General features: G+C 44.6%; 1 protein-coding gene across 1 annotated transcript; it reads right to left on the reverse strand.

Moving 5' to 3' along the window:
* Nucleotides 1–36,960: 36,960 nt before the first annotated feature.
* Nucleotides 36,961–116,251, reverse strand: CNNM1 (cyclin and CBS domain divalent metal cation transport mediator 1). Its single transcript, XM_029610729.1, has 3 exons — nt 114,644–116,251; nt 60,167–60,310; nt 36,961–37,109 (listed from the first exon to the last, which is right to left on the reverse strand). Exons 1-3 carry the CDS (start codon nt 116,046–116,048, stop codon nt 36,961–36,963), a joined length of 1,698 nt encoding a protein of 565 aa, XP_029466589.1. The 5' UTR covers nt 116,049–116,251.
* Between the last annotated feature and the right edge of the window lie 27,928 nt (nt 116,252–144,179).

Here is a 144,179-nt window from a genome sequence, read left to right on the forward strand (position 1 = left end):
TTGGCTCTAGAACAGGTACATTTTTGGGCATCGACTCGATGGATTTCGATCCTGACGTCGATGGTGTACCATCCGCTGGGTCGATGGAGATGCCGCTTTTTCTCCCGATGGCTTTTCGATGTCGAAGACGATGCTAGCGATGATATTGCCGGTGACTGACGGTCTTCGGCCCGTGTTTCACCCCGATGTTTTGTTACCGAGGGAAGAGTTACTCTTGGGGACGACATCAACGATGACGATGGAATCTTTTTGAATAATTCTTCTATCTTGTCCAAACGGGCACGCCTGCCCTTCATTGTCATCTGGGCACAGGTTGAGCAAGCCCGGATGTCGTGGCCTGATCCCAGGCAGAGAACACATACATAATGTGGGTCTGTTATGGACATAGTCCGGTTGTAATCCGGACATTTTTTAAAACCCGATGCCATGATAAAGGTATGGCCTAATAACGGTCAATGACCGGCGGGAATCGACAGTAAAGTGATCGGAATTGATCAGAAAACTATCTGAAAATGTACTCACCGAGACTATGTCGAAGGGAGACACAATTATGAGAAAATTGTGACAGAGAATGTGAAAAGAAAAAGTTTTCTTCTATGAGAAGATGTGAGAAAATCTCTTTCCAGAGCTCCTAACTGCTTTGCTACAGCAAGGCGGAAAAAAAGAGACTGAAGAGAGACCCCTGTGGCTGAGAATATCATGGCATGCTGGGCATGCTCAGTAGGCCCACAGTGCCAGCCAAAAGTTTCTAGAAACTCTTGACAGAAGTTTTCCGTACCAGGGTTCCATCTGATGATGTCACCCATATGTGAGGACTATCATCCTGCTTGTCCTGGAATAATTAAAATAATTAAAATTCAAAAATTAATTTAAAAAAAAAAAATTAATAAAAAAAAATTATTTTGAGTTGGTGGTAAAACAGAGAGGTTTATTGATGTTCCCCTGTTTGGTACAATTTTGTTGCATCTGGGAACTTGCATGCTCTTTTTTTTATTTGAATGCTAAGAAAACCATTTTTAAATACAGTGGATTTTCAAGTAGATACAGAAGCTCTTATTCTCACATCTGTAGAAAATTGTAATTCTCTTTATATAGGTTTGCTCAGTGTTCTTTATTTATTTATTTAGAATTTTTATATACCGACATTCTTGAAAAAATATCAAATCATATCGGTTTCCATAATAACAAAACAACCGCGGCTATGGCGTTACATTAAACAGGGCGTCTGATAAACTAAAAATAAATAGAATGGCAAAACAGAGTTAATAGGCGTTACATAAAAATAAAGCATCTAACAGGGTATCACTAAGAACCTGTGAACCATCCAAATCGGGCGTAAACGGGGCCCTAAAGGATGAAAAGAACATTAAAACATAATCCAGGGTAAGAAACATAGCATTAGTTGCTAACTATAAAGGTTGAGTGTTAACTCGTAAGTAAGATAGTAGTGGTTATCTTGGCAGAGGATGACACAGGGTGAGAAAAAGGGGGGGGGGGGGACAGGTAACAAAGAGTAGAGGGGGATAAGAGGAGAAGGCAGATGGACGAAGGGGAGAAGGAGGAAGAGGAGGGGAAGGAGGGGAACAAGCTGAGGCGGTTGAGGACGATCATGGGTCCCCATAATGTCCTGTTATGTTCTTTGGCCAGTGTCAGAGTGTTCTTGAAACTCCAGGAAGGCTTGTCTGAAGAGCCATGTTTTGAGGTGTTTCTTAAATGTTTGATGACAAGGTTCTTGGAGAAGCTCCGGTGGCAGAGAGTTCCAAAGGGTGGGTCCGGCTGTAGAGATTGCGCGTTTTCTTAATGTGGTTTTGACCGGTGGTGCATATAGAGATCCTTTATAGGCGTTTCTGATTGGTCTGTCGGATGTGTGAGGGTGGAGTTGAGAGCTTAGTTTGAGATATGCGATGCCGATAATGTCCTTGTGGATCATCATTAACGCTTTGAAGGAGATCCTTGATTTTATGGGAAGCCAGTGAAGGCTGTGTAGGATGGGTGTGATGTGGGCTCTTTTATTTGAGATGGTGAGTATCCTAGCCGCAGCATTCTGGACCATCTGTAGGGGTTTGATAGTTATCGCAGGGAGGCCTAGGAGAAGAGAATTGCAGTAGTCTAGCTTTGTAAGGATGATAGATTGAACTACTAAACGGAAGTCACTGAAATGCAGGAGAGGTTTCAGATTTTTGAGAACTTGAAGTTTAAAGAAACATTCTTTAGTTGTGTTGAGGACGAACGATTTTAAGTTGAAGAGGTTACTGAGCCGAACCCCTAAGTCTCTGACAGAGGAGGAGTGGTTGATGAATGTTTTTGCAAATTGGGATGCGCTTTGGGAGTTGAGGAGAGCATGGTTTTTGTCTGGAGACATGATGAGGATTTCGGTCTTATTTGAATTGAGGATAAGGTTCAGGCTGGTAAGCAGACTATTGATGGATTGAAGACAGCTGTTCCAGTGTGCCCAGGTTTTTTGCAGGGATTCGGTGATTGGAAGAAGAATTTGAACATCGTCAGCAAATATGTAATAATTTAGTTTGAGGTTGGAGAGTAATTGACAGAGTGGCACCAGATAAATGTTAAAGAGCGTGGGGGAGAGGGATGATCCTTGCGGGACTCCTAGGTTTGATTTGATTGGGAGAGATTCTTTATTATTAATCTTGACCTTGTAGAATCTATTCTCAAGGAACGATTTAAACCAACTATGAGCCTCTCCTTGAATGCCAATATCTGATAAACGCTCCAGTAGGATGGAATGATTGACCGAATCGAATGCGGCGGATAAGTCGAGAAGGGCGAGAAGTTAAGGTTGTTTTCTTTCGAGATTGAGAAGGATGGTGTCAGATAGTGAGGATAGTAGAGCTTCAGTATTTTGAGATTTTCTGAATCCGAACTGGAAGGGGGAGAGTATGTTGTTCTCCTCAAGGTAATCAGACAGTTGTTTGTTTACAATTCTTTCCATCACTCTGGAGATCAAGGGGAGATTAGCAATTGGACGGAAGTTGGCAGGGTCAGACGTCGGAAGGTTAGGTTTTTTTAGTAGGGGTTTTAGGATGGCTAGTTTTAGTTGTTCTGGAACTTTTCCTTGAGTCAAAGAGCAGTTAATAATGTCTGCTAATGATTTAGAAATGATGTTTGGAATGGAGAGGAGAAGATTGGAGGGTATTGCGTCCAACGGGTGAGAGGAAGGTTTTAGCTTTTTGAGGATGATTTCGATTTCCATTGAAGATGGGGTCTCGAAAGATGTTAGGTTGAAGCTCCTGGTAGATGTTAAAGTGCTGAAGGGAAGGGTTGTCAGTTGGGAGGTAGAGATGGGTTTAAGGAGGTTGGTTATCTTCTTATCAAAGTAGATAGCTAGTTCTATGGCTTTGTTGGATGCTTGCTCGTCAGGGATGATAGGGGGCGTGGGTTTTGTAAGAGATGATACAAAGGAGAATAGGGCTTTGGGGTCGAATGAGAAGTTGTGAATTTTCTTAGAAAAGAAGTCTTTTTTGGCTTTGAGGATGGCAATCCTGTAAATATTAAGGTGGGATTTGTATTTTGAAAGTGTGTCGGTGGAAGGGGTCTTGCGCCATCTGAGTTTTTTACTACGAAGTTCTTATTTGAGGATTTTGAGTTCCGGGGTGTTCTACGGGTTCTGTTGGCTTGGGGTGGTTTCAAGAATTTAGTGATGGTTGGGCAGAATTGATCTGCGACTTCACTTGTTATCTTGACCCACGAATTGATAGCCGAGGGAGCGTCAGTGAGATCAAGTCGATCAAGCTCTTTTAAAAGCAGTTTGCTAAGTTGGTCAGTGGAGCAAGGTTTCCTGTATTGTATTGTGGTTGTTGGGAAGACAGGTCGAGGATGGTCATTAATTTGAAGCTCAGCAGAGATAATGTGGTGGTCTGACCACGGGACTGGGACGCAAGTTGGGGGAGTGGCAGATGATAGACCATCGTTGAGGAAAATCAGGTCTAAGGTGTGACCTGCTTTATGTGTGGGACCTTTAACAATCTGGGTAAAGCCCAGGTGGTTGAGTGCTGTAAATAGGATGTCACCATTGTGGGATAGTGGGGAAAAGTCCACATGGAGATTAAAGTCTCCCATCAAGATGGCTGGTTTGTCCCTCTTGAAATGTTTCGCTGTAAATTTGATTAATGGTGAGGGATCGGAGTCTAAGATTCCTGGTGGTGAATAGACCAGAGCAATTTGGAAATGGTCCGAGATGAATACGGCTAGTTCAAGGTTACTTATTCTGGTGGATATTTGCAGAGAGAGCCCAAGACCCTTTTTAGCCACTAGCAGTAGGCCTCCTCCCCTTTTTTTGATTCTAGGGATTGAATGGAAATCATATAGTTGGTTGGGAAGCTGGTTTAGTAGAACTGTGTCCGTAGGTTTCAACCACGTTTCAGTAATGGCGCAAAGGTCAGGGTTAATGTCAGTCAGGTGGTCATTGAGAAGGTGAATTTTTTTAGTGATGGATTGGGCGTTGAATAATGTTAAGGTGAAAAGAGTGAGACCGAGCATTTGGGAGATTGGGGAGATCATGATTGGGATCAATCTTTGATGTCGAATACCTAGTATCCTGGGTTTGTTGGTCATGAGCTTGGGAGTGTATGGAATAGTAGGTATGGGGAGAGAGCGCATCTTAATGGACTGGATTGCGTCTCTGCGCATAATTGGGAGTTACAGTCAATGTTCCAGGGAATAGATGGTGGCCTGTTGTAAGTAGATGAGATAAATGGCTTGTTCTGTAGAGTGGTGTGGCTATCATTAACCGTGGATAATGTTTGCTCTAGGGGTAGACTGAACTGAGCTCGAGGGGTCTTGGACTTTTGGAGGTCAGGGAAACTGGCAATATCTCCTTAAGTAGAGCTTGGGCCGAGTGTGTCTGAGGGAGGGACTAACAGAAGGAGCTGGATTGAAGGTTGCAGTAGGTGGCTGAAAGGTCCAGATGGTAACAAGTGAATGACGGGAGCAGCCTGAGGTGGACTAGGTCCCAGGGTAACAGTCGGACGAGATGAAGTTTTATTCCCAAGGAGATTTTTGCAAAGTCAAACGAGATGATCGAGTGTGGCCTGTCCTCAGGGGCTGCACGAAGGAGCGCACAAAGGAGCTCCTTCGGCACGCGACGCCGGGAAGTGCAGGGGTTTTTAAATCCCTGCCGGTCGCGTCTCGCTGACGTCACTGCGGGCGGTTCTCTGTGCGGCGCGGTTCACTGTGCGGCGGTAAGGGAGCGGTGCCAGTGTGCTGCGTGAGAGCAAGGCCCAGGAGGTAAGTCGGATCGATGGAGGAAGGCCGGTGGTCGGCGTGGAAGCCCGATTGGGGTGAGTGCGGAACAGAGGAGGCCTTACCCCGACGGGCTTTCAGCGCCGACTGCACAGGCCCAGTTTGCTGCAGCTCGCTGCTCCGATCCGTCTCGGATACAGCTGATACAGAATTTCGCAGCACATCTTGTTGCTGGTTATTCTGTTCATTATCATTTGCCAGCTTTGATTCAGCTTCACTGGCTCCCTATCTGCTGGTGGATGAAAATTAAAATCCTTATACTGGTTTTTAAATCAATTAATGGTTTATTGCCAAAATGTCTTCCTGAATAGATGCATTATGGTCCTGCCCATACTTTAAGATCTTCCTCCAGACACCTATTAGTAATCTCATTTCATAAACATTACTTTTGAAGGAATCACAGGATCAGATGCTCCAGCTTCTGGGTACTTTCCTTTGGAATGAGCTGCCAGAAAAACTAAGGCAAGAACATGACTATTTACAGTTTAGAAAAATGTTAGAGTTTTTTTCTGCTTTTAGTTTGGCATTAGAGGATGAAAACTAGGTCCTAGGGCTTCAGGGGTGGTATGGTGACCAGGACTATGTGCTTTGCCAATTTTAAAAGGCTTACAATGTGATAATGGGTATTTTATTTAATTGTTTTGTTTGTGGTTTGAATTTTGTGATTGTTAATTTCATTATGCATTCTAACACTTTTGTATGTCTGGTTGTTATCCACTGAGTTTTGTAGATCAGCAAGCTATAAATTTTATAAATAAATACATTTGCTTTGGAAACATGAAAAGAAAATGAGGAAAGATTACTTGCAAATATAATTAAGTTTAAGTGATCTGTCACACCTTTAAATTGCTCTGTGTGTGTGTGTTCTGTGCAAACCTGAAAGGAAATCACCCACCCTGATGAAGTGTTGTCAAAGAATGTGAATACAATATGAGAAAATGGAATAGTAATTGTTCAGGAGACAAACTAAGTTCTTTTATCTTGGAAAAGTTTATAATCTGACTTTCTTTTTTAATCTGATTAACTAAAAATCAGTCTAGTAATCTGTTATACTTAATTAAATGTACAATAAATATGATTGTTGTTACAGTAGTACCTGAGGAGAGATTGGTCATGATGGCAGGAACACCATAGTAAGTGAATGCCCCATTCTCAAATCGCAAGCCTTCTTTGCCAACTTGTACTTCTACTTTACCCTGGAAGAGGCAGAAATATTTTGCTCACTTTAAACAGCATCTTTCTCATCTGTATACCTGGGTAATAAAAGTTAGTACCAATGACGTTTATTTCCTTTTCATATTCCTAAAACCTTATTCTAATTTATATGAAATGTTGTCATACAGTATATTACAGTTTTATGAACTGCCCATTTAGATATCCAGTGGTTTCCCTCCCCATCAAATACCTGGCTGAGATCTACCTGAAGTATTAGGATAAAGTAGTCCACTGGCCGGTTACGCTGATAGAGATAATGCTCAGAAGACCTTTTGTTCTTGCCATCAAACTTCAATTCCTGAATAATGTTGGGATGCTTCAAAAGCCTTAGCAGGATCTTCTCTGAAAGGTATGGAGATTTGAAAGGTTCCACCTCTGAGGAAAAAATAGTAGCAGGTTTCATAATTTCACTGGAATTAATGCTCCATATCTTTTTCTGTAACCAGTTCAAGGTTCAATCAGGCTACATGTCAAGTTTCTAAAACAAGTTAAGCAAATGTTGCTTACCTGTAACAGGTGTTCTCACATGACAGCAGAATATTAGTCCTCACATATGGGTGACATCACAGGATGGAGCCCAATCACGGAACACTTTTGTCAAAGTTTCTAGAACTTTGACTGGCACCTACTGGGCATGCCCAGGATGGCACTCACCCTGCAACCAGCAGGGGTCCCCCTTCAGTCTTGTTTAAAAGCTAAAGTGCCAAAAATAAAATAAGAAACATAACGAACCCAACACCGTGGGATGGCGGGCGGGTTTCGTGAGGACTAACATCCTGCTGTCCTGTGAGAACACCTGTTACAGGTAAGCAATATTTGCTTTCTCACAGGGCAAGCAGGATGGGAGTCCTCACATATGGGTGAGTACTGAGCTGAGGATGTCCGAACATGCACCAAATGTACCCAAAGATGTGCAACAGGCACAACAACTGGGGTGGAACTTGGAAGAGGGCATCCTGAACCCTAACGGGCAGACGGAAGGATGTTGGTACATCAAGATGCAAAAAGGTTGTGCAAGACAGATTGGCCGAAGATGGAGTCTTGTCTTCCAGCCTTGTCCAGACAATAATGGCCTGTAAAGGTATAGAGAGAACTCCAGGTAGCAGCCCTACAAATATCAGGAAGCGGCACCGAGCGAAGGTGCGCTATAGAAGTTGCCATGGCCCTGACCGAATGTGCTTTAACACGGTCCTGAAGTGGAATGCCTGCTTGCTGATAGCAAAAAAAAATGCAGTCCGCTAGCCAGGAGGAAAGAGTCTGCTTACCCACAGGTTGACCCAATCTGATGGAAGCAAAGGAAACAAACAACTGAGTACTTTGTCTGTGGACAGCTGTATGGTCTAGATAGAATGCTAGAGCCTGTTTGCAGTCGAGGGTATGCAGAGCCTGCTCTCCTGGATTGGAATGGGGCCTGGGAAAGAAGGTGGGTAGTATAATGGATTGATTAATGTGAAACTGCGATACTACCTTAGGCAAGAACTTTGGGTGAGTGCGGAGTACTGCCCGGGCATGCAGAAGTTTTGTGTAAGGCGGATAGGGAACTAGGGCCTGTAACTCACTAACTCTGCGGGCAGATGTTATTGCCAGAAGAAAAATCACTTTCCATGTGAGAAAGCGAAGATCACAGGATTGGAGAGGCTCAAATGGTGGTTCCATGAGCTAACCTAAAACCAGATTAAGGTCCCAAGAAGGGGCCGGAGGGCGCAGTGGAGGCTCGAGGTGGAGCAAGCCCTTCAGAAAACGTGTTACAAGGGGTTGTACTGAAATAGGAACATCCCCAACACCTTTATGGAAGGTGGCCACCGCACTGACATGCATTCTGATGGAAGAAGTTTTTAGGCCTGATTCTGACAAGTGCCAGAGGTAGTCTAGAAACTTAGTGGTGGAACAGGTAAAGTGATCAAGGGACTGAGAAGAACACCATGATTTAAACCTGTTCCATTTGTAAAGATAAGCTTTTCTCGTGGAAGGCTTCCATGAAGCAATCAGGACACAGGAAACCAGCTCCGAAAGGTTGAGAGGCTGCAGGATTAACCTTTCAACATCCAGGCCGTCAGGGACAAGGCCTGAAGTTTGGGGTGGCGTAGGCACCCGTTGTGCTGCGTGATCAGAAGCAGGTCCTTCCCCAGGGGAATGTGCCTGCGAATGGAGAGGTCCTGAAGAATAGGAAACCACACTTGACGTGGCCAGTGAGGTGCTATCAGGATCCTGCTTCCCTTGTCCTGACATAACTTCACGAGAGTCTTCGAGAGAAGTGGAAGTGGAGGGAATGCCTATAGGAGACCGGTTTCCCATGAGAGGGAGTGAGAGAGCAATAGTTCTCAACTTTGCGGTTTTGAGGTGACGCAAAGAGGTCTTTGTGAGGGTAATCCCAACGTTGAAATATCGAGTCCACTACTGTGGGGTTGAGAGACCACTCGTGTGGTAGAAAGGTGCGACTCAGCTTGTCTGCCAACACATTGTCCACTCCCGGCAAGTAGGTGGCTCTGAGGTACATCGAGTGGGAGAGGGCCTCCGCCCATATCTGTGCAGCTTCCTGACACAGGAGGCAGGAGCCTGTTCCTCCTTGTTTGTTGATGTACCACATGGCCACCTGGTTGTCTGTTTGAATCAGGATGACCTGGTTGGAGAGGCGATCCTGAAATACTCTGAGAGCATATCTGATTGCTCGTAGCTCCAGGAAATTGATCTGGTGTTTGGCTTCCTCTGGAGACCAGGACCCTTGAGTTTGTAAATTGGCAACGTGTGCTCCCCAGCCGATGTTGGATGTATCTGTTGTAAGGGTTACTTGAGGATCTGGAGCTTGAAAAGGAAGGCCTTGAAGGAGATTGGCCTGATTCTTCCACCAAGCTAGAGATAGACGAAGTGGGTTGGTTATGTGGACAACAGCTGATAGTGGATAAGCTGACTGAATCCATTGTGACCTTAGAGTCCACTGTAGGATCCTCATGACGAGCTGAGCCATGGGAGTGACATGTGCTGAGGGCGCCATGTGTCCTAGCAGGACTAGAAAGTGACGTGCAGTGGAGCATTGTCGAGACTGCAGCTGATGGGCGAGAGAGGAGATGATGAGAGCTCGTTCTCGAGGAAAAAATGCTTTCGCCTTGAGGGTGTCCAAGTCTGCTCCTATGAACGACAGGGTTTGCAATGGGACCAAGTTGGACTTTGGATAATTGATGAGAAACCCTAGAGAGATCAGGGTGTGCAAGGTGAGACGTAGGGAAGTCAGAACAACTCGCTGTATGGGAGCCCTGATTAACCAATCGTCGAGGTAGGGGTAGACGTGGACACCTTGAGTTCTGAGGAACGCTGCTGCTACTACTACGAGGCACTTGGTGAAAACTCATACAGCAGAGGCTAGGCCAAATAGTAGCACTCGATTTTGGTAGTGCTTTGGGCCTACGAAGAATCGCAGAAATTTGCGATGAGACAGAGTTATTGCGATATGTGTGTAAGCGTCTTGGAGGTCTAGAGAGCAGAGCCAGTCTCCCCTTTGTAGAAGGGGGAGGAGGGAACCCAAGGTCACCATCTTGAACTTTTCTCTTTGGAGGAACTTGTTTAAGGCCCGAAGATCTAGTATCGGGCGAACGGCACCTGACATTTTTGGGATTAGAAAACACCGAGAGTAGAATCCGAGGCCCTGTTGGGAGTAGGGCACTAGTTCTATTGCTCTGGACTGGAGGAGGAGGGAAATCTCCTGTTCCAGGGTGGTGAATGGTCTGATGTTCCCCACATCAGCCGAGGTGGGGAGTCCGGTGGAATGGCCAGAAAGTTGAGATGATAACCTTGAGTTATTATGGTGAGAACCCACTGGTCTGTGGTGACTGAGTGCCAGATGAGGCTGAAGTGGCATAATCGGTCTCCCACTGGTACATGCCTTAGTGGAGTCTGAATGCTGCTCTCTAGAAAAAAAGTCAAAAACCAGATGCTGGACCTGGTTGAGGAGTTGTTTGCGGCTTTTGCCTGCGAGGTTGCCTAGACTGGCCTTTCTGGTAAGGCTTAGTAGAGCAACCTTTGGACGGAGGAGGATAATATTTCCTTTGGCGGTAAAAGGATTTCTTGGGCTCCTTTCTGAATGTTTGCTTAGCAGGATATTCAGAAGGTATCAAGGAGAGTTGGCGAAGAGTCTCATGGTGATCCTTGAGTTGTGCCACTGCCTTTTGTATTTCCTCACCAAAAAGATTATCTCTAGTGCAAAATCAGGAAGAATGAGGTTTGGATCTTCGGGCTTTCTTTTGGGCTGACTCAACAACCTCTGAATGGTGGTCCAATTGGGACTTCTGGAAACCAGGAGTCGACTGGACTAGGTATGCAGTGTCAGCATTCCGATTGACTAGTGCCACAGAACCAAGATGTTCCCAATTTCTTTTCAGAAGATCCAGGAGGACATCATGGATGGGAATAGATGTTAGTTCTTTAGAAGCATCTAAAAATTGAAGAAGCTCCATCATCTGATGTCTATCATCTTGTTCCATCTGAAGTTGAAATGGAATTACTTCAGCCATTTCCTTCACAAAATTAATGAAGGACAAGTCCTCTGGTGGAGAACGCTTCCTGCTTTCAGCAGGAGAGGGTGGCGATGGCAAGTCATCAGTATCCTGGGATGAATCGTCAGTCCAGGTATCGTAGGGATCATCTCCAGCAGCCCCAGTATCCTTGGAGGGACGAAAAATTGGTATACCTGAAGGTCCCGGGCGAGGCACCGAAGACATCGAAGGTGGCACCGATGGTGGCACCGAGGGCATCAATGGACGGGACGGTGGCACCGATGGAAACAAAGATACAATCGGTAAAACCGATGATCTAGCATCGGAAGGATTCCCGATAGCGGAAGGAATGGTGTTTCTCCTTCTTCTGTCGATGAAAGAGGAATCAGAGAGGAAGGCACCGGGTCCATTGGAGTCGTTGGATCCATCGGAGGAAAAGCAGCGATCAGCACTTCCATTCTCGTTAGTAACGGTGCTAGTGCTGCTGGAATGGGATCGGTTACCGGTTCAGGCATTGGTACCGGTATCGGCGGCAATGGAACCTTGAAGCCTTGCATCGCTCTGCAGATGGCCTCCTGAATCATCTGATCCAATTCCCTCCCAGAAACCTGGAGCATGGAACCCCGATGCCGGAGGAGGAGGAGGCGGAGGCGTAGCTGGAGGGACCACCATTGGAGGTGGAATCGTGGCTCCTTTCACCGGTCCTGGTGAAAGTTGCCTCGGTGACCCTGAACCAGATAGGGACGGTGCCTTTTCTGGTCGGGCTTTCTTCGATGGCGGTTCAGATGATGACATCATCGAGGCCTTGCCTGCGTCGACGGTCTGAGACCTGCGATGTCGATGCCGATGCTTTTCTCGACGCTCACCTCTGTCCTTTTCATAGAAACATAGAAATGAAATGACAACAGAAGAAGACCAAACGGCCCATCCATTCTGCCCAGCAAGCTTTTGCACTTTTTTTTTTCTCTCACAAACTTATGTTTCTCTTGGCTCTTAGTAACCTTTTTTATTCTATTTCCCTTCCACCCCCGCCATTAATGTAGAGAGCAGTGTTGGAACTGCATCTAAGTGAAATAGCTTAATTAGTTAGGGGTATTAACCACCGCAATAAGCAAGCTACACCCATGCTTATCTGTTTATCCAGACTATGTAATTCGGTCCTTGTTGATTGCTGCCTGAATATAGATCCACCTTTCTTCATTCCCCCCTGCCGTCGAATCAGTGAGGGGGAACAGAGGGTGTCGATGGCCGTGGAGTCGTCGATGCTGGTCGGACACTGGCCGGTGCCCGATGATGGTGCGACGTAGACGGTGTCGGTTCAGACGATGGCTATGGATGGCTTCGGGGTTTTTGACCGAAAGAGAAGTTCAATTTTCTCCATTCTAGCCTTGCGACCTTTAGTGTCATGAGGGCACATTTGGTGCAAGTAAGGACATCATGCTCGCTACCCAGACACATTACACATACCTGGTGAGGGTCAGTAATGGACATTGTGCGGGTGCAGTCCGGGCATTGACAGAACCCAGACGCCATGGCCAGTGAAAAAATTTAGCCACGGTGCGGTTGACGGCCAGTAGGCCATGAGGGCCAAACTCGACGGGAATCGACCAGAATCGGGTAGAAAACTTACCAGACCACCGCGGATGTAAAAATGAAAGAGGGGGACCACTGTGGGGTAGAAAGTTGAATAGTAATTCCGTGAGGAAATTTCCTGATAGGAATCTCTGTGGAGCTCTTTAACCCGCGGGGCTACTGCTGCGCGGAAAAAAGAAGACTGAAGGGGGACCCCTGCTGGTTGCAGGGTTAGTGCCATCCTGGGCATGCCCAGTAGGTGCCAGTCAAAGTTCTAGAAACTTTGACAAAAGTGTTCCGTGATTGGGTTCCATCCTGTGATGTCACCCATATGTGAGGATTACCATCCTGCTTGTCCTGTGAGAAGAGACAGATATTCAAAAAAAGCTGAGGGGGAGGGAGGGAGGGAGAGGAGGAGGGAGAGAGAGAGAGAGAGAGAGAGAGAGAGAGAGAGAGAGAGGAGGGGAAGAGAAAGAGGAGAGAGACTCTGTAGAGAGTCAATGCGACAAGCTATATATATACACCACTTTAAGAAGGTACACTTTCAATTCGGGGCGGGTTTGGGGGGGGGAGGGTACTTTTATAATCACAGTCAGAAGAATTAACTGCAAATTAGAATCCTTCAGCTCGTCTAGCCATCCATAAACTTCATGACTGGTTGCAATAATTTAATACTGTCAAAGGAAATAGCCAAATTATGCACAACCCCTCAGCTTGTGTGGATGATAATATTATCTTGCTCTCCAGGCATTCTGCATAGTAAACAGGATAAATCAGTTTCACAATCCCTCCCATCTCCCATTAAGAGTTGAAATTTACCTTGCTATTTGGCCTGAGGAGACTCATGTGGCAGGCAGCTGGGCAAGAATACCTGCACATGCTCAGAAAAATCTTCTCGTTTGTTCTGAACTCTTTTTTTTATTTTGAAGCTGTTGTCAGATGACATCACCCACTTGTGTGGCTGATTTATCCTACTGTCTATGGAGAGCACCTGTTTCAAATGAGAAACTTTACTTTCAGCCACTGTTTGCCTCCTGGAAGTAAGGGGGGTTATTTTGTAAGAGCCTACATAATTTTGAAGGCAATTTCATGCATATTTTACGCCAGTTTTCAAAGGAAAAGTACTCACATAGAAACAGAAATGACGGCAGAAAAAGACCAATCGGCCCATCCAGTCTGCCCAGCAAGCTCCCACACTTATTTTCCCATACTTATCTGTTTCACCAACCACCAAGTTCAGGCCCTTGTTGGTAACTGTTTGATTCAAATTTCCGGCCATCCCCTGCCATTGATGCAGAGAGTAATGTTGGAGTTGCATCAAAGGTGAGCATAAGGATTAATGGTTAAAGGTAGTAACCGCCGCATCAAGCAAGTTACCCTGATGCTTGTTTACCCAGACTGCACAGATCAATGCCTTGTTGGATGTTGTCAGAATGTAAATCCTCTTTTCCACATTTATCCCTGCTGTTTAAGCAGAGAGCAATGCTGTATATGCATTCAAAGTGATGTATCAGGCTTAATTGGTTTAGGGTAGTGACCGCCGTAATAAGCAAGCTACCCCCACGCTTATTTGTTTACCCAGATTGTGAAGTTCAGTCCTTGTTGGTTATCTGAATGCAAATCCTCTTTTCCACATTTCCCTTTGCCGTTGAAGCAGAGAGCAATGTTGGAGTTGCATTAATCGTGCGAAGGCTTATTGAGTAAGGGTAGTAATCACCAGGTAGTAGCCTTCATTCCAGCAAGCCACCCCCATGGCTCTTCTCTTTATTCCCATCTTCTAGCCTTTATGGATTCACAGTGTTTATCCCATGCCCCTTTGAAATCCTTCACAGTTTTAGTCTTCACCACTTCCTCTGGAAGGGCATTCCAGGCATCTAGCACCCTCTCTGTGAAGAAATACTTCCTACATGGGTTCTGAGTCTTCCTCCCTGGAATTTCAAATCGTGACCCCCTAGTTCTATTGATTTTTTTCCAACGTAACACGTTTGTTGCTCACCATGGATCATTAAAACCTTTCAAGTATCTGAAAGTCTGTATCATACCACCCCTGCTCCTCCTCTCCTCCAGGGTATACATATTTAGGTTCTTCAATCTCTCCTCACAAGTCATTTTATGAAGATCATCCACATTTTTGGTTGCCCTTCTCTGGACTGTCTCCATCCTGTCTCTGTCCCTTTGGAGATACGGTCTCCAGAACTTAACACAGTACTCCAGATGAGGCCTCACCAAGGCCCTGTACAAGGGGATCATCGCTTTCTTTCTCTTACTAGATATTCCTCTCTCTATGCAGCCCAGCATTTTTCTGGCTTTAGCTATCGCCTTGTCACATTGTTTCGCCGACTTTAGATTGTTAGACACTATCACCCCAAGGCTTCTCTCCTGCTCCGTGCACATCAGCCCTTCACCCCCCCATCAAATACAGTTCTTTTGGATTTCCACACCCCATATGCATGACTCTGCACTTCTTGGCATTTAATCTCAGCTGCCATATCTTCAACCACTCTTCCAGCTTCCTTAAATCCCGTCTCATTCTCTCCACTCCTTCCAGCGTCTCCACTCTGTTGCAGATCTTAGTATCATCCGCAAAAAGACAAACCTTACATTCTATCCCATCTGCAGTGTCTCTCACAAAGATATTGAACAGGACCGGTCCCAACACCGATCCTTGAGGCATTCCACTTAACCACACTCTCTCTTCAGACTAAGTTCCATTTACCATCACACATTGTCTTCTGTCCATCAACCAGTTTGCAATTCAGGCCACCATCTCGGCACTTTCTCCTAAGCTTCTCATTTTATTCACAAGCCTCCTGTACAGGACTGTATCACAAGCTTTGCTGAAATCCAAGTACATGACATTGAATGCTCTTCCTCGATCCAATTCCCTAGTCACCCAATCAAAAAAGTCAATCAGATTTGTCTAACAGGACCTTCCCCTGGTGACTCTATGCTGCCTCTGGTCCAGCAATTCTTCTCACTGTAGATAGTTCACTATTCTTTTTTTCAGCAGCAACTCCATTACTTTTCCCACCACTGAGGTGAGGCTAACTGGCCTGTAGTTTCCAGCCTCCTCTCTGCTCCCACTCTTGTGAAGCGGGACTACCACCGCTCTTCTCCAATCACTCGGCACCACTCCCGTTTCTAGGGAGCTATTGAACACGTCACACAGCAGACCTGCCAGCACATCTCTGAGCTTTTTTTTTTATTTTTAATTTTACAGGTTTTTTATACCGGTATTCGTGGGTACATCATATCGGTTTACAGAAAACTTAACAAAATTACAAATAACAAGGGAAGGGGGAACAGGAGAAGTCAAGGGACATAGAGCGCTGTGTCCAAAAAAACAAGGAAAAGTAACCTTTCATACAAGGTGATAAAGTATTGTACAAGGCAAAGTAACTTTATATACAAGGATATAAAATACTGTACAAGGGTGGGACGAAGTCTATTCTGCCTGTTTGAAAAGCCTTGGCTTAAGTTTCTTTTTGAATTTTTTTATACATGGCTCTAAGCGAAGGTCAGGGGCATGGAGTTGCAAATGATGGGGCTTGCAATGGAGAAGGTTTGTTGTTTGGTGGAAATGAAGTGTGTGGTCTTAAGGAAGGGAGTGTATAGGCAGCCTTTGTAGGCTGATCTGGTGGGTCGGTCGGAGGAGAGGAAATGGAGGGATAATGAGCTCCCTCATTATCCTGGGATGAACCTCATCAGGCCCCATGGCTTTGTCCACTTTTAGTTTTTCTAGCTCTTCCCGTACATTCTCTTCTGTAAACGGAGTTATATCTACTCCACTCCCCTCCAGTTTCTTGTTAACTAGCGACGGTCCTTCTCCAGGGTCCTCTTTAGTGAACACCGAACTGAAGTATTCATTTAATATTTCTGCCATTTCTTCGTCTCTCTCCACACATTGATCCTTTTCACCTTTCAATTTCACTATACCACTTTGAACTTTTCTCCTTTCTCTGATGTATCTGAAAAATGTTTTGTCACCTCACATACCTCTTTGGCAATCCTTTCTTCCGCTTGGCTTTTTGCTGTCTTGATTACTTTCTTTGCCTCCCTCAGTTTCACCAGATATTCTTCCTTGTGCTCCTCCCTTTGGGATCCTTTATATTTCTTGAATGCTGTTCTTTTAGCTTTTATTTTGTCAGCCACCTCCTTTGAGAACCAGATAGGTTTAATTTTTCTCTTGCTTTTCATTACTTTTCTAACATATAGATTAGATGCCTTGGTAATTGTTCCTTTTAGTTTGGTCCATTGTTGTTCCACATCTCTCTTGTTCTCCCAGCCTTCTAGTTCTTCCTCCAGGTAGTTCCCCACTTCATCAAAGTCCTTGTTTTTGAACTGCAAAACTCAGGTCTTCGTGCTTCTTTTCCGTATTCTATTTGTGATATAAAACCATACCATTTGATGATCACTGGTGCTGAGGTGGGCACCCACCTGGACATTAGAGACATTATCTCCATCAGTGAGCACTAAATCGAGTATAGTTCCCTCCCTCATGGGTTCTATTATCATTTGTTTGAACAGAGCCCCTTGCAGGCCATCCACTATCTCTCTACTACTCTTAGATTCTATAGAAGGGATTCTCCAGTCTACATCCGGCAGATTAAAATCTCCAACAATCACCACTTCTTCCTTCTTTCTCATCTTTTGGATATCTTCAACCAGATCTCTGTCAAGTCCTTCCATTTGATTTGGAGGCCTGTAAACCACTCTAATAAAAATGGATGCCCCATCATCCCCCCATCAAATCATCCCTCCATAGTGCTTCTTCTTTGCCCCATCTTCCTTGCAGCTCAGATGCTTGGATATTGCTTCTGACATAAAGAGCCACTCCTCCCCCTTTTTTGTCCTCTCTGTCCTTCCTTAACAAGTTATAGCCTGGTATTGCTGTATCCCAATCATGAGATTCCATGAACCACATCTCCGTGACAGCAACAACGTCCAAGTCCGTCTCCACCATTAGGGCTTGCAAATCTGGGATTTTATTGCCCAAACTACGAGCATTTGTGCTCATAGCTTTCCAGCTTTTCTCGTTCAGGTTACTGCTTTTCTTCAACTCGTTTTGTGACTTATGTAGTTGAGTTTTGTTATTCACTTCACCCTTTTCCGTTGCATTTGTATTTGGGGGGTGACATTCTAATTTCTTTCTGCCACCCCTGGCATCTAATTTAAATGCCTTATGACATAGGATTTGAATTCATCTCTTAGGATCCTTTTTCCTGCCACAGACAGATGTAAGCCACCTTTGACAAAGAGCTTTTTACTGTTCCATACATGGCCCCAGTCCCCAATAAATCCAAAACTTTGTTCCTTACACCAGGATTTGAGCCATACATTGAAGTTATTAATATGGCTTAGCCTCTCCTTCCAGCTTCCATGAAAAGGTAACACTTCCGAAAAGGCAATGGTTGTCGCCATGTGACTAATCTGCTTCGCTAGAGACTGGAAATCTGTCTGTACCGTTTGGATGCTGTTTCTAGCAAGGTCGTTGGTTCCCAGATGGATGATATCAACTTTAGAGTTTTTGCTTTCTTCTTTGATCCCTTTGACTATTTGAATAGCATTTCTGCTGGCCGATGATCCTGGGAGGCTTTTAACTGTAGTGTTTCCCTCTGTTATGCTCAGGCTTGTGGACCCTTGGCCGACAAGAGGATGGTATACCTTTCGGAGGGTCCGTAGGCTCTCTCGTCGGGTGGCGAGGCAGAACAGGAGGCGGGACCAGCTGACCCTTGGCACTGGAGGCTGAGGCGAACACGGAGGCGATGAAGAGACGAGATGAGGCGCTGTGTCTTCACCACTGGTGGCCTGCGGTCCCCCCGGGAGGAGCCCGTAGGGACCCGACCGCTGGGACTTAGGTGGACCTAGGGAGGTCAGAGCAATGGTGCAAAGGCCAACTGGAGCTTCGCCCTGGAAGCCCGCGGTCCCCCCAGGAGGAGCCCATAGGGACCCGGGCCGTTGGGACTTAGGTGGGCCCTTGGAGACGGAGTCTTGGAGGAGTCCTAGGTCGAGTGCCAGAGGGTCATCGCTCACCAGTCCAAGGTCCTGCACCAGAGAATCGCCGCTTGCCAATCCGAAGTCAGGAACCAGAGAATCACCGTAAGCCAATCCGAAGTCAGGAACCAGGAACACCAAGACGTAACAGGAGCAAGAAGCAGGAACTCACTGAGGCAAGCAGACTCAAACAACACTCGCAAGAGACGTTGCCAAGTCACTGGATGAGCAGAGGAAGCTGCCTTTTATACTTCCTCTGCCCTGGCTAATAGAGAACAGGTGAGGTCCTTTAAAGGGATGGATCCCTTTAATTCTGTGGAGGGGGTGTGGCCTAGTGCTGAAGCATGGCGGTGGCCATCTTGGATTTCCCCGGTGGAGGAGAGACGCTGCTGGGGGAAGCAGGACGGCTTCCCCTGCAACGGGCAGCAAAAGCCCAAGTCTGAGCCCTCCCCCGGGGCTCTCATGGCGCTGTGAGTCAGGTAGGGGGACGCGGTCGTGGGGCACAACACCCTCTCTAAGAGTTCCCAGAGTCACTCAGCACAATAAGCTTTTTCCTTTGGTTACTGATTGTATTATGGAATTTCTGTATGCATTGGGTTTCTTCTTTCTTTTCAGATAACACTTCAATCTCTTTTGCAAGAGCTTCTTCATTATCTAATACAGAGAAGGCGTTTTGTACTTGTGTCACTTGATACAGCGTGTGTCTCCGCATCACAGGTCTAATTCTACCAGAGCCACTGTAATCCCGTTGTTTTTTGAGTTCCTTAATGCCCTGTGTGAGTGGGGAAGGGGGTAGACTTGTGGGCTGCACAGCTGTCTAGAACGAGTGTCTGTGGGTCACAGGTCTTATCCTACCTGAGCCCACTGTAAACCCCCTTTTCCTTGACTTTTGGTTTTTCTGTGGTAATGTGGAATTAATTCCTGAATAATGTTAAGTGGGTGAAACTTTCTTTATTGCAGCTAATTCAGCTTTAACTTCAGCCAGCTCCTTTTTCAAGGAAGAGAGTTCTGAACAAATGGGGCAAGCCCTAAGTTTCCAGATGATTTCCCTCAGAATAAAGGCTCCACAATAGTTACATTGGATAGTCCTCATTTTGGTAAATTTATTTGATGGATAACACCTAAGGAAATACCACATTTCTAATGTATCTTGTTGCCAATTATCAGCTCAATACTGTAAAGTGTGGCCGCGTTTACCCCGCTCCTAACTCGCGTTCTACTCACTTTCCGGTCGCGTTAGCCCTTCCTGCGATACACTATCCCCTTTAACCTACTCCTATCGCGTCCTAAAATCCCCGGGCAACCCCTTCCGCACGCGGCATGTATATTGCATGTAAACGAGCGAATTAGCTATTCCCTACCATCCAGTAACGCGCGCCCCGACTATCCCTTTTTTACCCTGCCGTTTTGCCGCGCGTTTAACCTGCTAACTTACCGCCTACCCTTACCCCTGCGTTAGAGGCAGCTGCCCCAAGCTGATTAGCCAATCTTTTTGTTTAGCAAATGTTGCTTACCTGATGTAACAGGTGTTCTCACAGGACAGCAGGATGTTAGTCCTCACAAATGGGTGACATCGAGGATGGAGCCCTGTACGGAAAACTTTTCTGTCAAAGTTTCAACAAGCTTTGACTGACACTGGCACACTGGGTGCACTGAGCATGCCCAGCCTGCAATTATCCCTGTGAGCCACAGGTGTCTCCCTCAGTCTCGTCTTATAGCTAAAAAGCGCAAGCGAAACTAAAATAAAAGTATACAGACCCAACTCCGCGGGGTGGCGGGCGGGTTTCGTGAGGACTAACATCCTGCTGTCCTGTGAGAACACCTGTTACATCAGGTAAGCAACATTTGCTTTCTCACAGGACAAGCAGGATGGTAGTCCTCACAAATGGGTGAGTACCGAGCTGAGGATGCCTGGGAATGCACCAGATACACCGCAGATGCGCAAAGGCGTAACGACTGAGGTGGAAATGGGAACGGAGGGCATCCGCAACACCATAATGGGTTCGTGGAAGGATGTTGGGTAGTGAATTGAAAAAGGTAAGAGTAGTCGGACTGGCCAAACATGGAGCATGCCGGCTAGTCAAATGTAAGCAATAATAGGCTGCGAAGGTATGGAGAGGACTCCAGGCTGCAACCTGATAAAAAAGTACAAGCAGCAGTAACCAAAGGGAAGCTGTTAAGGCTAAGACGGACACAACAGTATGTGGATACCCACAGTGTTGTAGTGAAATGTCTGCTTGTTGGTAGGAAAGGAAATATAGACCACTTAATCAGAAGGATTAGGTCTGTGTGGCCACTGGAAGTATCAGCTTGACCCTTGCATGAAGGAAAGAGTCAAGTGGAATTCACATGGAATGCAGTGCAATGTAGATAGAATGTAAGTGCAGCATTACTGTCCAGGAATGTGGAAAACCCAGTCTCTCCCTAGGGCGAGAGAGAGAGGTTAGGAAAAATTAATAGAGTATTTCCTGAGGAAAGGAGATACAACATCTACCTGAAAAGGATAGAAAGTTGAATGCGTAGAACTACTCAGTGGCAGAGGAACGGAGTCAGGTGAGTATGGAAAGAGTGCATAACTCACGGACCCTGCTGGCAGGAATGACATTAAGAGGGAAAGAAGTTCCCTTGCCAAACTGTGGAAGAGAGGAATGGAAAGGCTCAAACGTAGAATGTATGAGACTTATAAGGAGAATATATATGTTCATTCCGTGATTAGAGAAATAGAGGCGGCTTGATCAGTGGATAATCCATGGTAAGCCGACTCAGAGAGGATTACCGAAAACGGGAACCCAACTCCCAAAACGATACACCTCCTAAGAGAAAGGTGTATCTATGTGGAGGATGTCTGGAGAACAGAATCCGAGGGAGTAAGAAAAAATGGTGGAAAAGTAAAAGGGGTAATACCTCTTTTTTTTTTTTTTTTTTTTTAGCGTCAGGAGGTAAAGCCTGCCATATTAAACGGCAAGATTTATGTTTAGAAGGTTTTGTGACGCTACCAGAACCTAAGAACATCAGTAAGTCTATGATTTGGGACTGACTGGTGAGAGAATAAAAGGTTACTGATATGATGGATTGAGAAGTATGGGAAAGCATACTGATCTCAGTCAGGGAGTGGGGAAAAGAATACTGAACCCCATCCCAGTTCAACATTAGAAGAATGCTGGCTACGAGAGGCAGCAGAAGAGATATATTGAAGAGGCCTTTGATGGAAGAAAAGGCATCTAAGGGAACGCATAGGAAACATGTGCAGGGAGCAGAACCTGTGCATCGTATGGAATGATGCAGACGCCGAGGAAAGTTTAGTTAAACTCAGCGTTAAAAGATTTGCCCAGTACACATGTAATTGAGACCATTCGAGAGGATAGAACCTACGTGGAGAAGGTCTGATAGAGCGTTCATTAAATCTCTTAGATATGTGGCCCAAGGACGCATGAAGTGAACAAGGGCCAAGGGTAGAGCTGCGCAGCTGTCTAGCAGAGCAGCTAAGAGGTAATGCGTGCTTATGAGTTGGAAAGCACATTGTCCCTATGCTGTCTGTCTGTATGCACAAAGAATTGTTGCAAAAGCAGTATTGGAAGGCATAAGGGCATAACTCATGGGTGCAACGTCCAGGAAGTTTATGAGAAACTATGCTGGAGTGCAATAGATGCATAATGGGTTGACAGCTTTCAGGAGAAACTTTATAACCCTAAGGAATTGCGAGCATGAGTCGAAGGAGACTAGGTCCTAGTTCGAACTGGGATAAGAATCAGGGACGAAAGCAATGAAACCACTTAGGTCCATTGAGTATAGAATGTCACTGAATATAACCCATAGCAGTTTTGAATTATGAGAAAAATGCATAGTGGGAAGAAACCCCATAGCCCAACCATGAAAAGTTGAAAGGCTGAGGTTATGGAAAATATGCGCAGGGACATATAACAATGTATCAGAATGTCTGTGCGCATGCTGGACAAGAGGGTCTTAAGACTGTGGTGTCCAGAAGTGTTACAGAAGGGATTTATGGCAGTGACAGTAATCCCAGTTAGTAAATGTATAGTGAGTCCTGAAAAAAGTGAGAGCTCCTTGCATGTACTGAAAGTGGTTAGCAGTAGTCTATGCAAGGAAAGTGAATGATGTTACACTCCGCAGAGAAAACAGCATTCACCAACAGTGATGCAAGAGACAGTTCACTTACCGAAGCTGGTGCCAGCGGCAGAGCTTGGGGTTGTAATGTTGACTCACCATAAAGCACATAGAAACATTAAAATAATGTACTTACTGCAGTATGGAGTGATGGTAACCAAAGATACCATTGTACCTGTGACGTCTAAAGAAAGTTGGATTTTCTTAGGTCCAGGATGTGCGGAGAGTAACTATTTTCTGTTAAAAGAAAGAATAGTGCAATTAAAACTCCCCAACCCCCCTCCCTTCTCCCCTCTGCACTTCGTAGCGCCTGGGGGAGTGTACCGGGACTTTGGTACAAGGTGGGGTGGCCGCTCTGATATCTGACCAGATGGGAGACCAGGAGGTGTCCCAATGGAGGATATCATGTAGGCTCCTGCAGGTGTGTGAGCGGTAAGTGGTACCCGCATTTCTGTATGCTGTACAAGGAGACACTGAGACCTGTGGCCAGGCCTCAAGGTGGACTTGTACATGGGGCAATGGTTGCTGAATCTCATGTTTAGCAGATCAGCCAATGCAGCTGGACCTTGGTTGGGAGGGAACCAAGAGTCAGAGCATTGGTCGGCACAGGGACTTGTTACTGACAAGAGAAGAAGCCCTGCTGCAATCCCAAGAATATAGAGGGGTTCTCCTGATATTGTGGCTAACATAGCTAACATAGCGATATGTGACACTAATACAGTTCTAAAAGGCACATGACCCAGAACTTTTCGAACCACGGTCCGAATGGGAGAACACAACTTTATGGGAATGCCGCCGAAGCGGGTACTTACCATCCGACGTGGATCGCCGCAAGACGAGCCGGTGAAGATTGTTGACTCCGACGGTCTCCGGAGTCCTCGAGGGTAAGGCCGGGGACGTAAACGTCCATCTCGCTCTGAAACCCGGTATGGTGGCACAGGTACAGAGGAGACAGGCCAGGCGTGAGTGGCGTTTAGACTGCTAAGTGTAACAGATGGCCATAGTCCCACACCACTTGACGGTGGGGCACGCCAGGAACAGAGGAGCCCTAACGGAACTCATGTTCCCTTCCCTCGTCCCAGCGGCTCGATGTGTCGTGACGCCAATGCAGAAGCTGTCGGACCTGGATCCGGAAGTTCTGGATCACCAAGGACTGCCAAAACTGTAGGAACAGTGCTGATGGCAGTGGTGATGTCGCTCTGCCCGAGCGTTGTCCAGCCTGGAGAAGGATGGCACCGATGTGCTGGATGGCGTCAGCGGCGGACGATCACGATGTCGGCGATGATGGGTGCCACGGTGCTCGGCCCGGTCTTTCCCCAGCGCCGAGATGGAAGCCCTCGTCGTCCTGGAAGGCGATCGATGACGAACTGTCAGCACGCCTGCTCTGCTCCTGACACAATGGAGTGTCTTAAGCTAATACGGGGCTTAAAAAAGAACCCAAAGCGTGGAGCAATGTGAGGAGGCGAGGGTATTATGTGGCGGTGCTATGTCGGTATTGACGATATTGAAGGCAACCTAAGGGGCTTCGAGGATATCATCAAAATGGGTATGAAAAATCGTCGATGACTGGCCAGGAGAATGATGACAGTGACGGGCACTGACAGCAGTGGCATAGGTATCTTTGAAACGATGTGGAATCGAATAATCGAAAAACATTGCCGTTATTGAAAAAGATACCGGCATCGACTGAGTCGAAGTCGAATCAATAGGGCGTCAAGGACACCGAAGGAAAACGGAGGTGTCGAGGGCATCGATGCATGGAGGCGGGCATTTATGCCGTTTGTGGCATGGCCACGGGCATCAACTATAGGGCCACAGACGTTGACGGTATCGATTTGGACAGACTCAGATTTCCAAGTGTACATGGCATCGGTGCCCCAGACACGTGTGTCGGTGGCATCGATATGGACACGTATGGAATTGATGGCATGGATCTCCCAGTCGATGAATTCCATCCCGGCATCAACGCCAGTCCTGGAATCGGCATGGGCATCGATGCCAGCCATAAGGCTGGCATTGGCATCAACGCCCATCCACGGAATCGAGCCGGCATGGATACCCACCGATGGGACCCACCTGGGCATCGAATTTCACCGATGGGAGCAGCCTGGCATCGACTGCCCTCGATGGATGCATTCTAACATAGATGCCCATGGATGAAACACCTGGGCATCGGTGTCCATCGATGCAAAAGGACCTGGCACCGATGCCATCGACGGACGGCCATCTGGCACCAATGCCATCGACGGACAAGCCATCCGGCACCGATGTCCATCGATGGGGACCATCCGGCACCGATGGGGACCATCCGGCATCGATGCCCACCGACGAATCGATGTGGCACCGATGCCCACCGATGGAAAAGGGCTGGACATCGGTGGGGAGGATGGGGCATCGATGGCATCCCCAAAAGGGGGGGGTGGCATCGATGAAGTGACCCTGGGATCGTTAAAAAGTGTCTCGGGCAGCGGTGGCGGCGACCCGAGTATGCATGGCAGTGACTAACAGCGTGTGCGTCAATGGCATGCATCCGGGTAGGGACGGCACCAAGGAAGCCCAAGGAAAAAAACAGTGCGTAGGAGGAAAAAGCCTGGTAGCACTGAAAAGCAAAAAACATGGATAAAGGCATCAGGGCACCGTGGGGGGAGGGGCGCTGATGACATATAAAAGCCCAGGGCGGTTTAGGAGGGTCCCGGTGTAGCGATAGGGTATCGACTGCGTGAGGGTACCAGGGAACGAAGGACTTGAAGCTACAGAGGTCCTAAAGTTAAGGAAAAAATCCCTACCCCACTAGCATAAGCAAGCAGAGTGTCACAGAGATACTCGCAAGCTGTTTAAAGCTAACTGAAAAATGGGGGAAGGGAAGGCTTCAGTCAGTTAACAGCCTTAAGATAGTGACAGAAACCGACCGAAAAATAAGAATTAGTACTCACCGAGCGTCGTAAAAACGTACGCGGAGGGAGACCTGTGCAGGGAAAAGTGTTTTTTGAAGTGAAAAGTTAAGTGTTTCCATGAGGTAATTAGTTAAAAAATCCTCACAGAGCTCCAACCACTATGCTGACTGCAGAGCGGAAAAAAGAAGACTGAGGGAGACACCTGTGGCTCACAGGGATAATTGCAGGCTGGGCATGCTCAGTGCACCCAGTGTGCCAGTGTCAGTCAAAGCTTGTTGAAACTTTGACAGAAAAGTTTTCCGTACAGGGCTCCATCCTCGATGTCACCCATTTGTGAGGACTACCATCCTGCTTGTCCTGTGAGAAATATATATATATATATTTGTTTAAACAAACACACAGCAATTTAATGCAGCAATATCAATATCTAGAAAAATATACAGATAAGGCTAGCACTACACAAAAAACATATTTCTCCTTTGAATATTATCCCATCAAAACAACCCGTACACAATTACAGCTGTAATTTGTTCACAGAGTTTTTCAGGAAAAATTAAATGGATACATTTGAAAATGCAAAGATATGTGTGTAAATGCAAACCTCTCCCCTGTCTTCCCCTAGTAACACCTCTGTTCACTGCTGGTAAACTTACGTGCATACAGATCATATGCACATAAGTTTACCTGCATATCGGGCAAGTGGGCATATCGGGCTATTTCCATGACTAAAGCACTATTTTATCCATAGAAATGCCATTGAAAATTACCTTCCCATTTGATTTAGTAAGTTTCACATCCTGTGCATAAAGGCAAAACCATTCCTGTAAGCTTAAGAATGGAAGATCCATTGACATCTAGTAAAAATGCATTTTCCATGACTGACTAATTAAATTAAATTCTGTAATAACACTAAGAGGCCAATAGTCAAAAGATGTAGATACCTAACTAACAGGTCGATACTCTAAGGCCGCGGTAGAAAGAGTGCGGCATTGCCAGGCGCACCCTCGTTCCCCGCACGCACAGTTCTCTTCACCTAGCGCTCGATACTCTCTTCTAATTGCATGCAAATGCATGCCGCGGCTGCGAAGCCTTAGGCAAGCGTTAGTCCCGCGCAACCCATTTTACTGTATAGAGCGCCTATACAGTATCCTGGGTTCGCGGGCCTAACGCTTCACGGCCGCGCTGGTATCTGTCATTTCAAATGACATTTGAAATGACAGGTACCAGGAAGTGGACAGTTATGTTCCCCGATGCTCGGCAAACTTTCCCCCAGCCCCCGCTCACCTGCCCTGGCCCCGTCCGGTCTCCGGTGCAGCCCCAGTCTGTCTCCTCCTCCCGAGGCAAAAAAAACCCAAAAAACGAAAAAGTAGCAAGGCTCGGGCCTGCTACGATAGTCCCTTCTCCCTTCTCCTCTCCTCCCGATTTCGGCGCTCAAGGCGGCCGGGTGGGCGTGCATTCATCCAGGCAGAGGGAGCCGGAGGCCGCTTTCGCCGCTGGCTCCCTCTGCCTGGATGAATGCACGGCCCCCGCCGGCAGTGAATGAATGCCCGTGCGATTTCGGCGCTCAAGGCAGTCACATGACGTGACGTCACGCCTTGAGCGCCGAAATCGCACGGGCATTCATTCATGCATCAAATTCCTTATAGGAAAACCTCTTTCTAACAAATAAGTTGATCTCCAGCCTTTTTTTTTTTTTAAATCAGAAAAAGACCACTGAAAATAACTTTGGCTCCTGAATGGGCAACCGATTAGACTGGGTTAAACAGAAACAATGCCCGTGCGATTTCGGCGCTCAAGGCATGAGCGCCGAAATCGCACGGGCCTGGATGAATGCACGGCCGCCTTGAGCGCCGAAATCGCACGGGCATTCATTTACTGCCGGCGGGGGCCGTGCATTCATCCAGGCAGACGGAGCCGGAGGCCGCTTTCGCCGCCGGCTCCCTCTGCCTGGATGAATGCATGCCCACCCGGCCGCCTTGAGCACCGAAATCGGGAGGAGGGGAGAAGGGAGAAGGGACTACCGTAGCAGGCCCGAGCCTTGCTACTTTTTCGGTTTTTTTTTTTTGCTTCGGGAGGAGGGGACAGGACTGCGGCTGCACCGGATACCGGAAATCGCACGGGCATTCATTTACTGCCGGCGGGGGCCGTGCATTCATCCAGGCAGACGGAGCCGGAGGCCGCTTTCGCCGCCGGCTCCCTCTGCCTGGATGAATGCACGCCCACCCGGCCGCCTTGAGCACCGAAATCAGGAGGAAGGGAGAAGGGACTATCGTAGCAGGCCCGAGCCTTGCTACTTTTTCGGGTTTTGTTTTTTTTTGCTTCGGGAGGAGGGGACAGGACTGGGGCTGCACCGGAGACCGGACGGGGCCTTGAGCGCCGAAATCGCCCCCATTTTTTACACTTTATTCCCGTTTTAATTTTCTAACACCACACTAACACCAAGTAGAGGGTGGCGGTAAACTAACAGGTTAAGGACGCGGCAAAATAGCGGGTTACAAAGGAGATAATCTGAGCGCGCGTCACAGTATCGGAGGGGAATAGCTAATTCCTTCATTATACAGCTAATTCGTTCATTTACATATCATATACATGCTGCGTGCGGAAAGGGTTATGGGTCTGTTTTAAGAAGCGCTAAGGACGCGTGAAACTGGAGACTGTATCGCTGGATCGCCTTACACGTCCGAATTGTGCGTTCCCAGCTCATTACAGACGGTAAATCCTCAACCGCACGTTACAGTATCGACCTGTTAAGGAGTAAGGTGCCTATATCTAGCTAAACCAGTGCTTCCCAAACATTTAGTCAATGTAACCTCATTTTAGTACTTGAAAATTCACACGACCCCAGAGGACAACCAAACCTAATTAGCGAGGGTGTAGTTCGCCTCTAACAATCCCTCCACTCACATTCCTGCACTCTAACTGATCACCTCTCTCAACCTCCATCCCCCTCCAGAGGGCCTCTCAAGCTCTGCCCCTCCAGCTGATCCCCTCTTACATCCCCCAGTTCTTCTCCCCTTCCCACTCCAGCTTTTTACAACCTCACTCGCTCACCCACTCCAGCTTTTTACATCCTCCCCACTGAACTTCTCTCACCTCCAAGCCATTTTTGTAACCCCAATTGATCATCTGTCATCCTTTCCTAGCTCCTCTCTTGCATCCCCCTTCTCACCTTCCACAGCCAATCCCTCTCCCACTGATCCCTCAAACCTTTCTTGTATCTGATCCCTCCCTTCAAACAGCCCCCATCCACACATCCCCTTGATTAGGATCAGCAGCAACATTTTTCTTTGGGCCTCAGGCGATAAGTGGATTACAGCTAATGGGAAGAGAGGGCAGGCTAATGTTAGGGGCAACATTTTTCTCTTGGGTAAGTTCAGTGATGGGAGAGGAAAGATAAGAAGTGACAACCTGCACAGACCTGTGCACAGTCTGCCTACTCTTCCCCAATGGCTGGTTCAAAGCCTGAATTTGAACTGCAACTGGCAGCAGCATTAGTAATGAAAGTCAGCACAGGATCTGTGAGCCAGTAAAAGCTCACAGGCTCTGCAGTAGCCCCAGTCCCTCCTCACACATGGCTTCCTATTAACAAGGAAACAAGCGAGGGTGGGACCATTTCAGGACCCGAGAGTGCATGCTAGCTCAAAGATCCCATGCTGATTTCTACTACTTCTGCTGCTGGTGATGTCTGGAGAGGACTTTGAGGCACTTGTGACCCCGGATGGAGGTTTTGTGACCCCATTTGGGGTCCCGACCCACAGTTTGGGAAGCTCTGAGCTAAACGAAAATATGCTCCTGTTGAGTTCCTAAATGTAGGATCCTAAAAAGCAGATGGGGTCAGACTGTGGGTAGTAAGTTAGGTGCTCAGGGCTCCTTTCCAGTACTAATCACCTTAATGTAGATGAATAAACAGCAGGCCTAATTTAGGAGCTGTTGTATTTGTGGCATTGTGGACCCTTGGTCGCAATGGAGATGACTCCGCCCACGGGGAGGGGCCCCATGGGGAACAACTAGCAGACATAGTATGGATAGAGTCTTTATTGTACTGCTGTAGGTAGATGGTGAGAGCAGGAAGGTAAGGCACTGATCCACGAAGTGCCAGTACGTTCAACAGGCTCAGAAGTATAGTTTCACCCAGATGGTCATGATAGGCGGGAGCCCGCAGAGCGGGTAACGCCGTGGCTTGGGAGTGGAGTTGGAGCACCGGATCGTAGAGGTACTCACAGAATGAAAGCGTCTTCCTGGTGGTAGAATGGTGGGACCGAAGGTCTGTGGTGCAGGATATAAAGGTAGATAGGCCCTCGAGGAGCGAGTACCCAATGGTCCAATATCCTGAAAGTAGAATAGAGAGACTCCAGAGGAGCAGTTGTCTTAGTTAGTGAGGGACCCCGAAGGGAAGTTGGAAGTGAGAGACCCCCGAGGAGCGGGTGTCTAGAGCTTCTTACTGGAGCAAGGTCCTTAGCGTGACAGCGGCGTCTAAGCATGCAGCTTAGAGCAGTCAGAGTAGCGAAGCAAAGTCTTTGCTAACTCAAGGTGATAGCGGAGGCTAGATATACCCGGAGGTACTGATGTCATGCAGTGGGGCCGCCCCCGAGGTTCCCGCCATGACGTGTATTTGAGTGAAGATGTGCGCGCTCGCGCCCTAGGAGGCCACAGGAGTGAGCATGGAGGTTGGGAATGCCTATGCTGGTTGGGAAATGCCGAGGCCCTCGGCACCTGAGGCAGCCATCTTGCCCAAAGAGCGTAAAAGGGGAGAAAAAGAGGTAAGGCAGAGCGGTCGCAGCTGTCTGCGACTGACGGACGCAACAGGAGCCTCAGTTTTAAGACCATAAATTAGGTGCCTATTTGCAGCCGACTTTAAGATCCCAAGTTATGTGCTGAAAATAGGTAGTTAACTTACCCTAGATTAATCAAAATACTGTAAATATAGTTGAAATAGCACCTGGGATAATAAAATGGGTGTGGTTAGGCAAATTGTAGAGTTACCGCATTGATAAATATTGCAACACAAGGAACATTATCACATCACACACTATTTGTTTTTAATGCATGCAGTATATTATCACAGATAGTAATGCACACCTGCAGCAATTCCAAACAGGGGGAGGGGGAGCGTTTATTTATTTATTTAGCAGTTTTTATATACCGAGGTATAGCAAAAATCGCCTTCACTCCGGTTTACATTTACAACAACCTGTTACATCTAAAGCATTTAACAGTAACTGAAACTGGTTCCGAACAACAACTTAATCCAAATCAATATCTACAATATAACGAGGTATATATCCGTGCTCAAATCATGTAAGGGGAAAATTGACAATGGGTGAAAATCGATAAGGTTTCAGTGAGTCAGTGAAATAGTCATTGGAAAGATATTGCATGTCCGAAGTGGAAATGCAATGGGTGTGGTCTGTTGTCTTATCCTATGCCATCTTTGAATGTTTTGTATAAATACTCAAAAAAAAGGTCCAGAAAGTGCTAGACACTTATATTAATAACAAAAAAACGTGAAAATGTGTAGCTCAAATTCAAAGGGATTGTATGTAATCAAAATGGGGAAACCTCATAAAGTGCCAATAGTAGGCTAAAACGAATGCCTATATGGCTACTTAAGCTCAAGCTCCAACTCCAACACTGTGGATGTCAGAATGAATATATATAATCATTGGTAACCCCAGATAAGAAGATGCTTAATATGTTATTTCATTAAGCTATCTTATAAGTCCAGTGTAAGTCCACTAATGTGGGTGTGAGTGATGGTATACAATAATATTGTTATACCAAATATGCTCACTGTTATGACGCCAAGTCAAGCTGTAAAAATCTTCATGCAGTAAGTGTAACGATCCCGACACTGCAATGTTTCGAATGGAAGTTCTTCATCAGGCAGAGGAAGGTAGCGTTGGTTGCAGTCAAAAATTTGGGATGGCCTTGGCCTGAATTTACCGAAGAGATTACGGGATAAATTTTCAAAACTTTACGTGCATAAAAATGAGCATATACAAGTGTAAGCAGCCTCTACTCTTCTCTATTTTACAAAAAAAAATATATGTGCATTTTCACTTTCATGTACACATATATACGCATAAAAAAAGGGGTGCTTTAGGGGCATGGCCAACACTTATGCATATAAGTTGCTATTTTGAAAGACAATTGTGCATGTACATTTGCTAACTTACTTGCATATGTTTACATCTGCTAATTTTCTGGTGTAAGTGATATTAAACTTTGTTGTGTAGTACTGACTGGGAGGGAGGTCTGAGTGAATTGCAGGGAGTTCAGGCTGAAGAACCATGAAGGTCTTGATGACCTGGAGAAGGGCTGGGTAAACAACTTAGAAATGTCGACAGTGCCGTTTTTAAATTTTATAAATAAATAAAATAATAAAATAATTAAACTAGTGGATGAATTGATAAATGAGAAATTACTACTTACCTGATAATTTCCTTTTCTTTAGGTCAGATAAATCCAAAACAAGTGGGTTATGCATTCCTACCAGCAGACGGAGACAGAGTAAACTGATGTCATAATATATTCACCCCTGCAGTTACATCAGCATGCTAGTATTCTCTTCAAAATCATCTGTGGACAGACTAGCAAAAAACTTGATGAAAAACAGATAACCATTGCAATACTCGGCCAACAGTTAACATTAAGCTCAGACAAGAATGTAATAACATTAGTCTAGGGACTGTAGTAACACTTGCCAGTAAGACCTGTAATATATAGGCACACAGGAGGATCGTTATGCAATCATACGGCAGCCAAGAGAGGGAAGCTGGATTCATCTAAAGAAAAGGAAATTATCAGGTAAGGAGTAATTTCTCATTTCTTAGCATCCCAGTCAGATGAATCCAGAATAAGTGGGATGTACCCAAACTACTCCCGAATAGGGTGGGGCTGCCCGCGGTCCAGTCAAAACCACAAGTGCAAAGGCTGCGCCCTCCCAGGCTTGCACATTCAGACAATACCTGGAAAGGTGTGTAAGGAGGACCATGTCACAGCTCAGCAAATGTTGATGGGAGACAACAGTCTAACTTCTGCCCATGACATTGCCTGAGCTCGAGTGGAATGGGCCTGAACCCAACTAAGTAACGGCTTCCTAGCATCCAAGTATGTGGTCGTGACTACCTCCTAAATCCAGCGGGCTGTTGTAGCGAGATTGGCTCTCCCTGTCTAGTATCGCCATGGAGGACAAACAGGTGATCTGACCTACGCAAAGCCCAGTGACCTCCAGATATCTGACAATATGCCGCTTGACATCCAAGGGCTACAACAAATGAGACTCTTCTACATCTTTCTCCCTGACCAGAGATGGCAGGGAGACAGACTGGTTCAATTGAAACTCACGAGACCAATTTCGGTGAAAAGAGAAATGGCTCCTGGCAAGACAAGGCCTGCAGCTTGGAAACCCTTCATGGAGAACAATTTGCCACAAGGAACACTGTTGTCAAGGTCAGAAACCACAAGGACAGAGTACATAGCGGATGAAATGTAGGGCCTACCAAAAAATCCAAAACCAAATTGAGACTCCATAGGGGCATCAGAAACGCAAAGGAGGATGAAGATGTTCCACTCCTTTCAGAAAACAGACATAAGAATAAGCAGACAAAGATCCACCATTGACCGGATTCCTGAAACAGGCAAGAGCAGTTAGTTGTACCCTTAAGGAATAAAGGGTCAAGCCTTTAGTCAAGCCATCCTGCAAAGATTCCAAAATGAATGGTATCTTGATCGAACAAGGAAGAGTACCGCTATCCTCACACCAGGGCTCAAACATTCTCCAAATCCACACATAGGCCAAGGAAGTGGAGAACTTTCTAGCTCTTAGTCATTGTATTGTCCGATATAATGCGAACCGAGTGACCCTGCAGCCTGTCGTCGAACTATAAACATGCCAACTGGCCCACCCTGCCTTCCAGGCAATTGATGTTCCAGAGAAACTCTCTGCACTCCAGCACCCTTGCACCGTCAGCTCCTGACAGTGAACTCCCCAACCAAGGAGACTCACATCCATTGCCAGGACTAGTCAGTCTGAAGGGGATAGCAAAACTCCCTTCCGTAGATGATCCACCTGCAGCCACCACTGCAGGTGGGAAACGACCTCCATTGGCAGGTGGAGCCGAATCGAATAGTCCTAAGACTGCAGATTCCACCAAGACAGCAGGGAGCGCCCTCACCCACGGCACCACTTCCAGGGTCGTTGCCCTTAAACCAAGGACCTCAGGTAAAACCATAAGGTCGGGCAGAGAGTGTTCAACAACAGATGGAGTTGAGCTAGCAAATTCTGAATTTGAGCTTCCAGCAGAAACACCTTGGCCTGCTTCGTGTCGAACAACCCACAGGTATTCCAGTGACTGAGTAGGCTGAAGACTGCTCTTGGCTAGGTTCACCACTCAGCCAAGCTCCCGCAACAGGGAAATCACCTTGCGAATCACCAGGCAACTCTCTTCCAGCGACTTGGCTCAAATCAGCCAGTCATCCAAATACGGGTGTACTAGGAGTCCATCCTTTCTCAACTCTGCCACAACTACCACCATTACCTTGGAACAGGTTCTAGGAGCAGTGGCCATACCAAGGGCAGCACCCGAAACAAAGTGGTGTCCTAGAACTGCGAACCGCAAGAAACGTTGATGTTCTAGTCGGATGGGAATGTGGAGATACGCCTCTGGACAGATGCAGAGAGGTAAGAAATTCCCCCGACTGCACGGCCATTATCACCGAGCACAATGTCTTCATGCGAAAATGCTTCACTTGCAGATGACGACTGATGTCTTTGAGGTCCAGGATGGGACAAAAAGAGCCCTCCTTCTTTGGCACAACGAAATAATGGAAAATTGCCCCAAATTTTCTTGAGATGTGGGTACTGGGACCACAGCCTTCATACTGAAGAGCCTTGCAGTTTCCACTGCCTGTTTTTGTTTTTTTTTTGTGGTGAGTGACAGAGAGACACAATAAACATGTTTCAATGAACACTGTGAAACCCCAGTGCATATTCCTTTCTTATCTCCAGGATCCACTGATCCAAAGTGATTTCGATCCACCTCTGATAAAAGAGAGAAAGAGACGTCCCCCTATTTCCTGTGCCCGGGGATGGGTCGGGAAACCTTCAATGGGAGGCTTGGGAGGTTCCACCACCCGATCTTACACCTCTTCTGGGTTGTCAGGGTCGTAAGGACTAAGACTCACCGAACGGTCGAGTCCCCTGAAGGTTGCTCCTCTACAGGGTAAAACGCTTGGATCCTCTAGCACAATCTCTCATGTGAAGGGAGCGCAGTGCCTGCTTCTTATCCTCCAGCAAATGAGGAACTGGAGATTCACCCCATTTACTGGCCAGTTTCTCCAAATCACAGCCAAACAAAAGCGAGTCATTAACAGGCAATGCGGTGAGGTTAGCCCTGGAAGTTGCATCAGCCGACCAATATCTCAACCATAACTGATGCCTGGCCGCTACTATCAAAGCCACCCTCTGGCTGAAGTGCGAACCAAATCACAGCCTGCCTCCGCCAAGAAGGCAGCAGCTGGTTCCACAACTGCCCTGGAGTTTACCCCAGAGTCATCAACCTCCTGGGAGAGAAGCAAACAAGAGCGAGCCATCAAGGAATAACAAGAAGCAATCTACAAGGTAATTGCGATATAATTTGTACCCTGATATAGCACTGTCCCATTGGTTATCCTCCTTCCACCAAGTCTCTGTGATGCCAATTATGTCAATCTCATCATTTGCTGCTATACACTCTAACTCTCCCATCTTACTACTTAGACTTCTGGCATTGGCATACAGACATTTCAAAGTGTGTTTTTTGCTTGTTTTAACAACCTGCTTTTCAGTTGTTTGGGATAATTCGGAAATCATTAGCTTTGGTGATTTTTTACATATAGGTATATGAACTATGTTTGCATTTAATGGAACCTCTCTGTTGCGATGTCCTAACTCTCCTGTTTCATTAGTATCCTTCAAGGATACATTTCTCCGAACCATGCACTGCTGAGTGACTGTCGGCTTTCCCCCTTGTTCTAGTTTAAAAGCTGCTCTATCTCCTTTTTGAAAGTTAGTGCCAGCAGTTTGGTTCCACTCTGGTTAAGGTGGAGCCCATCCTTTCGGAAAAGTCTCCCCTTTCCCCAAAGGTTTCCCCAGTTCCTTACAAAGCTGAATCCCTCTTCCTTGCACCATCGTCTCATCCACGCATTGAAACTCTGGAGCTCTGCCTGCCTCTGGGGACCTGCACATGGAACAGGAAGCATTTCAGAGAATGCCACCCTGGCGGTTCTGGATTTCAGCTTCCTTGAAAGATTGAAGTCTCTTTTATTTCCAAAAGATTTTAGAACGGTTTTACAAACTCTTGTTTTATCAAAATTAGATTACAGTAATTCGATGTTTGCAGGCCTACCAGCGAAAGTTACAAGACTGTTACAAATGTTATAGAACTCTGCGTCCAGACTTTTAACCGAAACTAGAAGATCTGACCATATTAAGCCAATATTAAAGGACCTTCATTGGTTGCCTGTTAAATACAGAGCACAACACAAAGTTCTATCACTAATCCACAAAACTCTCTACAATAATAAGATTGAATGGTTAACCTCAGCATTACATTTTCATATTCCAACAGGCCTTCCATGATTTTTAACTGAATGATTTTATACCCTTTTTAGTATTTGTATTTATTTATCTTATTACTGCTCTTACTTTTCTGAATCTTTAACCGTTTAAATTTTAATTTTAACTATTTTATTATTTTAATGGTTTTATTATTTTATTATGACATTATGTATTTATATCTTTTCATTTAACTTTGGAAATGTGAATATTTTTATTTGTTAACAAATGTAAACCAATGTGATATGTTCTCATGAAATACCAGTATATAAAAATTAATAAATAAAACAAATAAATAAGAAAAAAACTGAAAGGTGCAGCTGTAAAGGTTAAAAGTGCACAACAGATGCGGCCATTTGCTGCTGTGCCGGCGCACGCAACTTGCTCCTGCTCAGAAGTAGGCGCAAAAGGTAGGACAATGAATTTGGGGGGGATTTAGGATAGGGGGAGGGCACGATAGGGGAAGGGGAAGGGAGGTCAGGCTAGGGTGTTGTGAAGTTTCCTCCCAGTCCGCACCTTAATTGGAGTGGACTGGGGGGGAACTGGGGAAAGCCCTGATGCATCGCCACGCGTATTTGCAAATCTCTACCCCCCTTGCGCACGCTGACCTGGCATTCTATAACATGCACGCTGCCGGCTAGCGCAGGCCTGCTCCCCCGTTTCGGCCCCCCGCCCCTCATCTTCTAAAGTATCGCAGGCCTGCGATACTTTAGAAAATGAGGCCCTAAGTCTGATGTCCCATTAATAGTTGTTTTATAGGTAGAAGGCGCATGCAGTGAGAATTTAAAAGATGTTCCATGAAGAGATTAAGTTTTGTCTACAGACCTGTTGCCAGGAATCTGTGTGTGGCTAGCAAAAGCTGTGGAGAAATCTTCACCCTCATCTCACTGTCAGACAGCTTGAAGAGAGAGAAATCATGCTGCTTTCTTTCTCTGTGAGGGATTCTCTGTTTTTTCCGATTATCTGCTGTATAAACAGAGACCAAAACAGTACATAAGACAAGAGCAACACTGTAGAGATTCATCAGTTATGAGATCAAAAACATGATATTGAAAGTATTACACATTTTTAACACAATGTTTGTTATTTTGGTTTACCAACAAAGTATTTCAGTATACAAATTTTTGGGTCAATATTCAAAATAGTTTCTCTGGCCCAGTTCAGGTCTCAGCTGGACAAACCTAGGGTTTTAAATATGTCCCTCACCCCTGCTGACCGAATACATTTTATTTGGGTAAGCCATTACTCTGCTAAAACTTATCTGGATAAAATAAAAAAAGGTGTTCTAAGAGAGCTGGGTAGTGCCAAATATCAGTGCTATCAGCTAAATATATCCAGCTAAGTCTTTTCATGCTCAGAGCAGATCTAAAGTCATCCAGGTACATGTATTCTGTTAGCTCTATAACTATGTTAATGCTATTTCACATTTGGCTTCTTTAAATTTCTCCCTTAATTATTTTCTTTGCTCCCTCCCTCATTTATACTGCTTGGATTTGGAGGATGGTATTATGATTATCGCCTTATTTAATTTTCTACTATTTTATTTTATTTTATTTATTTGTACGGTTTTTTTATACCGTTGCACAGAAAATTCCATCACTACAGTTCATAATAAAATATTCGAAAATAAATACATAAAAAATTGGAATAAAAGCTTACAACATATTATTACAAATTAGCTTAATATAAACAGACTTATCTAAACTTAATAAAAATTACTTAAAATAACATAAAAGATGAAAAAAGAAAAATATTTGTGGTTCAGCTTGTGGTTTGGCTATCTCTCTCATAGGCCTATTGGAAAAGCCACATTTTTAGTTCTTTTCTAAATCTTTTCTTATCTTGTTGAAGCCTCAATTCCAGTGGTAATTTATTCCATAATCTTGGTCCTGTGATTGAGAAAGAGCGAATGATGGCAGATATGTCTAAACTAATAAAGGAACAAACTTCTCAAATAGTGAATCTGGGGAGAAAATTGGATTTGGTGTCTGGGGACAGTTTTCGTGCACAACAAGAACAGGCACAAGCCACTGAGGCACTAAAGCAGAAAGTGAGAAAATTACAGGATACATCTATAAACCTAGTGCGAGACTCTTTAGTTTCCTCAAGGCGTCTAGAAGCTGTGGAAAATTCACTTAGACATTTAAACATCAGACTCTTAAACTTCCCCAAGATTTTGGGTGAAATACCTTTTGTGACTTTTAAAAAATATCTCCAAGAGGCCTTAAAGATTCCACTTGAGCAAATACCTCCAGTAAAAAAGATCAGTTTCTTAACTCAAAGAACTGGTAATGTTTCCTTAAGAGAAGAGAATAGGCCTGATCTCTCCAATCTTACCCAGTATTTGGAAAATTCAGAAGTAGAAGTAATAGAGAGAGCTGTTTTGTTTATTTCATTATATTCGGAACAGGACTTTAGTCTTATAATGAGAGCTTATTTTAAGAATATGAAGGAATTGTATTTAGGTCAACTGATCCGTTTATTTCCTGATTTATCTCGGCCGACTCAGATGCGAAGAAAAGTTTTCTTAACTATGAGAGTGGAAGTGTTGGCACTAGGAGCAATTTTTCATCTTCGTTACCCATGTAGATGTGTGGTAAAAATTTCCAATAATGTATATGTTTTCTTTAACCCAGACCACTTCAGAGAATTCCTTGTTTGTTTATTTATTTATTTATTTAGATTCTTTTTTATACCGAAGTATAGCGAGGAGCCTTCACTCCGGTGTACAATGAACAACTTCATACATTAAACATTTTTAACAGAGGATATAAACTTAAACATCAGTGTTAACAATAACATCTCAGCAAAGGAGAGTGATAAGAAACATTATTAGAAAACGTAACTATAGTAAGTATCATAAATTTGGGTTTTCTTAAGAAAAGGTGAATATTAGTTAAGAATATGGAGAAGTCAGAAAGGAGAGGAAGAGTGATGAAAAAAAGAGAAATAAAAGTGAAGGGGTTGTGGAAATTATAGTGGTAAGGTTCAAGGTGAAAAATGGGAGAAAAGAGAGAGTGGACAGAATGGGAAGAGTTAAGTAGAAGGAAGTCAAGATAGTATGAGAGGGTAATCCTTGTTAGTAAAAGCCAACCTCCTCCCATTGTAGAATAAAAAAAAAAGAACAAATTTAATCTGTGTAGGAACTATGTCAAATGTTTCCTTGATTATTGACTTAGATATCTTCTCAATTATAGTAAATACGTCCCCCCAAAGTTGTCTATATAGATTTGAGATATAAAAATATGAGGAGTATGTCTAGAGTCATATGATATATGTTTATTTGATTTTCCTGGGTTTTTTTTACCTGTATCTCATGAAAAATGTTTCAAACAAACGGGCCGATACAGTAAAAAACGCGGGAGAGCGGGCGACCGCCCGCTCTCCCGGCATGCGCACAGGACACTCTCCTGTGCGCGCGATACAGTAAGTTAATTTATTTAAAATTAGGCCCGGCGGTAAAAAGAGGCGCTAGGGACACTAGCACGTCCCTAGCGCCTCTTTTTGGACAGGAGCGGCGGCTGTCAGCGGGTTTGACAGCCGACGCTCAATTTTGCCGGCGTCTGTTCTCGAGCCAGCTGACAGCCACGGGCTCGGAAACCGGACGCCAGCAAAATTGAGCGTCCGGTTTTCGGCCCGACAGCCACAGGCCGAATTCAAAATTTTTTTTTTTGTTACTTTTTTTTACTCTTCAGGACCTCCGACTTAATATCGCTATGATATTAAGTCGGAGGGTGCACAGAAAAGCAGTTTTTACTGCTTTTCTGTGCACTTTCCCGGTGCCGGAAGAAATTAGCGCCGACCTTTGGGTCGGCGCTAATTTCTGAAAGTAAAATGTGCGGCTTGGCTGCACATTTTTCTTTCTGAATCTCATGTGCATACCTAATAGGGCCATCAACATGCATTTGCATGTTGAGGGCACTATTAGGTGCCGCGGGTTGGATGCACGTTTTCTTCCCCTTACTGAATAAGGGGTAAGGGAAAATGCGCAATCAAGAGCAGGCTAACAGTGCACGTTATAAAATCCAGGGTCGGCATGCGCAAGGGGGTGCACACATGTGCACCTTGCGCGCGCCGAGCCCTAGGGGAGGCCCAATGGATTTTCCCGTTCCCCCCCCCCCCCCCACCTTTCCCTTCCTTCCCCTATCTAACCCACCCCCCAGCCCTAGCTAAATCCCACTCCCTACCTTATTTTGTTGAGTTACGCATGCCGGCTGTCTGCCGGCGCGGCAGGCCCCAACACAGGCTGCTGTGACGGGGCACTCGACTAAGTCCCCGGACCGCAGCCCCACCCACTTCCCCGCCCATTTTTGCAAGCCCCAGGACATATGCACGTCCCGAGGCTTCTGCGCGCCGCCGAGCCTATGCAAAATAAGCTCGGCGCACGCAGGGGGGGTTTTAAGGGTTACGTGCGTAACTTACGCACGTAACCCTTTTAAAATCCGCCCCATAATGTTTTGTATGTTATTTGCTCTATCGGTAGCCAATATAGTTCTTTCAACACTGGAATGATGTGGTCTCTCTTTCTTGTATTTGTTAAAATGCGAGCTGCTGTGTTTTGTAATATTTGTAGCGAGCGCAGAGTTGATTTTGGAAGGCCTAACATCGCTGAATTACAATAATCCAATCCAGTGAATATCATAATTTACAGTACAGATCTAAAATTCTCTTGGGAAAGTAATGGCCTCAGACGTCTTAACATCATTAGTTTTGCAAAACCTTCTTTAACTTTTTTTGAAATATGTGCTTTAAAATTTAGCTCAGTGTCTATAAATAGGCCTAAATTCCTCGTTGTATTGACTTTTTAAAAATTTAGATTGTTGAGATCTGTTTCATATACTGGAATCCATATGTTTCTGTGACAAAGGAATTTATTTTTTTATTTTGGGAAATCTATAAATAAAAAAGTTGCTTTGCAAATATCCTCAATAGAGGCTGAGAGGGAGAATGCCATTGAAGTTGTATTTGCTCAAATTTGATGAGCTTTTTACTTTATTTGGTAGGTCTATGCCTGCATCTTTATAACAAAAGATAATGCAATCAAGATAGCCAAGACAAGAGTGTTTGTATTCCAAATGGACAATCTTGTTTGGCTCATAGGAGATGAACAACAGATACTTTCCTTTGTGGCTTAGTTCTTTCTAAGTAAAACAGCAGAGCTCTTCTGCAGTCTAATGTGTGGAAAGCTAGCTCTGCTTTGCTGCAAAAAAGTCTTGGAAAAAATGAAGGAAGGACTATAGATTGATTCAAATGGAACTGGAAAAGCTATCTTTGGTAGAAATTTAGGATGAGTTCTCAGTACTACACTGCTTTTTAATATTTGAGTATGCAGGGTGGGGGTGGGATCTTTACTACCAGAACTTGGAGTTAACTCACTCTGGGGTAGATTTTCAAAACTTACGTGCATGCGCTACCCAGCACACACACATGGATGCACGATTTTATAACATGTGCACGTGCATGTTATTAAATTTCGGGTCGGCGCACACAAGGGGTGGGGGGGGGGGTGTATAAATTTGCTAATACGCGTGGCGAAGCATCGGGGCCTTCCCCAGTTCCCTCCCAGTCCACTCCAATTAAGGAGCGGACTGGGAGGGAACTTCCTAACCCCCTACCCTAACCTCCCTTCCCCTTCCTCTATCCTGCCCTCCCCCATCCCTATCCTAACTACCCCAGTTTTTTGTTTTACCTTTTGCTCCTGCCAAGGAGCAGAAGCAAGTTGCGCGCGCCAGCATCCTGCCGGCGCACAATCCCCTAGCACACCAGCAAATGGCCGCTGTGCCGGGTGCCTCTAGCCCCGCCCTGCCCCCCAGACCGCCCCATTTTAAAGCCCTGCACTTACACGCGTCCTGGGGTTTACACACGTGGCTGGGCCCGTTTGAAAATTAGCCCGGCGCGCGTAAGGCCCGGCCATGCGCGTAAACCCCAGGATTTATGCACGCCGGGGTTTTAAAATCTACCCCTCTATGAGCAGAAGTAACTGCTATGAGAAAGAGAACTTTCCAAGTCAGGAATCTGATCTTGTTAGATGCCATCAGCTCAAATGAAGAATATATCAATATTGACAAACTAGGCTTAAGTCCCACTGAGAAGGATGGACTTTTATAAGAAGATGAATATGAAAAAGGCCTTCAATATATTTGGGAAGAAGGGACACTGGTAGACCTTCTGATGGATGGTGTGCTGCAACAGCACTCAGATGTACACTAATCAAGTTGGATTTTATTCTGATTTAGATAGGTGAAGAAGATATGTTAGGAACACAGATTCTCACATTGAAAATGATTCTGGTTTTAAGAGTTACACCAAACAGAGAATCTTTTCTATTTGAAGTTGTATGAACTTCTAGTAGATGGATTCCTTGCTGCCAGTAACACTGTTTTGATGTAGATAAAGATATGGCATTCAACAGTCTGCTCTCAACATCCATGCTCTAAATGCTAGAGACTGGAAGTAGGGGTGAAGAAGAAGCGATTGAATTATATTAGGAGATATGGAAAAACTTTTACGTGAATTGGTTAAGCTACAGCCACTTTTGAAGCCACAGAGGCAAGGCTGGGTGTGGTCAAAAAGAGCTATGACCATCTTCCCTTTGTCTCTTTGTAACTTGTAAAATGCTTTAGCAAATAGAGGAATAAGAGATGTATATTTTAAATTTTCCAGCCAAGAGAATGTAAATGAATCCTATGCTATAGCATTTCGGGCTGGTCTTTTGGAACAGTATACTGCAAATTTGTGATTGAAGAAAGCTACAAACAGATTCATTCGGGGAGCTTCCCACTGTTGGAAAATATTTTGAAGGGGCTCATGGTGAAGAGACCATTTTTGAGGTTGAAGATGACAGCTCAGGGAACCTGTTATGTTGCTGAGTTTTCCCAGGAACTGCATTGCATTGAGGTGAATAATTCTCTGTATTGCCCAAGTTTATATTTTAATTACTCCTTGATACAACTTCAATGATCCTGTTCCCCACTGCTTTTTTATGTAATACATTGTTACAATATCGTCTGTTTCAATCTGAAGCACTTTTATTGTTATGAATAGTTTGAAACTTACGTTGGCTTTGAAAATGGCTTTCAATTCCAGAATATTTATGTGAAATTTTTGTTCCTGTTTCTACCACGTCCCTTGAAAACAGATTGTTCCTAAATGTGCTCCCCAATCTTGATTGTAAGCATCCATGGTCAAGGTTTCTTGAATCGGAGGAGGATGGAACAATAGAAGATTAGGTGGTTGAAGCCACCATTCTAGAGCTGTAAAAGGGGAAGAAACTGCAGCATCTTGCATGATAGCAATTGGAAATGTTGAGAACACTGGCATTTTCTCATGTGCAGCCTTGCAAAAGGTGTTACATAAACTGTGGCTTCCATCTTACCAAGTAACTCCATAAATCTTTTGGCTGATACTGATCTCTGGTTGTGAAATGAACGCACTAAGGGGGTCATTCTCTAATGCTATTGCACGCGAAAAGGGACTTTTCACGTGCAATAGCTAGCTTGGGGAGGAGTCGGGGCGGAGTCGCCCCGGAAGAGGAGGAGTCGGGGCTGACACTGTGGATACATCACTGGCGGCAAACGGAAAGACTCCTTATCGCCGCCAGCTATTGCAGGACCATCCCCCACTTCGCCCCCCCCCCGCCCCCCATTACCGCCGGATTCAAATCCATGCCTAAATGTGTTAGACAGATCATTTGTTGAAGAGGAAGGAAGGCTTGAATATCCAGTCTAGGTGATGAAATAGTGTTAAGTGGGACTTGTCATAGTTGAGGACAAATCTCAGTGCGAATTGAGGACGAATCTCAGTGCGAATTGTGAATATTGAACATATTGCCCACTTTTGTCTATATCAGATTACATATAATTTGGCTTATTTTAATGATCCATAATAGCCAACAATCTTAAGTATGGAAAAAAAAAGACATTGTTCTGCCTTACGTAGGCCGCTACCACTACTAGTTATTCTGTAAAGACCTATGGGGCTGCTGAAAGACCAAAAAGGAGAACTTTGTATTGGTAACTTTCATCATCTGTTGTTAATCTGAGATACTTCCTTTGAATTGGATGGATGGAAAATGCTTGTATGCATCTCTGAGATCTGATATGGTTAACCAATTGTTTACTTCTAGATGAGGAAGGATGGTAGCAAGGGAGTTCATTTTGAACTTTTCTCTTTGAGATACATGTTCAGTTCTTTCAAATCATAATGCCTCTATATTTCTCCATGGTGAGACTGCACCTTGAATACTGTGTGCAGTTCTGGTCACCGCATCTCAAAAAGGATATATCTACACTGGAGAAAGTTCAGAGAAGGCAACCAAAATGATAAGGGGCATGGATTGGCTGCCCTATGTGGAAAGACTAAAGAAGTTAGGGCTGTTCAGTTTGGAGAAGAGACGACTGAGGGGGGGATATAATACAAGTCTACAAAATCATGAAAGGACTTGAACAAGTTAATGTAAATCGGTTATTTACTCTCTCAGATAATAGAAGGACCAGGGGGCACTCCATGAAATTAGCAAGTAGCTCATTTAAAACAAATCGAAGAAATTCTTTTTCACTCAGCATATAGTTAAGCACTGGAATTCATTGCCAGAGGATGTGGTTACAGCAGTTAGTGTAACTGGGTTTTAAAAAGTTTTGGATAAGTTCCTAGAGGATAAATCCATAAACTACTATGACAGTAATTAATAAGCAATAGTAGCTTGTGATCTATCTAATGTTTGGGTACTTGCCAGGTACTAGTGACATGGATTGGCCACTGCTGGAAACAGGATACTGGGCTTGATGGACCCTTGGTCTGACCCAGTATGGCATATCTTATGTTCCAAGTTCAGAATAGGATAAAGGCTACAATTTTTTGGATATTAGGAAGAATCTTGAAATAGAAACCCTTATTCCTCTGTCACTGAAACTGGTTCTATGGCATGTGCCAACAACAGAGAGGCTAGTTCTGCAATCCAAAATGGGAAACATAAGTGGAAGGGTCTGGAAGTTTAACCTGCAGTCCCTGAAAATGATGTTAAGGACCTAGCAGTCCATGATAGTAAAATTGTAGTCGTCTCCACACTGGAAAGTGCTTTGTTGAGATGAGTACTTTGTAGTCAAAATCCAGGTGTGGTTTTTGATTGGACTGCTGTGAGATTTTAGTTAAGGCCATGGCCTGTTTTACACTTGCTGTTGCTGCAGTTGAAGATTTTGAAACCATTGTCTTTGACATGCGTAAAATAAAACTATTTCTTGCATGACTGAGGCTATGGTGGCTGTAGTCGGAGCCTAACATTGTACACTGCTCTTTTATGAAGTTACCTATGTCTTTCACCTTATCACCAAATAAATTGTTTCTGTACAAGAGGCATCAGCTAACTTATGTGCATTTTCTCTTAGACCTGAAGCCCTCAGCCATGCTAGTCTTCTAGCAGCTATGGCTATGGCTGAGTATCCAGACCAGGCTTAACCAAACTATGACCTGGGAGCCAGAATATGGCCTGCCAAATCTTTCTATGTGGTTTGCCAGCTGCTAACTTCTTCTGTTCTCAGCAAGTATAAGCATTTTTAAAACTTGCGGGTCAGCTCTGCTAATCTTGCGATGCACGAGATTAGCAGAGTCAATCTATGAGTTTCTATGTGCAAGAGGAGAAGGACGAGCTGGCCAACTGCAGCAAAAAGCTCTCTTCACTGCTCCCTGAAGTAGGAGAAAGAGTGTGCAATCACAACAAGGATCCTACCCTTCCTGAGGCAGAAGAAAAAGAGACAACTGTGGGACAAACAACCTTCCCTCCCCCCACCCCAGGAAGAAGAGAAGGCAAGTGCAGCAAGGACATCCTCCACTCCTCCACCAGTAGGAAAAAGAGTGGGTGATCACAGCAAGGACAACTTTGGCTCTGGAGACAGGAAGAAGAGTGGGCAGGGACAGCATATCCTACCCACTGGAGGAAGAGCACTTTGTTTATGGTTCCGGAGACCTCCATTTTATTTATCTTTATTTTATTTTAAAACATATATATCCTGCAAGCTCACAGCTTTTTGGCTCCAAACCAGGAAGCAGGAACAGAGAGACTGATCCTGATTCCACAGAGGTGGATTTTTGTTTCACCAACCCAGGAGGAGATCCACTGGCTGGTGGCTGGCCTGACTGGGAAAGCTGTTCAGAACAATGGATAAGTAGATAATGTCCCTTTTCATTTTTAAATATGCATCCCATTGTTTGGGAGAAGGGGGCATACTGGTGACTTTTGGGAATTTGGGCTCAAGGGCTACTAAAGGGTGCATTTTTAACTCTTCATTCTTCTTCCAGCATTTGCCCCCTCTTTATTTATTCCTATCCTTCCCTCTCTCCTACTTCCCTATCCCCAACCTCTCGCTATAACTTCCCGTTTACTCCCTTCTTATTTCCTACCCCTCTAACCACTCCCCTCTAACCTCTACCCTCCCTTTTCTTTATCCTTCTCTTTCTTCTACTCCTCTACTCCCTCCAGGGCTAGAAAAATCCTGGAAACTAGGTAACCTGGGAGCCTAAACATTTGCACCTGATGCTTAAAATTTTGAAAAGCAAGCAATAAATGAAAAAAGAATAGAAGTATACAAAATAAACTAAAAAACAGCATACTAAGGAAATAAATTCCAAAAAATAGCACAACAGAATGAAAAAGTGAGAAAAAAAATTAAGGAAGAAAATTTCCCTGGCTCCTAAAAACTTTGGATGGGCACTTAAAATTTATAAATATATTATTTCTATCCTCGATCCCCCTTTTCTCTACCTTTGTATCCCCTCTACCTCCTCTTAAAAGTTATCTGTCTAAATGGCAAAAATGTCATATTCAGTGATTTATCTGACTAAATTCTAGACAGATAACTTGGGAGCAGGTGGGATGCATTTTGGGGAGGGACAGAATTAGCCGGGTAATTTATCCAGTCATGCCCCTGACCTGCCCCAAAGTTAGCTGGATAAACTTATCTGGCTAACTTGAATATACCCTAATTAGTAGAGCTACACAATGGTGGTAAATGTACCTCACATAGATAATCCTGATCAGTCTTTTGTGGGAAGTCTTTGATTTTCTCTATTAGTTTTAGTAAATGTGCATGTTTGATATCTTTGTATTTTGCATAGTACAAGAGCAAACTAATTTCTGGTTTTTTTCTCCAGTGTTGGATTGCATGCAAAACATGGTTTCTTGGGGTTTTCATTTCAGATTTTGCCTGTACATTTGTATTTCTAGTTTGTGGTCACTTACTCTATTTGGCAAGAGTCTGTCTGTGTTTTGCATATGTGGCCAAACTAAGGTGATCTGCAAAATGTAGGTTCTGTGTAGAAATCAACAGCAGTTCAGCTTGTTCTGTTTTCTAATTTCTACTTCCCAATAGGAGTTTCTAAAGGAGAGTATATTTGGAACTCCTATACAGATCAGGATCAAGAATTTAGCCTGATCCACCTGTAGGGAGATATCTCATGTTTCCCACTGAATCATTAAATATGAATCATAATAGCCAAGAAACTGGTAGACCCCAAGCACTGTCATAGCAAGAGAAAATCTTTTACCCAGGTGAACTTTAAAATTGCACTGCAGCTAGGTAGAGAGTGCATCAAGCTAGGTCAAGAGTACATTGTACAAATCTCATCTTTTTATACCTTTCATTGCTCCAAATCACATAAAATCTTCACCAATGTCTACTGTACTGTTCATACCTCTGACTGTGCAAGTAACACTGCCCCCCCCCCCCCCAGCTTGGCATTCATACATGGCAATTCTCCCCCCAAAGAAATGGGGAGGAGGAAGAAGACCTTTAATGTGGCAGGACCCCCCCCCCCCTAAGTAATGGGGAAGGGGAAAGAAGACCTGCAATGCATCAAAAAACCTTCTACTCACCACTTGGTTATGCATGAGATTATGCATATTCTTCAGCTGGGAATTATAAGACAGGGGGAAAAAGAAGGGAGAGGGAGCTACGGTCCCCCTGGAGAAAGTGACCCTGAAACCAGAGAAGGAAGGTACAAACCCTGAACACAAACCCTGAGAGAAAACCTTGAGAGCGGATCCTAAGAGTGACCCTGAAACCTGTGCCGAAGCATCCCTGAAAGCTAAAGGGAGACCAGAAGCAAACCAGCAGTCTCTGCTATCAAGAAGGAAGAAGACTAGGTGTGGCCCAAAGACCGGACAGACGAGATGCCAACTCAGTTTTGGAGACTGGGACAAAATCTGAGACGTGGAGGGGCAAGGGCACACCCAGACAACCCAGCAAGTACCAGAGCCAGTCTTTCTGGGACTGTCTGCCTGCTCTGCCAGTACCAAGCCGAGGAAGCAAGTCCTTCCCTGCACACATTCTCCAGCCAGAGCCTGCTTCAGAGGTGAACAGAGGTATCGCCTGAAGTTGGAATCCGGGGTAAGTAAGTTAGCCATAAGTATTAATATATTAAGCAGGCTAAGGTTTATGGCATGTATGAAATCACCTATGGTACAGAACTTTCTTTAGGTAAAACTGACGCTTAGTGACCAGGATGTTAGAGACAGGAAAGACTAATGCTTAGTGACCAGGATGTTAGAGACAGGAATTGTTGTTATTTTCTAAATGTTATATCATACCAAATCTGATAAATAAGTCTATTTCTTGGGAGAATACACATTGTCTTTTTCCTAAATTAAGATTGCAAGTATGATGGGAGGGCAGCTGGCAAAGTCCTGTAGCAGACAAATCCCTGCACCCCTAAACTTGCTTACACACTTTAAGATAGCCCAGAAGGGAATTCTGGTCCTAGGATGCTTCCCTAAGCAGGAAAATAAGAAGTAGACCCAGGAAGAAAACGGAGGTCCTGAGAATGAGGAAAAGGCAGCCGTTTCTACAAGACGAACCTTTTTTTGTAACCTTTTGATTTAGCAATGCTGAGGTGAGCAGACCTTTTCTGCCTTTTTTCTGTTATACTGCAAATAAAGCTGATTCAGTGGAGAAAGGGACGAAGTCCAGGCTACTCTCTCCTTTGGCAAGCCAAGACCACTTGTACTTTATCACATAAGGATGGTAGAAGTAGGATTTATGTTCTAAGCACCTGTACAGAGCAGAGTCCCATGCTAAAAAGAAAAGAAACATTTTGTAACCTGTTTCTGCTCTAAGTGTCTGCACAGAGTAGAGACCTCTTGTAAAGCATTTCTTCCCTAAGCACCAGCACAAAGCAGAGAACCATGTTAAAAAGAAAAACTTTTTTTTTCTTGCGGCTTGGCTGCAGCAAAAGCCCTGAAATTACATACAGCAGATCAAGTGGGCTAGATCCGCCTAGATAGTGAGGGACATAGAGTGAGACAGATTCAGACAGGCTAGGATTTTTTTCTGTTTCAAAAGACTAGTGAAGAGTTTTTCTTGCTGTGTTTTTGAGTAGTACGTAACCACTACCAATCCATCAAAAATGGGGGTAATCAAAATCCAATCGCACTGCACAACCCACATTAAATGATTTCTAACATATGCTGTCTTTTAAATTTTATTACATCTTAACCTCTTTTAAAAAAATTTACCAAAAATAATCACTGATTTAAAAATCAACTTCAAACTCGCTTTTCACATCCAAAATGTTTTTTAAAGACTGTAAGGTGATGTTTCATAAAATTTTGGAGCACTATCCCGGTATACCTTAATTATATCCCTTTTATTATTTTTATCAAAAAAGATTTTTTTGTTTATGTGTCCATGTGCCATATTTTTGAGCATAACAGGCAGCGAATTGTGAGCATTTTTAAATCAATTGATGGACTCAAACAGATGACGGTGGAGAGCTGAGATGTGCAGCGGTCAAGTGGCTTACGCTGATGAAGAAGTAATTCGAAACTGGGCCTCGCTGGGGCAAATTTTCCATTGTTGTATGGAAGTCTCAGGATCTAAGCTCAAGCTAACTAACATTCAGAACAACATTTGCCTAAGTAACTATTTGATGTCTTTAGAGCTTTGAATGTTCAGCTGGTGAACTGTTCCTATCTTTGTTTTGAACTTTTCACATTTTTATAATCAAATTAAATATATAGCCAAAATAAGAAACTCGGTAGTCTGAGAGAGTAAAACACACTTTCTTATAAATACCAAACTAATATTGGAAAACTTTAGGTGTGGGAGTCTAGAAATGCTCTCAATTGAAATGGCTCAAAATATACATAATTTTGTTCTTGAAATCTTATGCAACATTTGCATGGGAAACGCAGCTGAAACTGCGCTCCCTTCTGCAAAGCTTCTGCTCTCATTGAAAGAAACAACTTTCTCTTGACTTAAGTAGCACCAAACTTTATGTCCATAAAACAACACTTGGCTGTTTCTGAAGAAATGTCTAAAAATATTATTCTTATCCATAAGAAAAGCGAATGATACCAGCAATGGTCTCCTTCTTGCAATAACTAAATCTTGCGAGGTCTCAAGCAATGCTGTTATATCCAGTGACACTACTGGATCCTCTAGATTTTCTGGATTTACTTCACCGTATGGAAGGTAATATGCTTTAATTATTACTGGTTTCATACCTTAGGGCATCTTTAATATCTGTGAAACATAAAAGACTCAAAGCTTTCAAGCAACATCGATGTTGCCTAGAAAGAACTTGGTGCAAACATCCAAACTCTTATCTCCCTGGCCCACTACAGAGCAGCGCTCCATAAATATGGATCATCAATTAATTCTGTTAAAAGAGATTTTTATTCAGATAAGATTCATAAATTTCAGTTCAAACCTAAAATACTATTTGCATATGTTTCAGAACTTATAAAGTCCAAAGCGGGTACGCTATCGTCTGAAAACTTGAAAAATAAAACTAATGAATTTGCCACTTTCTTCACTGAAAAAAATCCAAAAAATTTTAAATAGTCTAGATACTCAACCTAAACAAGCCATCACTTTACCGTTCAATTCTTCCGTTAGAAGGTCGTCATTTGACATGGTATCCTCCATAGAAATTGCTAACATTCTAAAAAAGATGAATCCTGCAAGTCATCCACATGATGCTATCTCTATAAAATTGCTTCAATCTCTACGAGATATCGTAGCACGATCTCTGACACACATTATTCATATTTCCCTGGAAGAAGGAATATTTCCCAACTCCTTAAAATGCGCAGTGTCAAGCACATTTTTAAAAAAGCCCAATTAGATCCGGATAATCTGGCAAACTATCGCCCTATCTCTAAACTTTCTTTTCTTTCTAAATTATTAGAAAAAGTAGTAAATCACCAACTTATGGATCATTTGGAAAACAACCAGCTACTTTATCCGTCACAATTTGGTTTTTGGAAATCACATAATACTGAAACCCTATTGATTTCCCTTTCTGATATCATACTTAGAGGCCTATATCAAAGCAATTCATACTTATTAATCCTACTTGACATATCGGCGGCATTAGAACATAAGAACATAAGAAAATGCCATACTGGGTCAGACCAAGGGTCCATCAAGCCCAGCATCCTGTTTCCAACAGTGGCCAATCCAGGCCATAAGAACCTGGCAAGTACCCAAAAACTAAGTCTATTCCATGTAACCATTGCTAATGGCAGTGGCTATTCTCTAAGTGAACTTAATAGCAAGTAATGGACTTCTCCTCCAAGAACTTATCCAATCCTTTTTTAAACACAGCTATACTAACTGCACTAACCACATTCTCTGGCAACAAATTCCAGAGTTTAATTGTGCGTTGAGTAAAAAAGAACTTTCTCCGATTAGTTTTAAATGTGCCCCATGCTAACTTCATGGAGTGCCCCCTAGTCTTTCTATTATCCAAAAGAGTAAATAACCGATTCACATCTACCCATTCTAGACCTCTCATGATTTTAAACACCTCTATCATATCCCCCCTCAGTCGTCTCTTCTCCAAGCTGAAAAGTCCTAACCTCTTTAGTCTTTCCTCATAGGGGAGTTGTTCCATTCCCCTTATCATTTTGGTAGCCCTTCTCTGTACCTTCTCCATCGCAATTATATATTTTTTGAGATGCGGCGACCAGAATTGTACACAGTATTCAAGGTGCGGTCTCACCATGGAGCGATACAGAGGCATTATGACATTTTCCGTTTTATTCACCATTCCTTTTCTAATAATTCCCAACATTCTGTTTGCTTTTTTAACTGCCGCAGCACACTGCACCGACGATTTCAGTGTGTTATCCACTATGACACCTAGATCTCTTTCTTGGGTTGTAGCACCTAATATGGAACCCAACATTGTGTAATTATAGCATGGGTTATTTTTCCCTATATGCATCACTTTGCACTTATCCACATTAAATTTCATCTGCCATTTGGATGCCCAATTTTCCAGTCTCACAAGGTCTTCCTGCAATTTATCACAATCTGCTTGTGATTTAACTACTCTGAACAATTTTGTGTCATCTGCAAATTTGATTATCTCACTGTCGTATTTCTTTCCAGATCATTTATAAATATATTGATACCATCATTCACAAATCCTTGCTCCTAAGACTCCAGGAAATTGGGTTAACAGTCTCAACCCTTGCATGGTTTAAATCTCACTCGTCGTATTTCTTTCCAGATCATTTATAAATATATTGATACCATCAATCATGAATCCTTGCTCCTAAGACTCCAGGAAATTGGGTTAACAGTCTCAACCCTTGCATGGTTTAAATCCTATCTTACCAATAGATGTTTTAAAGTGAAATTAGGAACGATGGAGTCCAACACAGTTAATCTTCTCACTGGGGTTCCTCAGGGTTCCTTCTTATCGCCCACGCTTTTTAATATATATATGGCCCCACTTTGCAAATTTTTATCAGGCCTAGGACTGGTTCACTTTTTAAATGCTAATGATGTACAGATTCTGTTGCCAATTAAAGACTCATTACAATCAACCCTGAAATTATGGGAAATATATTTTACAGCCAAAAAACAATTGCTCACCCACATGTCACTTTCACTAAATAATTCTAAAATGGAAATTCTCATTATTTCTAACAAAGTTACAGAAAAGATTGTAACAGACATTAGTCTTAGTCCTCCTTCTTACAATATAATACATGAAGTTAGAGATCTTGGCTGTATTTTGGATACAGAACTGAATATGAAAACTTTTATAAAAGCCGTAACTGTTGAGGATTAGTGGACCCTTGGGCCGGCCGTGCGGATGAAGATTAGATGAGAAGAGAACTCCGCTGAGATGATATGGCCAGGAAGCGGCAAGGAACCAGGAGACCAATCAGGAGCTTCGCCACTGGAAGCCCGCGATCCTCTGGGAGAAGCCCGTGAGGATCCTGGACGCTGGGACTTAGGAGTGGTCTCCAGTAGCAGAAGTCCAACAGAGTGGAGAACAGTCAGAGGATTTGAACTGGCAGCAGGCAAAAGAAACAGTCTACGAACCAAAACAGGAACCAGAAAGTCAGTCAGTCCGAGGGCTGGAAAGCAGGAACTGAATTGGAGACTGGAACTGGCAAGGAAGCAGGATAAGAAGGACAGCAACAGTCACTCCTTTGAAAGAACACTGTTGCAAAGCAACGACTTCAGTCAGACGCCAGATTAAAACATTCTGCTGACATCTGACGTCATCTCGGCACCCGGCCTCGATTTCATTCCCCTGCACTCCCAACTGCCTCCCCTTGTGTCTGCGCGTGCCTAAGGGGGGCGGAGCTCTGAGAAGCTGCCGCGGAGAGGATTGAGAAGGCCTGAAAAACAGTCGTGGGACCCCAGAGCGGAGGAAGGTAAGAACCCGGTCGCAAGTCCAGTGACCGGGACTGGAACAGTAACCAAGGAAGGTTTTTATAAATTACAAATTTTTAAAAAGCTGAAAACATTCCCACACAGTAATGGCTTCCGCACTGTCCTACAGGCTCTTAAGAACATAAGAACATGCCATACTGGGTCAGACCAAGGGTCCATCAAGCCCAGCATCCTGTTTCTAACAGTGGCCAATCCAGGCCATAAGAACCTGGCAAGTACCCAAAAACTAAGTCTATTCCATTTTACCGTTGCTAATGGCAGTGGCTATTCTCTAAGGGGCGGATTTTCAGAGCCCTGCTCGCGTAAATCCGCCCAAAACCGGGCGGATTTACGCGAGCAGGGCCCTGCGCGCCGGGAAGCCTATTTTACATAGGCCTCCCGGCGCGCGCACGAGCCCCGGGACTCGCGTAAGTCCCGGGGTTCTCGGAGGGGGGCGTGTCGGGGGCGTGTCGGGGGCGGGCCCGGTCGTCGCGGCGTTCCGGGGGCGTGTCGGCAGCGTTTTGGGGGCGGGTACGGGGGCGTGGCTACGGCCCGGGGGCGTGGCCGCGCCCTCCGTACCCGCCCCCAGGTCGCGGCCCGGCGCGCAGCAGGCCCGCTGGCGCGCGGGGATTTACGTCTCCCTCCGGGAGGCGTAAATCCCCCGACAAAGGTAAGGGGGGGGTGTAGACAGGGCCGGGTGGGTGGGTTAGATAGGGGAAGGGAGGGTAAGGTGAGGGGAGGGCAAAGGAAAGTTCCCTCCGAGGCCGCTCCGATTTCGGAGCGGCCTCGGAGGGAACGGGGGGAGGCAGCGCGGCTCGGCGCGCGCAGGCTATACAAAATCGATAGCCTTGCGCGCGCCGATCCAGGATTTTAGTGGATACGCGCGGCTCCACGCGTATCTACTAAAATCCAGCGTACTTTTGCTTGAGTCTGATGCGCAAGCAAAAGTAGGCTGATCGCGCTTCTTTTAAAATCTACCCCCTAGTGAACTTAATAGCAGGTAATGGACTTTTCCTCTAAGAACTTATCCAATCCTTTTTTAAACAAAGCTATACTAACTGCACTAACCACAACCTCTGGCAACAAATTCCAGAGTTTAATTGTGCGTTGAGTAAAAAAGAACTTTCTCCGATTAGTTTTAAATGTGCCCCATGCTAACTTCATGGAGTGCCCCCTAGTCTTTCTATTATCCGAAAAAGTAAATAACCGATTCACATCTACCCGTTCTAGACCTCTCATGATTTTAAACATCTCTATCATATCCCCCCTCAGCCGTATCTTCTCCAAGCTGAAAAGTCCTAACCTCTTTAGTCTTTCCTCATAGGGGAGCTGTTACATTCCCCTTATCATTTTGGTAGCCCTTCTCTGTACCTTCTCCATCGCAATTATATCTTTTTTGAGATGTGGCGACCAGAATTGTACATAGTATTCAAGGTACGGTCTCACCATGGAGCGATACAGAGGCATTATGATATTTTCCGTTTTATTCACCATTCCCTTTCTAATAATTCCCAACATTCTGTTTGCTTTTTTGACTGCCACAGCACACTGAAGCAACAATTTCAATGTGTTATCCACTATGACGCCTAGATCTCTTTCTTGGGTTGTAGCACCTAATATGGAACCCAACATTTTGTAATTATAGCATGGGTTATTTTTCCCTATATGCATCACCTTGCACTTATCCACATTAAATTTCATTTGCCATTTGGATGCCCAATTTTCCAGTCTCACAAGGTCTTCCTGCAATTTATCACAATCTGCTTGTGATTTAACTACTCTGAACAATTTTGTATCATCTGCAAATTTGATTACCTCACTTGTCGTATTTCTTTCCAGATCATTTATAAATATATTGAAAAGTAAGGCTCCCAATACAGATCCCTGAGGCACTCCACTGTCCACTCCCTTCCACTGAAAAAAATTGTCCATTTAATCCTACTCTCTGTTTCCTGTCTTTTAGCCAGTTTGCAATCCAGGAAAGGACATTGCCACCTATCCCATGACTTTTTACTTTTCCTAGAAGCCTCTCATGAGGAACTTTGTCAAACACCTTCTGAAAATCCAAGTATACTACAACTACCGGTTCACCTTTAATTACATGTTTATTAACTCCTTTAAAAAAGTGAAGCAGATTTGTGAGGCAAGACTTGCCTTGGGTAAAGCCATGCTGACTTTGTTCCATTAAACCATGTCTTTCTATATGTTCTGTGATTTTGATGTTTAGAACACTTTCCACTATTTTTCCTGGCACTGAAGTCAGGCTAACCAGTCTGTAGTTTCTCGGATCGCCCCTGGAGCCCTTTTTAAATATTGGGGTTACATTAGCTATCCTCCAGTCTTCAGGTACAATGGATGATTTTAATGGTAGGTTACAAATTTTTACTAATAGGTCTGAAATTTCATTTTTTAGTTCCTTCAGAACTCTGGGGTGTATACCATCCGGTCCAGGTGATTTACTACTCTTCAGTTTGTCAATCAGGTCTACCACATCTACTAGGTTCACTGTGATTTGATTCAGTCCATCTGAATCATTACCCATGAAAACCTTCTCCATTACTGGGCCACAGCATCCTGCACCTTTGAGCCAAAGAGGTTGTCCCCTACACATGCCAAGTCAACTAGTTTTTCCTGGACCTCAGGCCTGAGGTCCGAGGCCTTCAACCATGCCCAGCGACGTGCACTTATTCCTGAGGCCGCTACCCTGGAAGCAGTTTCAAAATTATCGTAAGCAGCTCAGACCTCGTGTTTTCCAGCTTCTAGCCCTTTGTGTATGATGGCTTGAGCTGCTTCTTGATATTGCTGCGGAAAAGAAGTTGAGAGATCTTGCATCTGTTTTCACAGATTTCTCTGGTATTGCGTCATATATAGCGGATATGATGCAATCCTTGAATTGAGCATGGCTCCCTGATAGACTTTCCTGCCCAATGAGTCCAGGAATCTGTGATCCTTAGTAAGGAGGAGTGGAAGAATGAGGTCTTATTCTCTTAGACTTCTTTTGTGCAGACTCAACAACAACTGATTGATGTGGCAGTTGTGATTTTTGGTACCCAGGGACATTCTAAACTAAATAAGTGGTTTCCACTCTTTTGTTTGTGGATGGGATGGAGCATGGATGTTCCCAGAGTCTGTGCTGTAATTCTAACAGTTCTTCGTGGACAGGGATGGCCAAAACTTCTTTTGGAGGGTCCACGAACTGTAGGACTTCCAAGGTTTGTTGTCTTGTGTCCTCTTCTGATATCAAAGTAAATGGTATGGTGTCTGCCATATCCTTAACAAAATTAGTGAAGGATAAATCTTCCGGTGGGGATTTCTTCTTTCCGGAGGAGGAGAAGGGTCAGACATAAAACTCTCAGAAGAAGTATCTGTGTATCTGTCTTCCCAGGATTCGTATGGGTCTTCTCGATCTGGAGAAGTGGGAGAAGACCTTGGTGGCTGAAAAAGCCCTGAAGGACCTGGCTGTGGATCATCCAGCGGTATCCGTCCAGGGACGTCTTCATGTGGCTTAGCTGGAATCGACGATTGCATTGAACCTGTTCATGAGAAGCTGGAACAACGCTAATTCTGGCTGTCCTGGGGCCCCAGGCACTGACATCGGCATCGATAGGACTGGTTCCGGCATTGGACCAGGTATCGGCGATGGTAGAGGCATCGGCGTCAATGGCAGCCTCGGTGTCGGTGCATGTAATGGCTTCAGTATTGGTACCAGCATCGGTGTAGGCACCAGCATCGGCGGGAGCACCGGCATCAGTGCAGGCACCGGCGCCGGTGAGGGCACCGGTATCGACGTCAGCGAGGGCATCGATGGTCCTTCAATGCTTGGAGCACTGCTTGACGGATAAAATCTGTCAATTCCTCCGTGATAGCTGGTGCAGGCAGAGCAGCTACACGTGGTGGCGGTGGAGGTGTTATTGGTCCTTCCACAGAGCCCTGTGGAGGTTCGATGATCGGTGCATCGAGAGGAGGTGAAGGCCTCGGCGTCGAAGACCTCGGTGTTTCTTGAAGTCGAGGCCGTTTTGCGGTTGATTTCTCTGGGGAGACAAGCGCCTCCGGGATCGATGGGTGACAATGCCGATGGCGATGCTTTGGTCGATGTTCCGCCGCTGACCTTGTCGATGCCACGGATGGGGTCGGCGATGAACGATCCCCCAAGCCTTCCGGATGACGTTTTTTGAGTATTAAACGTTTCGAAACTCTGGCCGGAGACGATTGAGTAGACGTCGACAGGGAAGGCAAGAGTTATAGATGGAATAAATGTTCCATCTTTTCTTGGCTGGCCTTTCGACCCTTCGCGGTCATTTCAGCACACTTGGGACAGGATGTTACATCGTGTGTTTGACCTAAACAAAGGACACACTCAAGGTGTGGATCTGTAATGGACATAGTCCTATTACAATTGGGACATTTTTTAAATCCCGTGGCCATATTTTCGTCGACAGCCGTCGATGAAATGAGAGAAAATATTTCTACTCAAGAGAGTAAAAAAGAGACTAAATTTACTCGCCAGCTGGTGGTAACATGAGAGACCCCGATGTGGGAGAGAAAATAAATGTTTTTTTAAATCTGATTTTTAGTCAGACAGTATGTGAGAAAACTCACCCAGGCTCCTGCTCCACGATTCCTACAGCAGCGCGGAAAAACAAAGACTGAAGGGAGACACCTGTGGCAGAGAATATCATGGCATGCTGGGCATGCTCAGTGGGTTCAGAGTGCCAATCAAAAGTTTCTAGAAACTTTGACAGAAGGTTTTCCGCAATAGGGCTCCATCAATGATGTCACCCATATGTGAGGACTAGCATCCTGCTTGTCCTGGGATAATGTTTAGTCACCTCGCTTTACTGCTATTGGGTGCAAAAGTTGGCAGCGAAAACATCGCAGTGGTGCGAAGGCTGCCGGCTTTCGCAGGCCCACCCCCCCACTCCCCGTTTTCGCTGGATTCACCATTACGTGATAGAATGGTGAATCCAGGCCTACGTTTGACGCTGAAAACTGGCCTACATCTAGATGAATAAAATATGTCTGGCTACATTTCAGTCTGTTATTTGTACAGCTGATGTTGTACAGATACATTTAGTTGGTTAGTGTGGAAATGTGGTCCGACTGCCAAAATCAAAGATCTGTCCTGGGAATGCCTCCAGACCTAACCCTTTTCTAACCAGCTAAATTTATGAGCCTTGAGATTTTATGCAAACACAGTTATCCAATCAGGGAAGTGGTGAGGAATTTTTAATCAATTAAATTTTTCCAGCTCCACCCCTTAGTGAATCGGGCCCTACATATTTTTTTAATTCTTTAAGTAGTTCCCTCTCGCTTCCCATGAACCTCTGAAAGAAGTCAAATTCAGAAAAAAGTCAAAATTGTACTCAGTGATTTGACTGTTTTATGCAGTGCATGTAACATCAGCTGTGACTCCATAGCTAATATAGAACAAACAGATCCTGTGTGCGAATCTTACTAAAATGACTGCTCACGGGGTTTGGATGGGGGGGAGAGGAATTCTAAAAAAAAAAAATACTGTTTTTAAAGAATTTCAAAACTAATAACCAGTACAATTCTTAAATGATTTTTTTTTTTTTATTTAACTTCTTTTACTATACTGATACTCAAGACGAGGTCTTATCGTACCGGTTTACAATATAACAGGGGGAAACCAATTAACAGCTAAGTGGAAAGGTAAAGTTACATTAAACAGGGAGCGAAAACATGGGAGATGGAAAACAGGAGAGATTTTAAACGATAACAACTGGAGAGTGATAAAGATTAACGAAAACAATATAGTAGCAAGACATAAACAGATTTATCTTAGGCGATTATTAACATAATATATCTGGGAGGAGGAGAATAGGGGAGGTGAGCGGGGGGGGGGGGGTGTTTGGGCAGGGACTGGAGATGGGGAGGGACTGATGATATAGAGAATATATGTATATGCGTTATGTGCATTTCTGAAATACTACATAATATGCAGAGAGTACATATTTCTTTAGATGGCAAATGTGGGCACTTGAATGGCAAATAAACTACAACATTCTGGGGAATTATATCAGAAACTGCTAAGATGATTCAAATTCTTATTAGTCACCTCTTTAACTTGTCCATTAAACAGGTTTGATAGGAAGGAGTAAGCTTAAATATGTCTTACCAGTGCGTCATTTTAGCTTCCCTCAGCTAGGAAGATTTCTACCATACAGGAAAAAGCGCATTCTAACATAAGAAGCCTCAAAGTTATAAATATGAATATAAATAAATAAAACAATGTGCCTTATCTGACAGGTTCAAGGTGGCGTACCTATACAAACAAAATGAGCTAAACAAATTTGCTTAAGAGACTCAATGATTGCAGCTATGAACACTTACTGTAAAGATCTGTTTCATCCAGAATCTCAGATTTTATGATTTCTTCTATAATATCCTCCAGTGTAATGATTCCCATTACTTCATAAAATGGGTCTCCCTCACCTTCATTATTAACCCTCTGAACAATTGCCAAGTGTGATTTACCTAGAATCAACACAGTAAATAGAAAAAAGTGAATTATAAATCATATACAGTATCAATTCCATTTCCAATCATTTAGCTTAAATTCTTGAGTTATAACTACAGCATCAGGTCAGTACTGTAGACTGAAGAAATACATAAAATTATGAAACAAAGACCACAAGGCCCATCTAGTCTGCCTATTCCTGATGCAATACCACAGAGCTTATCCAGTCTCAGGCTTTAGCCTCATACCCTGTAAGACAGCAGTCAACCTGGGTTGAAAACTGATTTGGTTTGTAATAAATACTGTAACATAGTAAGGAAAAAGATGCTAGCAATAGGTTTTCAACTGTGACCTCTCAAAGTAAGATTATTCCCTTAGATTTGAAAAGTTGCGCGTCCATGTACATGCGCTACCTGGCATGCGCACATGGATGCGCCGATTTTATAACATGCGTGTGTGCCACATAGCGCGCACACATGGACGCACACAAGGGCCACGCACACGTGTGCTGGATTTTATAATCTGCGCTCGCACATGCGGGTGGCGCATGCAAGAGGTGGAGGATTTAGGCAATTCCCGCACGGCAACGCATCCTGGCCTTCCCCAGTTCCCTCCCAGTCCACTCCAATTAAGGAGTGGACAGAGAGGGACCTTCCCCACCTCACCTTCCCTACCCTTCCCCTCTCCTCACCACCCCCTAAATCCAAGTTTTGGGATTTTTTTTTACCTTTCTTCAGCAACTTACTTCAGCTCCCGAGCTGAAGTAAGTTCCACATTCTGGGACAGCACAGCTCTGGGACACCAAACAAAGGCGCTGTCCCAGCCTGCCCCTGCCCCGCCCCTCCAGCCCGCCCCTTCCAAGAGGCCGGGAACTTGAACATGTACCGAGCTTTACACACATGGCCGGGCCTCTTGGAAAATTCGCACAGAGCGCATAAGGCCCAGCCACACACGTAAAGGCCGGAATTTACGCACGACAGGCATTTAAAATCTGCCTGTTAATGTACTTAAAGGGAACTTTAGGAATACAGAAGAATGGAAAACATTTGAAATTAGGATGATCAAACACTTTGAAACAAACACAAAAGGACTTAATAAGGACATTGGCTCTCTCTCTCCCATTACCATTTATAAGCCCTTTCAACTGTGAAGTTTTACTGTCTGGTCACCTCTGGCATTCTCCACCCCCACTTCAGCTTCTCCATCCCCTTTCCTTTATTGAATTGTAATGACATATGCAGGTAGATCAAGACATAAGTAAATGATTGTGTACTATTTAAACCCAGTACAACTGCACTGTTTCTTCACAGTCCTGATAAAGAGAGGATAACTCAAAAGCTGGTTACAGATGTATTAAGTTAATCCAATTAAAAAATATTGCCTACAACTTGTTTGCTGACCTCAAATTCAACTGTGACCCTAAAAACTTAAAGACCAAATTCTGTCTCTTCCCTCCTATGTATACAAAAAGGCAGCTTTTGCCTTAGTCGAGTCTGTTTCTTGACTGTAATGCACACATGCACAGCCTGCAGATAGTGCTATATATAGGCCAGCAGGGAACCAGATAGTGGTGCGAACCAGACAGTGGTGCGGGAGCTGAAGGCAATGAGGCTGGTGGGAAGAATGGTACACAGTGGAAAGTGGTGAGAGAGCCCTTTGGCAAAAAGAACAACAGCGAAATGGGACAGTGAAGGAGGGAAAAGCATCGGGGAGACTTATGCTGTACAGCAGCCAGAGAGAAGGACACAGCAATAGTCGGGACCATGGTGTACAACTGTGGAGGCCGAGTCCACCTGCCATTTTGTGATATGCCCTTTTGGCTAGTTTTATCATACAGGAACCTATGAAATAAAACAATGCGTAGAGTAAGGTTCTTTTGTGTATACTAAAATAGTGTGCTATGGTAAGGCCTTAATATGCATTTTAAGACAGTCACCTAATACATTAACATATACATGCAAAAATTACAATATACCTGAACATAAATGAATAGAGGTCATATATAAATATGGCTTCAATGTGTATATGGTAAATAGTATAGCATGCATACAATTCAAGCTCCTCTTTCTTACCTACAAATGCCTTCCCTGCAGCACCTCACTACCTCTCTTCTTTTATCTTCTCTACAACCCTCCTCCTGCACTCCGTTCATTGGACAAGTCATTCCAATCTGTGCCCTTCTCCTCTACCGCCAATTCTCAACTCCATGCTTTATACCTGGCTGCGCCATGTACTTGGAATAGGCAAGAGAGGGAATATGACTCATCAGTTCAGGATGTGTTTGGAATAGTCTTCCTGAACTGATGAGTCATGCTCCCTCTCTTGCCCTGTTTAAATCCCATCTAAAGACCCACCTTTTTGAAACTGCTTTTAAATCTTGTGTCTGATTGTCTGCTTTCAGTCTTGTTAACTTTCTTTTCTTTTTAACCAGTCTTGCTTTATGAAGTATTCCAAGTCTCATGTCCTATGTTTGTCTTATTAGATTGTAAGCTCTACTGAGCAGGGACTGTCTTTTTGTACATTTGATCCAAGAAAACAAAGAGGTAGGCGATCTATGATAGCCGTAAGGAAAACAAAAAAGAATAGATGCCTCAATCTTTTTCCAATATTTATTAAAACAGAGACGTGTTCGCGTAATGCCCGACTCAGGCCGAGTTTCACAGCTTACAAGCCGCTGCCTCAGGGGCTGGAACACTTCAAATTCAGAGATGAAACTCTGCAATCTTAGTCTCATGCAATGAGCAACAATTGTCTGACCAGCTTACCGGGTAGTATACCACACGCGATTGCGTGTGGTATACTACCCGGTAAGCAGGTGCCTGTGCTACATGCTGCTATTCCCACAATGCTCATAGGTCCTTATAAGCTACTATACCTCTTTGTGGTTGCATGCACCCATACACAGATGCACCTTGCTATACTTACCTAGGCTTTTTGTCAGTCATCATGTGCACAAGGTGAGGGCCTTGGCCATTGGGATGACATGTTAAGAACATAAGAAATTGCCATGCTGGGTCAGACCAAGGGTCCATCAAGCCCAGCATCCTGTTTCCAACAGAGGCCAAACCAGGCCACAATAACCTGGCAATTACCCAAACACTAAGAAGATCCCATGCTACTGATGCAATTAATAACAGTGGCTATTCTCTAACTAAACTTGATTAATAGCCGTTAATGGACTTTATCCTCCAAGAACTTATCCAAACCTTTTTTGAACCCAGCTACACTAACTGCACTAACCACATCCTCTGGCAACAAATTCCAGAGCTTTATTGTGCGTTGAGTGAAAAATAATTTTCTCCGATTAGTCTTAAATGTGCTACTTGCTAACTTCATGGAATGCCCCTAGTCCTTCTATTATTCGAAAGTGAAAATAACCGAGTCACATCTACTCGTTCAAGACCTCTCATGATCTTAAAGACCTCTATCATAACCCCCTCAGCCGTCTCTTCTCCAAGCTGAACAGCCCTAATCTCTTCAGCCTTTCCTCATAGGGAAGCTGTTCCATCCAGTTTATCATTTTGGTTGCCCTTCTCTGTACCTTCTCCATCGCAACTAAATCTTTTTTGAGATGCGGCGACCAGAATTGTACACAGTATTCAAGGTGTGGTCTCACCATGGAGCGATATAGAGGCATTATGACATTTTCCGTTCTATTAACCATTTCCTTCCTAATAATTCCTAACATTCTATTTGCTTTTTTGACTGCTGCAGCACACTGAGCTGATGATTTTAAAGTATTATCCACTATGATGCCTAGATCTTTTTCCTGGGTGGTAGCTCCTAATATGGAACCTAACATCGTGTAACTACAGCAATGGTTATTTTTCCCTATATGCAACACCTTGCACTTGTCCACATTAAATTTCATCTGCCATTTGGATGCCCAATCTTCAAGTCTTGCAAGGTCCTCCTGCAATGTATCACAGTCTGCTTGTGATTTAACTACTCTGAACAATTTTGTATCATCTGCAAATTTGATAACCTCACTCGTTGTATTCCTTTCCAGATCATTTATATATATATTGAAAAGCACCGGTCCAAGTACAGATCCCTGAGGCACTCCACTGTTTACCCTTTTCCACTGAGAAAATTGACCATTTAATCCTACTCTCTGTTTCCTGTCTTTGAAGCAGCTTGTAATCCACGAAAGGACATCACCTCCTATCCCATGACTTTTTAGTTTTCGTAGAAGCCTCTCATGAGGGACTTTGTCAAACGCCTTCTGAAAATCCAAATACACTACATCTACCGGTTCACCTTTATCCACATGTTTATAAACTCCTTCAAAAAAATGAAGCAGATTTGTTAGGCAAGACTTCCCTTGGGTAAATCCATGTTGACTATGTTCCATTAAATCATCTTGAATCATCTTGAATTTATTTGATGGTTAACACCTAAAGAAATACCAATTTACTAATTTATCTTGTTACCAATTATTTAAAATTAAGGACCAAAATGGTTGTATGATTTTTGCCTCACCTTTAATTAGGGATAGATTTACACAGTTCTATGGGGAATTATATCAAACTGATATTTTTATATAGATGTCTGAAATTGGCTGGTACCTGGCCCCTGTGACTTTGCCTAACACGGACGCCTAAATCCAAGGGAATGGTTAATAGAACAGCCTACTCCGAAATTTCTCCCTCCTGACCCCCCTCCCCCTCCCCGCACCCGGCCCCCTCCACCCTGCCCTTCACTAGAACCGTAATATGTTCGGAGATAGTCTATAATCTAGTTTTGATCAGCCCCTTGTTATACATTTTTGTCCTGTTACACTTTATTCTCCCATCTTTGTTCATATTTTTAATTGATTTGATTTGAAGATAAGTGTTATTTGTAACTCTTCCAATTTGGATTCGATGTAAACCGGTGTGATAAGAATCTTCATCTTGAATGTCTGTATAGTAAAAAGATGTAAATAAATAAATAAATAAATAAATAAAATGACCACCAACAATTTCTGAATAAATAGATTTCAAGTATTGAAATTGTTCAAGCAATAATAATAATAATCAAGGTTTTCATTTAAATGGGCATGAAAGAGTTTGAAATCTCTAGGAGTACAAAATCTGTTCTAATCCATGGAATTTTTTTTTTTTTTTTTTTTAACTATCCAAAAGGTGGTCTTCAGTGTTTTTTGTGATCTAGATATGTGGGAACAATATAATCTATCTTGGCTAGGAAGGACATGTTGCACTTCCCAGCCGTGCTGGTGCCGTGACCGGACCAGCTCACCTGGCGCGCCCGTCTACCAGATCCTCTCTCAATCCCAGAGCTGCTCGTCCGCGGTGTCCCCGAGCACCCCCAGGCCCAATGGGGCCTTCCACCTCGCAGTGCTCCTTGCGACGGGGCTCGGTGTCCTCCTCGGCGTCGGCCCCGCCCCCTAGCGCATGCACACGCAAACGGAGATCTTCTGACTTTAAAGGTCCAAACGCGGGAAACTCACGGGTGGCGCCCAATTCTGACGTCACCTGAGCCCTGTATAAGTAGCAGGGCTCAGCCAATAGCTGATTGCCTTGGCAATCGGGTCATATACTCCGGTGTCTCTACTTTGCCTGTTCCAGCATCTCTCCATTCCTGGTAATACCCTTCGGACTGATCTCACGGTACTGACCTTTGCTTGGTCCTGACTTTGTCTGACTGCTGCCTGGATCCGACCTCTGCCTGTTCACTGACCACGTCTGACCGCTGCCTGGAACAGACCTCTGCTTGTTTACCGACCACGTCTGATCGCTGCCTGGAATTTGACCTTTGCCTGACCTGACTACTCCCGGACTGACTACAGGTACTGACCCCTGCTTCGGCTGACCATTCTGGACTGATACTCTGGCCTTGATCCTCACTATCCACTCGGACATTCTATCCTGGCCTCCTGCGACCTCTGGACATTCTTGCTTGGACATCGACTGCGCTCCCTTGTTCGTGGTGGGCACTCCCCTGTGCTTCCTCTCTAGGAGACCCTGTGAGGCCCACCTAAGACCAGGCATCCTGGGTACCCAAGGACTCAACCTGCTGAAACCCTGGGTTGCTATTGGCGAAGCTCCAGCTAGCCTCTGTCTCCTCCTGTGCTCCGCTTCCTGGTGGCAGGCGCTCTCTGGGTCCGACCAGAGGGCCGTACCAATCCTGCACCAGGCCAAGGGTCCACCTCCAGCGCAACAGGTTGCCAAGTCCATGGATTCGGCGGAGTCTTCCGTCTTGCAGGCCATCCCTGGCCTAGCTTCTCATATCCGAGAACAACAGCGAACCATGGAAGCATTAGCTTCATCTGTGGAAAGACTTTGGTCTCAACTAGAGGCTTCTGTTATTGCCAATTCAGGGGGTTTTGCTCAAACCCTGCCCCCACGGGCATCATTGGCCCTCCCAGCTCCATCCTGTTTCAATGGGGATCACCGCCTCTGCTGAGGCTTCATCAACCAATGTTTTATGCAATTCTCACTACAGCCTTCGCTATTTCCGAGTGAGACCACCAAGATCACCTTCATCCTCTCACGCCTTGAAGGGAAAGCCCTGGCATGGGCTTCCCCACTTTGGGAGCGTTCTGATGACATCCTCCGCCATCTCTCCCACTTCATTTCCGTTTTTAAGCGGACCTTCGAGGATCCTGGCCGACAGGCGGTTGCGGGTCACCATCTTCTCCACCTCCATCAAGGCTCACAATCGCTCACATAATTCACGGACAGAGAATTCAGAACATTAGCCACATAATTGGAGTGGAAGGAGGACTGCCTACGGGCAATCTGGAGGGCTTGTCTCCTTCCCTCAAGAACGAGTTGGCTGCTTGTGAGATTCCCACATATCTTGAGGACCTGATTTCCCTGGTTGACAAGATTGACCATCGCCTACGACAGCGACACCAGGAGGTAAAGGTCCTCCGGCCTCCTGCCATACGTCCAGCTTGTGCTATGAGCCCCCAGATGAAGGCCTTATCAGCACTTCCTCCATCACCACAGGAACCGATGCAGATTAATCGCGGGCGCTTGACTACTGAAGAGCGTCTCCGACGTAAAAAACAAGGCCTTTGTTTATATTGTGGTGGTTCCGGACATCTCCTGCAATCCTACCCGTACACCCGGGAAACTGCAAAGCCTGAGCCCGGTGGGGGTCCTGAGCTTGGGCGCTACTGTTACCGGCCACCAATTATTACTCCATGTCCCTCTTTAGGGAATCACGCTCCTTTGCCACTACCGCACTCATGGACACTGGGGCGAGTTTCAGTTTTATTCTGGACAATCTCGTCACACTACTCCAGATCCCACTTCAACCTCTGGAAGTACCTCTCCGCATCGCATCAATACAGGGAGAGCACCTCACCGACGCATTACTCATCGCACCATGGCCTTCCACCTCACCGTGGGAACCCATAAAGAGGAAATTTCTCTGTTCGTCTTGAAGCGTTCCACGCATCCGGTAATCCTAGGACTTCCTTGGCTCCAGGTACACGCACCCCACTTCGACTGGCAATCCCTGCAGTTAACTCAGTCGGGACCCCAGTGCCAGAACCACTGTCTGTGACAGGTGTCTCCAGCGGTTACAGTTCTAAACTCCACAACCCTTTCTGGGTTACCTGCTCCGTATTCTGACTTCAAAGATGTGTTCTCCAAACAAAATGCTGACATACTGTCTCCACTCCGAAAATTCAATTATCCCATTGAGCTCCTACCAGGCACCATGCCTCCCAAGGGCAAAACCTACCCCCTCTCGCTTCCGGAAACCCAATCAATGTCCGAGTACATTAAAAAGAACCTGAATAAAGGATTCATAAGACCCTTCGATTCCCCGGCAGCAGCCGGATTCTTCTTCATGAAAAATTCATGTTTTGAATTGCATTCCACTGGTTCTCTGTAAGTTTCAGTTTCAACCTTGTTCCAATGTATGAGGCGACAGTTCAGTTCTCTGTAAACCGGTGCAATATGTATTCTATACAGGAACATCGGTATATAAAAATTAAAAATAAATAAAGAAAGAAAGAAAGAAAGATGGTAGTTTACATCCTAGCATAGACTACCGTGGGCTAAACGCTGTGACTCGCAAGGATCTTTACCCTCTGCCACTCATTAGCGAACTATTTGTTTGCCTACAAGGAGCTTAGATTTTTACAAAGCTAAATCTCCAAGGGGCATACAATCTTGTAAGAATCCAGCCTGAGGACATCTGGAAGACCGCCTTCAATACGAGGGACGGCCACTACGAGTACGTAGTAATGCCTTTCGGACTTTGTAACGCCTCTGCGGTCTTTCTACGGAAAGGGTGGTGGATGCCTGGAATGCCCTTCCGGAGGAGGTGGTGAAGTCTAAAACTGTGAACGACTTCAAAGGGGCGTGGGATAAACACTGTGGATCCATCAAGTCTAGAGGGCGTGAATAAAGTGGAGGCATTCAAACACTGCACGGAGCGGCAGTAGCCACAGCAGCATTCAACACTGCACGGAGCGGCAGTAGCCACAGCGGCATTCAAACACTGCACGGAGCGGCAGTAGCCACAGCGGCATTCAAACACTGCACGGAGCGGCAGTAGCCACAGAGGCATTCAAACACTGCACGGAGCGGCAGTAGCCACAGAGGCATTCACGGAGCGGGATGCCAGTGGCCAGTAGTTGGTGTGCCACCTTCACGGAGCGGAAGGATGGAGGGCTGCTATTTCCAAAAAAAATAAATAAATAAATAAAAACAGGGGTGGGTAAGAGTATGGGGCAAGGGGGTGGCCTGCTTGTTACAGCGGTTGCTACCCCCAATTGAGCTGGATGTCACTTGGATGCAGATTCAAGGCTGCTCTCTAAATTGGGTGGAGGGGAATTAGGGCTGGAGGGTACTGGAAGCCAATAGTAACAGGTGGGAGAGAGAAAAAGGGAAAAAAAAATGGATAAAGTGCGTAGCTTGCTGGGCAGACTTGATGGGCCATTTGGTCTTCTTCTGCCGTCATTTCTATGTTTCTATGTTTCTATGAATGAGATCTTCTGGGACCAACTCTACTCATTTGTTGTGGTATATCTGGACAATATACTGATCTTTTCCAAAGACCTGAAGTCCCACCACTCACGTTCAGACAGTCCTCCAACACCTCAAAGACAATCACCTTTATGCAAAATTAGAAAAGTATATTTTCGAATAGACCCATCTTCCATTCCTGGGCTACATCATTTCCAATCATGGCTTCACCATGGACCCTGAGAAACTCCAAGGTAATCGAGATTGGCCCCAGCCCATAGGCCTCCGCGCCTAACAAAGATTCCTTGGATTTACAAATTATTACAGAAACTTCATCGCTAATTACTCTACGCTTGCTGCTCCACTCACGGCCATGACTAGGAAAGGTAGTAACCTTCAAGTTTGGAGTCCCAAGGCTCAATCCACTTTCCACGCCTTGAAAGAGACCTTCTCCACCGGACCATGTCTACATCATCCGGATCCTAACCGCCCCTTCATCCCTGAAGTTAACACTTTCACCATTGGAGCAGGCGCGGTACTGAGCCAATATTTTTCCAAGGGGGTTTTAGTACCCTGCTCCTTATATTCACACAAGTTTTCTGCCACAGAACAAAACTACATGACTGGGGACCGAGAATTCTTAGCTGTGAAATTGGCCCTTCAGGAGTGGCACCCCTGGTTAGAAGGAGCACAGCATAAGTTCACGATATTTACAGACCACAAGAATCTCAAACACTTAAAGGAAGCCCAGTTCCAGAATCCCAGACAGGCCCGCTGGGCACTGTTCTTCGAAAGCTTCCACTTTGAACTCCGCTACCGTCCAGCAGCAAAGAGCACCCGAGCGGATGCTCTCTCTCACTCCCTCGAGCCAGAAGATATGCCCGACACTCCTAGGCACATCATCTACACAGCTTGCATATCCCTCGCAGTTACCAGCACAGTACCAGCTGGGAAGACTGTGGTTCCACGCCATCTCCAGAAGCGCATCCTCCGCTGGATCCACAACTCGAAGTTGGCCAGCCATCCTAGCCGGGCTTGGACCCTCGAGATGTTAAGAAGACATTATTAGTGGCCTAGCATGGTTAAAGACGCCGGAAATTATGTGGACTCCTGCCCCATCTGTGCACAGCAAAAACCCCCGACTGGCCATCCATGAGGACTCCTCCAACCTCTTCCGGCTCCCACCAAACCCTGGTCAAGCATCTCTACTGACTTCAACGTTGTTCTGCCCCCATCAAAGGGCAACATGGTCATTTGGGTTATTATCGACAGCTTTTCAAAAATGGCCCATTTTGTTCCACTGTACACAAAATCCCCGCTGTTTGTGAGGTCAAAAATATCAATCCACAACATCTCAATTTACCCCAATCATATAGAAAAAATTTTTAAGTAAGATGAGGAAGGTTTCATACTTATTTCTGCAACATGCCTCCTCGGCCTTGTACACAGAATTCTATGTTTTATAATCATTCCTACCTTGGAATATTTTTTTGAAAAATATTTGTGAAAAAATCATAAGAACATGCCATACTGGGTCAGACCAAGGGTCCATCAAGCCCAGCATCCTGTTTCCAACAGTGGCCAATCCAGGCCATAAGAACCTGGCAAGTACACAAAAACTAAGTCTATTCCATGTTACCGTTGCTAGTAATAGCAGTGGCTAATTTCTAAGTCAACTTAATTAATAGCAGGTAATGGACTTCTCCTCAAGAACATATCCAATCCTTTTTTAAACACAGCTATACTAACTGCACTAACCACATACTCTGGCAACAAATTCCAGAGTTTAATAGTGTGTTGAGTGAAAAAAAACTTTTTCCGATTAGTTTTAAATGTGCCACATGCTAATTTCATGGAGTGCGCCCTTGTTTTTCTATTATCCGAAAGCGTAAATAACTGATTCACATCTACCCGTTCTAGACCTCTCCTGATTTTAAACACCTCTATCATATCCACCCCCTCAGCCGTCTCTTATCCAAGCTGAAAAGTCCTAACCTCTTTAGTCTTTTCTCATAGGGGAGCTGTTCCATCCCCTTTATCATTTTGGTAGCCCTTCTCTGTACCTTTTCCATTGCAATTATATCTTTTTTGAGATTCGGCGACCAGAATTGTACACAGTATTCAAGGTGCGGTCTCACCATGGAGCGATACAGAGGCATTATGACATTTTCCGTTTTATTCACCATTCCCTTTCTAATAATTCCCAACATTCTGTTTGCTTTTTTCACTGCCGCAGCACACTGAACCAACGATTTCAATGTGTTATCCACTATGATGCCTAGATCTCTTTCTTGGGTAGTAGCACCTAATATGGAACTTAACATTGTGTAACTATGGCATGGGTTATTTTTCCCTATATGCATCACCTTGCACTTATCCACATTAAATTTCATTTGCCATTTTGATGCCCAATTTTCCAGTCTCACAAGGTCTGCCTGCAATTTATCACAATCTGCTTGTGATTTAACTACTCTGAACAATTTTGCATCATCTGCAAATTTGATTACCTCACTCGTCGTATTTCTTTCCAGAACATTTATAAATATATTCAAAAGTAAGGGTCCCAATACAGATCCCTGAGGCACTCCACTGCCCACTCCCTTCCACTGAGAAAATTGTCCATTTAATCCTACTCTCTGTTTCCTGTCTTTTAGCCAGTTTGTAATCCACGAAAGGACATCACCACGTATCCCATGACTTTTTACTTTTCCTAGAAGCCTCTCATGAGGAACTTTGTCAAACACCTTCAGAAAATCCAAGTACCCTACATTTACCGGTTCACCTTTATCCACATGTTTATTAACTCCTTCAAAAAAAGTGAAGCAGATGTGTGAGGCAAGACTTGCCTTGGGTAAAGCCATGCTGACTTTGTTCCATTAAACCATGTCTTTCTATATGTTCTGTGATTTTGATGTTTAGAACACTTTCCACTATTTTTCCTGGCACTGAAGTCAGGCTAACCGGTCTGTAGTTTTCCGGATTGCCCCTGGAGCCCTTTTTAAATATTGGGGTTACATTAGCTATCCCCTCCAGTCTTCAGGTACAATGGATGATTTTAATGATAGGTCACAAATTTTTACTAATAGGTCTGAAATTTCATTTTTTAGTTCCTTCAGAACTCTGTGGTGTATACCATCTGGTCCAGGTGATTTACTACTCTTCAGTTTGTCAATCAGATCTACCACATCTTCTAGGTTCACCGTGATTTGGTTCAGTCCATCTGAATCATTATCGATGAAAACCTTCTCCAGTATGGGTACCTCCCTAACATCCTCTTCAGTAAACACCGAAGCAAAGAAATCATTTAATCTTTCCATGATGGCCTTATCTTCTCTAAGTGCCCCTTTAACCCCTCGATCATCTAATGGTCCAACTGACTCCCTCACAGGCTTTCTGCTTCGGCTATATTTTTATTTTTTATTTTGCCTCTACGGCCAACTTCTTTTCAAATTCTCTCTTAGCCTGTCTTATCAATGTCTTACATTTAACTTGCCAACGTTTATGCATTATCCTATTTTCATCTGCTGGGTCCTTCTTCCAATTTTTGAATGAAGATCTTTTAGCTAAAATAGCTTCTTTCACCTCCCCTTTTAACCATGCCGGTAATCATTTCTCCTTCTTTCCACCTTTCTTAATGTATGGGAATACATCTGGACTGTGCTTCTAGGATGGTATTTTTTAACAATGACCACGCCTCGTGCATACCTTTTACTTTTGTTGCTGCTCCTTTCAGTTTTTTTCTATTTTTCTCATTTTATCAAAGTTTCCCTTTTGAAAGTTTAGCATGAGAGCCGTGGATTTGCTTACAGTCACTCCAGTCATTAATTCAAATTTGATCATATTATGATCACTATTGCCAAGCGGCCCCACCACCGTTACCTCTCTCACCAAATCCTGTGCTCCACTGAGAACTAGATCTAAAATTGCTACCTCTCTTGTCGGTTCCTGAACCAATTGCTCCATAAAGCTATCATTTATTCCATCCAGGAACTGTATCTCTCTAGCGTGTCCCGATGATACATTTACCCAGTCAATATTGGGGTAATTGAAGTCTCCCATTATTACCGCACTACCAATTTGGTTGGCTTCCCTAATTTCTCTTAGCATTTCACTGTCAGTCTCACCATCTTGACCAGGTGGACGGTAGTATACTCCTATCACTATAGTCTTCCCCGACACACAAGGGATTTCTACCCATAAAGATTCAATTGTGCATTTAGTCTCATGCAGGATGTTTATCCTGTTGGACTCTATGCCATCCCGGACATAAAGCGCCACACCACCTCCCGGGTGCTGCTCTCTGTCATTGCGATATAATTTGTACCCCGGTATAGCACTGTCCCATTGGTTGTCCTCCTTCAACCATGTCTCTGAGATGCCAATTAAGTCTATGTCATCATTCACTGCTATACATTCTAATTCTCCCATCTTACTTCTTAGACTTCTGGCATTAGCATACAAACATTTCAAAGTTTGTTTTTTGTTTATATTTTCATTCTGCTTTTTAATTGATAGCGATAAGTTAGAATTTTTTAGCTCAGGTGAGTTTTTAGTTACAGGCACTTGGACTACTTTTCTTATTTTTGGAATCTCACTGTCGGGATGCCCTAATTCTAATGCATCATTAGTATCCTTTGAAGATACCTCTCTCCGAACCATGCGCTGCTGAGTGACTGTCGGCTTTCCCCTTTGTTCTAGTTTAAAAGCTGCTCTATCTCCTTTTTGAAGGTTAACGCCAGCAGTCTGGTTCCACCCTTCCCCAAAAGGTTCCCCAGTTCCTAACAAAACTGAATTCCTCTTCCTTGCACCATCGTCTCATCCATGCATTGAAACTCCGGAGCTCTGCCTGCCTCTGGTGACCTGCGCGTGGAACAGGGAGCATTTCAGAGAATGCTACCCTGGAGATTCTGGATTTAAGCTTTCTACCTAAGAGCCTAAATTTGACTTCCAGAACCTCCCTCCCACATTTTCCTATGTCGCTGGTGCCCACATGTACGACTACAGCCGGCTCCTCCCCAGCACGGGAAGCGTTGAAGAGGTTAACACCCATTATAACAATTTGAAGAAGATTAAAAATTCGAATGGAATTTGAATAACACTGAGATTTTTTAGCTGTTTTTAAACACATTTTACACAATGTGTTTTTCACAAAAAAAATTTTCAAAAAAATATTCTAAGGTAGGATGGAGGTTGGTTTATGATTATAAAACATAGAATTCTGTGTACAAGGCCGAGGAGACATGTTGCAGAAATATGTATGAAACCTTCCTCATTTTACTTAAAATATGTTTCTATATGAGTGGGGTAAATTGAGTTGTTGTGGATTACCATTTTGTTCCACTACAGAGCCTCCCCTCAGCTACTGAACTGGCAAAACTCTTCCTAAACAATGTATTCTGCTTACATGGGTTACCCAGAGAGATCATTTTGGTTTGTGGGCCGCAATTCGCTGACAAGTTCTGGAAGTCCCTTTGTATAAAGTTTGATATTACCCTGAATCTGATGTCGGCCTACCACCCTCAAGCGAATGGCCAAGCCGAGAGGACAAACCGCTCCCTGAAGACATTTCTAAGACCCTACGTTAATGATCAGCAGGATAACTGGGCCGACCTCTTGCCATGGGCCGAGTTATCCCACAATACCCACGTCGCCTCTGCCACTGACGTCTCATCCTTCTCAGTAATATTCGGTCGCCAGCCACGCCTGCCTCTACCAGTGCCGCTTTCCGTGCCCTCGCCTGCAGCCCAGTCTACGGCACAGACGATTTGTCGCCTTTGGAATCAGGTCAAGGAGAGACTGGGTCAGGCTGCCGAAAGAGCCAAATGCCTCACGAACATTCATCGTCGCACCGAACCCCTGTTCCGATCCGGCCAGAAAGTCTGGTTGAGCACTAAAACATCAGAGTACGTCTTCCTTCACAACGACTGGCTACCAGGTTCATCGGACCATTTCCAGTCATCCGACGCATAGGTGCAGTTACCTACCAGCTGCAACTTCCCACCTCCAAGGGAATCGACAACACATTCCATGTGTTCCTATTGAAGCCATTCATCTTGTCCTGGCCCTCTCGAAGGCCTCCTGCGCCTACACAACTTGCTGCTGAACCAGAGGACATCTTCCAAGTAAGAGAGGTCCTAGATGTCCGGTGCCATAGAGGCCACTGGGAATACCTCCTGTCATGGGAGGGCTTCGGGCTGGAGAACTCCTGGGAGCTCTCCCACCACATCTACGACAAAGACCTCCTCGCTGAGTTCACCGGATCCATCCTGAGAAGCCCACGCCAGTAAGGGGGAGGCCTAGAAGGGAGGTACTGTTGCACTTCCCGGCCGCGCTGGTGCCACGACCGGGCCTGCTCACCTGACGTGCCTGTCGACCAGCTCCTCTCTCAATCCCAGCGCTGCTCGTCCACGGAGTCCATGAGCGTCCCCAGGCCCATCGGGGCCTTCCACCGTAGAGCGCTCCATGTGACGGGGCTCGGCGTCCTCCTCGACATTGGCCCCGCCCCCCTAGTGCGCGCCTGACTTTAAAGGGCCAAGCACGGGAAACTCACAGGCGGCATCCGATTCTGACATCACCTGAGCCCTGTATAAGTAGCAGGGCTCAGCCACTAGCTCATTGCCTTGGCAATCGGGTCATACACTCTGGTGTCTCTACTTTGCCTGTTCCAGTGTCTCCTGTTCCAGCGTCTCCTGTTCCAGTGTCTCTCCATTCCTGGTAGTACCGTTCGGACTAGTCTGATGGTACTGACCTTTGCTTGCTCTTGACCACATCTGACCGCTGCCTGGAACCGACCTCTGCCTGTCCACTGACCTCATCTGCCTGCTGCCTGGAATCGACCTCTGCCTGTTTACTGACCTCGTCTGACTGCTGCCAGGAACTTGTCCTCTGCCTGACCTGACTACTGCCTGGACTGATTACTGGTACTGACCCCTGCTTTGGCTGACCATTCTGGACTAATACTCTGGCCTTTATTCTCACTATCTACTCGGATACTCTCTTCTGGCCTCCTGTGATTCCTGAACCTGCTTGCTTGGACATTGACCGCACACCCTTGTTCGTGGTGGGTACTCCCCTGCATTTCCTCTCTAGGAGACCCTGCGAGGCCCACCTAAGACCAGGCAGCCCGAGTACCCAAAGGCTTAACCTGCGGAAACCCCAGGTTGCTATTGGCGAAGCTCCAGCTAGCCTCTGTCTCCTCCTGTGCTCCACCTCCTGGTGGCAGGCGCTCTCTGGGTCCGACCAGAGGGCCGTACCAATCCTGCACCAGGCCAAGGGTCCACCTCCAGCGCAACAGGACAGCCTCTATTAAAATGAATATTCTTCCAAGGCTGTCTTATCTTTTCCAAACATTACCGTTTTTTTCTGTCTGATGTTTTCCTTAAAAAATTGCTAAAACATGTGTTTAGTATTATTTGGAGAAGACCTTCAAGAGTATTTATTTATTTATTTATTTGTTTTGTATACCGTTTTTCCAAATAAAGACATGACATATACAATGGCAATGTAATTTTTAAGATTGTGGACCCTTGGACCGGGACGAGAGTTGGTGCTACCACTGAGGGGCGGTCCCCAATGGTTCTCGTCACCGGAAGGCGGTGCAGGTGAGGACAACCCGGCTGGAGCTTCACCTATACCAGCCCTCGTTCCCCTCAGGTTGAGCCCTTGGGTACCTGGGCCGGCAGGTCTTAGGTGCGGGTCGCCTTGATGAAGACTGGTGCAGCGGTAGGCAGAGGTGAAGTCAGGAATCTGGGTCGTGGCTGGCAGTGAAGGTGCAAAATGTGGATCCAATCTGAAGGTCCGGGGCAGGCAGCAGACAAGCAGAGAAGAGGCAGCAAGCTTAAGTCAGAACCAGGAGTTCAAGATGAGGATGGGAACGCAGGAACTGAGGACGTGGAGAGGCATGGAGACAGGAACACAGGAGCGGACAGGAACACAGGAACTGGAACCACCAGAACAGGAATCAGGATCAGAATCAGAAGTCAGGAACTGAAATCACCGGGATCAGGATCAGCAACTAACGCTCCGAGGAGATGGACCTGTTGCCAAGGAGAAGAACTGCGGACTGAGACAGGGTTTAAATACCCCTCAGTCCTGACTTCATCAATCAGGGCTGGGCCAAGGTTTCCTGCCGTGGCCCCTTTAAGAGGCCAGCTGAGTCGCGCACGCGCACCTCGGGAGAAGCCTGCAGGAGAAGGATCAGCAGCGTCCAGGACCGTGTGGGAGCCATGCCGGCGGCAGACTCTGAGTCGGAGCACCCCGCGTTGGCAGAGGGGAAGCCCGCGGAGCGCTGGAACAGGTAGGGGGGGCCAGTCGCCCCAATAGTAATCACATAACATAAGTGCTATACATCAGCATGAACAATGACTTAATGTAATCAAGTGAGATATAAATCTACAGGGATGTTCTAGTGTTTTAACTAAAGGTACTGGGATAAGAGGTTAGTGGTTTCTAAGGTATGTTTCAGATTTATTTTATTTTGGCGTTGTCGGGGTGTGATGGGCTGTTTAGTTCTATTGTTAGCTTATTAATTTCTTTGACCTTATTGGTGCTTGTTCTGAGTTCAGGTAGTTTTAAGTTGTCCTTACTGGTGTTTACTATGAGCTCAGGTAAGTTTTAAGGTAGGTTATAGGCATTTTTAAATAACCATATTTTCAGTTCACTTTTGAATTTCTTTCTTTCTGGAGTCAGTCATAGTATCTCAGGTAGTGAGTTCCATAGTATTGGGCCAGCTATGGAGAACACATGGTTTCTTATTTTTGTTAGATGAGTATTCAGTAATGTTGGCACAGCTAATAATCCTTTATTTTGAGATCTTAGTGATCTCTGTGGTTTGTATGGCTGTAGTCCTATGGCTGCCAGACCTGGGTTATTAGAGTGGATGGCTGTATGTATTAGTGTTAAGACTATGCAGTGAATTTGGGATTATACAGGTAGCCAATGTAGAGCTATCAGTGATTGCGCGATGTGATCGAATTTTCTAGATCCTATTAAGAGCCTTCCTGCAGCAATTTGTAAAAGTTGTAGCTTTTTTAGTAGACAGTTGGCACTCCGAGTAAAAAAGAGTTACAGTAATCTATGTTAGAGAAGATGATGGCTTGCAGGACCGTGCGGAAGTCTTCATGAGTCAGCAATGGTTTCAGTCTATGGAGTTCGCCCAGTTTCGCATAGCCCGTGTTATTTAATTTATTTATATGCTTTTCCATTGTTAGGCTTTCAATTAGCACCAGGATATAGGATTTGTCATTGTTAAATCCCCGAAATAAGGGATCCATGAAGGATACGAGAAAAGTTTCAGTTGAGCAATTTTTTCTAAACCCGAATTGGTTTGGATGTAGAATGTCATGGTCATCTAGATCAGTGGTTCTCAACCGGTGCGTCACGACACACCAGTGTGTCGCCAAGCACACGCAGGTGTGTCACCACACTTCCCAGTCCCCCGCTGACCCAGCTGCTCCCCCTACCCGCAAAAAATAGGTCCTCCTCCCGGGCAGTACGCAGCAGGTCAGCTGGAGTGAGCGGCACCGGCATGCTCTCTTCTTCCCCCCCCCCCCGCCCCCCCCCCCCCCCCCGCGGCCCCCAAAGAGGAAGTGGTGAGCAGGGTGCGTGCGCGGGAAGAAAAGACCATACTAGTGCAGGCAGCGTCGGCCCAAAGGAAGAGAGGCCCAGCCTGAGGAATGAGCAGTGCAGCTTGGAGAAAAACAAAGAACAACTTCAACCCCCGTGGCCGATGGGACTCCTTCTCCACGAGGGCTGAAAGTGAAGGAGGTTGCTGCTGCCTTTAGGGTTGAAAGTGGAAGAGGCTGCTGCTGTTGCTATTTTGGGGGGGGGGGGTGTGAGTGAATGAGCAAGCATATGTATTTGAGGTGCTGTGTGTGTGCGAGTGAGACAGTATATATGTGGATGATTGAGGCCTGTATATGTGAAAGAGAGTATGTGTATGATTGAGAGCCTGTGTGTGAGAGATAGCATGAATGGAAGTGCATGACTGAGAACCTGTATGTGTAAGTTTGTGGTTGAAAACCTGTTTGTGTGAAAGAGTATGCGTGTGTGATTGAGATCCTTTGTGTGAGAGAGAAATCATGTGTATGTATGATTAAGAGCCTGTGTGTATAAGTAAAAGAGAGACCATGTGTGTCTGTATGTGACTGAGAGCTGGTTTAGGTGAGGGAGCATATAAGCATGTGATTGACAGCCTGTGTGTAAATGAGAGAAAGAGAGAGCACATGTGTGTAAGCATGTGAATGAGAGTCTGTGTGTGAGAGAAGAAGACAGCATGTATGTGTGCGATTGAAAGCCTGTATGTGTAAGCGTGAAAAGACAGACAGCATGCCATATGTGTAAATATGTAATTAAAAGCCTATATAAGTGAGAGAGAAAAGGCATGTGCATGTGTGAGAGAGCGAGAGCAGAAAGTTGCAAGCAAACCATCCCTCCTCCTGTAATTCAAAACGATCTCAGGGCACCTGGATATCAAACGTTCCAGGTATGCAGAGCAAAACATTTTTTGTATCATTATTTTTCATTATTGGGCCTTTGTGTCTGCTATTTTGAAATATTTTATTGGTATCTAGAAATTTTTGATATGAGTTTTTAATTATTGGATATTCCATTCATCAGCTGTTTCGAAATAATCTATTTTTTTTGTTAGTATGGTTTTGCTGCTATTGATTTTATATTTCTTGATTTGTTTTAGAAGGACTGGTGATGTTTCTTTTTTTCCTTTATTACACTGCATACAGAAACTCTGGCTTGTTGCAGTTTCCAATTCAGTTTTTTCTGCATGCTTCTAGTTATGCGTTTTGGTCTCTCTATTCCTTGTTATGTGAGGGTCAGCACATGTGATTTAGGTGAGGTTTTCTGCTGGCGTGTAGTTTCTGTGTAGGGTTCTATAGCTCCTGATCTAACTATGAGCTACAGATTGTTGATATTTCGCTACTCTTACCCGATACAATTTTGAAGTTCACATCAAAGGTACAGACTGCCCTTAAAGAATAAGAATCCTCATCAACACTGTGATGTTCTCACAGTGATGTGTGTTATATGAAAAGAACCCATTGGTACAGCAGCCCCTGAGGCAGCAACTGTATGAGCGAAACTCGGCCAGAATCGGGAAAGTGCCAATAAAGAATCCCTTGATACACCGATCATTATCTTTTTCCTTTGTTACACTGCATACAGAGACCCTGGCTTGTTGCAGTTTCCAATTCCGTTTTTGTCTGCATGCTTCCAGTTATGCATTTTGGTCTCTTTATTCTTTGTTAGGTGAGGGTCAGCACATGTGATTCAGGTGAGGTTTTCTGCTGGCGTGTAGTTTCTGTATAGGGCTCTATAGTAGCCTGGCTTGTTCCGTTTTCCTAATAGGAGGTGAATTGATGTCTTAAGGCCTGGTGTAATATTTTCAGTGTTGCCTTTTCTTAAGTAAGGGGTTTATGGTTTGAGTACTGGAAATTGGTGCTGTTTTGGTGTGGGATGTTTACTATTTATGCAATTTCTGTCAGACAGTGTGGGGCAGATTTTAAAAGCCCTACTTGCGTAAATCCAGGAGGAGTTACACGCGTAGTGGGGTTACGCGCGCCGGGCCTATTTTCAAAAGGCCCAGCGGCGCGCATAAAGCCCCAGGACACGTGTAAGTCCTGGGGCTTCAAAAAGGGGCGGGGCCGGAGCCTCCAGGCACAGTGGCCGTTTGCTGGGGGGGTGCGCATGTTATAAAATATGGCACACATTTGTGCGTGCCGGGTTGCGTGCAAAAATGTACGCTGCACGCGTATGTTTTAAAATCTACCCCTATATGTATCTTTCCTTTGTGTCATTCTTAACAATAAAAATAATACTGGGCCATTATTTTTTATTTCCGCCGTGAATTGTAATGAGCAGTGTGTCATACATGTGAGCGTGGTCTGTCAGGTGTATCATGATGGGAAAAGGGCTGAGAACCAGTGATCTAGATAGTCTTCAAGTTGCGACAGAACAACTTTTTCAAGGGCTTTTGAGAGAAAGGCCAGGTTGGATATTGGTCGGTAATTCTCCCAATCATTAGAACTGCTGGTTTTATTTTTTAGAATGGGTTTTAATCACTGCTTTCTTCGCCCCGTTTGGGACTACTCCTTCCGAGAGTGATTGATTATGGATGTGACTGCTGAAGTGATAATGCTGTGTATTAGTTTTAAGGAACTAGCTGGAATTGGGTCATGTGGGTGATTTGCAGGTTTTATTTTAGAAATGATTTGACTGATTTGAAGTTTAGATACTGTGTCGAATATGGTCCATTTAGCTAGTTCATGATTTTCTTCTAGATCTATCATTGTTGAGCAGGTAGGGAATTGTATTTTTAACCTGATTGACGTATTCATTGCAGGCATTCTTTGAGAAGCAGTTGTTTGAGATTGAGGAAGACAGGTCCTTGATTAGGTGTTTAATGACATCAAATAGCAGTTTGGAATTAAAAATTACCCCATGAATCTGTTTCACATAGGTTTTTTTTTTGCTTTGTTGATTAACATCTGGTATTGAGATAGGAGTGCTCTGTATTTTCCAAGAGTAGCACAAAAGGTCCTACATTTGCCAAAAGTTGCAGGAGTCCTTGGGGTGCCCAAATTTTAAAAATATTATGTGCGGGTCAAATTAGGGCCACAGTGTATTGGTACTTGCAGAGTACTTCCAAACCTTGGGTTGATGTGAAGCAGGCTATTGTGGGAGATGTTCCATTTAAAACAATGTTTTGGTTGCCCAGAAAATTTAGGGTCTCTCCAGTACTTATTTCCCCATATACCCAACTCAGGATAAAGATTTAGGATAGATGGAAAGGGTATATAGTGGAGCATAGAGAAGTCTTTTTTAAGACTCCTCTGTGTTTTAATAGAAACTTTACTTCAGGATTTAATTCAAAAGTATTTCAAAGATGGGATTCCTTAGGCTTACAGTTGCTAGAACATTTCTGGATTAATTCCCTTGTCAGATTTGATGTGCTCAGAGACAAATATAATCTTGATCATAAGGATGTATACCCTTACTTGCAGGTATGTCATTATATGAAATCTAAGCAAGTTTTTACAGCCATCTCCAAGGTCAATTCTCTATTAGAAGGGTTATGTGATGGCAATGGTAAACCGGCTAACTTTAGGCCAGTTCTTTCACTCGACCACACTTAGGCCTGGATTTATCAAAATGCACTAAATATTGCATGCGATAGGAAAAGGGGCATGTTTTATGGTAATAGTTCACTTTGCGATAAGCAGCCTATCTCAGCGCTTCACATAGGTAGTACCATGGACTGCGATAACTTTTTCGCACTTTGCGGTAAGTACCACAATTGTTACAATTCCTACCTACAACCACTGGGGAGAGAGAGAGAGAGACTGAGACTAGCTATAAGGCCCGCATACCAGGTAGGTATTTATACCTCTATAGGAGGCCCACCTAGCTACTCGAGGTGAGGTTTAGGTATTAGTATAGGGGTTAGGGACCACTTTGACATGCAGAGTGCGACGTACGAACAGAACAGTGCACTATTGTGAAGATTTGATGACCTTCGGAGTGAGGAAACTCACCCAAAGATGAGATTTGTGCAGTGTTCTCTCAGCCTAGCTTGATGGACTCTCTACCTGGATAACATCAAGCTAGGTTGAGAGAACACTGCACAAATCTCAACTTTGGTTGAGTTTCCTCACTCCGAAGGTCATCAAAGCTTCACAACAGTGCACTGTTCTGTTCCTCACCAGCAAGTTTCCCCCATGCATTATTTTCTTCATTTCCACCTTCTAGCCTTTAGGGATCCACAGTATTTATCCTATGCCCCTTTGAATTCTTTCACTGTTTTCATTTTGACCACCTCCTCCAGAAGGGCATTCCAGGCATCCACCACCCCCTCTATGAAGAAATATTTCTTGACGTTAGTTCTGAGTCGTCTTCTCTGAAGTTTCATTTCATGACGCCTAGTTCTACAGATTTCATTCCAACTGAAAATGTTTGTTGAATGTGCATCATTAAAACCTTTCAGGTATCTGAAGGTCTGTATCATAAATCCCCTGCACCTCCTCTCTTTCAGAGTATAGATATTCAGATGCTTTAGCCTCTCCTCATAGGTCTTCTCATACAGACCCCACACCATTTTGGTAGATCTTCTCTAGACCACCTCCATCCTGTCTTTGTCTCTTTTGAGATATGGACTCCAGAACTGAACACAGTACTCCAAGTGAGGCCTCACCAAGGATCTGAACAAGTACATTATCACCCTTTTCTTACTGGTTATTCTTTGCTTTAAGTAGCTCAGCATTCTTCTAGCTTTAGCTATCGCCTTATCACATAGCTTCGCCATCTTCATATCTCCAGACACTATTACCCTAAGATCCCTCTTGGTACATGCACATCAGTTTTTGATCTCCCATCACATACAGCTCTTTTGGATTACCGCACCCCCGAATCATGACTATGCACTTTTTGGCATTGAATCCCAGCTGCCAAATCTTTGACCACTCTTCCAGCTTTCTTAAATCCCTTTTCATTCTCTCTACTCCTTCAGGCATGTCCACTCTATTGCAGATCTTAGCATCATCCACAAATAGACAAATTTTACCTTTAATCCCTTATGCAATGTCGCTCACAATGATACTGAACAGAATCAGTCCCAAAATCAAACCCTGGGGCACTCCACTTAACATGGTTTTCTCTTCAGAGTAGATTCCATTTACCATTACACTCTGTCTCCTATCAATCAACCAGACAATCCTGACTCTGTTTATCATAGTATTTGTATAACATAGTGTTTGTTTGAGATTGGTATACTCTTTGGTTCATGACTTTAAGTATAGATTTACTAGTATTGCTAGAAGGGGGGTGGGGAGAGGGAAAGGAAAAACAATTGGAAAATGTATCTTAAAACATCGTATTTACATATGTAAGGCTATTGAATTGGTATTCTTTGATGTTATGATCAATAAACAATTAATTACAAACATACCTAGTTAAAATTAAGGGAGCCAAAGACAAAATTAGCTTCTATTGGAAGATCCTCCTCACCAAATGACATCCAGCAAGTCTTTCCCCACTCTCTTCAGAATTTGAAAACCAAGAAATAAATGGGTCCCCGTGGGCTATGGTAGGCACAAAGATACCCCCACCAATACCCACTCAAAATTCCTTTTCTGCAATGGAAATGGACAATACTCAGGACAAGGAAACTGAAATGGTATCAAAAATAAAAAATGTCACCCATATAACCCAAATACTACCAAACATCAAAACAGAAAACCCCTTCCACTGGGAGACTATCATCAAAGGTACTGACTTGAGGACCCACTCTGAGAGACAAAAATAAATGCCTAACAGAATTCTCAGCTGGCAGTAAATCAAACCAGATTGTCAGTGCAATCAAAGAAGAAAGCAAGGACTGTAAAATCGATGTTATCTTCCATCTGGGGACAAATTACAGTCTTCAAACAGTACAAAGATTTCCAGGTTCTGGGGAAGCAACTTGAGCCCATGGTGAAGAGCATTGCCTTTTCAGAAAGGAAGAGGAAAGGCTAAGCCATACAAACAACATTAATATGTAGCTCAAAATATGATGTAAAGAAGGTTTTAGATATATAAGGGGTTTTAGGCTGTGTATGGAACAGTAAAAGACCATATAACAAAAACGGCTTACATCTGTCCGTGGCAGGTAAAAAGATCCTGAATGAGAAAGTAAGGTCAATGTAATCAGAATTTTAGAGGATGGGGCTAGAAGAAGGAAGTTAATGGAACTGGAATGTCATTCCTGACAAATACAGGAAACGGGGATAGAAATTAAAAAAATTAATCAGCTCAATAAGCAAAATGGCCAAAAAGGAAGGCATGTAAAGCAGCAGCCAAAAGAGAATAGCTGGAAAGCTATGAACACAAATGCTCATAGTCTGGGTAATAAAATTCCAGATCTGCAGGCTCTATTGGTGGGGGCAGACTTGGATATTGTTGCTATTTTAGAGACATGGATGAGCTTATCTCATTGTTGGATACAGCCATACTGGACTATAACCTATTGAGGAAGGGCAGAGATGACAGAAAAAGGGGGCTAAACAGCTTTCTAGGTTAAAAACAATATCCAAGCATTTGAGATAGGGAGTATTTGGGGAAAGGAAGAAGCAGTGTGGGATGAATTAAAAAGAGATGATGGCACATCTCTTTACACTAGTGTAAATAGTGTAGGTCTACAGGCCTCCAACTTAAAAGAGGAAATGGATAGAATTCTGGCTGAAGATATCCAAAAGGTGGAAAGGAAAGGTGAGATGTTTCTTTTCAGTGATTTTAATCTGCTGGATATGGATTGGCGTATCCCTTCTGCAGAATATGCAAGAAGTATAGAAATTGTAAATGCCTTTCAAAGGGCTCTACTTAGGTAAATGAGGATAAAACCCATGAGATGAGATAGTAGACCAGGTAAATCACAAATGGAGACAATCTCTCTAATATCTGGATAGGTGTCCACCTGAACACCAGTGATCATCAGATGGTATGGTTTGATATAACAGCCAAGATGGAGAGAAAAGTCACACAAAAAACAAATTCTTGGATTTCAAAAATACGGAATTTGATTAAATGGGAATGAACCTGAAAAGGAACCAGAAGACTGGGAGAAGATGGGCGAAGTAGAACAGCAGAGAACTTCACAGTGAAGTAGAACAACAGTAAATGGTGAATGTCACTGTTGGGAGCGTGGACCCTTGAGCCAGCTTGAAAGTAGAATGGTCCACTGAAGAAGCCAACAGTGGCACTCGTAGCCGGGAGGCGGAACTGGACTAGGAGACCTGACAGGAACTTCACCTATACCAGCCCTCATTCCCCACAGGTTGAGCCCTTGGGTGCCAGGGCCGGCAGGTCTTAGGCGCAGGTCTCCTAGAGAAGGTCGTCTGGTGGGCAGTCTGAGTCAGGGCAGGCAGAAGACAGGAGAGACGAAGACGGTCCAGGAGTCGAGGCAGGCAGCAGACAAGCCAAAGACAGGAAACACGCCGTGGGTCAGTGCGGGCAGCAGACAAAAGAATCCAGGAGCCAGGCTGAGGTCAGAACCGGAGAATCAAGCGAAGACAGGAGCGGAATCAGGAACACAGGAACGCTGAAGCAGGATCAGGAACAGCAACTAGCTTACTCGGAGAGTCAACCTCTTGCCAAGGCAAGGTAGAGGTGTTTGAAGTGGCCTATATAAAGGCCTCTGAGGATGACGTCAAGTTGGGGGCCAGACCAAGATTTCCCGTCGGGGCCCCTTTAAATTCTGGGCTCCTGCATATGTGGCTAAGGGGCGGAGTCGCCAGCAGCGTTTGGCTGCGTCTCCCTCGTGAGGAGAACACTGAAAGAAGGTCCCGCCGCGGGTTGACCCAGCACAGGGAAGTCAGCGGGCAGCCTCCGAGACTTCGGGTAAGGGAAGGGGGGCCCGGCCGCGGACAGCCGCAGCCGGGTTTCCCAACAGTCCCCCCTTCCTACACCCCCTCCCCGGGGGTTTTGGCTTGTACGAATGCTCTTGGTGAATGTGAAGAGGAGAGATTTGTCCAGGATATTGGAAGCAGGCTCCCACGTGTTCTGCTCCAGGCCGAAGCCCTCCCACGAGATCAGGTATTCCCAGCATTGATGATGGAACCGGACATCCAAGATCTCCTGCACTTGATAAATGGGATCCTCGTCCACTACTGCATTCAGAGGCTTCGGTTGGTTACGGTGGAAGCGTGAGAGGACCAGTGGTATAAGCAGCGAGACATGAAATACATTGTGAATCCTTAAGCTTGATGGTAAGCATAAGCGGTAGGAGACTGGCCTCAAGTGTTCGATGACCAGGAATGGGCCAATATATTTAGGAGCCAAATGCATGGAATGGACCCGGAGGCGGATGTGGCGGGAGATTAGCCAGACTCGATCTCCAGGGTTGAAGAGTGGAGCCTTGCGGAGGTGTCTATCTGTATCCTTCTTAGCGGCCTCTGCCACTCGTAGCAGATTAGCTTGAGTTGACTTCCAGAGAGAGTGAAGTTGCAGGGCTGTGAGTTGGACAGCAGGTGAGGGCACAGACAGAGGAAGCGGTAAAAGATGGTTTTGGTTGTGTGCCAAACACCACCTGGAACGGAGAGGTCTTGGTTGCATAGTGTGTGTGATGATTGTAGGAGAACTCCGCCCATAGGAGCAGAGCCACCCAATCAACTTGTTTGTCTCCCACGTTTTCAAAGAGCGGTTGGTCCGCTCTGCTTGGCCATTGCCTTGGGGATGAAAGGCTGACATGAAGTCTAGCTGGACTCGAAACTTCTTGCAAAGTGCCCTCCAGTATCTTGCCGTGAACTGTGAACCTCGATCCGAGGCGATATGCTGTGACAGCCCATGCAGGCGGAAGATGTGCTGCGTGAAGTGTTGGGCGAGCTCTGGCACCATAGGGAGCTTGGGGAGAGCCACAAAGTGGGCCATCTTTGAGAAATTATCTAAACTGACCCAGATGACTCTTTTCGCCTCCAAAGGAGGTAGATTAACTACGAAGTCCGTAGAAATATGGGTCCAGGGTTCTGATGGTACAGGCAGTGGCTGCAATAGCCTCCAGGGAAGACCGGGTAACAACTTCTGCCGGCGCAGGTTGGGCAGGAACTAACATATGCCTAAACATCTCGAGAGACTTGGGGCCACTAATAGTGGTGGGTTAAGAGTTCCAATGTCTTGGCCTTGCCAGGATGTCCGGCCGTCAGGGAATCGTGTGCCCAAGAGAGAACTTTCTTTCGCAGGCGAATGGGTACCACCGTCTTGCCTGCCGGGACTAAATCCGTGGCTGTCAGAAGGACCTTAGCTGGGTCTAGGATATACTGCGGAGTTACTGGTGCGTCCTCGAGCTCTGAGGTGCGGGAGAAGGCATCGGCTCTGATGTTTTTAGATGCTGGCTGGTAACGTAGCGAGAAGTTAAAGTGGCTGAAAAACAAGGACCAGCGAGCTTGTCGAGAGTTCAGCCGTTGAGCCCGGCACAGATATTCCAAGTTTTTGTGGTCGGTGTAAACCACGATGGGATGCTGGGCCCCCTCAAGCTACTGCCACCATTCCTTGAAGGTCATCTTTATGGCTAATAGTTCTTTATCTCCTATGCCATAGTTTTTCTTGGCAGGGGAGAACTTTCGTGAGAAGTAAGAGCAGGGAAGTAACGTGCACTTGCTGGAAACTCGGCTGAAAACCACACCCACCGCTACGTCAACTCTCGGGCCCGTTGCTGAAGGCGGCGGTCTATTCGCCAGGTGAGATCAATCAGGGCTTCCAGATCCTCTGAGAGATCCCGGGCCGCGAGTTCATCCTTAATCCTGGACAATAGGCCTTCCAGCTTTATGCTTCTCAAGCTGTCCTCCCGCCAGCCCAGTTCGGATGCCAAAGTGCAAAACTCGACTGCGTAGTCGACTAGAGGCCGGGGCCCCTGGCGTAGGTGAAGTAGTTCAGTAGCTGCCGTGGATTGCCGAGCGGGTTCATCAAAGACTTGCTTGAAAGCATGGATGAACTGTTGGAGATCCCCGAGAAGTGAATTGCCCCGCTCCCATAAGGGAGAGGCCCATTCGAGGGCTCGGCCGTCCAACAGGGAAAGTATATAAGTTGTCTTAACCCGATCAGACGGAAACTGTGTAGGCTGCAGGGTGAAGCGCATAAAATAGTGGTTAAAAAACCCCCGGCACTGCTTCAGGTCCCCGGCATAACGGGGTGGCGTCAGCAAATGTACAGTCACGGCGGGCCCAGGAGCCAGAACGGGAGCCACAGGTGGAGCTGCGGCTTGGGGATCAGCATCCAGGCAATTGACCAACCTTTCGACCGTGGCCGCCAAAAGATCCAAGCAGTGCTGCTGTTGTTGCAGCCACTGGGCCATGCCTGGAATGGCCTGGAGGCCAGAGATATCCGCCGGGTCCATGCTCTTGGCAAGCTGTTGGGAGCATTGACCCTTGAGCCGGCTTGAGAGTAGAATAGTCCACTGAAGAAGCCAACGGTGGCACTCTTAGCCAGGAGGCGGAACTGGACTAGGAGACCTGACAGTAACTTCACCTATACCAGCCCTCGTCCCCGCAGGTTGAGCCCTTGGGTGCCGGGGCTGGCAGGTCTTAGGCGCAGGTCTCCTAGAGAAGGTGGTCCGGTGGGCAGTCTGAGTCAGGGCAGGCAGAAGACAGGACAGACGAAGACAGTCCAGGAGTTGAGGCAGGCAGCATAGGAACAGCTCGAGAAACCAGGCCAGAGGTCGGGGCAGGCAGCAGACAAGCCAAAGACAGGAAACACGCCGAGGGTCAATCCCTCCAGGAGCCAGGCCGAGGTCAGAACCGGAGAATCAAGCGAAGACAGGAGCAGAATGAGGAACACAGGAGCGGAGTCAGGAACACTGAAGCAGGATCAGGAACAGCAACTAGCTTACTCGGAGAGTCGACTTGTTGCCAAGGCAAGGTAGAGGTGTTTGAAGTGGCCTATATATAAGTCTCTGAGGATGACGTCAGGTTGGGGGCCGGGCCAAGGTTTCCTGCCGCAGTCCCTTTAAATTCTGGGCGCGCGCGCCTAAGGGGCGAAGTCACCAGCAGCATTCAGCGGCATCTCCCTCATGGGGAGAACGCCAAAGGAAGGCCCCGCTGCAGGTCGGCCCAGTATGGGGAAGTCAGCGGGGAGCCTCCGAGACTTCGGGTAAGGGAGGGGGGCCGCCCGTGGACAGCCGCAGCCAGGTTTCCCAACAGTCACATCAGGACATGCTAGAGAGGTAAAGTTCCTAGACTAAATAAATGACTATTTCATGGAGCAGCTGGTACAAGAACCAACAAGAGGGGAAACTATTTTAGACCTAGTCCTTAGTGGAACACAGGATTTGGTGCAAGAGTTAACAGTGTGATCACTTGACAATTGTGATCATAAAATGATCAAATTTGACTTAATAAATGGAGGAAGCGAACTAAAGCAATCTACTGCAACATTTAACTTTCAAAAAGGTAACTGTTATAAAATCATGAAAAAGGTTAGAAAAAAACTGAAAAGGAGCAGCTTCAAGTTTACATCAGGCACAGAGGTTGCTTAAAATTCCATTTTGGAAGCCCATACCAGATGAATTCCATGCATTAGAAAAGGTAGAAGGAAGGCTAAACAACTACCAGCATGGTTAGAAGGTGAGGTGAGAGAGGCTATAACAGCTAAAAGAACATCTTTCAAGAAATGGAAAAGGGATCCAAATGAAGAAAACAGGAAATAGCATAAGCCCTGGCAAGTTAGAAGCAAAGCATTAATAAGAAAGGCAAAGAGAATTTGAAAAGAAGCTTGCCATGGAAGCAAAAACTCATAGTAGAATGTATCTGAAGACTTTTTTAAGTAGTGATATGTGTGCCTGAGCTTGAGATCAACATGGAGATGGCAACTGACCCAGAATCCTCTGCTATCTTAGCCTTTCTGGCTATGTGAATTTTAAATGCCCTATTGAGCCTGACCTGGGGGAATTCCAAGGACACCTGAACAGCAGTCGAAGCTGGCGACAATTTATGATGCCTAATTATAGGGTCACAAGAGCAGAAGGCAACGGTCAGAACCTCAGGCTAGAATGTTATTACAGGGGCATCTGTAACAGGTGCATCTGTAAACACAGCCTAATATATAACGATTGCCCTGAACAGCAAGATTTTAAAAGAACAAAGGATTATCTAAAGAGTGATGGTAAATGGGCCTCAACTTGGAAAACTGGTCATGGTAATGTAGGGATACTCTATCATGCTGTTGACATGACAACCTATGTAAATGATACCCCAGGTGGTCACACAACTTAAGAATTTCTGACCTAGTACTGTATTGTATTTTACCTATATAAGAAGGATCAGTTCATGTATACAGATGAGATACTGGTTAGTCAATTTGTCAGAGAACTGGATCCAGCATCTCCCAAGAATACTTATATTGCTCAATAAAAAATTATACTTTCTACAAAATCTAAGGATAGTGTTCTTGTACCCGTGGAGAAGCACCATAAGCGTGTTTGGCGCATAACATTTGAAAGCCAGCAAGGGAGTCAGTTGGACCATTAGATGATCAAGGGGTAAAAGGGGCTCTTAGGGATGACAAAGTCATACTAAAGAGATTAAATGATTTCTTTGCTTCAGTCTTTACAGTAGAAGATGTAAGAGATAGCCATCCAGAAATGACATTCGAAGGTGATGATTCAGTAAAATTGAATTAAATCTTGGTGTACCTGGAGGATGTAATAGGGAAAATTTACAAACTAAGGAGTAGAAAATCACCTGAACCAGTTGATATACATCTCAGAGTGCTCAAAGAACTGAAAAATGAAACTGCAGACCTGCTATTAGCAATTTGTAAACTATCATTAAAATCATCTAGGTACCGGAAGACTGGAAGGTTGCCCAAGTAACACCAATTTTAAAAAGGGATTAAGGCGTAATCCAGGAAATTACAGACCAGTGAGTCCAATGTCTGACCCAGGCAAAATGGTAGAAACTATCAAAAAATAAAATTGCTGAACATGTAGATAGACATAGTTTAATAGGACAAAACCAACATGGATTTAGCCAAGGGAAGTCTTGCCTCACCAATCTGCTACATTTTTTTGAGGGCATAAAGAAGCATATGGATAAGGGTAAGCCAGCTGATATAGTGTATCTGGATTTCCAGAAAAATTTGATGAAGACCCTCATGAGAGACTTCTTAGGAAATTAAAAATTCATGGGATAGAGAATAATGTCCTATTATGGATTGAGAACTGGATAAAAGAAAACAGAAATTAGGGCTAAATGATAAATTTTCACAATAGAAAACGGTGAATAGTGGGGTGCCCCAGGGATCTGTTTTGGGACCACTGCTGTTTACTATATTTATAATCAACCTGGAAATGGGAACAACGAATGAGGTGATCAAATTTGCCAATGATAATAAATTATTCAAAGTTGCTAAATCACATGAGGATTGTGAGAAATTGCAAGAAGACCTTGCAAAACTGAGAGACTGGGCATGCAAATGGCAAATGAAATTTAATGTGGACAAGTGCAAAGTGATGCAAATTATAGCTACACAATGCAAAGTTCCACCATTAGGAGTCACCATTCAGGAAAAGGATCTAAGCGTCATCACTGATAATAAGTTGAAATCTTCTGTTCAGTGTGTAGCGGCAGCCAAGAAGGCAAACAGCATGCTAGGAATTATTAGGAAAGGAATGAAGAATAAAACAGAAAATATCATAATGCCTCTATATTGCTCCATGATACAATCTCATCTTGAATATTGTGTACTGGTCACCATATCTCAAAAACAGATATAGCAGAATTAGAAAAGTACACAGAAGGGCGACCAAAATGATAAAGGGGATGGTCCCCAGTGAGGAAAGACTAAAGAGGTTAGGACTCTTTACCTTGGAGAAGAGATGGCTGAGGAGAGATATGATAAACGTCTATAAAATAACGAGTGAAGTGGAATGAGTAAACCTTAATTGGTTGTTTATTCTCTCAAAACGTACAAGGACTAGAGTCCACACAATGAAGTTACTAGGTAATACACTTAAAACTAATAAGAGAAAATGTTTCTTTACTGAACGCATAGGGGTAGATTTTATAATTTTGCGCGAGCGCGTACTTTTGTTCGCGCACCAGGCGCGAACAAAAGTGCGCTGGATTTTATAAGATACGCGCGGCTACGCGCGTATCTTATAAAATCCGGGGTCGGCGCGCGCAAGGGGGTGCACATTTGTGCAACTTGCGTGCGCCGAGCCCGGCGCGCGCGCTGCCTGTTCACTCCGAGGCCGCTCCGAAATCGGCCTCGGAGGGAACTTTCTTTCCACCACCCCCCCCCCCCCCCCCGCACCTTCCCCTCCCTTACCCACCCCCCTGGCCCTATCTAAACCCCCCCTACCTATGTTGGCAGATTTACGCCTGCTGAAAGCAGGCGTAAATCTGTGCGTGCCAGCGGGCTGCTGGCGCGCCATCACCCAACCTGGGGGCTGGTCCGGAGGCCTCGACCATGCCCCCGGGCCGGCACCACGCCCCCGGTCCCGCCCCGAACCGTCCCTGACCCCGGACACGCCCCGGACACACCCCTCCCCGCCCCTTTTACGAAGCCCCGGGACTTACGCGCGTACCGGGGCTGTGCGCGCGCCGGCGGCCTATGCAAAATAGGCGCACCGGCGCGCAAGTGCCCTGCGCACGTAAATCCGGCCAGATTTAAGCGCACAGGGCCTTTAAAATCTGGCCCATAATTAAGCTCTGGAATTCATTGCAAGAGGATGTGGTGAAAGCTATTAGTGTAGTTGCATTTAAAATGAGTTTGGACAAGTTCCTGGAAGAAAAGTATAAAAACCATTATTAAAGTGGAGTTGAGAAATCCACTTCGTATTACTGGTTTAAGCAGCTTGGGATCCTGCTAGGTACTTGTGACCTGAATCGGCCACATTTGGAAACAGGATACTGGCTTGATGGTCCTTTGGTATGATCCAGTATGGCAAGTCTTAGGTAACCCTATCAGGTAACAAATCAGAAGGTACACGTCACCTACTGCGGCTATAAAAACAGTACAAGTCAAAATGCAGAGGCTAAATACATGAAAATATATTTTTTACACTGGAATTGATTATATCCTTAAATACAATTTTAATTCTTATTATAAAAATTATACAAAAAAAATATATACATTTAAAGAGCACACATATTAAACAAGTGCACAATGAAAGGCAATGAATACACATACATTATAGTCATGCATTCACATACATATCCATACACAATAAAATAGGCCTAAATATAAAACACACATTCAAGACAATGAATACAAAAAAATCCCTCAATGTCTTCATATCAAGATATTAGTTCACTACTTGGATGCTTAACTCATAAATAAATGCCCCATTACTCATCTATGTTTCATCGTGGGTATTCCACTGGCAGTTTCTCCATTTAATATCAATGGTGTTTCATATTATAAACGTCCACTATATTTTATCATAGTTATTCCACTGGTTGTTTTTCCATTCAATATCAACAGCATCTGGTATCATAAGTGTCCCAACAAGGTCCCTTATTTCACCTAATTGGGCTTCTTCAGGGGAACATATCCATCCGATGCTTCTAAATACACTGGGCAACAATGAAAGTGTTACTGACCTAAAAAGGTCCTACTCTGTAGTATCTTGATGTACTGAACACGAATATGACCATGAAAAGTTTTTATTGGCTCTCGTTTTGAAGATATTTAATATAGTTCACTTTCTATGTTTAGTCATGTAAATTTATCCAGTAGGACTGTAAATAAGCCTAGAATGATGTAATATTGCATCATATTGCATAATACCATCATGCACACATCATCCAGAGTTTATTACATCATTTTCTGATGCAATGCAGTTCTATTGCCATGCTGCTGCTGAGTAAGCTGACATCAGCAGTGTACTATATGAAGCCCAGTCAGAAAGGGTGAGCATTTGAAATATTCATGCTGGCTGACTACTGCTGGACACTCCGCAGAGATGCTCCCGAACAGGTGAACAAGAGACAAGCAAATAAATCTAAGACGTAGTCTATGACTTCATTTTTCAAACGGTATTAACCGTAGGTCTCCTACTATTGGCATACAATTCAAGATGTAATTATATTATTGCATATTACAAAAAAAACTAGAGCCAATTTTGCATTTCACAGTCACATTCATGTTTAGCACATGGAAATTTATAAGAATTGACTAATTTCATTTCAGTAACATGACTTTTGTGAAAATTTGTTGCCCAGTGATATTATAAGGAGATAAAATCAACTACATGCCAACAAACACTCCCAGGATATTACCTTACATATATCTATATAGCTAAAATCACTCACATGAACACATACCCAAAAATTAATTGCCTTCAAATTTCACTCTGATGAATCTTTATACCGTTCCACTATATAAAGTTTCCAATATCGAATTTACACATATATAAAAAGACAAAAACCACGAATGACTAATGGTCCCACACACCCCAGAGCCCGACATTAATACCCAATAAATTCACCCCTTACAAATTTCCTCCATATAATGCTTCACAAGGTCCTGTTGCATAGAAATTCCATATTACCAATTCATGTGCACCTACAAATACACAACACACAAATGCAGTCAATATACTGCAAAACTCAAACCAAATATCTAAACTAATATTAAAAATCACTTATTTAAAAAAAAAAGCTAATTTAAAAATCATCTCACTCCCAGTCCATAGCACAAATCAAACTGAACGCCAACCTTTCATCACATGATAATCTTTTGAGCAAACTCCAAAAGCGCCAACACTATCTCCTACCCTTTAAATACTCAAAGCAACCAAACTGAAAGGAAATATAACAGCAACCAATCTTTATGTAAGAAAAGTAAATAAAGAAAAAGGAAACAGATGTGGTTCTCCAAGAAGGTGGCTGAAGAAAGAAATGTTAAAAGATCAGCATTCAAAAAAGCACAAAGAAACTGAAAGAGAGGAACACAGGGACAGATATCTGGAGAAGCTGAAACAGAGGAAAGAAATAAGGATAGCAAAATATCAATTGGAAGAGAGGATCATCAATGAGGTAAAGCATGGTGACAAAAGATTATTCAAATATATCAGAGAAAGGAGAAAGTCCAGAAGTGGTATTTTAAGATTGAAAGGAGATATGGAGCAATGGGTGGAGAAAGATGAAGAAATAGCTAAAATATTAAATAGATAATTCTGTTTAGTGCTCACTAAAGAAGACCTTGGATAAGGACCATTGCTGGTTGGAAAGAGTTCTGATGAGGGTGGGGTAGATAGCACCGTATTAACAGAAGAGAGTGTTTGGGTGGAACTAGCAAAACTGAAAGTGGACCAAGGCCATGGGGCCAGATGAGCTGCATCCCAGAATACTAAGGGAGTTCAGAGATGTCCTAGCAGGTCCCCTGAAGGACCTGTTCAATAGATCCTTGGAGATGGGAGTGGTGCCACAAAATCTGAGCAGGGCAATTGAGGACCCGCTTCACAAAAGTGATAGCAGAGAGGAAGCTAGAAATTATAGGATAGTTAATCATATCTTGGTGGTAGGAAAATTAATGAAGACTCTATGAAGAAATAGTGAACTATCTACAATCTGGTGGGTTGCAAAATCTGAGACAACATTGTTTTAGTAGAAGAAAGCTGTGTCAATTGAATCTGATAGATTTTTTTGACTGGGTGACTTGAAAATTGGATCAAGGATTAGCCTGTGATGTGATTTACTTGGATTTCAGCAAAGCTTTTGATACAATCCCGCACAGGAGGCTCATGAACACAATGAGAAGCCTGGGAGTGGTTACCAAGGTGATGAAATGAATTACAAATTGGTTGACTGACAGACAACAATTAAATGTAATGTTAAATGGAATCTACTCTGAAAAGAGAAGTGATGTTGAGTGCCTCCAGGGTCAGTTCTGGTTCTGAATTTGTTTATACTGTGCTTGGCACTCGATCCTAGTTTAAGTCCCTACATAGTCAAATCTTTTTCTCAGCTTCAGATACCAGAGAAAACTCAGTTCTTGAATACTAAACAACATTTATTAAAATGATGAACAATTCAACACTCGTGGAATGAGAAGGCATTAAGAGTAGCTGCATAGATAGGAGAAACTGTTACAGCTGTGGTAAGTTCTGTCTGGAAGCCCAGTAGTCTGTAGGAAACAACTGGAGCTGTAATAGAAGCTATGGAGTATGAATGGTGAAAAACAATGCTTCTGTGGAGCCTAAGGCAGGGCTAAGGAAGCTGTTAGCTTGCTTAGAGACTTCTTCCAATTGAAAGACCTTCCAGGAAATAATCTGTCCCAAGCTGCTTTTGGTCAGTGGACCCATAGGAAGAGGAGTGGAGCAGAGAGAGAGAGAGGGGGAAAGAAGAGACCAATAAGAAGTACAGAAACATTCAAACAATCAAGATAAAGTTGTACCTTGTAGAAAATCTAAGCTATACAATTTCACAAAATGACAGAGTTGCAGTGCAATAAAGAAACATATAAATATACTGTGGACTGCCCAAAGGTTAAGAACATAAGAACATAAGAAATTGCCATGCTGGGTCAGACCAAGGGTCCATCAAGCCCAGCATCCTGTTTCCAACAGAGGCCAAAACCAGGCCACAAGAACCTGGCAATTACCCAAACACTAAGAAGAACCCATGCTACTGATGCAATTAATAGCAGTGGCTATTCCCTAAGTATAATTGATTAATAGCCATTAATGGACTTCTCCTCCAAGAACTTATCCAAACCTTTTTAGAAGGAAATGTTTGCCTTTGTGTGGATGACATTAAGATCTGCAAAACAGTAAGCCCACCTGAAGGAGTAGAGAGAGTGAGAAGCAATCTAACAAAATTTGAGGAGTGGTCGGAGGTTTGGCAACCGGGATTCAATGCCAATTAGTGCAGAGTCATGCATTTGGATTGCAGTAATCCAAGGGAGCTGTACGTGATGGGAGTGAAAGACTGAAGTGCAAGGGTAGAGAAAGAGACATTGAGGTGATGGTCTCTGACAATCTGAAGGCAGCGAAGCAATATGACAAGGCAATGGCTATGGCCAGAAAGATGCCGGGCTGCAAAGAGAACAGCATAGCCAGCAGGAAAAAAAGAGGTGATAATACCCTTGTACAGGTCTTTGGTGAGGTCTCACCTGGAGTACTGTGTTCCGTTCTGGATGCCTTCTATAAATAATATCAGAGATCATCTTCTAACACCCTAGAACCCTCATTCTAGGTGACTTTAATGTTCATGTAGATCAGCCAGAAATGGCTTTCCCACAGGAATTTCTAGCCACACTGGAGATTTTAGATTTGACCCAGTAATTCCTGGAACCAACCCATACAGCAGGGCACACTCTGGCCCTAATATTTGCCATGCCCCAATTACTACATGAACACACAAATTGAGAACATACAGACCATCCAACTCTCCTGAAACAAACACCACCTGGTGCATATGAAATAAAATCATGCCCACTCCAGATATCTAAAGTGGAGAAAATCATGACAGGTTCATCTAACATCCCAATTTGCACCAGAATCCTTTATGTGGACCCTCCAATCCAGTGGAGAGTTTTCCCTCCTCCTCCACCACCATCTTAGCAGCTAATTGGAACTCAGACATCAGTACAACTATAGACAAGATTGCCTCATGGAAAACTGGTGCATCAAGAACACCAAACCAACTCCCTGGTTGTAATGTGGCTCCGAGTGGATCCTTGGGCCAATGTGAGGAGTTAGTACTGCAAGATGGCTCTCTCCCACCTGGCAGGCTGACGGTAAAGCAAGAGTAGTTAAAATCTGAGCTGAGGATGCAGCAGATGGCATGCAAGACGAGGTCAGTGTCTGATCTGAGGTCAGCAACTGAAGATCAAAGCCCAGAAGACGAAGACCAGGTAGACACAGACAAAGCAGGAAGACAGGATCGGACAGGAAGACTGGCACACAGTAAGGCAGGAGAACTGGAACGCAGCACGGCAGGAACATAAAGCAATAGTACTGTAGGCAGGAGCATGGCAGGAGACCTGTTACTGAGCCACTGGGTGGTAGTACTTTTATGCTAGAGCTGAGATGACATCATCAGTCAGCAGCCACAGGAAGGGCTGGCTGCCTGACCTATAAAAGGACTTCAGAAAGTTGCAGGTGGTTTCAACCAGGCTCTAGAATACAGCATGCTGCAGGAAGCTATGCTGGGAGTTTCTGGAAGTAAGGGACATTACATTGGTTCACATCAGATCTAACAGATCTAAAAAAGAACTGGCAGGAAATGGAAATGACAATGATGGAAATGAAAACCGCAGCTAACAGGAATAAATTCAGACAGCACCAGACAGACTTGTAAGGCCATTACAGAAGCAAAATGAACATACCACAGAAAGACATACAAGGAAGCACAAAACTGTCTTAGGCTGGGTAGGATTAACATTTTTAGAATGAATTGCCATGCCTCTTGTATTAATTTTTGAATTGCCTTGCTACCTTCCTGGGCATGCTTTCTCAAATTTTAACAGTGTGCTTCTTAGATTTGTTTGGCACAACAAGCCTGCCAGAGTTAAATTTAACCTACAGTTCTACTTTTGGGCAGCAAGGTTGGGTGTTTACACTTGACTCCATAGGGATATTTCCATTCCTTGGTTCTCACTAGAGGCTGCTATGGCTGACAGGGTAGACTTTTCTACATTGTTAATGCAGGCTAGGCAATCTACACAGGAAAGGAAGGAATGTCACGCTTGCCCTCTTATTGCTTGTATCATTAAAGTGTGGAAAGCGATGTGTCTGGGGATTTCTATGCATTCCCCCTCACCTACCTCTCCACTCTGGAAAATTCCTAATTTATCAATACATATTTTTGGTGCCAAGGCTAAGGAATGGTGGGTTTTGGACCTTAATTTTTTGGGTCAATTGTATGAGGAGGGCCCTCTGAAGTCCTTTACTAGTTGTGATCAGAGTTCACAATGCCAGAGGCCACTCGCAGTTACTATGCAAAACTGCTCTTTGCATTGTAAAAGCACAAAACTGGGGGTTGGTCGTGCTTCCACCCTTTAGGGGCAGAGACAGTGCTCACGCAGGCAGATCCTTCCGCAAGAGCTAGTTCCTTGCTCTATAAAGCCACAATGCAGACAGGGTTGGAAAAAGAACCCTCTCTCAATGTAGAAAAACACTGGCACAGAGACTTGGGAGTTCAAATTGGGCCAGAGGGATGGAAATGTATTTGGAGAAATGACATAAGGTTTCATTATGTGTTCACCATTCCAAACTCATGGTCAAGGTAATACTGCAAACTTATAGATATCCATTATATTTTTCAAGATTTTCTCCATCCTCATCAAAGCATTGTTTGGAAGGTCTATGAACAGTTGGACACCTATATGCATGTTTGGTGGCAGTGTCTCGTGGTTTCTAGTTTTTGGGATAGAGTGCAAAGAGTGTGTTGCGTCTGTTGCTGCTCGACGCCCTCACTCCACCCTCTTTACCTCTGTGGCGACTCCCTCCGGGTCTGATGGACGGTTAGCTGCCGCAGTGTCTTCTTGCCGTCTCCCTCCGGCGTCCCCGGACCAGCACAACGATGCGGATCCGCCATGTTGCCTGATGACGTAGGCACGCGCTCTGATTGATGTACCAGCAACGGCGTGAACCTCGGGGGCGTCCCCCTGAGATGACGTCATCTGCTTCCAATATATAAGTCTCAGTATTCACTAATCTATTGAGTTAGCAAGGATTCGCTTTGGCTGTCCAAGCTACTCTGCCTCCTCGGACTTACCAGGGGTACCCGCTCCTCGGGGGCCTCGCTCTCTTTTCTTTATTTCAGATTGCAGATAGGAACCAGTACTCGCTCCTTGAGGGCCCATATTCCTGAACACTCTGAAGATTCTCTACTGCCTGGAAGCTATCGCAGATACAGAAATTTGTGAGTTACCATCGCTCTCTCAGAGCTTTCCCTGGAACCAGGTACTCGCTCTTCGAGGGCCTAACCCTTTCCAGCTACTGAGCTTCCTTGAGACCTTGTGTGAGTTTTGTCATCTAGTTTTGGCTATGAACACAACATACCCTGTCTACTTACTATCTATAGTTTCTCTACAGCTCAGCAACCCTGGGATCGCTGTTCCAGTTCCTGAGGGACTTCAGCCCTGCCGGGCATATCAGCTCACTACTGCCACCTCTGGTGGTTCTACTAACCTGTCTAATAAAAGAACTAGCTGTGTCTGTCTCCATACCCAAGCCTAGCCGGTGGTCCCTCTCAGGATATCCTCCTGGGGCGCAGTCATCTGCCATCGGCCCAAGGATCCACCTATCTACATTCCTCTAGAGCCGAGTGCCCTCTCCAAGCACTCTGCTGGTAACAGATTGCTACTCCTTCCCCATCAGGAATCTTCAGCATCGGATTCATAACAGATTGCTACTCCACAGTCTATACCTTAACAGACTGTTAACTACTCCCTCTACAGGAGCCGATTCGTAACAGATTGCTAACTCCTCCCTCCTCAGGAGCCGATCCATAACAGAGTGGCATGCCTGATTCTGGAGGAGGTGACATGCATGCCAGAACTGTATTTGCTGGGCTTGTGGGGAAATCAAGTATAAAAATGGGCTTTTTAAACACTTACTGTATGCTGCCCAATACATTACAATCACGAGATGGAAGTCAACGCCCATGATAGCACTTTGGCATAAGCAGATACACAAGGTTGCGTTTGTTGAAAAGTTAACATATGTTGAATAATAATATGGATGTCTATGATAAGGTCTGGATGAGATATTGCAAGTCTTATCTCAGCATAACTACTAGCTGCTAGAGGTAGTCGAAGGGACAGAGGGCTTGGCTCTGTATTGTTTTGCTTATACTGTTCTCCTTTTAGGTCTGTGTATATAACTGTTAAAAAGTGATTGTCTGAATCTTCAGCAGTCTGTATAGTTGGATTTCTTGTTGTAGTGTTCCTGGTTCTTTAAATAAATAGTTTAAAAAAAATAATAATAATAAATGAAAGAACCTAAATCATATAACCCCCAAGGAGAAGAGAAGAGCTGGACTAATAATCCTTAATGTATTAATGTAAACAGTTTGGTAAATCAGTCAAATAAATAAATGATGACGTTAGGATATGACAATATACAGATGAGTCAGACCATGTTTACTAATAAAATGCAGACATCATATCAGTACAAAGATTATATTAACAATGTCAATAAAGAATCTGACATGAAAGTGCATACATTATTTATTTATTTATTTGCATTTATTACCCGTCCTTCCTAAGTTCAGGGTGGGGTACAGTATGAACATACATAAATCAAAGAAACATGATAAAACAGCACATTACAAAATCCTTCAATATGGGGAGAACCTTGTACAGAAGTTGACAACATACTAAGACATGGGAGATAACTCTCTCAAGATAGAGGAGCTAATAGTGGGGTCAATAATCGTCTACAAAGAACTCACTGATGAGGAAGATGCCGGGGATAATACATTATCGCTTAGGTTGGAAATGCTTTTTTGAAGAGGAAAGTTTTTAGTGCTTTTTTAAAGAATATTTTTTCCCGGAGGCATCATACTTCCTTTGGTAAGCTGTTCCATAAGAGATGTCCTGCAGAAAAGAAAGCACGCTCTTTGATTTTGTCAAGGTGGGTAAGCTTTGGAGATGGGACATCTAATAGCATTAGGTCTGCTGACCTGAGGGACCAGGAGGAAATCCAGGGGGAGTGTAAATTGTAAATATTTGAGTGTATGATCATGGCGAGCTTGTATGAGATTGGGAGCCAGTGTAATGTTTCGAGGACAGGAGTGATATGTTCATGAATGGAAGTGCTAGTTAACAGTCTTGCTGCCAAGTTTTGTATAATCTGCAATGGACGGATAGTGTATAATGGGAGACCTGTTAAGAGAAACAGTAATCTATACCAGAGAATAATAAAGACTGAAATCCTGCCAGCATGCAGAATGTGGGTAGCAAAGTACCCAAGTAATTTACACCTGCATTGAAAAAGGTGCATAGTATCTGCCGAAAATTATGCACAAAGATCTGTCTACATGATCTCCATGTAATTTCCCTCCCCCCCACCAACCAACTTCTAACTCTGCCCTTTTTTCTCAGCGGGCAGTGAACAAATGTGCACTTTTACCAGCACGGAAAAGGACAGGTCCGGGGAGGGGGTGCCAGAGCAATAATCAGTTCATGTTTTTACGTGGGTAAATCCAAGTTTACCTGCATAAAAAAGTCTAAATTATTGCCCCCTAAAGATATATAATGGGGGTTGATTCATTGATGTTAAAGCCAGAAAAGAGGCCAAATAGCTTCTCAAGCAATAAAAATATTTGCTAATCTAAACTGGCACATAGGTTGTACAGGAGGCTAAATGGGGATGAAAAAGGTGAAAATGGGCACATTAAGCTCAAACTGATCTGAGTTGCAGAATGCATTAGCAGCTTCATTTCCACATATATGAGCCTCATCTTTTTGGACATGCAAAGATGCGCTGATAATAACATAATAATGACGGCAGAAAAAGACCAAATGGTCCATCCAATCTGCCAGCAAGTTTCTTATGATAGTAACTGCCTCTCGGTGCAGTGACCCTCATGTTTCATTTGAGGGTGGTAACTGCCACTCCATGCAGGTTACCCCCAAGCCTTATGTTAAGGGTAGCAATATTTACAATCCAAACCAAACAACTGTCAAACTCATTACAAAATTATTGCTAGCACGTTTTTACAGGGTGAGCAGCCTTTACAGTTGTTGCTAAATGCCACAGCTTGTTTGATTTGTGGTAAATAGCGAAACAAACATATAACACCGACTCTCACAAAGCTTCAATGGTTATCCATTCAGTATCATGTCCAATTTACAGTGGCACTAATAACTAGAGATGTGATTCAGCCGAACCTTTTGGTTCTGCCTTCGTTATCGGCCCGCCACAGCTACCCCGAAAACAAAACCCGAAACCTGCCCCAACCCTTCAAATTTAATTAATTACAACCCCCACCCTCCCGACCCCCCAAAACTTACTGAAAGTCCCTGGTGATCCAGCAGGGGTCCCGGGAGCAATCTCCCACTCTCGGGCTGTCGGCTGCCAGTAATCAAAATGGCGCCGATGGCCCTTTGCCCTTACCGTGTGACAGGGACTATCAGTGTCATTGGCCAGCCTCTGTCACATGGTAGCAGCAATGGATGGCCGGCACCATCTTAAAAAATGGTACAGTCCCACAGTTTCCTGCATTAGTTCAGATAGATTCTGTGGCAAAATTTTGAAATTTTTAAGCTGATTGTCAAACGTTTTCATCTTTTCATTTACATTATAAAAATAAACTTATTTTCCAAGAGTTTTGGAGCTCCCAAGATGGCGGCACGCTGAGAGACGGAGGAAGTACTGGTCTCAGAGTTTCGTCGATTTATTTTCCTTTTGAAAATGCCAGCTAAAAGGAAAGGGAAAATACGTATTTTCCCAGTAGTTTCCTCACCTTCAGCGGCGATTCAGCGTGAAATCACGAATTTCCTCAATCCTACAACGAAAGTCCCAGGGAGTGAGGATCCCGATGTGCCAGGCGAGGAGAGAGCGTCGTCTGAGCCGGCGGAGGAGCTATCCCTGAGTCCCGACCTAAGGCAAGCACCGACTCAGAGGATCGGGGAGGTGCTGCAGCCTGGACCGCTATCTGAGGGGACCTCTTCCGGGTTAAGCGCAGACAGAACATTGATACCTGTGGCTTCGGGTGAAGCTGGACAAACTGAAACGGGGAATTCCGGGCCTCGGAGTAGCGGTGGAGCAACAGGGACCAGGCTGGATCCAGGTACAGTAGGGGCTGAACCCACGGGAAGATTGCTGCCAATTCCCAGTGGGGGACCCCCCGAATTCGTGCCTTTGGTGGTCTCCAAGAGGCCTCAAGTAGTCACTCTTGCAGTACTGTGGGACATGATGGCTGGAGTAAGTTCTGCCTTAAATACTTTAAATGTTAAAATGGAGCATTCAATTCAACAGAATACATTATCCAACTCACAAATGCAAAATCAAATAAGTGCTTTGTCTGTCAAAGTTGCTCAATTAGAAGAGAAAGATGCTGGGACTTTGGATTTTAAAACAGCTACGGTTAGAGATAGAGAAATGCTGGCGAAAAGGATTGAGACACTTGAAAATAAATCTAGGCAACTAAATTTGCGTATATTGAACTTTCCCAGAGTTATTGGGGAGACCCCTTATACTACTTTGAAAACATTTATGGAGGAAATCTTGGGATATACCCAAGAGGAATTACCATCGATTAATAAATGCTATTTCCTCCCTAAGTCAGCAGTAACAACTACCGGTCAAAATTGGCAGGAGAACCTCACTGAAATAATTGAGAACTCACGCATAGAAGTATTAGCAAGAGCAACGCTCCTGGTATCTTTCATTTCCGTATCAGATTTACAATGTGTAATGAAAAAGTATTTCAGAAATTTTCCTATTTCATATTTGAATGCGAATGTTAAGATTTACCCAGACTTGGCCGCATCTACACAATCCAGATGAAGGGGTTTTTTAGCCCTTCGTCAGGAGGTTCTTGACCTAGGTTTTTCCTATATGCTTAAATTTCCTTGTAAATGCGTGCTAAAGAGAGGGGGAGAAATCTTCATATTTTTTTCTTCAGAACAATTAAGGATTTTTATAGATGCGAGGAAACCAGCTACATCTACGCCCATTGTACGTGAAAATGAAAATGATTCGTTGTAAGCGTGCCTGTTTTCTTTTGTTTATGGATTCAGATTATGAATTACTCTCTTTAAATTTTGGGGAGCCTAAATAGAAATTATTGATTTATGGATATATGAGGATATTTGTTAAAAGCCTGTTTAAGGCCTTTTCTTTTCTTTCATAGAGTTGTGGATTGTTTAACTCTGTTTTTCGAACTTGCAAAAATGTTTAGTTTTTGTAATAGGAAAATGATAAAGAATTAAAAAAATAAATAAACTTATTTTCCAAACTTGCTTGTGTCTGTATAATTTGTTTTTGTTTACTGGGTGAGGAAAAGAGATCAAGTATCAGTACAAGGAGGACACTTCAGGGATGGGAAAAGGAGAAGGAAAGGGTGAGCGGATCATGGATAGCGAAGAGGAAGGGAAGAAAACCCAGAATGAGGTGAGGTGAAGGTGAAGGTGAGAGGAATGGGGATGGGGGAGAAATGCAAGAAAGAAAGATAACTGGGGTCAGGGGGAGGAAAGGGAGAGTGGACCAGAGATGGGAAGGATCAAAAATCTAGGATGAAGGAAGAGATGAGAGAGGGAGAACTTTTCTGGGATTAAGGAAGAGAGAAGGGAATCAGGTTCACCCCCTCTACTCATTATCTCTGCATCCTGCTTGCTGAGTCAGATTCAGCACAGTTAATTCAGCCAGCCTGTGGCCCCAGATTTTTACTACCTTAGATAAAAAGGCCTAGTGTGCTTATTGACAAATCCAGGCCTGAGAATGAAGCTACTGAACCGAAAGAAAGCTAAACAGAATGATAATACTAAATTGAGCATGCTCAGCTAAGTGGAAACAGAGGGCCTGAGAAATAAAAGCCATAAAGAGATCAACCTGTATAACTGTACCCATAGGCTCTTGTTTATGAATACATTTGACCACAGTTCTCTTTGCCAAAATATTGCAAACATTGGGCAAGATTCATCATTCCTCGCGGAATGATGAATTTCGTGAAAAAGGGGGCGGGGGCGAAGGGGGAGGCGAACCTGCGAAAGGCCGCAGCTGTTCGCACCAAGGCGGCGCGATTTCGCCGGCCGCAGCCTTTCACGTGAATAGCGCACCGTAAAAAATGGTGCTATTCGCTGCGCTGCCGGCGAGAATGTTCCTCACATTATTGCCAGCAGCTGTGCCGTGGCCGACTCCTCCCCCTCCCTGCCCCGACTCCTCCCCTCCCAGTCATTTACATCCTATCGAACGCGAAAAGGCCCTTTTCGCATGCGATAGGGATTTATCGCGTGCTTTAGGACCTTATCTCCAACAGGAAGAACCAAGAGGAGAATAGAACTGACCATGCTCAGTTTAGCCTGCTCAAGTTACTTAGCTTGCCCTTGATAAGTAACATGCTCATCCTGTTTTGCCAACGCCAACGGGTTTCCATGTACCAGAACAGCTTAACTACACTATTGGGAACATTTTTTATCATGAGAACACATGAAATATTTTTGCATATGTTATTAACATGCAAGTTAAAATTTTGTGCGAACCCATGCTAAACTTTGGTTGGCACAAACTTTATTGCAGAGGCTCCTACATCTACAATGTGAATGATATAAGTATTAAGAATTACACCAAAACAAGATTATTACAATCGCAATTCAAACTTTTGAGCTCTGTTGCATATTTCCCAACACAGAGGATTTATTCTACAAATCAGACTGAACCAATAACCTTAGCTAGCCAATTTAGTCTTTGCAGTTATGCAAATTTCCTCTACATCCATGTCTGTGAGAAGGGAGCACCAAGCCACCATTTGACCTAGGTAACAACCATAAAGAATTCACATCAAACATTACTGAATATAGATACATCAAAAGAAAAGATTTCCAGCAGAATGAAGACCTTTTTTTGGCCTGGTAGCTTCCTCTTCTCCTTCATTTCTCCATCTCAGTTGGAATTAGCACTATGAATCAGTATCACAAGCCTTCAATGGCAACTACCCAGCAGAGCTGAATTTAAAATTTTGGCACCAGTAGGCAGAGTGCCATTGTGGTACTCCTTTGAAGCTGTGCCAACACATGGCATTAAAGCAAGCAGATGAGGTTTTTCTTTGGCATAGATACTTAATGCCTTCAAAATCTGGTACCTTAGGCAGCTGCCTATGTTTCAATCTGGGCCTGCTACACAGAGTATTTTGACGTTACTTTATATAACTCTCACTCCATATAAGCCAGCCATTCTAATAAATACCCTTATCTCCAAAGTCAGACAACCATACTCACTTTGGATAATGAAACTGTGGTCAGAGTATGGCCAAAACTTCCTTCACTTAGAAGACTTTAGAACCCTGCCTTTGCAGCATCCCAAATCCTGATCAACCTAAACAACAGAATCCTGGTCTGGGAATCAAATTTAGATCCCCCTCAAAATAAAATAAGAACATAAGAAATTGCCGTGCTATTTTGCACCAACTCCTAGAACTAGAACATAAGAACATAAGAAAATGCCATACTGGGTCAGACCAAGCCCAAGCCCAGCATCCTGTTTCCAACAGTGGCCAATCCAGGCCATAAGAACCTGGCAAGTACCCAAAAACTGGGGGCCGGATTTTATAAATTAGCGCGAGCGCGAACAAGAGTATGCGGGATTTTAATAGATATCCTACGCGCGTACCCCTTTGAAAATCTACCCGTAAGTCTATTCTATGTTACCATTGCTAATGGCAGTGGCTATTCTCTAAGGGGCGGATTTTAAAAGGCGCGCAAATAGCCTACTTTTGTTTGCGCTCCAGGCGCAAACAAAAGTACGCTGGATTTTAGTAGATACGCGCGGAGCCGCGCGTATCTGCTAAAATCCTGGATCGGCGCGCGCAAGGCTATCAATTACGTATAGCTGGCGCGCGCCGAGCCGCGCAGCCTACCCCCGTTCCCTCCAAGGCCGCTCCGAAATCGGAGCGGCCTCGGAGGGAACTTTCCTTTGCCCTCCCCTCACCTTCCCCTCCCTTCCCCTACCTAACCCACCCGCCCGGCCCTGTCTAAACCCCCCCTTACCTTTGTCGGGGGATTTACGCCTCCCGGAGGGAGGTGTAAATCCCCGCGCGCCAGCGGGCCTCCTGCGCGCCGGGCCGCGACCTGGGGGCGGGTACGGAGGGCGCGGTCACGCCCCCGGACCGCCCCGGGCCGTAGCCACGCCCCCGTACCCGCCCCCAAAACGCTGCCGACACGCCCCCGAAACGCCGCGACGACCGGGCCCGCCCCCGACACGCCCCGACACGCCCCCTCGGAGAACCCCGGGACTTACGCGAGTCCCGGGGCTCTGCGCGCGCCGGGAGGCCTATGTAAAATAGGCTTCCCGGCGCGCAGGGCCCTGCTCGCGTAAATCCGCCCGGTTTTGGGCGGATTTACGCGAGCAGGGCTCTGAAAATCCGCCCCTAAGTGAACTTAATAGCAGGTAATGGACTTCTCCTCCAAGAACTTTTCCAATCCTTTTTTAAACACCGCTATACTAACTGCACTAACCACATCCTCTGGCAACAAATTCCAGAGTTTAATTGTGCGTGGAGTAAAAAAGAACTTTCTCTGATTAATTTTAAATGTGCCCCATGCTAACTTCATGGAGTGCCCCCTAGTCTTTCTACTATCCGAAAGAGTAAATAACCGATTCACATCTACCCGTTCTAGACCTCTCATAATTTTAAACATCTCTATCATATCCCCCCTCAGCCGTCTCTTCTCCAAGCTGAAAAGTCCTAACCTCTTTAGTCTTTCCTCATAGGGGAGCTGTTCCATTCCCCTTATCATTTTGGTAGCCCTTCTCTGTACCTTCTCCATTGCAATTATATCTTTTTTGAGATGCGGCGACCAGAATTGTACACAGTATTCAAGGTGCGGTCTCACCATGGAGCGATACAGAGGCATTATGATATTTTCCGTTTTATTCACCATTCCCTTTCTAATAATTCCCAACATTCTGTTTGCTTTTTTGACTGCCACAGCACACTGAACCTACGATTTCAATGTGTTATCCACTATGACGCCTAGATCTCTTTCTTGGATTGTAGCACCCAATATGGAACCCAACATTGTGTAATTATAGCATGGGTTATTTTTCCCTATATGCATCACCTTGCACTTATCCACATTAAATTTCATCTGCCATTTGGATGCCCAAAGATTGAACAGCCTCAGAATGCGCAACCACAGGACAAAGGAGCAGACCTTACATTATTTTTGGGAACCTCTTCAGAGGATCAAATAGAATTTTGTGAACATTATTGGTCTCATTCACGACTCCTAATGACCAAGATACTGTGTTACGACTGTTTTTTTCGGAATAGAAATAAACAGTACTTGGGATACAGAATTTGGATATACCCTGACTTGATGAAAGAAACTCAAAACCGAAGGAAAAAATTCTTGAGTATGGCTCAGGAGGTTAGAAATGTGTGTGTGTGTGGGGGGGGGGGGGGGGGGTCAAATGAATATCCGTTACCCCTGTAAATGCATTTTGATACTAGACAATAATAAATATACCTTTTTGACCCAGAACAACTGAGACAGATGATAGATAATCGTGCAGTAGAAATGGCCATACCTAACTGTCTAGTGCTAATAGTGAAAGAAATAATACCTCCCTTTTCTTCTTTAAAGAATAATTTTGTGGTATGTCCTAAATAAAGTATTGGATCTCCCAATTACTTTATGACCTATTTGCAAATATTACAATGTGTGTATTTCTTTAAAATATTTTTTTTCTTTTTGAAAGATGTGATTAAATAATTTCTTTTAAAATATTATGGATATAACTAGATGTGACGTAACATGTTAAATTTCACATTGTATGCTTGTAATATTGAAAAATTGGATAAATAAAGAATTAAAAAAAAAAAGAAATTGCCATGCTGGGTCAGACCAGGGGTCATTCAAGCCCAGCATCCTGTTTCGAACAGAGGACAAACCAGGCCACAAGAACCTGGCAAATACCCAAACACTAAGACGATCCCATCCTACTGATGCCAGTAATAGCAGAGACCATTCCCTAAGTCAACTTGATTAATAGCAGTTAATGGACTTCTCCTCCAAGAACTTATTCAAACCTTTTTTAAACCCAGCTACACTAACTGCACTAACCACATCCTCTGGCAACAAATTCCAGAGCTTAATTGTGCGTTGAGTGAAAAATAATTTTCTTCGATTAGTCTTAAATGTGCTACTTGCTAACTTCTATTATCCAAAAGTGTAAATAACCAATTCACATCTACTCGTTCAAGACCTCTCATGATTTTAACATCTTTCACATCCCCCCTCAGCCATCTCTTCTCCAAGCTGAACAGCCCTAACCTTTTCAGCCTTTCCTTATAGGGGAGCTGTTCCATCCCCTTTATCATTTTGGTCACCCTTCTCTGTACCTTCTCCATTGCAACTATATCTTTTTTGAGATGCAGCGACCAGAATTGTGCACAGTATTCAAGATGTGGTCTCACCATGGAATGAATCAGAGGTATTATGACATTTTCAGTTTTGTTAACCATTCCCTTCTTAATAATTCCTAACAACACCATAATAATTCCTTTCAACACCAGTTTTTCGTTCATTGTTATCACTCCCTTGTTTCCTGTAAACCAGCATGATGTGATTTTATCATGAATGCCGGTATAAAAAAGCTTTAAATAAATAAATAATAAATAAATAACATTGTTTGCTTTTTTGACTGCCGCTGCACACAGCCGATGATTTCAATGTATTATCCACTATGATGCCTAGATCTTTTTCCTGGGTGGTAGCTCCTAATATGGAACCTAACATCGTGTAACTACAGCAAGGGTTATTTTTCCCTTTATGCAACTCCCTGCACTTGTCCACATTAAATTTCATCTGCCATTTGGATGCCCAATCTTCCAGTCTCGCAAGGTCCTCCTACAATGTATCACAATCCGCTTATGATTTAACTACTCTGAATAATTTTGTATCATCCGCAACCTCACTCGTCGTATTCCTTTCCAGATTATTTATAAATATATTGAAAAGCACCAGTCCAAGTACTGATCCCTGAGGCACTCCACTGTTTACCCTTTTCCACTGAGAAAACTGACCATTTTCCTGTCTTTTAACCAGTTTGTAATCCACGAAAGGACATCACCTCCTATCCCATGACTTTTTAGTTTTCTTAGAAGCCTCTCTTGAGGGACTTTGTCAAACGCCTTCTGAAAATCCAAATACACTACATCTATCGGTTCACCTTTATCCACATGTTTATTAACCCCTTCAAAAAATGAAGCAGATTTGTGAGGCAAGATTTCCCTTGGGTAAATCCATGTTGACTGTGTTCCATTAAACCCTTTAGAATAGTTTCCACTATTTTTTCCAGCACTGAAATCAGGCTCACTGGTCTATAGTTTCCTGGATCACTCATGGAGGCCTATTTAAATATTGGTGTTACATTCTTCAGGTACAATGGATGATTTTAATGGTAAGTTATAAATTTTAACTAATAGATCAGAAATTTCATTTTTTAGTTCCTTCAGTACCCTAGGATGCATACCATCCAGTCCAGGTGATTTGCTATTCTTTAGTTTTTCAATCTGGCCTACTACATCTTCCAGGTTCAGAGTGATTTGGTTCAGTTCATCTGACTCACTACCCTTGAAAACCATCTCCGGAACTGGTATCTCCCCAACATCCTCATTAGTAAACACAGAAGCAAAGAATTCATTTAGTCTTTCTGCAATGGCCTTATCTTCCCTAAGAGCCGCTTTAACACTTAAGACATATAATGATCCAACCGACTCCCTCACAGGTTTCTTGCTTCTGATATGTTTTTAAAAGTTTTTATTATGAGTTTTTGCCTCTATGGCCAACTTCATTTCAAATTCTCTCTTCGCATGTCTTATCAATGTTTTACACTTAACTTGACTATGCTTTTTCCTATTTTCTTCAGATGGATCCTTCTTCCAATTTTTGAAGGATTTTTTTTTTTTGGCTAGAATAGCCTCTTTCACCTCACCTTTTAACCATGCTGGTATTTGTTTTGCCTGCCTTCCACCTTTCTTAATGTGTGGAATACATCTGGACTGCACATCTAGGATTGTATTTTTAAACAATGTCCATGCCTGTTGAACACTTTTAACCTTGGCAGCTGCACCTTTCCTCACTTTTATCAAGTCACTTTTTATCAAGTCACTTTTTATCAAGTGACTTTTGTCCCCCTTCCAGTTATTAGTTTAAATTTGATCATGTTATGATCACTATTGTCAAGTGGCCCCACCACCATTACCTCTCTCACCAAATCCTGTGTTCTACTATGAATTAAATCTAAAATAGCTCCCTCTCTCATTGGTTCCTGAACCAATTGCTCCATGAAGCAATCATTTATTACATCCAGGAATTTTATGTCTCTAGCATGACCTGATGTTACATTTACCCAATCAATATTGAGGTAATTGAAATCTCCCATTATTACTGCACTGTCACATTGATTAGCTTCCCTGATTCCTCTTAGTATTTCATCATCTGTCTGACTTTTTTGCCAGGTGGACAGTAGTATACTGCTATCACAATACTCTTACCCAACACACATGGGATTTCTACCCATGTAGATTCTACTGAGCATTTAGTCTCTTGTATCATCTTTATCCTGTTGGACTCTATACCCTCCCGGACATAAAGTGCCACACCCCCACCAAGTTGATCCTCCCTTTCATTGCAATATAATTTGTACCCTGATATAGCACTGCCCCATTGGTTATCCTCCTTCCACCAGGTCTCTGTGGTGCCAATTATATCAATCTCATAATTTACTGTAATACACTCTAACTCTCCCATCTTACTTCTTAGACTTCTGGCATTAGCATACAGACATTTCAAAATGTGTTTTTTGTTTGTATTAACAACCTGCTTTTCAGTTGATAGGGATAATTTGTAAATCTTTAGCTCAGGTGATTTTTTACATATAGGCACAAGGACTACATTTGCTTTTATTGGAACCTCTCTGTTGGGATGCCCTAACACTCCTCTTTCATTAGTATTCTTCAAGGATACATTCCTCCGAACCATGCACCATGTTCTAGTTTAAAAGCTGCTCTATCTCCTTTTTAAAAGTTAGTGCCAGCAGCTTGGTTCCACTCTGGTTAAGGTGGAGCCCATCCTTTCAGAAAAGTCTTCCCCTTCCCCAGAAGTTTCCTCAGTTCCTTAAAAAACTGAATCCCTCTTCCCTGCACCATTGTCTTATCCTCACATTGAACCTGCCTCTGGGGACCTGCATGTGGAGCAGGACGCATGTCAGAGAATGCCACCCCAGAGGTTCTGGATTTCAGCTTTCTACCTAAAATCCTAAATTTGGCTTCCAGAACCTCCCTCCCACATTTTCCTATGTTGTTGGTGCCCACATGTGCCCAGCACTGTCTATAATCCTATCTAGGTGATGCATGAAGTAGGCTAGTTACCAGGCGGTCCTCACGTCCACCAACCACCCTATCATCTACATTTCTAATAATTGAATCACCAGTTATGAAGCCCTGGGAGACTTGTCCTCAGTGCAAGAGGACAATACATCTCCTGGTCCTTGCTACAGGATCACTTCCTGCTACACCAGGGTGTTGTTCTCCAACTGGGAGACCTTTCTGATCCAAGGCAGCACTGGGGCTGCCAGACTGGATTTGGGACTTGGTTACTATGTCCCTGAGGGTCTCACCAATATACTTCTCTGTCTGCCTCAGCTCCTCCAAGTCTGCCACTCTAGCCACTGCGCCAGTTCCTAAAGCATGACTTCTAGTTATAAATATACAAATAATTGTGAACAAAGGACACTGTTGCAATTTTACTCTCCACTGTACAGAAACATCTTAATAATGTCCAACTATTTTATAATAAACTATAGGAAAAATGTGTTACTCTTGCTATTAAAAGCAACCCCATGTGGACTGATATCCCCCTCAAAACGAAAACATCTTAGATGTGGAAGTTCTTTATCTTGTAAAAAATATCCCCCTTTAAAAAATACATTTTTTTTTTTTTGCAATCAGAAAAAAGCACTATATGAGATTAAACACAATAATATCTATACGCCTTACAAAATCGGTTGTACAGTGAGGAAAAAATAAAACCAATTGAAGGGATAAGAGAACTACCACAGAGGGGAATAACTGTAGCCAGAGCTGCACTGGCACATGGTCCTACGTAGCAAGCAGAAACTGGCTGCTCTATGGCCGGATTTTTGGCATCTTCAAAATTTGGCAGTTGCCTATGCCTAAATCCAGGCCTGTTTGTAGTGGGGATAGTGTCCAATGAGGGTGAGGTCCACAGTAGGCAGATGAACACTTGTCGCTTACTTACCCTTTTTGAATTCCTCCAGGACAGCGTCCAGACGGGTGTCGTTGAATACACAGTGCAGTGGGCGATTGTAAAACCGAGTGACAGTCTGCAGCTGGGTGCAATCATCTGGATCAACAAAAGCCAAGTCTTTGACGAACAGGATGTCCACGATATTAGCTCGATCCTCGCCCTCGTACACCGGGATGCGCGTATAACCGCTGCGCAGGATCTCGGAAACGGTATTAAAGTCCAGCACAGCATCTGAGCGTAGCATGAAGCAATCTCCCAATGGGGTGAAGGCATCCTCCACGGCCTTAGTGCGCAGCTCCAGGGCGCCCTGAATGATGTTCAACTCTTCTTTCACTAAATCGTTGTACGGATCGGCCGCCCGCAGCATTTCCAGCAACTTCTCCCGGGTGTAAAAGGTGCTGATCTCCTGACGCAGAGCCCAATCAAGCAATCGGCTTAGCGGGTAACACACCGGGAAGGAGACGACCATTAGAAACCGAGTAAGCCAGATGGTGCGAGATGCAATAGTCAACCCGTGCCGCGAACACACCGAGTATGGGGCTACCTCCCCGCATAGGAAAACGCAGCTAGTACACACCAAAACCGGCACCCAGATCCCGCCGCCGCCACCACCACCATCCGCAGACGAGGTAGGCAGCGAAAAGCAGAGCCAGCCAGCCAGCGATGCGTTAGCCAGTGAATTGCACAGCAGCAGGGTGCAGAGCAGGTAGCTACCCCGGCCTCTTACCCACTGCACCCGGCGTGCGTGCTCCTTCTCCGCCGCAGAGCCGCTGTTCTGCAGCACCCTCAACTCCACCGGGTCCAAGGAAAGCAAACTGAGGCGGAGACCACTGAAGAGGGCTGACAAAGCAAGCAAGACCACCGAAACCAGAGCTCGGAGCCACACCGGGCTGACCGGTACCACTTCTAGCACTTCCAGCGCAAAGTGAGCGCCACGGTAATGCTCCCATTGCCGCCCGTCGAAGGCACAGAGGGAGAAAAGCCGACCGTGCTCGCCTTTGCGCAGCTCTCGCACGTGCACCTCCGCCACAGCCGAGCCCACTGAGGACTGGGACAGCAGCAGAGGCCCCACCACCTCCACATCTGAAGCCCAAGAGCTCCTGTCTACACATGGATTGTGTCGGCGGGCTTCCGCCAGCTGCGGCTCTTCGACGAACGCCAGTTTCAAGTTGCTCCCGTTACTGATAGGCTGAGGCAAAGGCAGGAAATAAACCCGAAGCAGAAAGCGGGCTCCCTCGGCAGCACGCAGGGTGCCCCCCTCCAGAGAGACCAGGCCGCCCGCCGTATCCTCTGGACGGAGCCCGAGTAACCAGGATACTACGGGCCGCGGTGACAACGAGAAGATAAGCAAAAACACGGCGCTCGTCCCACGGCAAACAGCTGTAGTCTCCGCCATCCCGGAGTAAGACCTGGCAAGTTGCACGTGACACTGCGGCGCTCGAGCCACAGAACGGAGGAGAGCTGTAAGGCTGGGGGATGGAGGTACGCGGCACGTGACCCCCAATGACAGTTGAGAGAGAAGGGCTCCGCTCGAGCCTGCGCGAGGACGAGAGACCTGTGCTAAGTACTTGTGTGTTGTCCTTTCGTATAGACGAAACAAACCCGAGAACGTAAAAGCCGGTAGGACTGGACAGGATAGTGTAGTACCCCGCCAAATAAAATGAATGAAAACGTATTTCACCAAGTGTGGTGTAAATGCCCTTATTGATTACTTCAGCTGTAACCATCGTTCGTTTTACATAGCCAATGTGTTTTACTTGATGGTCGAGCCGCTTTGGAACCGTGGTGCTGAATTAGGTCACCATATCGAAAGCGGGAAAAACATCGTTACATCGGGGTAAAAACAATCACTCAGGATAGCAAGGGCTAACATGAGGTAATAAAAAATATGACATACATTGGTATATTTCTAAATAATAAGAAAAGTAGGCCAAGTGCCTGTAACTAAAAACTCACCTGAGCTAAAAAAATTCTAACTTATCCCTATCAATTAAAAAGCAAATAGAGATAGAGGAGTTACAGAAGGAACTAGAGACTCAACTAAATAGAATTAACAATTTGGATTGCCAAAATGCCTTTGATGAATGGAATAGAATCACTAAGGAAACTGCTAATAAGATTAATCCAGAGAAAATTAAAGTGATTTCAAACAAAAACAAAAAGTCTAACCCTTGGTTTAATGATAGGTTAAAAGAAGTTAAAAATCAGTTACAAAAAAAAGAGAGAATTTGGAGAAAAAAGAGAAATACTGAATCATTAACAGCATATAGGAAATATTCTAATTTTTATAAGAATTTAATAAAACAAAAAAGGAATATTACGGTAAGAAAATCATGAACTATGCTAATAATCCTAGAATACTTTTCCAGGTGGTTAAGCAATTAACCAATGACCCCCAAACAACTTCCAATGCAAATAATAACAAGCTCAGCCAGCAATTGGTGAACTTCTTTAAAAGTAAAATAGATAAAATTAAGTTGACTCTAGATAATACTCCTACTCAGGAAATCAAATTAACACCTAAAGATATAAACTGGTCCTCTTTTGATGAGGTTTCTTCATCTAAAATCGAACCGATTATCAATAAATTAAACCCCACCAATCATCCAGATGATGCGATATCCATCATGACGTTGAAGCAAATATCTGTACTAATAGCCCCTTATATAACAGATATTATTAATAAATCCTTGACTGAAGGTATTTTACCAGATCAGCTTAAAAAGGCTATTATAAAACCCATTTTAAAAAAGAGCAATCTGGACCCAGAGATTCTAAACAATTATAGACCAATCTCTAATCTTTCATTCATAGCTAAAGTAATAGGAAAAGTGATGCTGAAACAGTTTAACGATTACATAGAAACAAATGACATTTTATACCCTACCCAATTTGGGTTTCGAAAAATTTTTAGTACCGAAACTCTTTTGTTAGTACTATCAGATACAATATTAAAAAGATTTGATCAAGGACAACGCTATTAATCTTGCTGGATTTATCAGCAGCATATGATACTGTGAATCATAGCATATTATTAAATAGACTGGCAGAAATCGGGATAAAAAATAAGGCACTGGAATGGTTTTCTTCATACTTAAACAATAGAACATATCAAGTCTTTATCAACAACTCATACTCCGAGATTTCAGCACTTGAAACTGGAGTTCCTCAGGGCTCTGCCCTTTCGGCGACTTTGTTTAATGTGTATATGCTACCGTTATGCCAACTATTGTCAGGTATGCAGCTCAATTATTATATATACGCAGACAATATCCAGATCGTCTTACCAGTTAATGATTCTATTGAAAAAACTTTAAAAATTGCCAATTTGTTTTTAAATATTATTAGGCAATTATTAAAACAAATGAAATTGAGCCTTAGCTGTGAAAAAAACAGAAATCATGTTGTTAGAACGCAAAATCTCAACAATTGACCAAGCCAAAGTTTTTAACATGGAGAAGGTATCCGTTTCCTTAGGAGGCAAGATTAGAGATTTAGGCGTATGGCTTGATCCCGAATTCACCTTAAAAAATCACATTTCAACCAAGATACAGGAAGGCTATTACAAATTATTAATTCTTAGGCGTTTAAAACCTTTATTGAATCACGAGGATTTTAGAACTGTACTCCAAGCGTTAATATTTACCAACATAGATTACTGTAATTCTCTGTTGCGATCCTGACCGCGAGGAGTGCGGGCAGGCTCTTACCTTTGCGGATAGTCAGGCCGCCGACTCGCACCCACAGATCCCCAGCTGTTCGGCGCGGCGAGCCGCCGCTGTCGCCATCCTCCGCGGCACAGAGGCCGCGTTCTTTCTTGCCCTGCACGGCAGAGCCAACCCGCCGAGAGCTCTCCCTCGCGGCTGGGACCTTCGTTCCTGCTCCTGCCTGTCCCCGAAGAGCTCAGCCGCTCCCGGGATCTTCGGCTGGCAGGGAGGCCGTCCCTCCCGGTGCCTGCTTCAGCCCGGGTCCTTGGCCGGCAGGAGGCCGTCCCTGCCGGTGCCTGCAGCCATCCTTTGCTTCCTGCAGCCTTCCTGCTTCTGTCTTTGCGGCATGGAGCCGCTCCAGCAGCCTACCTTCCTCCAGGGCTGCTCCTGCTGCATGCCTGCTTCTCCTTGGGCCTTCCACGTGGCTGGGAATGCCACCAACGTTCCTGCCTCTCTTCATCCAGCTTCCTAAGGCGCAGGCGCGCACCTCTCTCCTCCTCTTCAAGGGCCAGCCAGGTGTGGCCCCCTGCTGACCCCTCCCTGGGCGTTGTCCTCTTCAGCCCTACAAAAGGGCTCAGCGTCCATTCCAGCTTTGCCTTCGCAAGAAGTTGGTCACTCCTGGGATCCTACTGTCCTTCGCTCCAGGAGTCGCCCTTGTTCCAGTACTTCTTCAAGGTCCTGTGTTTCCTGGTCTTTGTTGGAGCTCCTCGTCTTGTCTTATTGTCTATGTTCCAGTTCTGATGTTCACCTGCTGTTTCAGATGTCCGTGTTCCAGCCCTAAGGTCTGTCTCCCAATCCAGTATCTGTGTTCCAGTCCTGATGTTTGTTCCTGATGTCCGTGACCTGGCTCTGATATTGCTTCTCCTGATCCTGAAGTCCGTGATCCTGTCTTGCTCTTCTGAACCCCTGGTTCCTCGTTCCTGAGTCTTCTGTACACTTGGTACCCCGCGGCAAGCCATGTCGTGGTCCGCTACCAGCCCCACGGGCGGGCTGAGTAGGGCGCTTCATGATGCAAGCCTTGTACCTTGTTCCTCAGTCTTCTGTACGCTTGGTACCTCGCGGCAAGCCATGTCATGGTCCACGACCAGCCCCAAGGGCGGGCTGAGTAGGGCGCTTCATGATGCAAGCCTTGTACCTTGTTCCTGAGTCTTCTGAAAGCCAAGTACCTCGTTCCTGAATCTTCTGAAAGCCAAGTACCTTGTTCCTGAATCTTCTTTATGCTTGGTACCTCGTGGCAAGCTATGTCGTGGTCCATGACCAGCCCCACGGACGGGCCTAGTAGGGTGCTTCATGATGCAAGCCTTGTACCTCACTCCTGAGTCTTCTGAAAGCCAAGTATCTCGTTCCTTCCTGCGCTGATCCCACTCCCGCGGATGTGGGACAGGGTGGTCCGTGACCAGACCAGTAGTACTGGCTGAGTAGGGCGCCCTGAGGGATCGCGCCACTGTCCATATACCCTGAAGTCTCGTCTGTGCCTGAGTCTACGTCTGTGCATCCCAGAACCTCGTTCCTGAGTCTACGTCTGTGCCTGAGTCTACATCTGTGCTTCCAAGTACCTCGTCCCTGAGTCTCGTCTGAATCTTCATGTTCCGGTCTTCGCTGCCCTGGCCTCCATCCGGCCTGCCGCTTCTTGCCGTACCCTGCGGCAGGTCCGAAAGGGCTTGGAACGGTCGGAGGACTGTTCATAAGACCATCATTACGTTGTTGGTCTTCCGAAGCGTGCAGGTCCGGAGGAGGGTCAGTATCTCCAGTCTTCAGTCCAGCCTCGCTCCTGTCCAGCCCATTCTCGGGCATGCCTCGCCTACTGAGGCACCTCTTCGGAGTTCCTCTGGGGTCGAGCCGTGGCCCAAGAACACACATCTCTTGGTAAGTGGGACCGCTCTCCTAGCGCGCCACAACAATTCTCTACTGCTTGGTCTTCCAAAATCAACAATTAGACCATTGCAGGTTTTACAGAATTCCGCTGCCAGGCTCATTTCTGTATCAAACAAAAAAGACCATATCACTCCTATGCTTGCTGCTTTGCACTGGCTGCCAGTCGAATTTAGAATAAAATATAAGGTTCTATGTCTAATACATGAAGCAATCTATGCAGAGCAGGTAGATTGGATGAATGCAATCATACGCATTCATACTCCGCAATGAAATCTGCGGTCAGCTAGCAAAGAGCTCCTTACAATTCCATCTATTACCATGGCTAGACTCACTTCCGTCAGAGAAAGGGCTGTATCACTGGCTGGTCTAGGCCTTTGGAATTCATTACCTACCGAATTAAGGCTCCAAAGTAATTTAAAAATTTTTAAGAAAGCACTGAAAACCTGGTTGTATGCTCAAGCATTTCAAATTGAAGCCAGTTAGGAACCTTTTGTATTATTTTAGTATTTTAAGTTCAATATTGTCTTAATTTAATTACTTTAATTCATTAGACAATTTTATTTATTTCTTTATATGATTGTAACTCTTACTCCGTATGATTGGTTAAATTATTATGTTTTGTATAAAACATTTTGTATCTTAAATTTTGTTTTTATGAATTTTATGTATTTTTATTTTATTTTAAGGAGTTATTGTAAACCGGTGTGAAGGTGTATACCAACATCGGTATAGAAAAATAAATAAATAAATAAATACAAACAAAAACAAACTTTGAAATGTTTATATGCTAATGCCAGAAGTCTAAAAAGTAAGATGGGAGAATTAGTATGTATAGCAGTGAATGATGACATAGACTTAATTGGCATCTCAGAGACATGGTGGAAGGAGGACAACCAATGGGATAGTGCTATAGCGGGGTACAAATTATATCGCAATGACAGAGAGGAGCACCCAGGAGGCAGTGTGGTGCTTTATGTCCAGGATGGCATAGAATCCAACAGGATAAACATCCTGCATGAGACTAAATGCACAATTGAATCTTTATGGGTAGAAATCCCATATGTGTCAGGGAAGACTATAGTGATAGGAGTATACTACCACCTGGTCAAGATGGTAAGACGGACAGTGAAATGCTAAGAGAAATTAGGGAAGCTAACTAAATTGGTAGTGCAGTAATAATGGGAGACTTCAATTACCCCAATATTGACTGGGTAAATGTATCATCAGGACACGCTAGAGAGATAAAGTTCCTGGATGGAATAAATGATAGCTATATGGAGCAATTGGTTCAGTAACCGACAAGAGAGGGAGCAATTTTAGATCTAATTCTCAGTGGAGCACAGGATTTGGTGAGAGAGGTAACGGTGGGGCCGCTTGGCAATAGTGATCATAATATGATCAAATTTGAATTAATGACTGGAAGGGGGACAGTAAGCAAATCCACGGCTCTCGTGCTAAACTTTCAAAAGGGAAACTTTGATAAAATGAGAAAAATTGTTAGAAAAAAACTGAAAGGAGCAGCTACAAAAGTAAAAAGTGTGCAAGAGGCATGGTCATTGTTAAAAAATACCATCCTAGAAGCACAGTCCAGATGTATTCCACACATTAAGAAAGGTGGATAGAAGGCAAAACAATTACCGGCATGGTTAAAAGGGGAGATGAAAGAAGTTATTTTAGCCAAAAGATCTTCATTCAAAAATTGGAAGAAGGATCCAACAGAAAAAAATAGGATAATGCATAAATGTTGGCAAGTTAAATGTAAGACATTGATAAGACAGGCTAAGAGAGAATTTGAAAAGAAGAAGGCCGTAGAGGCAAAAGCTCACAGTAAAAACTTTTAAAAATATATCCGAAGCAGAAAGCCTGTGAGGGAGTCAGTTGGACTGTTAGATGATCGAGGAGTTAAAGGGGCACTTAGAGAAGATAAGGCCATCACGAAAAGATTAAATGATTTCTTTGCTTCGGTGTTTACTGAAGAGGATGTTGGTAAGGTACCCGTACTGGAGAAGGTTTTCATGGGTAATGATTCAGATGGACTGAACCAAATCATGGTGAACCTAGAAGATGTGGTAGACCTGATTAACAAACTGAAGAGTAGTAAATCACCTGGACCAGATGGTATACACCCCAGAGTTCTGAAGGAACTAAAAAATGAAATTTCAGACCTATTAGTAAAAATTTGTAACCTATCATTAAAATCATCCATTGTACCTGAAAACTGGAGGATAGCTAATGTAACCCCAATATTTAAAAAGGGCTCCAGGGGCGATCTGGGAAACTACAGACCGGTTAGCCTGACTTCAATGCCAGGAAAAATAGTGGAAAGTGTTCTAAACATCAAAATCACAGAACATATAGAAGACATGGTTTAATGGAACAAAGTCAGCATGGCTTTACCCAAGGCAAGTCTTGCCTCACAAATCGTCTTCACTTTTTTGAAGGAGTTAATAAACATGTGGATAAAGGTAAACCGGTAGATGTAGTGTACTTGGATTTTCAGAAGGCGTTTGACAAAGTTCCTCATGAGAGGCTTCTAGGAAAAGTAAAAAGTCATGGGATAGGTGGCGATGTCCTTTCGTGAATTACAAACTGGCTAAAAGACAGGAAACAGAGAGTAGGATTAAATGGACAATTTTCTCAGTGGAATGGAGTGGGAAGTGGAGTGCCTCAGGGATCTGTATTGGGACCCTTACTTTTCAATATATTTATAAATGATCTGGAAAGAAATACGACAAGTGAGATAATCAAATTTGCAGATGATACAAAATTGTTCAGAGTAGTTAAATCACAAGCAGAGTGTGATAAATTGCAGGAAGACCTTGTGAGACTGGAAAATTGGGCATCAAAATGGCAGAAGAAATTTAATGCGGATAAGTGCAAGGTGATGCATATAGGGAAAAATAACCCATGCTATAGTTACACAATGTTAGGTTCCATATTAGGTGCTACAACCCAAGAAAGAGATCTAGGCGTCATAGTGGATAACACTTTGAAATTGTCAGTTCAGTGTGCTGCGGCAGTCAAAAAAGCAAACAGAATGTTGAGAATTATTAGAAAGGGAATGGTGAATAAAACGGAAAAGGCCCTCTTTACTATGGTTGCGGACCTTACCACTCCCTCCCACACCCAGCATTCAGCAACCCCCCACAAGAACCGATGCAACGATTTAGCGCACTTTTTCAGAGATAAAGTTGCATCCATCACGGCACACTTCTCACACAATAACAACAATGTTCCTCTACCCAGTATCAGCTCTGCAGCAAATCTTTCCGTTTTCGACTCAACTTCCTCCTTAGAAGTTGAGAACATCCTAAGAAAGATGAAACCCTCCTCTCATCCCTCTGAAACTGTCCCCTCTAAGCTTCTCCTATCTATACCCAAAGTTATTGCCAAACCCCTATCCAACATTTTCAACTGCTCCCTAGAGCAAGGCACAGTTCCTAACTTCCTCAAACAAGCAGTAGTAAAACCGCTACTCAAAAAACCCAATCTCGATCCTGCCACACTGTCCAACTACAGACCAGTTTCCAACCTGCCCCTACTCGCCAAAATTCTTGAAAAACTAGTTAACTCTCGCCTCTCTCTCCACCTTGAACAACATAACATTCTCCCATCTACCCAACATGGTTTCAGGAAGCATTTAAGTACCGAAACCCTGCTACTCTCTCTTTCTGACACTCTTATCAGAGGAACCGACTCAGGATCCTCCTATCTGATTGCCATGCTAGACATTTCTGCTGCGTTTGACACCGTCAACCACTCTATCCTCCTCAACATCCTCAGTAGCATTGGGATTTCTGGAATCGCACTATCCTGGATACAATCCTATCTCCAAAATCGCTTCTTCACCGTCCTAGTTGATAACAATGAATCTGAACCCATTAGTCTCCCCCAAGGTGTTCCCCAGGGCTCTTCCCTCTCCTCCACCCTCTTTAATATCTACATGCTTCCCCTTACCACCCTCCTCTCAAAACTTCACATCAAGCACTTCATCTATGCAGACGATGTGCAAATTCTCTTCCCCTTTTCTGACTCCCTTCAAACTGCCCTACAAAACTGGGAATCATGCCTCTCAGCCATTAACCAACTCTTCACAGACATGCACTTGGCACTAAATCCCAACAAAACTGAACTTCTAATCATCTCTAATAAGCACCCTCTCCCAGCTATCCCACCCTCTCACGCATCTACATCTTTCTCTGCACACACTCGCAACCTAGGTGTACTCATTGATAACCATCTCACTTTCAAACCATTCATTAACTCTATCATAAAGGACTGCTACTTTAAGCTACAAACGATAAAAAAACTTAGACCATTACTTCACTTTTCCGACTTTCGCACAGTTCTTCAGTCTATTATCCTGTCTAAAATAGACTACTGCAACGCACTCCTCCTTGGCATCCCCTCAACGCATACTAAACCTTTACAACTTTTGCAAAACGCCGCAGCTCGTATTTTGACTAACTCTAGAAAAAGAGACCACATTACCCCCACACTTATCGAGCTACACTGGCTCCCAATACCCTCCCGAATACTTTACAAAGCGCTCTCCCTCATCCATAAAAGTCTGTTGAATGATAACCTTAATTGGATCAACCCCCCCCCCTCCTCCCCCGCACATCTAATAGACCTACTCGCCCAGCCCTACAAGGAACCCTCTGTAAACAATCTATCAAATCTATCAAACTCTCCTCTACCATGAGCAGAGCATTTTCCCTAGCTGGCCCCACTATATGGAACTCCTTACCGCCTGAACTTCGCACTGAGACCTCTACTCCTAAATTTAAAAAAAACCTCAAAACCTGGCTGTTTCTTCAAGCTTACGCACTTTCCCCCCTCCCACGCAGAAAAATCACCAACAACATGCGTGTAACAAGTCGAGTAACTGACCAAGAATGCCTTATCGATGTATGACTAAGAATGCCTGCTGATTTTGTACTTTGTACTCTCCTATTTATGTATATAGTTGATGGTATCCATTTAATTATTTGGAATACTGCCTCGCCTAACCAGTATTTTTACCCTCCCCCTGTTTAATGTATTCTTTTGGTTACATGTAAGGGCCCTGCCCGAAAGTTATTTATATTCTGCTGTTATATGTAAGGGCTCCGCCCAAAAGTTTTTGTTATTTGTGAACCGATGCGATGTGCAAACGAACATCGGTATAAAAGAGACTTTAAATAAATAAATAAATAAATAAATAATGCCTCTGTATCGCTCCATGGTGAGACTGCACCTTGAATACTGTGTACAATTCTGGTCGCCGAATCTCAAAAAAATATAATTGCGATGGAGAAGGTACAGGGAAGGGCTACCAAAATGATAAGGGGAATGGAACAGCTCCCCTATGAGGAAATACTAAAGAGGTTAGGACTTTTCAGCTTGGAGAAGAGACGGCTGAGGGGGGGATAAGATAGAGGTGTTTAAAATCATGAGAGGTCTAGAACGGATAGATGTGAATCGGTTATTTACTCTTTCGGATAATAGAAAGACTAGAAGGCACTCCATGAAGTTAGCGTGTGGCACATTTAAAACTAATCGGAGAAAGTTCTTTATCCCAGGACAGGCAGGATGCTAGTCCTCACATATGGGTGACGTCACTAATGGAGCCCTAATGCGGGAAAAACTTCTGTCAAAGTTTCTAGAAGCTTTTGACTGGCAGCCTGGGGCTACTGAGCATGCCCGGCATGCCATGATATTCCCTGCCACAGGGGTCTCACTTCAGTCTTCGTTTTTCCGCGCTGCCATCGACATCGCGGTCATAGGAGCCCTGTGAGGTTTTCCTCACAACTTTGACTAAAAAAGTCAATATTTTCTTACACATTTTTGCCTCATTTGGGGTCTCACAGTGATTGTCACCGGACGGTGACAAGGAAATTCGTTTCCGATTTACAAATTCCAAAATTTCCATCGACGGCCGTCGATTCAGTTATGGCCTCAGGCTTCAAAAAATGCCCAGCCTGTAACTGAACGATGTCCATAATGGATCCACATTTAGAATGCGTTCGGTGCCTCGGAGGACAGCATGAGATTGCTTCCGGTCCAGAATGCCAGGAGATGACTCCAAAAGGCAGAAAACTCCGCCAAGAAAAAATGGCACAGATTTTTCAGATTCAATCGGGGCCTTCCCCGACAACTTCCACAAAATCATCTCCGGTGGGAAAATTCTTCTTAAAAAACGACTTCCAGGGGGTTTGGGCGATTTCTCTTCACCAACACCCTCTACTTCATCGACAAGGTCAGTAACTGAACCGAGGCCAAAACATAAGCACCGACGGCATCGTTCTATCCCACCGCTTCCACCACCGGAAGAGCCGCTCGCTAAGAGACAAAAAACGGCTTCGACTACGGTGACTTCCGTTCCCTCGGTTCCGGCATCGATACCGTCGACGTCAACACTGTCATCGACTTCGATTCCTGACTTGACTGCATTGATTAAACAAATTGTCACCGACGCCTTAACACAGCAAATTCCGGCGCCATCGCCAATGCCGACACCCATGTCGATGCCGGCGGTATCGCCAAGGATAGAGGTTTCATCGATACCGGCTTCACAGCCGATGCCGACGGTTCCGTCGATGCTGGCGTATACGCCGATGCCAGCGGTATCTTTGATGCCTTCGATTCTGCTGATGTCTACCTCGATACCGATAACTACATCGATGATGGAGCCTGTTCAGGCATTAATTCCATCGATACCATCGGTGCCTATACCTTTCTCGATACCTTCGATGCCACCTCGGCCTATAACATCGATGATTCCTATCTCGATGTTTTCTTTTCTGACATCGACGATGCCATCTACTACACAGTCAGTGTCTCTTTATACAATGGCACCATCCATACCTCCTTTACAAAGGAAAACCACTTCCATGCACAAGTCATCGGGAAAATTCAAACATTCTTTACCATAATCTTCCACTGCAGCTACAGAAACTACTAGCTCAGAAGCAGCATTGCATAACCTTCTCACAAAAGGATATCAAGACTTTCTGGCTTCTTTGCCTATTATGCCAGGGCAAGAAGAGGAGGAATAGGAAACTTCACCTGACCCACATGACCCATTACAGGGACCTTCTGGGATACCTCCACCCCAAAAGCCTACACCTGCTCCATATCAAACTCCAACTTCTGATACCTGGTCTGACACCGCATCTGAGCCCTCATCAGAAGACTTTATGTCTGACCCCTCTCCACCTCAGTCCAAGAAACAGTCACCTCCAGAGGACCTTTCGTTTTCATCCTTCATCCAGGAGATGTCAGAGTCTATACCTTTTCAACTACAAGCTGAAAAAAATGAGAGGCAACAGACCCTGGAAATTCTACAGTTTGTAGATCCCCCTAAGCACAATTTGGCCATCCCTATCCATGAAGTGCTACTACAACTCCAGCAGAGAATTTGGGAACACCCCTGCACAACTCCTGCAGTTAATAAAAGGGTAGATTCTACCTATCTCATACAATCTGCACCAGGGAATGAGAAAAATCAACTTCCTCACAATTCCCTTGTGGTTGAATCTGCACAAAAGAAATCTCGCAGGACCAGAACCCATGCCTCAATTCCTCCAGGAAAGGACAATAGGTATTTAGATCAGATGGGTAGGAAAATCTATCAAGGAGCCATGCTAAACTCAAAGATTTCAGCATACCAACTTTATATGACTCAACACCAGAGAAATCTCTGGAAGCAAATTGAAGAATTTGTACCTTCTCTGCCTCAACAACACCAAGAGGCAGCACAAAACATTATTCAAAAAGGCTTAGACGCAGGAAAGCATGAGGTCAGAGCCGCCTATGATGCCTTTGAAACATCTTCAAGAACAGCAGCATCAGGCATTAGTGCCAGAAGGTGGGCCTGGCTCAAGGCCTCTGATTTAAGGCCAGAAGTCCAGGACAAACTGGTTGACCTTCCCTGCCAGGGAGATAATCTGTTTGGCACCAAGGTTCAGGACGCTGTGGCTCAGCTTCGAGAGCACTCGGAGACTCTAAAGCAACTCTCAATGCTACCTCATGACCCTGCAATGCACACAAGTCGCAGACCACCACGTAGGGAGGCAAAACGTCCTTTCTACAGACCAAAAAGGTACTACCCTCCCACTTCTAGACCAAGACCTCCAAGGTCTCAACAAAGACCTCAACAGAGACAACAGCGGTCTGCGAGGCCCCAACCAGCTCCTCAGACAGGACCTGCCTCAGGTTTTTGAATCGCAATTCAGAGAACAAGGCCTATATTCCAATCCCCAAACCATTTTACCAGTTGGAGGAAGAATATCCCATTTCTACAAGGAGTGGACATCAATAACATCCGATCATTGGGTCCTTTCGATAATACATCAAGGCTATCACCTCGACTTCACATCACTCCCTCAGGAGTTTCCACCACATTATTCCCATCTCAATCACAATCACATACTTCAATTACAAACAGAATTATCCACTCTTCTGAAAGCAAGAGCTGTGGAACAAGTACCACACAGTCAGAAGGGCAGAGGATTCTATTCCCGGTATTTCCTCATTCCAAAGAAAACCGGAGGCCTACGTCCCATCCTAGATCTCAGAAATCTCAACAAATTCTTAAAAAAAGAAAAGTTCAGGATGGTTTCTCTAGGCACCATGCTTCCACTTCTGCAAAAGGGAGATTGGCTTTGTTCTCTGGATCTTCAAGATGCTTATACACACATTCCTATATTCCCTCCTCATCACAAGTATCTGCGATTCACAGTAGGACATCAGCATTTCCAATACAGAGTGTTGCCATTCGGCCTTGCTTCAGCTCCCAGAGTATTCACCAAATGCCTGGCAGTGATAGCAGCACACTTACACAAACAAGGTGTTCATGTCTTTCCTTATCTCGACGATTGGCTCATCAAAAGTCAATCACAGCAAGGAGCAGTAACTTCTCTAAATCACACAATAGCTGTACTTCACAGAATGGGATTCCTCATCAATTATCAGAAATCCCACACGACTCCTTCTCATCTACTCCAATTCATAGGAGCAGAATTAAACACAGACACTGCACAGGCTTTTCTACCCGAAGATCGTGCAGACACACTGTCCCTGTTGGCACACTCAATTTCCTTACAACAACAAGCGACAGCCCATCAGTTTCTTACCTTACTAGGCCACATGGCCTCCACAGTTCATGTCACTCCTATGGCACAACTCGCCATGAGAGTAACCCAATGGACTCTACGATCACAATGGATCCAAGCCATTCAGCCATTACATTATCCAATTCAAGTAACCCACCAACTACGCTCATCACTACAATGGTGGACAGCCAAGGACAATTTATGCAAGGGCCTACCCTTCCAGAAACCAGTCCCTCAGATAACATTAACTACAGATGCATCCACCTTGGGTTGGGGAGCTCACATAAACACTCTCCAAACTCAAGGGACTTGGACAAAACTCGAAGCCACATATCAAATCAATTTTCTAGAATTTCGAGCTATACGTTATGCGCTACATGCGTTCAAGGACTGCCTTTCACACAAGACTGTTCTGATCCAAACAGACAATACAGTAGCCATGTGGTACATCAACAAACAGGGAGGTACGGGCTCGTATCTCCTTTGTCAAGAAGCTGCACAGATTTGGGGTTGGGCCCTGAACCACTCAATATTCCTACAGGCCACTTATCTAGCAGGGATTCACAATGTACTAGCAGATCGACTCAGTCGTCAGTTCCAACCACACGAGTGGGCCTTGGATCGTTCAGTAGCGACCAGGCTGTTCCAAAGTTGGGGACAACCAATAATAGACCTGTTTGCGTCACATCTGAATCACAAAGTGGACAACTTCTGTTCTCTACACAAACAGAAGAACCAGACAGCCAAGGACGCTTTTGCTCGCCCTTGGAACTCAGGTCTACTATACGCGTATCCTCCAATACCGCTTATAACAAAAACTCTAGTGAAGCTACAACAAGACAAAGTTGGAGGAGACGGTTTCACCGTCTGATTAAGCTATCCCCCTTTTTTGTTCTTTATCGTGCATCGTTAAGAAAATAGTCTAAATATATACATCTTCCCTGCTGTGAGTTTGTGGATTTGGTTTGATTTGATTTGATTTTGTTTTTAAATATTAGAGTTGAAGAATATTGGCCTTTAAAAAGTGATACAGCAAATCCCCTGAAGAAGACTGTGTTATCAGTTGAAACATGAATCATGTCGGGAAAGCTATGAATTACATTCCATAAGCCTCTTTTGGCTTGGTCTGAGTGGTTCACTATTCGGCTAAGTATTCTCTCTTCAACGTTCTTTGCGAGGGAATTTTTAATAACATTATGGGTAGTTTAACTGTGGGAATTTAGTTATTTTTTCTTGGAATCTTTTGAATAAACTGGTTGGTTAGTTTAAATAGCACTTCATTAAAATATTTCTTGGGAATAAAAATTTGAGAAAATTGATTGCAAAATGACAATAAATGATTGAATACATCACATTGCTCTAAAGGCTGAACACAGCTTGTGGCCCATTGCGTGGCGAGAGGCTGCAGCTTAAAACTCATGAGCAACTGCTATGATATTGTCATTTGCATATACAAAAATTTTTGTTTAATAGTTTTGTTGATTGGACTTTGATCCTTCTCCCTCTCTTTTCAAATTGTTGTTTGCTTTTTTAATGATGCCAGAATTAATGGACTCTAGCTGTTTTTGATGATCTCACCGGAAATACAATACAAAAGCCCCAAAATATGCGCTCCTGGAACATCCTGATGCCTTTTAATGATGACGGAGCCGGAAGTATGCTTTTAAAATGTGCCCCTAGAACATCCTTACATCTTTTAATGATGACAGAGCAGGAAGTATGCTTTTTTCTAGCCCCTTTGTTTTTAAAAAACATTACAAGCTGTTAGGTGGCAGGAAAACTGTGGCTCATTCTGTTGACAAGGATTTGGTTTTTAAAACAAGGATTATTTGGAACTACATGTGGTAACCTGCATGAACTGCAGACAATGTATTTTTTAACACAGGCACGATCAAACCTGCAAGACAGGTTTTGCAAGTCTGGAGTAGTCTATGGGTACACTGTCACTCAAACCCCCAAGCCGAAACCCCCCCCCCCCCCCCCAGTGATGTCACCAGAAGTCCACCCCTCCCCTCCAACCCCTCACTGTAGATAGGCATGCCCCAATAAAAGTTACCAGTTAGGTGGCAGGAAGCTGTGACTCATTCTGTACACAGAGACAGGGAGAATCTTCCCCACACTCCTTCCCTCCTCCCCTCACTGTAGATAGGCATGCCTCAACCCTCCCTGCCCAGCCCTAAACCTGAGCAGAAGATAATTGACAGCAGTGGGGGGTTGTTGTGTGTAGGTTTGCAAAGGTAAAACACAAGGCTTTAGTTTTGTTTTTAAAAAAATCAGACCTCTGTATTTACAGCCATATAAAAAACAAGAATGCACCAGCAGATCTTAAAATTTTTTTATTATGACCCAGGCTCTATAGGTGGCTTTGCCGGTATAACACCTCTTTTTCAGACGGCTAAAACATGTATGCCGATTGTGACCAAGAAACAGGTGATTGATTGGCTTACAGAGCAAGATGCTTATTCTTTACACAAGCCTGCTAGGGTACGATTTAAAAGAAATAAAACCATTGTGTCTGATCTTTTTTGTTCTTCTTATTTTTTATTTTTGATTATTAGTTTTTATTTTTAGTAGTATCAAGTTCGTCCCTCATTTTATTTATTTATTATTACCTTTTTCCCATTTTCTCTCAATTACATTACCACTTGCTTAGGTACATTTAGGTATTGATGTATTTATATTATATGTCACCCGAGTTTTATTATATTTTGCAGAATCATATTTTTTTATTACATCACTATTCTATTTTGGAGCTGCGAGATTTTTTTTCATTTCAAATGCACACGGGTTGAAATAGTACCTGTCCGTGGCCCGTCAATCTGTACATAATAATATTCATTGGCATCCATTTATTTATGACAATCTGCTGTTTCACTTATACACGAACAAGTCAACATTTTCCCCTTGTAGCACGTCATGTTTTCGTCAGTAGCTAACTCCTCCCTACACAGACGCCATTATCAGACTTGATTGTGATTGAGTTGATTTTGGCGCCAAATTCACCTTTAAAATGGCGTTTCTGTCAGCGTTCGAGTTCAAGACTTTTCACTGTAAGGAGACGCGCGCTGCCGGCGTATTGATTACATGTAAGTCAGTCTGAGTTTCATTTTGTAGCACTGTACACTGTGTTTCACATTAAAGAAATTAAAAATCCTTGTCACTTGATATGATATATTTCTTGTATACCCAATAAAATCTCCTTTATTCATAAGATCACAACACTATATGTTATTGACAAGAATAGCACTTTAGCAGCGCACAGTCTACAATTCATTCAACACTTGCGTATTAAATTTTACAGTGAGTCACCGTTTTCATTACCACACATTATCCCCTTGTCTATTTTTACTTTATTGTCATTTGACATTGATGTCATTCGTTGCGAATAACGTTTTTATATGTTAGTATATTTCATTGAGAGGAAATGTATTGTGTTGATTAGTACGTGCCTGCTGGCTACTTCGATTGCATAGTTGAGTCGAATTTATCATTAAGTTGTTTTGATTCGTCATTTAATTATTTTTTTCATATTGTCATACGCTCCTTCTTATGTTTCACTATTAGTCTTTTATGTTATATTAGCATAAAGTATGTCTTCCTTTTTTCCATTTTTTCTTATCTATAAATCATCACTTATTGAGGTATTTAATGCATCTATATTTGATCACATTACCATTCCTTTTTTGGCACTGCGACATATTTTCTATTCACTTCAAATGCACACGGGATGAAATAGCAACTGTCTGTTGTCTGTCAATTTGTATATTATATTGTTCAGTGGCATTCATTTATTCATGGCATTTGCTGTTTCACCTATACACGAAGAAGTCGATAGATTTCCCCTCCCCCTGTAGCACGTCATGCTTTCGCCAGTAGCTTACTCCTCCCTGCACTGACGTCAGTATCAAACTTGATTGTAATTGAGATGATTTTGGCGCCTAATTCACCTTTAAATTGGCGTTTCTGTCAGCGTTCGAGTATACCCCCCTTTTTCACTGTAAGGAGACGCGCGCTGCCGGCGTATTTATTACATGTAAGTCAGTTTGAGTTTCATTTTGTAGCACGGCATACTGCGTTCCACATTAAAGAAATTAAGAATTCATGTCATTTGACTATAAAAAAATTTTTTACACCCGATAAAATCTCTTTCATTTATAAGATCACAACACCATATGTTATTGATAAGAATAGCACCTCAGCAGCGCACAGCCTACAATTCTTTTAACACTTGTGTATTGAAATTTACAGTTAATCACCGTTTTCATTATCACACATTATTCCCTTGTCTATTTTACAGTCACTCGTTGTGTACAACGTCCTTATATGTGTTAGTACATTCCATTGAGAGGAAGTGTATTTTGTTGATTAGTACGTACCTGCTGGTGACTTCGACTGTATGGTTTAGTCGAATTTATCGTTAAAATTGTTTGATTCATCATTTGTTGTTGTAATTTCCTTCGACATTTGTTTGTTGCCCCTTTTTTTGTAATTTTTTGGTGCCCTCCTTTCTTTCTTCTTTTTTTTCTTTTTTTTCTTTTTAGCCCTTTCCCCCCCTTTTTTCTCTTTCTTTCTCTTTTTCTTCCTTTTTCTTTTTTTCCCCTTTTTTCTTCTCTTTTCGCATTTTCTATTTTTCATTTTTTCTTTTTTTTGTAGATTATCTTTTATAACAACCAATTGTTTTCTCTGAATAGTGATTTAGGGACATTTTTTCCCCCTTTTTTTCCTTTTTTTCGTTTTTTTTCCTTTTCTGATACCCATGCACTCCACAGTTGTTACTCTTATTTTGAAAACATGTTTGTTTTGAATAGATACTCACCCTTATGTATTTATTAGATAACTGACCTCCACTCATACAATCAGTTATATATTGACTGTTTTGAATATTTAGCTGACCTGTTTTTCATATTTCAATAGAAATGAATTTAGACTGTTGACTTTATACGGACCGTCACGTGATTACGTTTCTAGAAGCATTAAGGTAGAATCCTCAAAAGCCTATTTCAGTACCTTTGTGCCTTTGTTGATTTATTTGTTGCTTCAAGTGTTGTTTTATTCTTTTAGATGTTCACATTTATTCCATTGTCATTATCTTTTATATATTTATTTCATATTTATAGGATTTATTGTTTTTATTGTCATTTTTATTCAATATTTATGTTGTGCTTTTATATGTTGTGTGATTTATACTTAGTTATGTTTTTAATTATTTACGTTTTTTAATTTGTTTTTTATGTTATTAAACAATTTATATGTTTACTTGTAGCCCCTGAGGCAGCCACCATAGGTGGCGAAACTCGGCCAGAGTCGGGCATTGCAATTTGTTTTACGTCTCCTTCATTAAAGATTGAAAAAGACGCTCTTGTGGCATCCTTCTGTTTGTTGCTTTCCCACGGTTTCACTGGATCGCCTACCAAGCAGATCTGGTTGACATTACCGCCTTGTCTGGTTATAACAGAGGCTACAAATACATTTTGACAGTCATAGATGTTTTGTCAAAATACGCATGGGCTGTGATCCTAAAAACAAAAACAGGTCGTGAAGTGACCAAGGTCTTTGAAAATATATTTAAAGGTGGTCGTGTTCCCAAGAAAATACAAACAGACAGAGGTAAAGCATTTTTAAACAGCTCTGTGAAGAGTTTGTTAAAATACAGAGGCATTCATCATTTTGTGACCAACAATGATGTCAAGGCAGCGGTTGTGGAGAGATTTAACAGGACTTTAAAATCCAAAATGTGACGATACTTTACAGCGCGCAACACTTTTCGATATGAAGATGTGCTTCAGGCTTTTATGAACAGTTACAATCACAGTTTTCACAGAACAATACAGGCCCGCCCCATCGATGTAGCAGCCTCAAACTCTCTGTGGTTCTGGAAAGTAATCTACGGCAATAACAACAAACATGAAACGGCTAAGCCTTTTTTTTAAAAAAGGGGGATCAGGTTAGACTGTCAAAAACTGAAGGGAAATTTGAAAAAGGTTATGAACAAACATGGACAAATGAGATATTTATAATAACAGATGTCTTAAACAGGGGTCAGAATACAGTGTACAAGATACAAGATTATGGTGAGGAAGCCATTCAAGGTTCTTTTTATCCTGAAGAATTACAGAAAATCAGCCCTTAACAGGGCAGAATATACCGCATTGATAAGGTTCTAAAGGTAAAAGGGAGAGGTAAGAACAAGCAGTGCTTTGTGAAATGGTGAGGGTGGCCCGAAAAATTTAACAGCTGAATAAAAGCATCAGAGATTCAAGACATTTGATTTGAAAAGGCCTTGTATCATAAAAAGAAAAAATGAATGAAGGGGGATTTTACATAACGCTGCTTAGTAACGCCTCTGTGAGAATATTTCCACCATACAATTAGCTAGACCTTTGGACCTACAGGGTCCATGGGAAGTGGGTCTGGTGGAAATACAGTACCCGAACACATGGGATAATATTAAAGAAGACCATAAGTATGTCGTCACCACGGGTGAAGGAAGCATGGAGCATCACTTTGTTGTACGAAGAGGGTATTGTGCAACCATTCAAAACCTGATGGACCAAATGAACCATGACATGAGCAGTCTTCTCAAACCCACGAATCATCTATGACCCCAATATCCGAAGAATCAAATTAAAATCAGAGGACAACGCCGTAATTTCCGCAGGGGGTGACTTAGCGACCATTTTGGGACTAGAAGCTAAAGCGAATATGAAACGCTTGCTATTTCCAACGGATATCACAGGAAGGTTTAATACCCTATACCTATATACGGATATCGTAGAGCACCAACTGGTGGGAGACCATTTTGTGCAGCTACTTCACTGTGTTCCCGCTAAAGCGGGTAAGGACAAGTTTATCACCTTCACTTATGATAAACCGCATTATGTTCTTGTGAACAAGCAACACATAGACACCATAACATTTGAAATAAAGATGGACAGAACCAACACGTCTCATTTCGCTATGGGAAAGTGATCCTTAAGCTACACCTGCAACCCCAGAAAACTATTTTTTAAAAATGGTTGTGGTTAAAGACTACGGGGACCCTGGCGCATACAGAAATTACTATGCAGCACAGGCCAGTGAAGGCCTTTCGGGGTATTACGGTGCTCCAGTCATGTACGGGGCTGGGATAGGCGGTATTTTTCGTAGTCTCTTTAGAAAAGCAATACCTCTTTTGAGAAGGGATTTTGAGATTGTTAAACCTCATGTGAAAAGGGCAGCAAAAAACATCACCAAAGATGTTATGGGCCGTGTCACAACGGCCGTTCTGCATAAAATGAACAATAACACTGAGCAGGAGGGGTCAGGATTAGTGGTTATTAGAAGAGCTGTTAAAAGAAAGAAACCAATCAACAGGGGCCTCCTGAACCTTTTAAAACAAAGAAGACCAAACGTATCAAGTCTCAAAAGACTAACCGCAAGGCTAAGAAGAGAAACCTCTCCGCCAAGAAGCAAGATATATTCTAAAAAACTATGGCTTTTGTACATCAGGGGTCTGAAGAATGCTTGAAATCAGAACTGGATCTGTTTCAACTGGCCCCCACACAAACCAGCATAGAAAAAAGTATTTATGTGGAGATTCCGCCATTATCTGCCTTGTCAGAAACAGCCCCTTTAGATTTTTATATAGCCGGACTTGGCGAGGATAACCTGGATTTGAACATGTTGCTGTACCTGACCTGTAAAATCGTGAACGAACTTGGGTCCGATCTTGATGTAGGGGCCAAAGTAGCTCTCGTGAACTATCCAATAGCCTCTATTTTTAGCCAGCTGGATGTCACTCTTGGAGACAGATTCATTAGTCAGAGCAACAACTGTTACCCTTACAGAGCCCTCATAGAACTGCTTCTCAATTATGGTGAGGGTCCTCTCAAAACACAGTTTACAAGCGGTCTGTTTTAAAAAGACACAGCCGGAAACCATGAAACCATGAAGTGAGATTCCCCCTTTTATTGATGGTTTATAGTTCTCTGTAAAACAAAGTCCCTATTATTGCTTGTTCTCTGTATAGCTAGTTTACCTATTAATGATTGTTCATTGTTCTCTGTAAAGCTCGTTAGCTGCATTTTGTTTACTGTGAACCGATGAGATGTTCCCAACATTCGTCGGTATATAAAAGATTATAAATAAATAAAATAAATAAATAAATTTACATAGCGATCTGTTTTTTCAAGAAAAGCTGCTCATAAATGGCGTGGATGTGAAAATTAAACTAACGTGGAACGTTCTGCTTAATGAGCGGAGATGCCAATGAGAAGTACAAACTCCTTATTTAATCTGCAGCCCTCTTTGTAAGGAGAGTGAAAGTGTCCCCGGGAGTGCGCTTGGGGCATGCAGAAGCGCTGCTGAGAACTAATGTCAAGTACGCCGTGGACCGTGTAGGTCTGAAAGTCTTTAGCATACCGGCTGGCGCCCGTGTGACTAACCAGGAAAACCTCTTTCTGGGACAATTACCCAAAATTATTGTATTGGGCTTTGTGGATAATGATGCTTTCAGCAGTACTTACTCTAAAAACCCCTTCAATTTTAAACATTACGATACTAACTTTGTTGCACTGTATGTGGATGGTGAGCAAGTCCCAGGGAAACCTCTCCAACCGGATTTCGATAATGGCTGTTGTATGTTGCGGTCTCCACCGCTTTCCCCCTTGTTGCTGTACTCAGGGCTCACCTCCAATGCGGGGAACGCCACTCCCGCGGCTCTGCTGGGCCTTTGGGGCGTCCGCCATTACTGGATCATCTCGCTGCGAGGACGCGCATTATGGACGCACGGTCACCGGAAGTCTGGCCCCGCCTGGACTAACTACGCCACGCCCCAAGCCTGATTTAACCGGCGTTCATCTGCCTTCTCATTGCCTTGCAACGAGGGTCGCTACTGTTAGTAGTTCTTAGTTGCGCTTCTGCTGTTCTGCTTCCCGGTTGACCTCAGCTTGTTCCTGACTCCACTTCTGCCTGCCGCCTGCCTTGACCTCCGCTTGTTCCTGACTCCGCTTCTGCCTGCCGCCTGCCACGGACCTCAGCGTGTTCCTGACTCCGCCTCTGCCTGCAGCCCGCCATTGACTTCAGCTTGTGCCCGACTCCGCTCCTGCTTGCCGCCAGCCTCCGACCTTTGCCTGCACCTGAGACTGCTTCAACTGGCTGCCAGCCTGACTTGGGTTTGTCTCCTTCCTACTCACTGCTTGGTCTGGCTCTTTGCATGCTACTGACTCCGGTCCTGCCTTCAGCAGGTCACAGCCTACGATACGCTACAGACTCTGTTCCTGTTACCTGTCTGCTCCACTCCGCGGCATACTACAGACCCCGGGCCTGCTCTCTACTGCTTGTACAGCAGGCTACAGACTCTATCACTGCCCCGCTCTTGCCGGGCCTTCCTGTTCCCTGCTGCTGGACTCTGTGGATTACTCTTGCCCAGGCCCCTTCTGTAGAGACTGTTACTGTGCTCCTAAGTCCCAAGGTTCTAGGACCTTACGGGCCCCTCCTGGGGGGTTCCTGGTTCCCGGGTGAAGACCTGTGCCTGTGGCTCTTAAGTCCCAAGGTTCTAGGACCCTACGGGCTCCTCCTGGGGGGTTCCTGGTTCCCGGGTGAAGATCTGTGCCTGTGGCTCCGCCTACCGAGCTACTCTACCCAGGGTAGTTCGGTTCAAGGTTTCACACCTGGACTGCAGCTTCCCAGACTGCAACAGTTTGCAAGGCCATGGACTTGGCGGAGTCTCCCAGTCTGCAGGCTATCCCTGGGATGGCACAGCGCCTTCAACAACAGCAACATTGTATTGATACTCTTGCTGCCACTGTGGACCAACTGGTCTCTCATCTAGAAGCTTCCACTCGCCAAGGGTCTTCCGTATCAGTCGCTGTCCCCAATACACAGTTGCCAGCCCCTAGCAGGTACGCTGGGGACAGTAAGTCCTGCGTGGGTTCCTGAACCAATGTCAAGTACGGTTCACCTTGTTACCAACCCAGTTTCCCACTGAAGCGGCTAAAGTGGCCTATATTTTTTCTTTACTGGATGGCAAGGCGCTAGAATGGGCTTCACCCTTGTGGGAACGCTCTGATCCGCTGCTACAGAATCTTCAGGAATTCCTTCTACAGTTTCGCCTGGCCTTTGATGACCCTGCACGCCAGTCCACGGCGGCATCTGAACTCCTGCATCTCCAACAGGGCACACGTCCAGTAGCGGAGTACATCATCAACTTTCGGACCCTAGCCATGGAACTGGCTTGGCAGGATGATTGCTTAAAAGGGATCTTCCTTGAAAGCCTGGCTGGTCGGATTAAAGATGAACTGGCAGGACGGGAGATTCCTGAGGCGTTGAACGATCTAATGGACATTGCAGGCAAGGTTGACCGCCGTCTTCAACAGCGTGACAGAGAGACTCGGTCGGCTAATAGGAGTCAGCCACGCCTACACGTCTCCTCCAGGTCTCCTCTGCAAAGGACTTCTCCTGCTGCCAATCCTGCTTCTGAACCCATGCAGCTGGGCAGGTCACCACTTACTCCGGAAGAGAGGAGCCGTCGGCGCTCGCTAGGCCTCTGCCTTTATTGTGGAGGTAAAGGACATTTCCTGTCATCCTGCACTGAGCGTCCGGGAAACGCCCGTGCCTAGGTTATACCGAGGAGCTACACCTAGGCGCTACTGGATCTGCTCCTCTCTGTACTCTGCCTGTGACCCTCAAGTACCCCGGTGGGGAGATCCAGATTCGGGCCTTTATCGATTCTGGGGCCGAGGGGAACTTTATTGTGGCCAAGCTGGTAAAACAACTGGGCCTGCCCACAGAACCAAGGAATCCTCGGCTACGCATCTCTTCGATCTGAGGGACCTTGTTGCCTGGAGTTATCTCTCGCTCTACGAGACCAGTGACTTTGCAGACGGGTCTATTTCACTCCGAGGAGATTTCTCTACTCATTCTGGAACGAGCCGTGCATCCATTGGTGCTGGGACTTCCGTGGCTCCGTCAGCACTCCCCCGTCATCAGATGGGATGACTTCCAGCTGGTTAGCTGGGGTTCTGCCTGCTTTGACCAATGTTTACGGCTTCCTCGTCCTCCCAACGCGCTGCATATCTGTTCCACACATCTCCTGCCAGAGGCTTACCAAACTTTTCAAGATGTCTTCTCCAAAGAGATGGCGGAGATTCTCCCGGAACACAGACCCTTTGACTGTCCCATTGATCTGGTTCCCGGTACTACACCGCCTCGTGGCCGTGTATATCCTCTCTCACTGCCAGAGACTAAGGCGATGTCCCAGTACATCTCCGAGAACTTAGCCAAGGGATTTATTCGTCCATCCCGCTCACCTGCAGGTGCTGGATTCTTTTTCGTGGGCAAAAAGGATGGTTCACTACGACCGTGTATTGACTATCGTGGTCTCAACGCCATTACTAAACGATACCGCTATCCTTTGCCACTCATCCCGGAACTACTGGACCGTCTCCAAGGAGCTCGCATCTTTACCAAGTTGGACCTGAGAGGGGCCTATAACCTCGTACGTATTCGCCCAGGAGACGAGTGGAAGACGGCATTCAACACACGTGATGGGCATTACGAGTACCTCGTGATGCCCTTTGGGCTTTGTAATGCCCCTGCCGTCTTCCAGCACCTCATGAACGAGGTCCTTCGAGAGATGCTCCATTCCCACGTAATAGTCTACTTGGATGATGTCCTCATATACTCCAAAGACTTAGACTCTCACTGCCAGCATGTTTGCCAGGTCCTCCAGGCCCTTCGGGCCAATCATCTATATGCCAAGCTTGAGAAATGCGTGTTTGAAGCTGAATCTCTACCTGTCCTGGGATATATTATCTCAGCAGCGGGCTTTTGCATGGACCCAGAAAAGGTAGCCGCCATCACGAAATGGCCCCAGCCCACGGGTCTCAAAGCCCTCCAGCGCTTCCTGGGCTTTGTGAACTTTTATAGACATTTTATTTCACGTTACTCTCACCGTGTGGCTCCCCTTACAGCCTTGACCCGGAAAGGAGCAGATGTCAAGCACTGGCCGGAGGCTGCTGTCGCGGCCTTTTCCGATCTCAAGGAGGCCTTCCTCTCGGATGTCTGTCTCCGACACCCGGACCCTTCACAACCATTCATCGTGGAGGTCGATGCTTCCAGCATCGCTGTGGGAGCGGTTCTCAGCCAGCATTCTGATACTGGACAACTCCTTCCTTGCTCGTACTTTTCCCGGAAGTTCTCAGCCGCTGAAATTAATTATTCCATTGGGGATAAAGAGTTGCTGGCGATAAAACTCGCCTTCGAGGAATGGAGACAATAGCTCGAGGGCTTCTTGCACACCACCACCGTTTACACGGATCATAAGAATTTGGAATTTCTGACCCAGGCTCAACGACTGAACCCCCGCCAAGCCCGCTGGGCTTTGTTCTTCAGTCGTTTTGACTTTGTTGTACAGTACCGCCCGGCTGCTAAAAATCTCCGGGCAGACGCCCTGTCTCGCACCTCTTGTGCCGAGGAGGACATTGACCCACCACAATTCATCCTGGACCCCTCTAAGATTCGGCTCTCTGCCCTGACCGTCCTCTTGCAAGACCGCACAGTGCTCTCACGTCGGGACTGTTTGACGGCATTACGATGGGCCCACGACTCCTTGATTGGAGGACATGCTGGACGAGAAAGGATCCTGGAGCTTGTTAACCGGTATTACTGGTGGCCCAACATCCGGCGTGACGTCGCCTCGTATGTGGCTTCTTGCCCTACCTGTGCTCGCCAGAAACCCAATTCTGGCTCCCCATATGGTCTCCTGCACCCGCTTCCGGTTCCCACTGAACCATGGACCCATATAGCGACAGACTTCATAGTTGACCTGCCTCCATCCCAGGGACATACGGTCGTCTGGGTCACGGTTGACCGTTTCTCAAAAATGGTCCATCTGGTTCCCCTGCCTAAGCTTCCCTCTGCACCCGAGTTGGCCCACCTGTTCACCCAACATGTATTCAGGCTTCACGGCCTCCCTCAAGATATCGTTTCGGACAGAGGTTCGCAGTTTGTGGCCCTCTACTGGAGAGCTCTCTGTAAATGCTTCCAGGTTAAGCTTAGTTTCTCCACAGCCTTTCATCCTCAAAGCAACGGACAGACTGAGAGAATGAACAGGACTCTGAAAGCCTACCTCCGGGCCTTCATTAATGAGAGGCAAGACAATTGGTCTGAGCTCTTACCCTGGGTCGAATTTGCCTATAACAACCAGGTCCATGCCGCCACGGGCAATTCTCCGTTCCATCTAGTATATGGTAAACCATTACGACCACCACTCCTGCTAGAGGCTCCCAGTGCCTCTCCTGCTGCTCAAGTAACAGCCCAGCAACTCCAGGCATTGTGGCACATGACGCGAAAACAGATTCTCCGTGCGGTTGCGAGGGCTAAGCAGACGGCCGATCGCCATCGTCGGCCAGCTCCCACATTCCAGCCTGGGGATAGAGTCTGGCTAAGTACGAAGAATCTGCAGATTCGACTTCCCTCATGAAGATTCGCCCCAAAGTTTTGTGGTCCGTTTCGAGTGGCTGAACGAGTGGGACTGGTATCGTATCGGCTTCGGCTACCCTCTTCCTTCAGAGTACACAACGTGTTTCACGCCTCACTGCTCAAGCCTGTAGTCCTCTCCCGGTATCACCATACACCTCCAGACCCCGCAACCACAACCGTTGATGATGACCCTACATACCAAGTATGGGACGTCCTGGACATTCGATTTCACAATCGCAGATGGGAGTATTTACTGGCCTGGGAGGGGTGTGGTGACGAAGATAACACCTGGGAGCCCAGCCGTAATATTCTAGACAAAGATCTCCTGCACCAGTTTCACCAGGACCATCCAGAGAAGCCCGGTCCGCTCAAAAGGGGCCGTAAAGGGGGGGTACTGTTGCGGTCTCCACCGCTTTCCCCCTTGTTGCTGTACTCAGGGCTCACCTCCGATGCCGGGAACGCCGCTCCCGCGGCTCTGCTGGGCCTTTGGGGCGTCCGCCATTACTGGATCATCTCGCTGCTGCCACGCGCATTATGGACGCACGGTCACCGGAAGTCTGGCCCCGCCTGGACTAACTACGCCACGCCCCAAGCCTGATTTAACCGGCGTTCATCTGCCTTCTCATTGCCTTGCAACGAGGGTCGCTACTGTTAGTAGTTCTTAGTTGCGCTTCTGCTGTTCTGCTTCCCGGTTGACCTCAGCTTGTTCCTGACTCCGCTTCTGCCTGCCGCCTGCCTTGACCTCCGCTTGTTCCTGACTCCGCTTCTGCCTGCTGCCTGCCACTGACCTCAGCGTGTTCCTGACTCCGCCTCTGCCTGCAGCCCGCCATTGACTTCAGCTTGTGCCCGACTCCGCTCCTGCTTGCCGCCAGCCTCCGACCTTTGCCTGCACCTGAGACTGCTTCGACTGGCTGCCAGCCTGACTTGGGTTTGTCTCCTTTCTACTCACTGCTTGGTCTGGCTCTTTGCACGCTACTGACTCTGGTCCTGCCTTCAGCAGGTCACAGCCTACGATACGCTACAGACTCTGTTCCTGTTACCTGTCTGCTCCACTCCGCGGCATACTACAGACCCCGGGCCTGCTCTCTACTGCTTGTACAGCAGGCTACAGACTCTATCACTGCCCCGCTCTTGCCGGGCCTTCCTGTTCCCTGCTGCTGGACTCTGTAGATTACTCTTGCCCAGGCCCCTTCTGTAGAGACTGTTACTGTGCTCCTAAGTCCCAAGGTTCTAGGACCCTACGGGCCCCTCCTGGGGGGTTCCTGGTTCCCGGGTGAAGACCTGTGCCTGTGGCTCTTAAGTCCCAAGGTTCTAGGACCCTACGGGCTCCTCCTGGGGGCTTCCTGGTTCCCGGGTGAAGATCTGTGCCTGTGGCTCCGCCTCCCG

Source organism: Rhinatrema bivittatum, chromosome 7 (genome assembly GCF_901001135.1).
Source record: "Rhinatrema bivittatum chromosome 7, aRhiBiv1.1, whole genome shotgun sequence".
In the NCBI taxonomy this organism is placed as follows: domain Eukaryota; kingdom Metazoa; phylum Chordata; class Amphibia; order Gymnophiona; family Rhinatrematidae; genus Rhinatrema; species Rhinatrema bivittatum.

Coding starts and splice junctions, on each gene's coding strand:
- CNNM1 (XM_029610729.1), bottom strand. CDS start 116,048: ATGGCGGAGACTACAGCTGTTTGCCGTGGGACGAGCGCCGTGTTTTTG. Junction 60,311..114,643: donor CCTGGAGGAATTCAAAAAGG/GTAAGTAAGCGA, acceptor TGTTGATTCTAG/GTAAATCACACTTGGCAATT. Junction 37,110..60,166: donor GGATGAAACAGATCTTTACA/GTAAGTGTTCAT, acceptor CTGTTTATACAG/CAGATAATCGGAAAAAACAG.